This window comes from Bufo bufo, chromosome 1 (genome assembly GCF_905171765.1).
Source record: "Bufo bufo chromosome 1, aBufBuf1.1, whole genome shotgun sequence".
Classification (NCBI taxonomy): Eukaryota; Metazoa; Chordata; class Amphibia; order Anura; family Bufonidae; genus Bufo; species Bufo bufo.
The window spans coordinates 81,582,169-81,726,347 of record NC_053389.1 but is presented as its reverse complement, the minus strand read 5'-3'; the positions used below and the strand labels follow the sequence as shown (position 1 = coordinate 81,726,347).

At 43.9% G+C, this 144,179-nt stretch overlaps 1 protein-coding gene across 2 annotated transcripts; it reads left to right on the top strand.

Moving 5' to 3' along the window:
* Positions 1–40,036: 40,036 nt before the first annotated feature.
* On the top strand, positions 40,037–140,296 carry LOC120996823 (nicotinamide N-methyltransferase-like). 2 transcript variants are annotated; one of them, XM_040426791.1, is made up of 4 exons: positions 40,037–40,107; positions 54,080–54,283; positions 120,859–121,066; positions 139,609–140,295. In XM_040426791.1, the coding sequence occupies exons 2-4, from the start codon at positions 54,133–54,135 to the stop codon at positions 140,036–140,038; spliced, it is 789 nt and encodes a 262-aa protein (XP_040282725.1). In that variant the 5' UTR covers positions 40,037–40,107; positions 54,080–54,132; the 3' UTR covers positions 140,039–140,295. The 2 variants fall into 2 exon arrangements, with proteins under 2 accessions (XP_040282725.1, XP_040282726.1); XM_040426792.1 differs by having other exon boundaries at positions 40,046–40,107; positions 54,083–54,283; positions 139,609–140,296.
* Positions 140,297–144,179: the final 3,883 nt, after the last annotated feature.

The window sequence follows — 144,179 nt, the reverse complement described above, 5'->3', positions numbered from 1 at the left end:
ATATAGCTATATATATTTGCAATTTCGAATATTCGAATTTGGGAAGATTCCCGCTGGAGCTGAATCACCTGCCATTCTGCCAGTGCCCACCAATCCTTGACGACCATTAAGGAAGCTCCAACTGTCTCACCCAAGGGAACTCTATCCCTTCTACGTTTCAGGTATGCTTTGGCAGTCGTCTGACATGGGTTTCTTTTCCTCCTTTTCTAGTCGTGTGCTAGGACAGCCTTTTATAGCTTGAGCTATGTCTTTCCACAGACATTAAACTTCTTTTTGGGAAGATTCCTGCCGGAACTGAATCACCTGCCATTCTGCCAGTGCCCACCAATCCTTGACGACCACTAAGGAAGCTGCAACTATCTCACCCAAGGGAACTCTATCCCTTCTACGTTTCAGGTATGCTTTGGCAGTCGTCTGACATGGGTTTCTTTTCCTCCTTTTCTAGTCGTGTGCTAGGATAGCCTTTTATAGCTTGAGCTATATGTCTTTCCACAGATATTAAACTTCTTTTTTGGAAGATTCCCACCGGAGATGAATCACCTGCCATTCTGCCAGTGCCCACCAATCCTTGACGACCACTAAGGAAGCTGCAACTATCTCACCCAAGGGAACTCCATCCCTTCTACGTTTAAGGTATGCTTTGGCAGTTGTCTGACATGGGTTTCTTTTCCTCCTTTTCTAGGCGTTAGTGTTGATCACGAATATTCGAATTTTGAATTTTTATTGCGAATATAGGTACTTCGAAAATTTGCGAATCTTTCGAATATAGCTATATATATTCGCAATTTCGAATATTCAAATTTTTAATTTTTTTAAATAATTTTTTTTTATTTTTTTTATCAGTACACATGATCCCTCACTGCTTCTAGCTTGTGGGCCAATAAGAAGGCTGCAATATACTTGACTTTAGGAGTAGTAGTGTTTGCGAATTTTGCTCTATATTTGTTTTTTTTGAATATTCGCTATATTGCTAAATATTCTTGTTTTAGAATATTACGAATATTTTGAAAAAACTAAGTTTTAGCAATTTAGAGAATATTCAAAAAAAATAGAATATAGAGCTATAGTGCTATAATCTTCTTTGTCTAATAGTTGTAAGTTGAAAAATTTGCAATAAAAAAATCGAATCCGAAAATCCTAATTCCAAAAATTCGCATATTACACAATCATTACCTTTCCGATTTTTTGAGTAAAAAAAATCGCGAATTTTCGAATTTGCGAATTTTGACGAATATTCTACAAAATATTCGCGAAATATCGCAAATTCGAATATGACCCCTGCCGTTCATCACTACTAGTCGTGTGCTAGGACAGCCTTTTATAGCTTGAGCTATATGTCTTTCCACAGACATTAAACTTCTTTTTGGGAAGATTCCCGCTGGAGCTGAATCACCTGCCATTCTGCCAGTGCCCCCCAATCCTTGACGACCACTAAGGAAGCTGCAACTATCTCACCCAAGGGAACTCCATCCCTTCTACGTTTCAGGTATGCTTTGGCAGTTGTCTGACATGGGTTTCTTTTCCTCCTTTTCTAGTCGTGTGCTAGGACAGCCTTTTATAGCTTGAGCTATAAACTTCTTTTTGGGAAGATTCCCGCTGGAGCTGAATCACCTGCCATTCTGCCAGTGCCCCCCAATCCTTGACGACCACTAAGGAAGCTGCAACTATCTCACCCAAGGGAACTCCATCCCTTCTACGTTTCAGGTATGCTTTGGCAGTTGTCTGACATGGGTTTCTTTTCCTCCTTTTCTAGTCGTGTGCTAGGACAGCCTTTTATAGCTTGAGCTATAAACTTCTTTTTGGGAAGATTCCCGCTGGAGCTGAATCACCTGCCATTCTGCCAGTGCCCCCCAATCCTTGACGACCACTAAGGAAGCTGCAACTATCTCACCCAAGGGAACTCCATCCCTTCTACGTTTCAGGTATGCTTTGGCAGTTGTCTGACATGGGTTTCTTTTCCTCCTTTTCTAGTCGTGTGCTAGGACAGCCTTTTATAGCTTGAGCTATAAACTTCTTTTTGGGAAGATTCCCGCCGGAGCTGAATCACCTGCCATTCTGCCAGTGCCCCCAAATCCTTGACGACCACTAAGGAAGCTCCAACTGTCTAACCCAAGGGAACTCCATCCCTTCTACGTTTCAGGTATGCTTTGGCAGTCGTCTGACATGGGTTTCTTTTCCTCCTTTTCTAGTCGAATATTTAGCAATATAGCGAATATTCAAAAAAAACAAATATAGAGCAAAATTCGCAAACACTACTACTCCTAAAGTCAAGTATATTGCAGCCTTCTTATTGGCCCACAAGCTAGAAGCAGTGAGGGATCATGTGTACTGATAAGCACCCATGCTGGGCGAGATAAATATCTTGGTCAAATGCCAACTTTGTATAAAAAAATGGGAAAAGTTGTCTTTTGCCAAGATATTTCTCTCACCCAGCATGGGTATATGTAAAATGACACACCAAAACACATTGCCCAACTTCTCCTGAGTACGGAAATACCACATGTGTGACACTTTTTTGCAGCCTAGGTGGGCAAAGGGGCCCACATTCCAAAGAGCACCTTTCGGATTTCACCGGCCATTTTTTACACATTTTGATTTCAAACTACTTACCACACATTTGGGCCCCTAGAATGCCAGGGCAGTATAACTACCCCACAAGTGACCCCATTTTGGAAAGAAGACACCCCAAGGTATTCCGTGAGGGGCATGGCGAGTTCCTAGAATTTTTTATTTTTGTCACAAGTTAGCGGAAAATGATGATTTTTTTTTTTCTTACAAAGTCTCATATTCCACTAACTTGTGACAAAAAATAAAAACTTCCATGAACTCACTATGCCCATCAGCGAATACCTTGGGGTGTCTTCTTTCCAAAATGGGGTCATTTGTGGGGTGTTTGTACTTACCACACATTTGGGCCCCTAGAATGCCAGGGCAGTATAACTACCCCACAAGTGACCCCATTTTGGAAAGAAGACACCCCAAGGTATTCGCTGATGGGCATAGTGAGTTCATGGAAGTTTTTATTTTTTGTCACAAGTTAGTGGAATATGAGACTTTGTAAGAAAAAAAAATATCATCATTTTCCGCTAACTTGTGACAAAAAAATAAAAGATTCTAGGAACTCGCCATGCCCCTCATGGAATACCTTGGGGTGTCTTCTTTCCAAAATGGGGTCACTTGTGGGGTTGTTATAGTGCCCTGGCATTCTAGGGGCCCTAATGTGTGGTAAGTAGGTAAATGACCTGTGAAATCCTAAAGGTGCTCTTTGGAATGTGGGCCCCTTTGCCCACCTAGGCTGCAAAAAAGTGTCACACATGTGGTATCTCCGTACTCAGGAGAAGTTGGGCAATGTGTTTTGGGGTGTTATTTTACATATACCCATGCTGGGTGAGAGAAATATCTTGGCAAAAGACAACTTTTCCCATTTTTTTTATACAAAGTTGGCATTTGACCAAGATATTTATCTCACCCAGCATGGGTATATGTAAAATGACACCCCAAAACACATTGCCCAACTTCTCCTGAGTACGGAGATACCAGATGTGTGACACTTTTTTTGCAGCCTAGATGCGCAAAGGGGCCCACATTCCTTTTAGGAGGGCATTTTTAGACATTTGGATACCAGACTTCTTCTCACGCTTTGGGGCCCCTAAAATGCCAGGGCAGTATAAATACCCCACATGTGACCCCATTTTGGAAAGAAGACACCCCAAGTTATTCAATGAGGGGCATGGCGAGTTCATAGAATTTATTTTTTTTGGCACAAGTTAGCGGAAATTGATTTTTTTTTGTTTTCTCTCACAAAGTCTCCCTTTCCGCTAACTTGGGACAAAAATTTCAATCTTTCATGGACTCAATATGCCCCTCAGTGAATACCTTGGGGTGTCTTCTTTCCAAAATGGGGTCATTTGTGGGGTGTTTGTACTGCCCTGGCATTTGAGGGTCTCCGCAATCATTACATGTATGGCCAGCATTAGGAGTTTCTGCTATTCTCCTTATATTGAGCATACAGGTAATGAGATATTTTTTTTCCGTTCAGCCTCTGGGCTGAAAGAAAAAATGAACGGCACAGATTTCTTCATTCGCATCGATCAATGTGGATGAAAAAATCTCTGCAAAAAAAAAAAAGGAGGGGAAAGGCGGTCTGCCAGGACATAGGAGCTCCGCCCAACATCCATACCCACTTAGCCCGTATGCCCGGGCAAACCAGATTTCTCCATTCACATCAATCGATGTGGGATTTATTTTTATTTTTTTATATACAAAGTGTTTGCCAAAGTATATGAACACCGCCACCTCCTCAGCTCATATGCCTCGGCAAACATATCTTTTACTGCAGAGGCGAAATCTCGTCTTGCAGCGCCGCATACACGACTTTTGTGTAATCTGACAGCAGCGCAATGCTTCTGTCAGAATGCACATCAGTGCTGCAGCTAGTCGATCGGTTGGTCCACCTGGAAGGTAAAAAAAATAAATAAATGAAAAAACCAGGCCGCGACGCAATAAATTTATTAACTTTATAATAAAATTTGAACGGAACATATAAACTTTAACTTTTTCAACTAAACGTTAACTTTTTTACTTACCGGTAATTTTTTTTTATTTTTTTTTTACCTTTATAGAACAAACCTCTCCTTCCCCATGGGACAATGTGCAAAGCGCAAATCGCCCAAAGATGTGGCGAAGTACATTATGCACTTTATCCCAGGTGAAAGGAGAGGTTTGCAGCAGCTGTGAGAGAAAGGGCCCTAATAGCCCTGTGTGCCTGTCCTGTGAGATGCAATCCCTATGCTAAGTGTACCTGTGTGTGGTACTTCCGGAAACACTCCCCTAAGCATAGGGCAGGGTGGTCAGGGCAGTCAGGACAGAAATAGCGGGTGTCACGCCTTATTCCACTCCGGCTACAGACACAACATTTTTTTCGGGGTGGCGGTTGGTTTGAGGTACCAGGAACGACACTGGGGAAATGTCGCTCGTGTAGACGGCTCACTACACTGGTGGTTGGGGCCACGGAACCTCCTGGATACAGAAGGTTCTCGATGATCTCTTCCTGAAATTTGAGGAAGGATCGTGTTCTCCCAGCCTTACTGTAGAGAACAAAACTATTATAGGCAATTGAATTAAATATACAGACACCTTCTTATACCAGCGTCTGGTGCGTCGGGAAACTAAATAGGGAGCCAACATCTGGTCATTGAAGTCCACCCCTCCCATGAGCGCATTATAGTCGTGGACACAGAGGGGCTTTTCAATGACACGGGTTGCCCTTTCAATTTGGATTGTCGTGTCTGCGTGAATGGAGGAGAGCATGTAAACGTCACGCTTGTCTCTCCATTTCACCGCGAGCAGTTCTTCGTTACACAAGGCAGCCCTCTCCCCCCTTGCAAGACGGGTGGTAACGAGCCGTTGGGGAAAGCCCACGCGACTAGGTCGCATGGTGCCACAGCAGCCAATCTGTTCTAGGAACAAATGCCTGAAGAGGGGCACACTTGTGTAAAAATTGTCCACATAAAGATGGTACCCCTTGCCAAATAAGGGTGACACCAAGTCCCAGACTGTCTTCCCACTGCTCCCCAAGTAGTCAGGGCAACCGATCGGCTCCAGGGTCTGATCTTTTCCCTCATAGATCCGAAATTTGTGGGTCTAGCCTGTGGCCCTTTCACAGAGCTTATACAATTTGACCCCATACCGGGCGCACTTGCTTGGGATGTATTGTTTGAAGCCAAGGCGCCCGGTAAAATGTATTAGGGACTCGTCTATGCAGATGTTTTGCTCGGGGGTATACAAATCTGCAAATTTCTGGTTGAAGTGGTCTATGAGGGGCCGAATTTTGTGGAGCCGGTCAAAAGCTGGGTGGCCTCTGGGACGAGAGGTGCTGTTGTCGCTAAAGTGCAGGAAATGCAGGATGGTCTCAAAACGTGTCCTGGACATAGCAGCAGAGAACATGGGCATGTGATGAATCGGGTTCGTGGACCAATATGACCGCAATTCATGCTTTTTTGTCAGGCCCATGTTGAGGAGAAGGCCCAGAAAAATTTTAATTTCGGAAACTTGGACTGGTTTCCACCGGAAAGGCTGGGCATAAAAGCTTCCCGGGTTGGCGGATATAAATTGAGTGGCATACCGATTTGTTTCTGCCACGACTAAGTCCAAGAGCTCCACAGTCAAGAACAGCTCAAAAAATCCCAGGGCCGAACCGATCTGAGCTGTCTCAACCCGAACTCCAGACTGGGCGGTGAAAGGGGGAACTAATGGTGCGGTTGAAGTTGGTGACTGCCAATCAGGGTTTGCCAGCACCTCAGGGACTCTAGGGGCTCTACGGGCCTGTCTTTGCGGTGGCTGCGACGGGGTAACTATTGCACGTGCCACCGTACCAGCTTCAACTGCCCTTCTGGTGCTCGCCACTTCACCATGTTGTACGGCAGTGCTGGTACTAGGTCCAGGATGGGCTGCGCTGCTGGTGTATGCCTCACCACGTAATCCGACAGCGCCAGCCCCACTCTGCTGCTCTTGAAACGGATCCTGCACAACCTGTGGTCTAGCGACACGGGGCCTGTTACGCCTGGTGCTATCAGGGACCTCAACCTCCTCGTCCGAACTTTGGGTCAGAGTGCCACTGCTTTCTACAGGTTCATATTCTGACCCGCTAGATTCGTCAGATGAGGGCTCCCATTCCTCATCCGACTGGGTCAGAATCCTGTAGGCCTCTTCAGAAGAATACCCCCTGTTTGACATTTGGACTACTAAATTTAGGGGTATTCCCTGAGACTACACAAGAAAAAAGCAAGCCTGTCTTACAAATGGGAGGCTAGCGAAGTACCGGAGGCCGCTGCGGTTGATAAAAAATATCAAAACAGATTTTTTTATCGCCGCAGTGCTTGTAAAGTGATTGTGCAGTAATCAAAAAATATATATTTTTTTCTCACTGCGGTGGGGCGGGCGTGGGTGAACGCACGTGTGGGCGACCGATAAGGCCTGATCGGGCAAACACTGCGTTTTGGGTGGAGGGCGAGCTAAGGTGACACTAATACAATTATAGATCTGACTGTGATCAGTTTTGATCACTTACAGATACTATAAAAGTACAAATGCTGATTAGCGATACGCTAATCAGCGAATAAGTGACTGCGGTGCGGTGGGCTGGGCGCTAACTGACGCTAACTACCTATCCAAGGGACCTAAACTATCCTAAAACTGTAAGTCAATACCAGTGAAAAAAAAAAAGTGACAGTTTACACTGATCACTTTTTTCCCTTTCACTAGGTGATTGACAGGGGGCGATCAAGGGGTTAATTTGGATGATGGGGGTGATGGAGGGTGATCTGGGGCTAAGTGTAGTGTTTGGTGGGTACTCACAGTTTTGTCTGCTCCTCTGCTGCAACCAACCGACGAAAAGGACCAGCAGAGGAGCAGACAAGCCATTTAACACCTTATATTTATAAATATAAGGTGTTAGATGGCTTCTGATTTGATTTTTTAAAAATCAGCAACCTGCCAGCAACGATCATTGGCTGGCAGGTTGCTGATGAAATACTCCTCTAACTTTTGCCGGCCCGCGATGCGCATGCGCAGGCCGGCTGTGAACGAAATCTCGCGTCTTGCGAGAGGATGCGTATATGCCTCCAGGAGGAATCAATCAACCACCTCCAGGACGCGTCGCTGCGTTCGGCGGTCCGGAGGTGGTTAACCCTTTAGGTCTTCCACAAGACTTCATGGCAAATGGACATCAATTTTAAGAATTTAGATTTTTTGGAAAATTTTCCAATATAATCAATTTTTTCATGGAAAAAAACAAGGGTTAACTGCCAAACAAAACTCAAAATGTTTCTGTAGTTTGCAGAAACACCCCATATGTGGTCGTAAACTACTGTTTGGCCAAACGGGAGCACATAGAAAGAGGGGAACACCATATGGGTTTTGCAAGGCAGATTTTGCAGGACTGGTTTTGTTTATACCATGTCCCATTTGAAGCCCCCCGTTGCACCCCTAGAATAGAAATTTCAAAAAAGTGACTCCATCTAAGAAGTACTTTTTTGAAATTTCTATTCTAGGGGTGCAACGGGGGGCTTCAAATGGGACATGGTATAAACAAAATGTCTCTAACTTGACACAGAGGGTGCAGGAGCTAGGAGAGAAACTCCGTTCTTGTGAGTTAGGGCAAGGTTCTTCCACTCCTCTGTCCTCCAGTCCACATTTTGAACCCCAGATCAAGCTCCCAGAGAGGTTTCTCTCCTTTAAGGAGAATTGCAAACTCTACTTCCGTTTGCGCCCCGTGTCCTCCGGTCCCGAGAGCCAACACGTGGGGATTATCATTTCTCTACTACAGGGTGATCCCCAGGACTGGGCATTTTCGTTACCTCCTGAGGCCAGTTTTCTAACTTCTGTGGAGGGGTTTTTTCAGGCCCTGGGTACCTACCCTCTATGACGAACAAGACATGGCCCTGGTAGCCGAGACGGCTCTTAGGGCACTGGTTCAGGGCCATCTCCCTGCGGAGGAATATTGCACCCAATTCAGACGGTGGTGTGTCCCCTCAGGATGGAATGAACCAGCCCTGAAGAGTCAGTTTAGGTCTGGTCTATCTGATAATTTAAAAGATCTATTAGTCAATTACCAAATTCCTGAGACCTTAGAGGAGATGATGACCCTAGTTGTCCGACTTGACAGACGAGTTAGAGAGAGACGACAAGAACGACAGTTCTGTTCTCAGATGGTGGTCCAGCCAGAGGCCTTTTCCAGGGACAACACTGAGGTCTCCACCGAGGAACCCATGCAGGTTGGCATGACCCGGGGTAATCTTCGTCGCAGACACGGAGAGTGCTTCTACTGTGGAGATCCTGGCCATTTAATCAACAAGTGTCCTAAGAGGGTCCTCTCTGACAAGTCTCCTAAGGCAAGACAACCTAAAGACCAGGTACACCCTGATTTTTCTAAAGGTAAGCTTTTGGTACCCATAACAATTTCTCTGAGGGTTAATAAGTGGCCGGTAGAGTTGAGCGAACACCTGGATGTTCGGGTTCGAGAAGTTCGGCCGAACTTCCCGTAAATGTTCGGGTTCGGGATCCGAACCCGAACCGAACTTCGTCCCGAACCCGAACCCCATTGAAGTCAATGGGGACCCGAACTTTTGGGCACTAAAAAGGCTGTAAAACAGCCCAGGAAAGAGCTAGAGGGCTGCAAAAGGCAGCAACATGTAGGTAAATCCCCTGCAAACAAATGTGGATAGGGAAATGAATTAAAATAAAAATAAAAAAAATAAAAATAAACCAATATCAATTGGACAGAGGTCCCATAGCAGAGAATCTGGCTTCACATCAGCAGAGAATCAGTCTCTTCATGCCATAGCAAAGAATCTGGCTTCATGTCAGCACAGAATCAGTCTCTTCATGCCATAGCAGAGAATCTGGCTTCATGTCAGCACAGAATCAGTCTTCATGTCATAGCAGAGAATCAGGCTTCACGTCACCCACCACTGGAACAGGCCACTGTCACACATTTAGGCCCCGGCACCCAGACAGAGGAGAGCGGTCCCGTAACAGAGAATCTGGCCTTATGTCAGCGCAGAATCTGTCTTCATGTCATAGCAGAGAATCAGGCTTCACGTCACCCACCACTGGAACAGGCCACTGTCACACATTTAGGCCCAGGCACCCAGGCAGAGGAGAGAGGTCCCGTAACAGAGAATCTGGCCTTATGTCAGAGCAGAATCTGTATTCATGTCATAGCAGAGAATCAGGCTTCACGTCACCCACCACTGGAACAGGCCACTGTCACACATTTAGGCCCCGGCACCCAGACAGAGGAGAACGGTCCCGTAACAGAGAATCTGGCCTTATGTCAGCGCAGAATCTGTCTTCATGTCATAGCAGAGAATCAGGCTTCACGTCACCCACCACTGGAACAGGCCACTGTCCCACATTTAGGCCCAGGCACCCAGGCAGAGGAGAGAGGTCCCGTAACAGAGAATCTGGCCTTATGTCAGCGCAGAATCTGTATTCATGTCATAGCAGAGAATCAGGCTTCACGTCACCCACCACTGGAACAGGCCACTGTCACACATTTAGGCCCCGGCACCCAGACAGAGGAGAGCGGTCCCGTAACAGAGAATCTGGCCTTATGTCAGCGCAGAATCTGTCTTCATGTCATAGCAGAGAATCAGGCTTCACATCACCCACCACTGGAACAGGCCACTGTCACACATTTAGGCCCAGGCACCCAGGCAGAGGAGAGAGGTCCCGTAACAGAGAATCTGGCCTTATGTCAGCGCAGAATCTGTATTCATGTCATAGCAGAGAATCAGGCTTCACGTCACCCACCACTGGAACAGGCCACTGTCACACATTTAGGCCCCGGCACCCAGACAGAGGAGAACGGTCCCGTAACAGAGAATCTGGCCTTATGTCAGCGCAGAATCTATATTCATGTCATAGCAGAGAATCAGGCTTCACGTCACCCACCACTGCAACAGGCCACTGTCACACATTTAGGCCCAGGCACCCAGGCAGAGGAGAGAGGTCCCGTAACAGAGAATCTGGCCTTATGTCAGCGCAGAATCTGTATTCATGTCATAGCAGAGAATCAGGCTTCACGTCACCCACCACTGGAACAGGCCACTGTCACACATTTAGGCCCCGGCACCCAGACAGAGGAGAGGTTCATTCAACTTTGGGTTGCCCCGCAATATAATGGTAAAATGAAATTAAAAATAGTATTGAATGAGGAAGTGCCCTGGAGTAGAATAATATATTGTTAAGGGGAGGTAGTTAATATCTAATCTGCACAAGGGATGGACAGGTCCTGTGGGATCCATGCCTGGTTCATTTTTATGAACGTCAGCTTGTCCACATTGGCTGTAGACAGGCGGCTGCGTTTGTCTGTAATGACGCCCCCTGCCGTGCTGAATACACGTTCAGACAAAACGCTGGCCGCCGGGCAGGCCAGCACCTCCAAGGCATAAAAGGCTAGCTCTGGCCACGTGGACAATTTGGAGACCCAGAAGTTGAATGGGGCCGAACCATCAGTCAGTACGTGGAGGGGTGTGCACAGGTACTGTTCCACCATGTTAGTGAAATGTTGCCTCCTGCTAACACGTTCCGTATCAGGTGGTGGTGCACTTAGCTGTGGCGTGTTGACAAAACTTTTCCACATCTCTGCCATGCTAACCCTGCCCTCAGAGGAGCTGGGCGTGACACAGCTGCGTTGGCGACCTCTTGCTCCTCCTCTGCCTTCGCCTTGGGCTTCCACTGGTTCCCCTGTGACATTTGGGAATGCTCTCAGTAGCGCGTCTACCAACGTGCGCTTGTACTCGCGCATCTTCCTATCACGCTCCAGTGTAGGAAGTAAGGTGGGCACATTGTCTTTGTACCGGGGATCCAGCAGGGTGGCAACCCAGTAGTCCGCACACGTTAAAATGTGGGCAACTCTGCTGTCGTTGTGCAGGCACTGCAGCATGTAGTCGCTCATGTGTGCCAGGCTGCCCAGAGGTAAGGACAAGCTGTCCTCTGTGGGAGGCGTATCGTCATCGTCCTGTGTTTCCCCCCAGCCACGCACCAGTGATGGGCCCGAGCTGCTTTGGGTGCCACCCCGCTGTGAACATGCTTCATCCTCATCCTCCTCCACCTCCTCCTCATCCTCGTCCTCCTCGTCCTCCAGTAGTGGGCCCTGTCTGGCCACATTTGTACCTGGCCTCTGGTGTTGCAAAAAACCTCCCTCTGAGTCACTTCGAAGAGACTGGCCTGAAAGTGCTAAAAATGACCCCTCTTCCTCCTCTTCCTCCTGGGCCACCTCCTCTTCCATCATTGCCCTAAGTGTTTTCTCAAGGAGACATAGAAGTGGTATTGTAACGCTGATAACGGCGTCATCGCCACTGACCATGTTGGTGGAGTACTCGAAACAGCGCAACAGGGCACACAGGTCTCGCATGGAGGCCCAGTCATTGGTGGTGAAGTGGGTCTGATCCACAGTGCGACTGACCCGTGCGTGCTGCAGCTGAAACTCCACTATGGCCTGCTGCTGCTCGCACAGTCTGTCCAGCATATGCAAGGTGGAGTTCCACCTGGTGGGCACGTCGCATATGAGGCGGTGAGCGGGAAGGCCGAAGTTACGCTGTAGCGCAGACAGGCGAGCAGTGGCAGGGTGTGAACGCCAGAAGCGCGAACAGACGGCCCGCACTTTATGCAGCAGCTCTGACATGTCGGGGTAGTTGCGAATGAACTTCTGCACCACCAAATTCAGCACATGCGCCAGGCAAGGGATGTGCGTCAAACCGGCTAGTCCCAGAGCTGCAACAAGATTTCGCCCATTATCGCACACCACCAGGCCGGGCTTGAGGCTCACCGGCAGCAACCACTCGTCGGTCTGTTGTTCTATACCCCGCCACAACTCCTGTGCGGTGTGGGGCCTGTCCCCCAAAGATATGAGTTTCAGAATGGCCTGCTGACGTTTACCCCGTGCTGTGCTGAAGTTGGTGGTGAAGGTGTGTGGCTGACTGGATGAGCAGGTGGAAGAAGAGGAGGAGGAAGCTGAGTAGGAGGAGGAGGAGACAGGAGGCAAAGAATGTTGCCCTGCGATCCTTGGCGGCGGAAGGACGTGCGCCAAACAGCTCTCCGCCTGGGGCCCAGCCGCCACTACATTTACCCAGTGTGCAGTTAGGGAGATATAGCGTCCCTGGCCGAGCTTACTGGTCCACGTATCTGTGGTTATGTGGACCTTGCCACAGATGGCGTTGCGCAGTGCACACTTGATTTTATCGGACACTTGTTTGTGCAGGGAAGGCACGGCTCTCTTGGAGAAGAAGTGGCGGCTGGGAACAACATACTGTGGGACAGCAAGTGACATGAGCTGTTTGAAGCTGTCTGTGTCCACCAGCCTAAATGACAGCATTTCATAGGCCAGTAGTTTAGAAATGCTGGCATTCAGGGCCAGGGATCGAGGGTGGCTAGGTGGGAATTTACGCTTTCTCTCAAATGTTTGTGAGATGGAGAGCTGAACGCTGCCGTGTGACATGGTTGAGATGCTTGGTGACGCAGGTGGTGGTGTTGGTGGTACATCCCATGTTTGCTGGGCGGCAGGTGCTAACGTTCCTCCAGAGGCGGAGGAAGAGGCCGAGGCGGCGGCAGCAGCAGCAGAAGAGGCCGAGGCGGCGGCAGCAGCAGAAGAGGCCGAGGCGGCAGCAGCAGAAGAGGTAGCAGGGGGAGCCTGAGTGACTTCCTTGTTTTTAAGGTGTTTACTCCACTGCAGTTCATGCTTTGCATGCAGGTGCCTGGTCATGCAGGTTGTGCTAAGGTTCAGAACGTTAATGCCTCGCTTCAGGCTCTGATGGCACAGCGTGCAAACCACTCGGGTCTTGTCGTCAGCACATTGTTTGAAGAAGTGCCATGCCAGGGAACTCCTTGAAGCTGCCTTTGGGGTGCTCGGTCCCAGATGGCGGCGGTCAGTAGCAGGCGGAGTCTCTTGGCGGCGGGTGTTCTGATTTTGCCCACTGCTCCCTCTTTTGCTACGCTGTTGGCTCGGTCTCACCACTGCCTCTTCCTCCGAACTGTGAAAGTCAGTGGCACGACCTTCATTCCATGTGGGGTCTAGGACCTCATCGTCCCCTGCATCGTCTTCCACCCAGTCTTGATCCCTGACCTCCTGTTCAGTCTGCACACTGCAGAAAGACGCAGCAGTTGGCACCTGTGTTTCGTCATCATCAGAGACGTGCTGAGGTGGTATTCCCATGTCCTCATCATCAGGAAAAATAAGTGGTTGTGCGTTAGTGCATTCTATCTCTTCCACCCCTGGGGAAGGGCTAGGTGGATGCCCTTGGGAAACCCTGGCAGCAGAGTCTTCAAACAGCATAAGAGACTGCTGCATAACTTGAGGCTCAGACAGTTTCCCTGATATGCATGGGGCTGATGTGACAGACCGATGGGCTTGGTTTTCATGCGCCATCTGTGCGCTTTCTGCAGAAGACTGGGTGGGAGATAATGTGAACGTGCTGGATCCACTGTCGGCCACCCAATTGACTAATGCCTGTACCTGCTCAGGCCTTACCATCCTTAGAACGGCATTGGGCCCCACCAAATATCGCTGTAAATTCTGCTGGCTACTGGGACCTGAGGTAGTTGGTTCACTAGGACGTGTGGCTGTGGCAGAACGGCCACGTACTCTCCCAGCACCAGACGGTCCACTAACACCACCACGACCATGTCCACGTCCGTGTCCGCGTCCCTTATTAGATGTTTTCCTCATTGTTCCCGTTCACCACAATTTTGAGAATGACAAATTTGGGAATGCTTTTTCAACCCAGAACAAAAAGTCTGCTTTTACGGTCACTACAAATAACTTGACCAGCTAAAACAGTGCAGATTTGGTTGAATAGAGATGTGAGACCTGTTTTTTTTTTGCGCTGTGTGACAGGTATAGGTTTAATCACAGAATGACACTTCTATCAGCATGCTAGCGTGTGTCTTAGGTTTTTCTGAATGACACTATCAATACCTTCAATGTAAGATTTTCTTTTTGGGATAGATTTCAAGTAGGCCTCAAATACCAGAAACTAGTTATTTTGAGAATGGGAAATTTGGGAATGCTTTTTCAACCCAGAACAAAAAGTCTGCTTTTACGGTCACTACAAATAACTTGACTAGCAAAAACAGTGCAGATTTGGTTGAATAGAGATGTGAGACCTGTTTTTTTTTTGCGCTGTGTGACAGGTATAGGTTTAATCACAGAATGACACTTCTATCAGCACGCTAGCGTGTGTCTTAGGTTTTTCTGAATGACACTATCAATACCTTCAATGTAAGATTTTCTTTTTGGGATAGATTTCAAGTAGGCCTCAAATACCAGAAACTAGTTATTTTGAGAATGGGAAATTTGGGAATGCTTTTTCAACCCAGAACAAAAAGTCTGCTTTTACGCTCACTACAAATAACTTGACCAGCAAAAACAGTGCAGATTTGGTTGAATAGAGATGTGAGACCTGTTTTTTTTTGTGCTGTGTGACAGGTATAGGTTTAATCACAGAATCACACTTCTATCAGCACGCTAGCGTGTGTCTTAGGTTTTTCTGAATGACACTATCAATACCTTCAATGTAAGATTTTCTTTTTGGGATAGATTTCAAGTAGGCCTCAAATACCAGAAACTAGTTATTTTGAGAATGGCAAATTTGGGAATGCTTTTCAACCCAGAACAAAAAGTCTGCTTTTACGGTCACTACAAATAACTTGACCAGCAAAAACAGTGCAGATTTGGTTGAATAGAGATGTGAGACCTGTTTTTTTTTGCGCTGTGTGACAGGTATAGGTTTAATCACAGAATGACACTTCTATCAGCACGCTAGCGTGTGTCTTAGGTTTTTCTGAATGACACTATCAATACCTTCAATGTAAGATTTTCTTTTTGGGATAGATTTCAAGTAGGCCTCAAATACCAGAAACTAGTTATTTTGAGAATGGGAAATTTGGGAATGCTTTTTCAACCCAGAACAACAAGTCTGCTTTTACGGTCACTACAAATAACTTGACCAGCAAAAACAGTGCAGATTTGGTTGAATAGAGATGTGAGACCTGTTTTTTTTTGCGCTGTGTGACAGGTATAGGTTTAATCACAGAATGACACTATCAGCACGCTAGCGTGTGTCTTAGGTTTTTCTGAATGACACTATCAATACCTTCAATGTAAGATTTTCTTTTTGGGATAGATTTCAAGTAGGCCTCAAATACCAGAAACTAGTTATTTTGAGAATGGGAAATTTGGGAATGCTTTTTCAACCCAGAAAAAAAAGTGTGCTTTTACGGTCAATACAAATAACTTGACCAGCTAAAACAGTACAGATTTGGTTGAATAGAAATGTCAGGTCTATTTTTTAGGCGCTGGGTGACAGGCTCAACTTGCCCCTGATGTAATATATGGCCAAAAAATAACCACACTGTTGATGGTTAAATGCACTTGGGTGACACAGGCTCAGCCTGCACCAGATGTAGTATATGGCCAAAAAATAATCAGACTGTTGATGGTTAAATGCACTTGGGTGACACAGGCTCAGCCTGCACCAGATGTAGTATATGGCCAAAAAATAATCAGACTGTTGATGGTTAAATGCACTTGGGTGACACAGGCTCAGCCTGCAGCTGATGTAGGATATAGCACAAAATAACCACACTATCGATGGTTAAATACACTTGGGTGACACAGGCTCAGCCTGCATCTGATGTAGTATATGGCCAAAAAATAATCAGACTGTTGATGGTTAAATGCACTTGGGTGACACAGGCTTAGCCTGCAGCTGATGTAGTATATGGCCAAAAAATAACCAGACTGTGTATGGTTAAATGCACTTCGGTGACACAGGCTCAGCCTGCAGCTGATGTAGGATATAGCACAAAATAACCACACTATCGATGGTTAAATACACTTGGTGATAGCTCGTGCTGGCGCACCACAAGTCACAAGATGGCCGCCGATCACCCCAGAAAAAAAGTGATCTAAAAACGCTCTGGGCAGCCTCAAAAAAGTGAGCAAGTCAATAATAGCACTTCAATGATCCACAGCTGCAGATCGATCACAGAATGAAGTCTTTTGGAGGAGTTAATCTGCCTAATCTCGCCCTAACGTCGCAGCTGCAACCTCTCCCTATACTGATCATAGCAGAGTGCGGCGCTACGTGACTCCAGCTTAAATAGAGGCTGGGTCACATGGTGCACTGGCCAATCACAGCCATGCCAATAGTAGGCATGGCTGTGATGGCCTCTTGGGCCAAGTAGTATGACGCTTGTTGATTGGCTGCTTTGCAGCCTTTCAAAAAGCGCCAAGAAAGCGCCGAACACCGAACCCGAACCCGGACTTTTACGAAAATGTTCGGGTTCGGGTCCGTGTCACAGACACCCCAAAATTCGGTACGAACCCGAACTATACAGTTCGGGTTCGCTCATCCCTAGTGGCCGGGTAAGGCCTTTTTTGTTTCCGGTTCAGCGGCCAGCTTTATTGACTTTGAGTTTGCTTGTAAATTGGGTATTCCAATGTTTGCTTTACCTACACCTATCCATGTCATGGCTATTGATGCTACTCCCCTGATTGGTGGTACGGTGAGGTCATGTACCTCTGAAATTTCTCTGTCCGTGGGTGTGTGCCACTCTGAGAGATGTTCTCTTCTAGTCCTGGAGAACCTACCGGTTGAGGTGGTACTAGAGTTGCCTTGGCTCCGTTTACATAACCCCACAATTGATTGGTCCAAAGGAGAGTTGGTGAAATGGGGACCTAAGTGTGACTCATGCTTGTCCGTGGTCCAGGCTGGGGTTTCAGTAAGGTCTAATACATTACCCTCTGTTATTAAGGAATATTCTGATGTGTTCTCGTCCCTTACTCCAGAGGTTATACCCCCCCATAGACCTTATGATTGCGCCATAGAGCTAATTGAGGGTGCCGAATTTCCTAAAGGTCGAATTTATAATCTTTCAGGGCCCGAACGCAAGGCTATGGAAGATTATATTAAGGAGAGCCTTGCTAAAGGGCATATTAGACCTTCAGTCTCTCCTATGGGAGCAGGGTTTTTCTTTGTTAAAAAGAAGGATGGTGGTCTTAGGCCTTGTATTGATTACCGGAGATTAAATAAAATCACCGTCCAAAATAGATACTTTCTCCCATTGATTCCGGATTTATTTAACCAGGTTTTGGGGGCAACCTGGTTTTCCAAGATTGACCTGAAAGGGGCATAAAATCTAATCCGAATCAAGGAGGGAGACGAATGGAAGACAGCGTTCAATACTCCGATTGGACACTTTGAATATCAGGTGATGCCTTTTGGACTCAGCAATGCCCCAGCTGTGTTCCAAAACTTAAATGAACGATATTCTTAGGGAGTTCTTAGGTAAATTTATTATTGTCTATCTTGACGACATTTTGATATTCTCTCCTGATTTCGAATCTCATGTGTCGCATGTCAAAAAAGTATTAGAGGTGTTGAGGGAGAACCAGCTATCCGCTAAGCAAGAGAAATGTGTCTTTGGTGTACAGGAGATACTGTTTCTAGGGCATGTTTTGACTCCTCACGCCTTTAAGATGGATCCTGGTAAGGTTTTAGCAATTATGGAATGGGTAAGGCCTTCATCCTTAAAGGCTTTACAACGGTTTTTGGGTTTCGCTAATTACTACCGTAAATTTATCATGAATTTTTCTGTAATTGCTAAGCCATTGACCGACCTTACTAAGAAAGGGGCGGATTTGGAGAATTGGTCTACCAAGGCCATTTCTTCATTTGAAACATTAAAAAAGGCATTTAGTAGCGCTCCCATTCTGATCCAGCCTGATCAGGAGAGACCCTTTATTGTGGAGGTAGATGCGTCCGAGAACGGCGCAGGAGCAGTCCTTTCACAAGGTCCTGCTAGCCTCACTAACCTGAGACCGTGTGCCTTCTTCTCTAGGAAATTCTCTCCCATGGAGAGAAACTACGACATAGGGAATAGGGAGCTGCTGGCTATTAAATGGGCATTTGAGGAGTGGAGACATTTTTTGGAGGGGGCAAGGCATCGAGTAACTGTTGTCACTGATCATAAAAACCTAATGTTTCTCGAGTCCGCTAAGAGGTTGAATCCCCGACAAGCCCGATGGGCTCTGTTTTTTACCCGTTTTGATTTCTCCATTACGTTCAGGCCGGGAAGTAAAAATGTGAAAGCAGACGCATTATCTCGGAGCTTCCATGCTTTTCAACCCACTGAGACGCCGCCTGAATCCATCCTACCAGCAAACATCTTCTTAGCGGCTCTAACCCAGGATATCTCGGCTCGCATTAAAGCTGAACAACATCTGGCACCGGCATCCACCCCAACAGATAAGTTGTTTGTTCCCGTACAATTTCATCTCCAGCTGTTAGGTGAGTGTCACGATTCTGTCTTTTGTGGACATCCGGGTGTTGAGGGCACTAAGGATCTGGTTTCTAGATCTTATTGGTGGCCCACTCTGACCAGGGATGTCAAGTCCTACGTGTCAGCCTGTGAGGTTTGTGCCAGGTCTAAGACACCTAGGACTCGCCCTGCTGGTAACCTAGGACCCCTACCCATTCCCAGTAGACCCTGGTCCCATATCTCGATGGACTTTATAACTGACCTACCGCTGGCGGAGGGTAAGACTGTGGTTTGGGTAGTGGTCGATAGGTTTAGCAAGATGGTTCATTTCATTCCCCTGTCTAAACTTCTGAATGCTAAAAGCCTGGTGTCTATTTTTGTGAGAGAGATTGTTCGTTTACATGGCATCCCGGAAAATATTGTTTCGGACAAGGGTGTGCAGTTTTTTTGTCCAAATTCTGGAGGGCCTTCTGTCAAAGATGTAAAATTTTGTTGTCTTTTTCTTCCGCCTACCATCCTGAGAGTAATGGGCAGACTGAACGCCTTAATCAGTCTGTGGAAGAATTCCTGAGGTTGTATGTTGCTGATGATCAGCAATTATGGGTCAAATTCCTTCCGTTGGCTGAATTTGCTTTGAATAACCGTGTCAATTCTTCTGCTGGGGTCTCCCCTTTCTTTTGTAACCATGGTTTTCATCCCCGTTTTCATTCTGGGTCGTCCGTCTCCTCCTCTAACCCTGAAGCTGATAAACTCTCCTCCGAACTGTGCACAGTTTGGGCCCGGGTTCAATCGAACCTAGAAAAGGCTCAAAGTTCTCAAAAACTCAAGGCCGATAGGAGACGTTCAAGGGGGGTGAACTTTCAGGTTGGGGGTAAAGTATGGTTGTCCTCCAAGAATCTATCTCACAAGGTAGCTTCTAGAAAATTTGCTCCTCGTTTTATTGGACCATATAAGATCACGGAGGTGATTAACCCGGTATCATTTAGGTTGGAGCTGCCTGAGTCATTCCACATTCATAATGTGTTCCATAAATCTCTACTTAAAAAATATTTTGAACCGGTAGTACCATCGAAAGCCTCGCCTCCGCTGGTTCTTGTTAATGATGCTGTCGAGTATGTCTTGTGTAAAATAGTGGATGTCAGGAAGGTGCGTAACTCCTTGCAGTACCTGATTCACTGGAAGGGGTGTGGACTTGAAGAGAGATCTTGGGGACCTGCCAGGGAGGTTCATGCTCCTAGACTGGTTCGTAAATTTCATTTAGAACACCCTGAAAAGCCATCGCCTGAAGTCTTGGGTCCGGTGGCCCCTCGTAAAAGGGGGGGGGGGTACTGTAATGGGGTTCCAAAGGTGCACTCGGTCCCCCATTGCCCGCAGAACTGTTGCTTAGCTTTGGGAATGAGGATCTGTGTTTGACCTCATTCCCAGGGCGGCTTTACTGCTGGGTGGCTCCCTGCTCCTAAGTCTGCCTTGAGTGCCGAGCTGATCACTCGGTGCTCAACTGGTTGGTCTGTCGGTCATGTGATGCTGGCCACGTCACATGACCCTCACTCCCCACTATAAATACAGGCAGCCTGCTAGCCACAGGTTGCCTGTTAATTTCTAGGTTCCTGGCTATTTGTTGGACTACTGAATACTCACCTGATTCCGTTCCCTGACGATCCTTTTGCCTGCTCCTCCTGTACTGCGCATCCGTCCTGGTATTGTGACCTCGGCTCCCACCTGACTACTCTCTTAGGACTCCTCTTGTACTTCTCTACTCTCCTGGTATTTGACCCTGGCTTCTCCTGACCATACTTTGCTTAACTCTTTGTACTGCGTAGCTCTCTTGGTTCTGACCCGGTCCGTTCATGTTCCGTATTTTTTCTTGTCTGTCTTCCCTGCACGTATCCTAAGTCAGGGACTGTTTTCCAGTTGTCCCCTGTCATCAGGACTCGTGAGGCAAGTAGGTAGGGCCAGGGGTGAGGGTGGAGCGCAGTGGTCACTATCCTTCCCCCTGTGTGTGTGTGGACGTGACCATTACACCAGTCCTGCAAAATCTGCCTTCCAAAACCCATATGGCGTTCCCCTCTTTCTATGTGCTCTCCTCAAGGTATTCAAAACTGGGTTTACAAACTTTGCCAACCCTTTAGGTGTTCCACAAGAGTTAATGGCAGATGGAGAAACAATTTAGAAATTTCTATTTTTTGGAAAATTTTCCATTTTAACCTTTACTCAAAATGGGTTGCCCTGATTCTGTAGTTTGCAGAAACACCCCATATGTGGTCATAAACTACTATTTGGCTAAACGGCAGGACATAGAAGAAGGGGAACGCCATATGGTTTTTGGAAGGCAGATTTTGCTGGACTGGATTATTTACACCATGTACCCTTTCAAGCCCCCTGATGCACCCCTAGAGTAGAAACGCCATAAAAGTGACCCGGGATGCAGGGGGGCAAGTGGCAGGGGGGTCTAGGGTCTGAAAGCTGAAACAAAAAAGTTTAGAATAAGGCCTCATGCACACGACCGTTGTGTGCATCCGTGGCCGTTGTGCCATTTTCCGTTTTTTTTCGCGGACCCATTGAATTTCAATGGGTCCGTGGAAAAATCGGAAAATGCACCGTTTTGCAGCCGCATCCGTGATCCGTGTTTCCTGTCCGTCAAAAAAATATGACCTGTCCTATTTTTTTGACGGACAACGGTTCACGGACCCATTCAAGTCAATGGGTCCGTGAAAGAACACGGATGCACACAAGATTGGCATCCGCGTCCGTGATCCGTGGCCGTAGGTTACTTTCATACAGACGGATCCGAAGATCCGTCTGCATAAAAGCTTTTTCAGAGAAGAGTTTTCACTTCGTGAAAACTCATATCCGACAGTATATTCTAACACAGAGGCGTTCCCATAGTGATGGGGACGCTTCTAGTTAGAATATACTACAAACTGTGTACATGACTGCCCCCTGCTGCCTAACAGCACCCGATCTCTTACAGGGGGCTGTGATCCGCACAATTTACCCCTCAGGTGCTGCACCTGAGGGGTTAATTGTGCATATCATAGCCCCCTGTAAGAGATCAGGGGCTGCCAGGCTGCAGGGGGCAGACCCCCCTCCCTCCCCAGTTTTTATTTCATTGCGGCCAGTGCGGCCCCCCCCGGCCCCCCTCCCTCTATTGTAATATCATTGGTGGCCAGTGTGCGGCCTCCCCCGGCCCCCCCCTCCCTCCCTTTATTGTATTATCATTGGTAGCCAGTGTGCGGCCCCCCCAGCCCCTCCTCCCTCTATTGTATTATCATTGGTGGCCAGTGTGCGGCCCCCCCGGCCCCCCCTCTATTGTATTAATATCATTGGTGGCCAGTGTGTGGCCTCCCCTCCCCCCCCCCCGATCATTGGTGGCAGCGGAGATTCCGATCAGAGTCCCAGTTTAATCGCTCTGGGGCTCCGATCGGTAACCATGGCAACCAGGACGCTACTGCAGGCCTGGTTGCCATGGTTACTTAGCAATATTACAATATTAGAAGCATCATACTTACCTGCTGCGCTGTCTGTGACCGGTCGGGAGCTCCTCCTACTGGTAAGTGTGTCACGACAGACGTGCACAGTTAAGCAGATAACACACCAACCAGGCTCTGGACGAGAGACAGGGGAAGGGTCACCTTCCAAACTTCCCAGACAATAATGAACAGTATAATCCGCTCAGGGCACTGAGCAGAGGAGCTATTTAAACTAATGACTCCACCCAGTGCACCTGATGAGAGGCGGATCCAGCACGACTCCAAAACAAACACTAAACTCGTGCTGCAATCCTGGCCGACCCTCTGCACATCGTCAGAGTGGGGCATGACAAAGTGACAGATCATTAAGCAATGCGCCGCACAAACCTGTCACTTACCAGAGCTCCCGGCCGGTCACAGACAGCGCAGCAGGTAAGTATGATGCTTCTAATATTGTAATATTGCTAAGTAACCATGGCAACCAGGCCTGCAGTAGCGTCCTGGTTGCCATGGTTACCGATCGGAGCCCCAGCGATTAAACTGGGACTCCGATCGGAACTCTCCGCTGCCACCAATGATCGGAAGGGGGGGGGAGAGGGGAGGCCGCACACTGGCCACCAATTATATTACAATAGAGGGAGGGAGGGGGGGGGGGGGGGGGGCGCACACTGGCCACCAATGATAATACAATAAAGGGAGGGGGGGCCGGGGGAGGCCGCATACTGGCCACCAATGATAATACAATAGAGGGAGGGAGGGGGGGCCGCACACTGGCCACCAATAATAATACAATAGAGGAAGGGAGAGGGGGCGGGGTGTGGCCGCACACTGGCCACCAATGATATTCAAACTGGGGAGGGAGGGGGGTCTGCCCCCTGCTGCCTGGCAGCCCCTGATCTCTTACAGGGGGCTATGATATGCACAATTAACCCCTCAGGTGCAGCACCTGAGGGGTTAATTGTGCAGATCACAGCCCCCTGTAAGAGATCGGGTGCTGCCAGACAGCAGGGGACAGTCATGTACACAGTTCGTAGTATATTCTAACTAGAAGCGTCCCCATCACTATGGGAACGCCTCTGTTAGAATATACTTTCGGATATGAGTTTCACGATCTAACTCATATCCGACAGTATATTCTAACATAGAGGCGTTCCCATGGTGATGGGGACGCTTCAAGTTAAAATATACCTTCGGATTGGAGAAAACTCTGATCCGATGGTATAATAGGGACTCCTGACTTTACATTGAAAGTCAATGGGGGACGGATCCGTTTGAAATTGCACCATATTGAGTCAACGTCAAATGGATCCGTCCCCATTGACTTGCATTGTAATTCAGGATGGATCCGTTTGGCTCCACACGGCCAGGCGGACACCAAAACGACTTTTTTTTCACCTACATACAGGTTGTGCTGACTCAATCCCCCACATTTTTTCTTTGTAGTATATATTGGAGGCGTGGCGATCTCCTTGGAGTCATGCACACCTGACCAGTCAATCTGTCCTGGTTTTAAAGTCAGTATAAAACTGAGTCTGCTTATATAGAACCTACCAGTAGCCATTTGGCTCCAGGAGAAGTATATGGTGGGCTCAGCGTGCATGTTGGTACTTGTATCCCTGGATCCGATGAAAGCTGTAATGGCACCGGACGGGGTTAAAAGCAGAGTGTGCTTGGCGTGTATGCTGACCTGCATTCCCTTGGACTTTGTGTGGCTGTCATGGCCCATGAACTGGTAGGAACTAGTGTTAGGGACCACTCATTAGAGGCGACCTTGATGTGGTGAGTGGCTTATTACACTTTGGCCAAAATATACACCAATGCCTCATCCAGCATGGAGGCAGGGCAGAATGCTGGATGTAGAGTGCTATCACATTAGTATTTTCCGACTTTTTTTTCATGTCCGTGGATCCTCCAAAAATCAAGGAAGACCCACGGACGAAAAAACGGTCACGGATCACGGACCAACGGAACCCCGTTTTGCGGACCGTGAAAAAATACGGTCGTGTGCATGAGGCCTAAATGTGCTTTTTTTCCCCTAACTTTTCCCTTCTATCCCTGCCTAACGGTGCCTCTCCCTCACTGACCCTAACCTACCTGGAGGGCTATGGGTGCAGGAGGGTGATGGATGGCGATTAGGGGGACTCAGGAGCTGGTGCTGGACGGTGCTGCAGGGTGCTCGTGCAGAATAGGAAAAAGAGGGGAGAGAGGAGCGCAGGAAGTTTGAATCTCGCGCCTCTCTCCTCTGCACCAATCAGCACCCTGGACAGCAGCATTCAGCACCAGGGCCAGCACCGCCTCTCCAAATCTTCGGACTGTGATTGGTGGTGTATAATCACGCCACCGATCGCAGTCTTTTTCCGGTTCATCGGGTCACCGGAGACCCTAATGGACCGGAAACGCAGCAAACCGCAGGTCTGAATTGACCTGCGGTTTTCTGCGATCGCCGATACGGGGGGGTCCAATGACCCCCCTGGCGTTGTTACAGGATGCCAGCTGAATGATTTCAGCCGGCATCCTGTTCCGATTCACCCCCGCGGCGCCGGAATCGCGATTTAAAGCCATGACGTACCGGTACCTCATGTGTCCTTAAAGACTCAGGAAACATGCCGTACCTGTACGTCATGTGTCCTTAAGGGGTTAAGATCTTTATTACTCGGCCTGTAAAAACTAGTACAAGTGAGCGATCATTTTCTGCTATGAAGAGGCTAAAATCCTACTTAACCCCTTAAGGACTCAGCCCTATTTCACCTTAAGGACTTGGCCATTTTTTGCAAATCTGACCAGTGTCACTTTAAGTGCTGATAACTTTAAAACGCTTTGACTTACCCAGGCCGTTCTGAGATTGTTTTTTCATCACATATTGTACTTCATGACACTGCTAAAATTGGGTCAAAAAAGTTAATTTTTTTGCATAAAAAAATACCATATTTACCAAAAATTTTGAAAAATTTGCAAATTTCAAAGTTTCAGTTTCTCTACTTCTGTAATACATAGTAATACCCCCAAAAATTGTGATGACTTTACATTCCCCATATGTCTACTTCATGTTTGTAGCATTTTGGGAATAATATTTTATTTTTTGGGGATGTTACAAGGCATAGAAGTTTAGAAGCAAATCTTGAAATTTTTCAGAAATTTACAAAAACCCAATTTTTAGGGACCACTACAGGTCTGAAGTCACTTTGCGAGGCTTACATAATAGAAACCGCCAAAAAATGACCCCATTCTATAAACTAAACCCCTCAAGGTATTTAAAACTGATTTTACAAACTTCGTTAACACTTTAGGTGTTGCACAAGAGTTATTGGCAAATGGGGATGAAATTTGAGAATTTCATTTTTTTGCCTAATTTGCCATTTTAACCCATTTATTCCACTAACAAAGCAAGGGTTAACAGCCAAACAAGACTGTATCTTTATTGCCCTGACTCTGCCGTTTTCACACACAGTAGGGCGTAGAGGGAAAGGTGCGCCGTATGGTTTTTGGAAGCCAGATTTTGCTCGACTGGTTGAAGCCCCCCTGATGCACCCCTAGAGTAGAAACTCCATAAAAGTGACCCCATCTAAGAAACTACACCCCTCAAGGTATTCAAAACTGATTTTACAAACTTTGTTAACCCTTTAGGTGTTGCACAAGATTTAATGGAAAATAAAGATACAATTTCAAAATTTCACTTTTTTGGCAGATTTTCCATTTTAATATTTTTTTTCCAGTTACAAAGCAAGGGTTAACAGCCAAACCAAACTCAATATTTATGGCCCTGATTCTGTAGTTTACAGAAACACCCCATATGTGGTCGTAAACCGCTGTACGGGCACACGGCAGGGCGCAGAAGGAAAGGAATGCCATATTGTTTTTGGAAGGCAGATTTTGCTGGACTGTTTTTTTTGACACCATGTCCCATTTGAAGTCCCCCTGATGCACCCCTAGAGTAGAAACTCCAAAAAAGTGACCCCATTTTAGAAACTACGGGATTGGGTGGCAGTTTTGTTAGTACTAGTTTAGGGTACATATGATTTTTGGTTGCTCTATATTACACTTTTTTGTGCGGCAAGGGAACAAGAAATAGATTTTTTGGCACGTTTTTTTTTTTTATTTACAACATTCATCTGACAGGTTAGATCATGTGGTAATTTTATAGAGCAGGTTGTCACGGATGCGGCGATACCTAATATGTATACAATTTTTTTTATTTATGTAAGTTTTACACAATGATTTCATTTTTAAAACAAAAAAAACGTTTTAGTGTCTCGCGAGATCGCGATCCCGCCTGCCGCACCGCCCGCCTCCCGCACTGCCCCCACCGCCCACAACTCCCCCCCCCCTGCACCACCCGCCGGCAAAAAATCATGCAGGGGTGCAGGGGGGGTGCAAAATCTTTATTTTAGGGACACTAACGTTTCTGATCTCCGCGGGGATCAGAAACTGCAGAAAGTGCAGCAAACCGCAGGTCTGAATTGACCTGCGGTTTGCGGTGATCGCCGATACTGGGGGGTCACATGACCCCCCTGGCGTTGTGACAGGATGCCGGCTGAATGATTTCAGCCAGCATCCTGTTCCGATTAACCCCCGCGGCGCCGGAATAACAATTTAAAGTTAGGGCGTACCGGTACGTCCTGAGTCCTTAAGGACTCGGGAAATAAGGCGTACCGGTACGCCCTGCGTCCTTAAGGGGTTAAGAAATACCATGGGAAATGAACGGCTTAATGGCCTTGCTTTACTGAACATCCACCGCCACCTAAGTGTTTCTTGTGAGGAAGTCCTACAAGAGCTGATAAAGAAACCGAGACGGTTGGATTTTGTTCTTTATGGTAAGTTAAAGTGTGACTGATATGTCCTCTATTTATTAGAAAGTTATGTATTAGAAAGTTTTATACGTGTCAGCTCCACAGTCTCGTATAACACAAATAGTCTTGTACGGTCAGTCAGTAAATTGACCTGCATTATATGCATGCCTTTAATGCACATAGATCTTAATATGTGAGATTCAACCAACCTTTAATGTTAAAGGGAACCTGTCACCTGGATTTTGTGTATAGAGCTGAGGACATGGGTTGCTAGATGGCCGCTAGCACATCCGCAATATCCATTCCCCATAGCTCTGTGTGCTTTTATTGTGTCAAAAAAACGATTTGATACATATGCAAATTAACCTGAGATGAGTCCTGTCCCTGACTCATCTCACGTACAGGACTCATCTCAGGTTAATTTGCATATGTATCAAATCGTTTTTTTGACAACATAAAAGCACACAGAGCTATGGGGAATGGATATTGCGGATGTGCTAGCGGCCATCTAGCAACCCATGTCCTCAGCTTTATACCCAAAATCAAGGTGACAGGTTTCCTTTAAAGGGGTTGTCTCACTTCAGCAAATATAATTTAATATGCAGAGAAAGTCAATACAAGCCACTAGCTAATGTCTTGGGATTGTCCATATTGCTTCCTTTACTGGCTGGATTAATTTTTTTCCATCACAGTATTCACTGCTCATTTCCATGGTTACGAGTCAACCACCCTGATCAATAAAAGTCAGTGGCTGCGGCCTGCGCCTACACACTATAGGAAAAATCACTAGCTATGTGTACTCCCACGGTCCTGGACGCTAGGGAGGTCTATGTGTTTTCCTATATTGCTCAAGCACGGCCACCACTGATGGATTGCAGGTGGGACTCGTAAGTATGGAAACAAGCATTATATAATGTGATGGAAAAATGAATAAAGCCAGAAAAGGAGGCAATATGGATAATAATATATGAAGTGCCTTGTATTAACTTTCTCTACATGAAAAATGCCACTTGCTGAGTGAGACAACCCCTTTAACTACTTCCAAACATGAGTCCAATTAAATATACTGGTATGAGAAGAAAAATTAACCACCAACAAAATTTTGATAGTGGGCTTTGATAATGTATTCTGTACTTTTTTTGTAGCCAGTGCTTCATTTGTATTTAGGACTATCAGCTATATATGGATTATAACAGTGGTTTAATCTAGTCCGTTATGTGTATTGCATTACTGTTGGGTTGTTGAAGATAGTCCTTTATCCTAAATTTTTTTTTTTTTAATTTGTGTATTTTTAAATTTCAACCTTTTTGGGCTGTGTTTTGGGTTTACAAAGTCCAGTTAATACATTGTTTTCCACTATAACCAGATGCTATGGTGTTTGCTTTCATTTGCAGAACTCATTTTATTTTGGCTAGCAATCACCTGTAGAAGATTGAATAGCTTTGAATATCTGCTGCCTCTGTTGCTGGAAGACCACAGGAGCCACCAATGTTTCTTCTTGGTCCCATTGGAGCATCAATATTTTGCATGACCCCCCCAAATGATGTAAAGGAGTTAATAAATGCAGATTTTTATTTTTTTTACCATTGTGAAGATGTAGCCCAGTCTGCTATGTGGAAACACTGCTGCCAACCTGCTATTAAAGACATCCATCCACCATTTTTGCTGCCTGCCAGAGTTGCACTGCAGCCCAGCAGGAAAGCTAGACAGTGAAGCAAGGTAGGCAAATGTATTGGAGGGGCCTCTTGTGGTAGTTCTGCGTTTTGTTTTGACTTGATGCTCATGATGCTTTGCTTTCCCTTCACAGATTACCTACTAGTCTGCAATGTTGAAACACTGCTGCCAGCTGTCAAGGTCTACAAAGAGAAACTGTCAACAATTTCATGTTGCCCAATCTGAGGGCAGTAAGGTATTGACAGAGTCCCTGAATCTGGCACGCTATCACATTTTTTTGTCTAGCCAGCAGTTATAAAATGATCCTTACCATCCATGTACTCACTAGTCCTTGATATGGATAAGCTTGTCTCCCCCCCCCCCCACAATCTTGTTGCCTGTATAGAGCAGGATTATTATAATGCTTCTCTATACAGGCAACAAGATTGTAATCATAGTGTATTTAGAGAAGGCTCACCTCCTAGACAAAAAATGGAGTGGGTGCACCTACTAAGAAGGTTACACCCAATCTTCAAGGAAATTGTATAGATAAATTGAAGGAGTAGGGCACACCATCATTCAGATACACATGGAAGAGTTTTTCTAGACAATAAATTTATTTATACCAGAAAAAAAGTATATATACATAAAATATTATTAAACATATATTTGCATGCTATATAGACTTATAGTCACTTTAAAATTATTAAAATTGCAAACATCCATAAAAAGCAACACTAAAATATAAAATTATGTGAAAAATCCTAGGGAAGAAATGTCCTGAATAGAGTCTCAAATTTTTCTGTTATTTTCTATTACTCTGAATGTCCGTGTTGCATTAATTGTCCAGTGGACCTGATATCCACGCTATTTGGACGCAGTCCGTGGTAATCAGGATTTTAGGAAGTTCACAGGTTAGTTTCAATGTAGCCGAAGTGAGGATGTGTGGTTGAGTCACTCACATTTCTTTTGCTACAAGTTTAGCAATACATCCAATCACTTTGCCTGTGTATACATCCATACGGCATTGGTTTTACTTACAGTTCTGTAGATTTATGCCGGCTGTACTGCGGTTGACTTGGCGTCCCACGTATAGTACGCTTACAGGCTGCGATGTAGTTTCCAGGAGATAGATTCGGGGATCTGCAGCAATCAACTGTAGGAGTGCCGTCTCAGTGGTTTTGTGTGGTTTAGTTCCTGCACAGGTGCTCAATCAAGCAAGCAGGTCAGATGTCACTGCAGCTGTTGAGGTTTTTTCTTTACCAAATTTTTTGGATACCGATCCCACTATTCCTGGTCGATTTGAAGCGCTTCAATGTATATTTAGTCTCATGGGGTTATCCTTCACCAGACGTGTTTCGGAGTTAACTGGACTCCTTCCTCAGTGGTTGATTTTCCCATGAAACTAGTCGACTTTATATAGAGATGTACAGGTGTACTCCAACTTGGTATAATTCGGCTATACTGAAATTCTGGCATGGAGTACTTGAAAGACCAACAGAGTTATTGTAACTGGTATTCATCCTTTGTTCATATAAATACAATTAAAATATACACTAATAGTGTTTGAATACAATCCGAAGTGATATACTTATATAAAATCAATGTATCCATATATAAAAATAAAAAAATAAAATAAAAAAAATAAAAAAATAAAAATCCGCTCAGAATGCATCAGTTTGGCACCGTTTGTCCTCCGCTCCGCTCAGCAGGCGGACACCCGAACGATGCTTGCAGCGCCCGGGTGTCCGCCCGGCCGCGCGAAGGCAAACGGATCCGTCCAGACTCACAATGTAAGTCAACGGGGACGGACCCGCCCGAAGCCGACACAATGTGGCTCAATCTTCAAATCGTCTGCATCACCACGAACAAAATTCCCCTGTCCATGGCAATGCAAACGGACCCGTTCTGAACGGATCTAAGCGTTTGCATTATAGGTGCGGATCCGCCTGTCCAGATACCAGACGGATCCGCACCCAAACGCAGGTGTGAAAGTAGCCTTAGACTTTGCAGCTATAATACTTTGTGACAATGTTACGTCATTGCTGCGGTTTATACTAATAATATAGTCTTGATGCAGTTTTTACCAAAAACCGCATATTTTAGGTATATACTTTCCTTTTGTCTATTATTGATATTCTAGACCTATTTTGGTCCTTGCAGCAGTGTTGCGTTTGTTTTAAAAAAAAGTTAAGATATTAAATTAGATAAAACTTCTGTAATATATTATCTATCTAAAATAAAAATTGCACATTAAATATTATAGTATATTTTGTCTACTTATTATTTCAAAGAATGCTTTTCATTCATATATTTGTAAAGTAAAATATACAGTGACTGTGGGGAGGTGAATAGATATATTATATAGACTGAATTGGTGCAATTTTAATTGCATCTTCATTTTGTTTTGACCCCTGCTATATGTTCAATAGTAGATATTAGGGGTATTTTTACCTACACGTTTGATTTGTAAAATTCTATTCTGAAAGCCCAATTCTCAGACACTGATTATATCCTTATGTTCCTGAAGTGAAGTGTGGATTGGTAATCAGTTGAGACAGGTAGTAAGGTCACCCACCGAGGGGGGGCCTGCGCATACTACAAACCGGATTCCAAAAAAGTTGAGACACTAAACAAATTGTGAATAAAAACTGAATGCAATGATGTGGAGATGGCAAATGTCAATATTTTATTTGTAATAGAACGTAGATGACAGATCAAACGTTTAATCCGAGTAAATGTATCATTTTAAAGGAAAAATACGTTGATTCCAATTTTCACGGTGTCAACAAATCCCAAAAAAGTTGGGACAAGTAGCAATAAGAGGCTGGAAAAAGTAAATTTGAGCATAACGAAGAGCTGGAAGACAAATTAACACTAATTAGGTCAATTGGCAACATGATTGGGTATAAAAAGAGCTTCTCAGAGTGGCAGTGTCTCTCAGAAGCCAAGATGGGTAGAGGATCACCAATTTCCACAATGTTGCACAGAAAGATAGTGGAGCAATATCAGAAAGGTGTTACCCAGCGAAAAATTGCAAAGACTTTGCATCTATCATCATCAACTGTGCATAACATCATCCGAAGATTCAGAGAATCTGGAACAATCTCTGTGCGTAAGGGTCAAGGCGGTAAAACCATACTGGATGCCCGTGATCTCCGGGCCCTTAAACGACACTGCACCACAAACAAGAATGCTACTGTAAAGGAAATCACAGAATGGGCTCAGGAATACTTCCAGAAACCATTGTCAGTGAACACAATCCACCGTGCCATCCGCCGTTGCCAGCTGAAACTCTACAGTGCAAAGAAGAAGCCATTTCTAAGCAAGATCCACAAGCTCAGGCGTTTTCACGGGGCCAGGGATCATTTAAAATGGAGTGTGGCAAAATGGAAGACTGTTCTGTGGTCAGACGAGTCACGATTCGAAGTTCTTTTTGGAAATCTGGGACGCCATGTCATCCGGACCAAAGAGGACAAGGACAACCCAAGTTGTTATCAACGCTCAGTTCAGAAGCCTGCATCTCTGATGGTATGGGGTTGCATGAGTGCGTGTGGCATGGGCAGCTTGCATGTCTGGAAAGGCACCATCAATGCAGAAAAATATCTTCAGGTTCTAGAACAACATATGCTCCCATCCAGACGTCATCTTTTTCAGGGAAGACCCTGCATTTTTCAACAAGATAATGCCAGACCACATTCTGCATCAATCACAACATCATGGCTGCATAGGAGAAGGATCCGGGTACTGAAATGGCCAGTCTGCAGTCCAGATCTTTCACCTATAGAGAACATTTGGCGCATCATAAAGAGGAAGGTGCAACAACGAAAGCCCAAGACGATTAAATAAGTTAGAGGCCTGTATTAGACAAGAATGGGAGAGCATTCCTATTTCTAAACTTGAGAAACTGGTCTCCTCGGTCCCCAGACGTCTGTTGAGTGTTGTAAGAAGAAGGGGAGATGCCACACAGTGGTGAAAATGGCCTTGTCCCAACTTTTTGGGGATTTGTTGACACCATGAAATTCTGATTCAACATATTTTTCCCTTAAAATGGTACATTTTCTCAGTTTAAACTTTTGTTCCGTGATTTATGTTCTATTCTGAATAAAATATTAGAAGTTGGCACCTCCACATCATTGCATTCAGTTTTTATTCACGATTTGTATAGTGTCCCAACTTTTTTGGAATCCGGTTTGTATATACCGCGGTACCTCCATCGGTGAGGGGCCTCACCACCTCGCAAAAAGCCATATAACTCTATCTCAGCGTTCAATCCTGCTGGTAAAAGGGTGTTGAACTCAAAAATATGTCTCAATTCTGTTCTTGACATCTTTTTGATGTGGTTGCCACCCCTCTAATCAATCTCGACCTTTTCCAAAGCGGCAAAGGTGAGACCTTTTGGATCCTGGCTATGAGTGGTCTTAAAATGGTTAGATAGAGTATGCTTTTCATAACCCTTTTTGATATTAGAAATGTGTTCCGCTATGCGTACCTTAAGTAATCTCTTAGTCTGACCGACATATTGTTGTTTACAGGGGCACTGTATAATATAGATTACACTATTGGAATTGCACGTAAGGAAGTCTTTTATCGTATGCTGATGGGCATTTGTGGTTGAATTAACGGATAATGTTTTTTTAGGAAAGGAGGTCGTCTTACACCCCATACACTTCCCGCATCTGAAGAAGCCAGTAATATTAGTCCATTTTTGTATTGTTTGTACTGTGTTTATTTTCTTCTTAGGGATTGATGGTGCGACCAACAATCCTAGATTAGGCGCCTTAGTAAAGGTGATTTGTGGATAATGCGGTATTAAGTGCCCTATTGTCTTATCTTTACCAATATAGTGCCAATGTTTATTGATGATGTATCTTACCTTTCTATGCTGTGTATTAAAAGGCAAGATAATCCTCATATTGTCAGCATTTTGCTGTTTCTCTGTTTTTATTTTCATATCAAAGAAGGTTTTCCTATCCAATTGACGAACTGTATTTAGTGCCGAATCTAGAATTTCTTCAGGTTATTGTTTCTTGAGGAATTGTTCCTTCATTGCTTTAGCTTCTTCCTCAAAAACTTCTACTTTTGAACAGTTCCTTTTTATTCGCCTGAACTGTCCTGTAGGTATATTTAGAAGCCACTGGGGTAGGTGACAGCTGATGTATAGGATATAACTATTTTTGGCAGTCGGTTTGTGGTATGTATTACAAACTAATTTATCACTATCCACTTTAATTTGCAGATACAGGAATTCCACCATCTTTGACTTATTTTCGCTGTAAACCGTAGATTGTATTGATTCTAGTTGATTTCTTCCAGAAATATATCCAGAGCTTCCTGGCTATTTTTCCATACAAATAGGACATCATCGATATACCTCTTCCAGAGTACCAGGTCTGTCCCCAGCTTAGGATCAATGACCTCCTGTTCCCAATTTGCCATGAACAGGTTGGCATAGCTGGGGGCAAACCTGGTGCCCATCGCCGTACCGCATATCTGTAGGTATATATCGGAATTGAACCAAATTCGTTTTAATTGTTGCCCCATAGCTTCTATTCTCTGTGTGTGGTCTATTATGGTATATAGGGATTGTACGTCCAATGTCCCTACAATCCATTTACAGTCATATTGCAAATTTTCTATAATTTGAATGATTGCCGTTGTATCCTTTATATGGGATTTAGTTATTTTCACTGTCGGTTGCAGCAGCTTGTCTATATAATGCGACAAGTTTGCAGTAAGTGAACCTATTCCCGAGATTATCGGTCGCCCTGGTGGGTTATTGGGGTCTTTATGTAACTTGGGAAGGCAATAAAACACTGGTAGTCTACACTGGCTCTCGGTAATATATTGAAACTCCTGTTTAGACAAGATCCCTATTTTTTGTCCTTCTTCACATAGTGTTACAAGCTCCCTGTAATATTCTGCTGTGGGGTCAGCACGTAATTTTGTATACGTCGTCGTATCAGTTAGTTGTTTTAAACACTCTTTGTTATAATTGCTTGTATCCCATACCACTATGGCTCCCCCCTTATCCGCCAGACATATTACTATATTTTGGTCCTTCTGCAATTGTTTTATTGCCTGGATTTCTGCTCTAGACAGGTTGTTTTCCCTGCTATTATTTATTTTTATTTTTCTAATATCATATTCAACTGCTTTTCTGAAGGTACTCATTTCCTCACTAATCTCCTGTCTTGGATATTTAGTTGACTTTTTTACATCTGTATGGATATATTTTCTGCCTCCTAAAGGGTTAATTTAATTCCCTATTGGGTTTTTTATAAAATATTTCTTTAGGCAGAGCTTTCTAAAGTATTTCTCTATGCCTATCAGGGTGTCAAATTTATTCAACTGATTAGATGGAGCAAATTTAAGACCTTTGTTGAGTAATTTTATTTGAGGTGAAGTCAGGGTGATAGTGCTCAAATTAATGATCGCATCGCATTGTAATGTGTGTCGTGCTTTCTTTTGTTTACCTCCTCTCCGTAATTTCCTTTTTCGTGTCTCTGTGATTTGTGTTGGTGCCTTTGTGAATTCTGAGATTCCCCATACCGTGTTGTCTCCCGTGATTGTGGTGTCTTGTATTGTTGGTGTGTCCTGTGATAGTAGTGATCCCGACTGTTGTCCCTGTGTCTCAGATTGTATCGGTGTGTCAGTGATTCTCTCTGTGTTGTATATATTTGTGGTCATTTTCTCGGTGTTCTCTGTCGTGATCTTACTTTGTGGTGGGGTGGAGTCTGGTCTAAAAAATGATTATCAGTGAAAATTTCACTGATAATCATTTTTTAGACCAGACTCCACCCCAAAACCTTCTTTTTTAGACCAGACTCCACCCCAAAACCTTCTTTGATATGAAAATAAAAACAGAGAAACAGCAAAATGCTGACAATATGAGGATTATCTTAATAAAAGTAGAGGGATGGCACTCAAAGCAATTGCGGTGTATGGAAAAAATATATAATTGAGGTGTATGGGAAAGAATACTATTTATTATGGAATAGCTGATAGTAAAAATACTGATAGTAAAATTATCAGGTATAATAAAATGTCTGTATATATCATTCAATATAAAAATCAATATAAAAAGTACATAGTAGTCAAATCATTGTAGAGATAAAAAGGATAAAAGATGAGGATGATTGGATGATAAATAATAAATAATAAATAATAATAGAAAATAAATGTCAACACAATGCAATCCTGCTGGAAAAAGACAATTCAGTGCAATCCTGCTGAAAAAAGACAGTCCTATAGGTCTGTTGGGAAAAAAAAGTCTGATCTTATGTTGTAAAGACCAATGGCATCCTGATATAATATAATGTCATTTATGTGAAATCCTGTTGGAAAAGAAAAGTACTCCTGGTATAGGATGAGAGGCAGTCTTGTGGACCTGTTAGAAAAAAGGGAGGTCCGGTTTCATATCATATATTTTGATAGAGAGATAGGGTAACCTGTTATAAACTGAAAGATAAATAACTTTCTGTAGAGGTTTTGTTTATGAATCCCAGAGTTTATGGGGTGGAGACAAACAAATCCGATTATGTTGTTGTTCACAGATCCAGTATTGGTATGCTGTGGAATGAAGACTGCTTTGTAAGCAGGTACATTACCCTCCTTGCGGCTGTTGATGAGCTGGTCAGCGGTTCCTGTCTGGGCGGCGGTATCCACGTGTGCCGTTCCCGCTCGCTGTCTGCTCCGGCCGTTGGTTGCTGCTGGGTGTCGTCACTTCCGGTGACGTCACCTGCGATCTCCCGCTCAGTGCTGTTTACAGCTTGCCACGTGGATGCTAGTGGCGGGAAATGCAAACTTTGCAGCTTCTTTAGGGGGAAAAAACAGATGGATAGCTCTGGAGCTGGTCTATCGTTGTATAATCCTTCTGGTTGTTGCTAGCTAGATGAGATAGGCTTACTCAATGCCCCAATGCTCCAATATGAGGATTATTTTGCCTTTTAATACACAGCATAGAAAGGTAAGATACATCATCAATAAACATTGGCACTATATTGGTAAAGATAAGACAATAGGGCACTTAATACCGCATTATCTACAAGTCACCTTTACTAAGGCGCCTAATCTAGGATTGTTGGTCGCACCATCAATCCCTAAGAAGAAAATAAACACAGTACAAACAATACAAAAATGGACTAATATTACTGGCTTCTTCAGATGCGGGAAGTGTATGGGGTGTAAGACGACCTCCTTTCCTAAAAAAACATTATCCGTTAATTCAACCACAAATGCCCATCAGCATACGATAAAAGACTTCCTTACGTGCAATTCCAATAGTGTAATCTATATTATACAGTGCACATGTAAACGACAATATGTCGGTCAGACTAAGAGATTATTTAAGGTACGCATAGCGGAACACATTTCTAATATCAAAAAGGGTTATGAAAAGCATACTCTATCTAACCATTTTAAGACCACTCATAGCCAGGATCCAAAAGGTCTCACCTTTGCCGCTTTGGAAAAGGTCGAGATTGATTGGAGGGGTAGCAACCACATCAAAAAGATGTCAAGAACAGAATCGAGACATATTTTTGAGTTCAACACCCTTTTACCAGCAGGATTGAACGCTGAGATAGAGTTATATGGCTTTTTGTGAGGTGGTGAGGCCCCTCACCGATGGAGGTACCGCGGTATATAGTATGCGCGGGCCCCCCCTCGGTGGGTGACCTTACTACCTGTCTCAACTGATTACCAATCCACACTTCACTTCAGGAACATAAGGATATAATCAGTGTCTGAGAATTGGGCTTTCAGAATAGAATTTTACAAATCAAACGTGTAGGTAAAAATACCCCTAATATCTACTATTGAACATATAGCAGGGGTCAAAACAAAATGAAGATGCAATTAAAATTGCACCAATTCAGTCTATATAATATATCTATTCACCTCCCCACAGTCACTGTATATTTTACTTTACAAATATATGAATGAAAAGCATTCTTTGAAATAATAAGTAGACAAAATATACTATAATATTTAATGTGCAATTTTTATTTTAGATAGATAATATATTACAGAAGTTTTATCAAATTTAATATCTTAACTTTTTTTTAAAACAAACGCAACACTGCAGCAAGGACCAAAATAGGTCTAGAATATCAATAATAGACAAAAGAAGGAATATACCTAAAATATGTGGTTTTTGGTAAAAACCGCATCAAGACTATATTATTAGTATAAACCGCAGCAATGACGTAACATTGTCACAAAGTATTATAGCTGCAAAGTCTAAGGCTACTTACACACCTGCGTTTGGGTGCGGATCCGCCTGGTATCTGGACAGGCGGATCCGCACCTATAATGCAAACGCTTAGATCCGTTCAGAACGGGTCCGTTTGCATTGCCATGGACAGGGGAATTTTGTTTGTGGTGATGCAGACGATTTGAAGATTGAGCCACATTGTGTCGGCTTCGGGCGGGTCCGTCCCCATTGACTTACATTGTGAGTCTGGACGGATCCGTTTGCCTCCGCGCGGCCGGGCGGACACCCGGGCGCTGCAAGCAGCGTTCGGGTGTCCGCCTGCTGAGCGGAGCGGAGGACAAACGGTGCCAGACTGATGCATTCTGAGCGGATTTTTATTATTTTTTTTATTTTATTTTTTTAAATATATGGATACATTGATTTTATATAAGTATATCACTTCGGATTGTATTCAAACACTATCAGTGTATATTTTAATTGTATTTATATGAACAAAAGATGAATACCAGTTACAATAACTCTGTTGGTCTTTCAAGTACTCCATGCCAGAATTTCAGTATAGCCGAATTATACCAAGTTGGAGTACACCTGTACATCTCTATATAAAGTCGACTAGTTTCATGGGAAAATCAACCACTGAGGAAGGAGTCCAGTTAACTCCGAAACACGTCTGGTGAAGGATAACCCCATGAGACTAAATATACATTGAAGCGCTTCAAATCGACCAGGAATAGTGGGATCGGTATCCCAAAAAATTTGGTAAAGAAGAAACCTGAAATCAACAGCCGCAGTGACATCTGACCTGCTTGCTTGATTGAGCACCTGTGCAGGAACTAAACCACACAAAACCACTGAGACGGCACTCCTACAGTTGATTGCTGCAGATCCCTGAATCTATCTCCTGGAAACTACATCGCAGCCTGTAAGCGTACTATACGTGGGACGCCAAGTCAACCGCAGTACAGCCGGCATAAATCTACAGAACTGTAAGAAAAACCAATGCCGTATGGATGTATACACAGGCAAAGTGATTGGATGTATTGCTAAACTTGTAGCAAAAGAAATGTGAGTGACTCAACCACACATCCTCACTTCGGCTACATTGAAACTAACCTGTGAACTTCCTAAAATCCTGATTACCACGGACTGCGTCCAAATAGCGTGGATATCAGGTCCACTGGACAATTAATGCAACACGGACATTCAGAGTAATAGAAAATAACAGAAAAATCTGAGACTCTATTCAGGACATTTCTTCCCTAGGATTTTTCACATCATTTTATATTTTAGTGTTGCTTTTTATGGATGTTTGCAATTTTAATAATTTTAAAGTGACTATAAGTCTATATAGCATGCAAATATATGTTTAATAATATTTTATGTATATATATTTTTTTCTGGTATAAATAAATAAATGTATTGTCTAGAAAAACTCTTCCATGTGTATCTGAATGAAGGTGTGCCCTACTCCTTCAAGATTGTAATCATAACCTGACAAAGTGTCTAGCCATAAAATACGTAACATGTTCTGTTAATCCTGCTGTAAGAACAGTTTCTAATTTCAGCTGTATGGTGGGAGTGGCCTAGTAAAAGCGGGAGTGGCTTATAATAAGGGGCGTGGTCTTGTTTTTTTGCGGCAGCATTTTTTCCACCAGGACCCCCCCTAGACAAGATTCCTGGGTGCTCCCCTGCTTGGTGCGGCACAAGGGTCTTTGGGCCCTCTCGGGCTCCTGGGCCCTGTAGTGACTGCTACCTCTGCACCCCCTAGAGCTACGCCCCTGGCTATAACATAAGCATAACTTACTCAGAAAAAAACAACACAGAACATGATAGCATATTTTAGGGTTGAGAATATTCTTACACGGTGGTGGATACAGTTGCATCAACTAATAAAGTTTCATATTTATAAACCTATTCCTATATGTTTTGATTTTTCAACTACTTGAAATGTTTTTGTGCTCACCCTGTATAACCTTACATGACATCCTGTTTAAATAATTGCTTATTGGTTGCTTCAGCCAAACAAATAATCCCATTCCCACATGTTTCACTGAACTAATAAAAAAATGCATTTCTTGTAGATCTTTTGTGGCAACGCAGCCAAATCTAGTTCACTATAAAATCTGCACTGACCGGGGACAGCAGAGCAGCAGAGGTAAGGGACATTAATCCACTATTATGAATGATATGTCTTTATTTATCTGACAGATGTACAGTATGTGCATAATGCTCCATGATAGACGGTAATGTAACCAGAAAATAGAGTAATGTTTAATGAGTTAGGAATTTACAAATACAATATATTGGAGTGTGCACATGAGGAGCTCACACTGTGCTATGCACTACAGTCAGGTCCATAAATATTGGGACACCGACACAATTCTAACATTTTTGGCTCTGTACACCACCAAAATGGATTTGAAAAGAAACAAACAAGATGTGCTTTAACTGCAGACTGTCAGCTTTAATTTGAGGGTATTTACATCCAAACCAGGTGAACAGTGTAAGAATTATAACAGTTTACATATGTGCCTCCCACTTGTTACGGAACCAAAAGTAATGGGACAGAATAATAATCATAAATCAAACTTTCAGTTTTTAACCACCTCAGCTCCCCTAGCTTAAACCCCCTTAATGACCAGACCACTTTTTACAATTCTGCACTACACTACTTTCACGGTTTATTGCTCTGTCATGCAACTTACCACCCAAATGAATTTTACCTCCTTTTCTTCTCACTAATAGAGCTTTCATTTGTTGGTATTTCATTGCTGCTGACATTTTTACTTTTTTTGTTATTAATCGAAATTTACCGAAATTTTCGCTAAAAAATGACATTTTTCACTTTCAGTTGTAATATTTTTTTAAAAAAACTACATTTCTATATAAATTTTTCTCAAAATTTATTGTTCTACATGTCTTTGATAAAAAAAAAATGTTTGGGTAAAAAAAAAATGGTTTGGGTAAAAGTTATAGCGTTTACAACTATGGTACAAAATATGAATTTCCACTTTTTGAAGCAGCTCTGAGCACCTGTCATGTTTCCTGAGGTTCTACAATGCCCAGACAGTAAAAACACCCCACAAATGACCCCATTTTGGAAAGTAGACACCCTAAGGTATTTGCTGATGGGCATAGTGAATTCATAGAACTTTTAATTTTTTGTCACAAGTTAGCGGAAACTGATGATTTCTTAAATTTTTTTTTTTCCCTTACAAAGTCTCATATTCCACTAACTTGTGACAAAAAAAAAAAACTTCCATGAACTCACTATGCCCATCACGAAATACCTTGGGGTGTCTTCTTTTCAAAATGGGGTCACTTGTGGGGTAGTTATACTGCCCTGGCATTTTAGGGGCCCTAATGCGTGAGAAGTAGTTTGAAATCAAAATGTGTAAAAAATGCCCTGTGAAATCCTAAAGGTGCTCTTTGGAAAGTGGGCCCTTTTGCCCACCTAGGCTGCAAAAAAGTGTCACACATGTGGTATCGCCGTACTCAGGAGAAGTTGGGCAATGTGTTTTGGGGTGTCTTTTTACACATGCCCATGCTGGGTGAGATAAATATCTCTGTCAAATGACAACTTTGTATAAAAAAAATGGGAAAAGTTGTCTTTTAGAGAGTTATTTCTCTCACCCAGCATGGGTATATGTAAAAAGACACCCCAAAACACATTGCTCAACTTCTCCTGAGTACGGAGATACCACATGTTTGACACTTTTTTGCAGCCTAGGTGGGCAAAGGGGCCCACATTCCAAAGAGCACCTTTAGGATTTCACAGGGCATTTTTTACACATTTTGATTTCAAACTACTTCTCACGCATTAGGTCCCCTAAAATGCCAGGGCAGTATAACTACCCCACAAGTGACCCCATTTTGGAAAGAAGACACCCCAAGGTATTCCGTGAGGGGCATGGCGAGTTCCTAGAATTTTTTAGTTTTTGTCACAAGTTAGCGGAAAATGATGATTTTTTATTTTTTTTTTTTCTTACAAAGTCTCATATTCCACTAACTTGTGACAAAAAATAAAAACTTCCTCTGAATGGAGCCTTACAGGGGGGTGATCAATGACAGGGGGTGATCAGGGAGTCTATATGGGGTGATCACCCCCCTGTCATTGATCACCCCCCTGTAAGGCTCCATTCAGACGTCCGTATGTGTTTTGCGGATCCGATCCATGGATCCCTGGATCCGTAAAACACATATGGACGTCTGAATGGAGCCTTATAGGGGGGTGATCAATGACAGGGGGGTGATCAGGGAGTCTATATGGGGTGATCACCCCCCTGTCATTGATCACCCCCCTGTAAGGCTCCATTCAGATGTCCGTATGTGTTTTGCGGATCCGATCCATGGATCCGTGGATCCGTAAAACACATACGGACGTCTGAATGGAGCCTTACAGGGGGGTGATCAATTACAGGGGGGTGATCAGAAAGTCTATATGGGGTGATCACACCCCTGTCATTGATCACCACCCTGTAAGGCTCCATTCAGACGTCCGTATGTGTTTTGCGGATCCGATCCATGGATCCATGGATCCGTAAAAAACACATAAGGTCGTCTGAATGGAGCCTTAAAGGGGGGTGATCAATGACAGGGGGTGATCTGGGAGTCTATATGGGGTGATCAGGGGTTAATAAGTGACAGGGGGGAAGTGTAGTGTAGTGTGGTGCTTGGTGCTACTTATTACAGAGCTACCTGTGTCCTCTGGTAGTCGATCCAAGCAAAAGGGACCACCATAGGACCAGGTAGCAGGTATATTAGACGCTGTTATCAAAACAGCATCTAATATACCTGTTAGGGGTTAAAAAAAATCGCATCTACAGCCTGCCAGCGAACGATCGCCGCTGGCAGGCTGTAGATCCACTCGCTTACCTGCAGTTCCTGTGAACGCGCACGCCTGTGTGCGCGCGTTCACAGGAAATCTCGCGTCTTGCGAGATGACGCGTAGATGCGTGACTCTGCCTGAGTGAGCCGCCTCCGGAACGCGATCCTGCGTTAGGCGGTTTGGAGGCGGTTAATACTTGGTTGCAAATCCTTGGCAGTCAATTACAGCCTGAAGTCTGGAACGCATAGACATCACCAGACGCTGGGTTTCATCCCTGGTGATGCTCTGCCAGGCCTCTACTGCAACTGTCTTCAGTTCCTGCTTGTTCTTGGGGCAAGGAAGAGGGGGGGGGGGAGCGCACACTCACACACACCCGGCCAGGCAGTTCCGTTTCCATAGTGAAGCAAGGAAACCTCTCTTCTCCCTGCTTCACTGATCTTCAGAGCTCAGGAGCTCCCCCTGCTGGCCCCAGATCGCGCTGCTGGCTGTGGGAGGAGATCTGAAAGCCAGGCAATCTGCCTCCTCTCATCAGGGAAGAAGGTAAGTATGTGTATTTTTTTTCCTAACGCTGCAGACTGGGGGCAGGGGGGCAGGGGTTTGATTGGCAGAACTAGAGTGAGGGGGCACAAAAGTTGGCATCTCTACTGAGGGGCACCTAATCTGCCATAACTAATTTGAGGGGGGCACCTAATCTGCCATAACTAATTTGAGGGGGCACCTAATGTGGCATAACTACTGTGAGGGGGGCACATATAAAGGCATAACTACTGTGACGGGGCATGTAATCTGGCATAACCAATGTGAGGGGCACATATGTGGCCATATCTAATGTGAGGGGCACATAATCTGGCATAACCACTCTGAGGGGACACATATCTGGGCATATTTACTTTGAGGGGGCACATAACCGAGCATAAATACTGTGAAGGGGCACATAATCTGCCATAACTACTGTGAGGGGCACATAATCTGGCATTACTACTTTAAAGGGGTACATAATCTGGCGTTACTAGGTGAGGGGCACATAGTCTGGCATTACTACTGTGAGGGGGCACATAATCTGGCATTACTACTGTGAGTGGACACATAATCTGGCATAACCACTTTGAGGGGGCACATATCTGGGCATAACTACTGTAACGGGACACATATTTGGCATAACTACTATGAGGGGGCACATATCTGGGCATAACTACTGTAAGGGGACACATATTTGGCATAACTACTATGAGGGGGCACATATCTGGGCATAATTACTGTGACAGGAACAAAGGTGGGCATAACTACTGTGAGGGGCCACAAGGTGGGCATTAGTACTGTGTGGTTGCACTTAGGGGAAATGTCCTAGATTACCCTGCTATACATTGGCATGGCTCAGTCTTACAGGCCAGCACAGCGCCCCCTGCTGGTGATTTCACAGGGGAAGTCACTATCCCTTCCTTATGTGATTATTCTTTTTTTCTCACCACATGGACCTTGTTCTGGATCCAGCGGACATCACGCCGATACCAGCGACACCCTGGATGAGGTAGGACCAGATTTTATTAGGACTGGGTGAGTGTAGCCATGCATTGGGCTTAGGGCTCTTTAACAGGAGCGGATCCTGTGCGTGTAATCCACTGCGTGAAAGACAGCCAAGCCCCGTTCCGGACAGCAGAGACACGGAGCATTAACATGATTGGTAATGCTTTGCGCCTCTCTGTGATCTTTTTACTACAAAATCACAGAGACATAAAGTTGTCACCGTGATTTTGTAGTAAAAAGATCACAGTCAATCACGTTACTGCTCCGTGTCTCTGCTGTCCAGAATGGGGCTTGGCACTCATTCACGCAGCGGATTAGCCGCACGGAAAGAGCCCTTAGTAAGAAAATCTGCCGGTTCTTTGTAAAAATGTTTGCATTGTGGCCCATTACACTATAGTTACAACACTAGTAGGGGAGGTAGTGGGGGGGGGGGCTTGGAGGTAGGTTGGGGGGGCGACGGGGAGGGAGCCCCATAGATCAGTTTCGCACAGGGGCCCCATGGATTGTGTGTACGCCACTGCTGGTACAAGTTGATCTTGGTCTCATCTGTCCATAGGATGTTGTTCCAGAACTGTGAAGGCTTTTTAGATGTCGTTTGGCAAACTGTAATCTGGCCTTCCTGTTTTTGAAGCTCACAAATGGTTTACATCTTGTGGTGAACCCTCTGTATTAACTCTGGTGAAGTCTTCTCTTGATTGTTGACTTTGACACACATACACCTACCTCCTGGAGAGTGTTCTTGATCTGGCCAACTGTTGTAAAGGGTGTTTTCTTCATCCACCACAGTTGTTTTCCGTGGTCTTCCGGGTCTTTTGGTGTTGCTTAGCTGACCGGTGCGTTCCTTCTTTGTAAGAATGTTCCAAACAGTTGTTTTGGCCATGCCTAATGTTTTTGCTATCTCTCTGATGGGTTTGTTTTGTTTTTTCAGCCTAATGATGGCTTGCTTCACTGATAGTGACAGCTCTTTGGATCTCATCTTGAGAGTTGACAGCAACAGATTCCATGTGCAAATATAACACTTGAAATGAACTCTGGACCTTTTATCTGCTCATTGTAATTGGGATAATAAGGGAATAACACACACCTGGCCATGGAACAGCTGAGAAGCCAATTGTCCCATTACTTTTGGTTCCATAACAACTGGGAGGCACATATGCAAACTGTTGTAATTCCTACACCGTCCACCTGATTTGGATGTAAATACCCTCAAATTAAAGCTGACAGTCTGCAGTTAAAACACATCTTGTTTGTTTCATTTCAAATCCATTGTGGTGGTGTATAGAGCCAAAAATGTTACAATTGTGTTGATGTCCCAATATTTATAGACCTGACTGTATATTGCCAAAGAGATGCTTGTCCATTAACATGTAAGCCAACACAAAAAAACATCTGTTGGAACAGGACAAAAAATATATTCTTGACAAGCAATTGACATCATAGAGTTTATTCCAAAGTGTAAAAAGAGGTTATAGAGTTAATAGTTCTCGAATGCATGGATGTGTATGGATTTGGGAACTGGATGGCATGCTGGGAAGCTAATGGGTTACTATGAGAATACTTTTTTTCCCCCTTAGGCCCCTTTCACACGGGCGAGTATTCCGCGCGGATGCAATGCGTGAGGTGAACGCATTGCACCCGCACTGAATACCGACCCATTCATTTCTATGGGGCTGTTCAGATGAGCGGTGATTTTCACGCATCACTTATGCGTTGCGTGAAAATCGCAGCATGCTCTATATTCTGCGTTTTTCACGCAACGCAGGCCCCATAGAAGTGAATGGGGTTGCGTGAAAATCGCAAGCATCCACAAGCAAGTGCGGATGCGGTGCGATTTTCACGCATGGTTGCTAGGTGACAGTCTATAAACTGTATTATTTTCCCTTATAACATGGTTATAAGGGAAAATAATAGCATTCTGAATACAGAATGCATAGTAGGTGATCAATTGAGGGTTAAAAAAAAATAAAAAAATTAACTCACCTTCTCCTCTTGTTCGCGTAGTTCCCGTCTCTTCTTTACTTCTCAAAAGATGAACTATCGGCTAAAGGACCTTTGGTGACGTCAGATCACATGCTCCAATCACATGGTACATCACCGTGGTATTCAGAATGCTATTATTTTCCCTTATAACCATGTTATAAGGGAAAATAATACAATCCACAGAACACCGATCCCAAGCCCGAACTTCTTTGAAGAAGTTCGGGTTTGGGTTCCAAACATGCGCGATTTTTCTCACGCGAGTGCAAAACGCATTACAATGTTTTGCACTCGCGCGGAAAAATCGCGGGTGTTCCCGCAACGCACGCGCACATTTTCCCACAACGCCCGTGTGAAAGAGGCCTTAGACTTGAAGTATCTCTGCTTTGGAGTATGGGCAGTGAATTAACACAGATATCATGTAATAAACAGTTTTAATGGATAAGAACAGCACACTATGAGCCAGAAATATAATACAGTGATTTATCAACTAAATATGTTCAAAATTCTGCTCTGATAAAGGCTTTGATTAGCTGAAACATCGCATCTGGATTAAAGGTCACAAACTTGCAGTTAGAATTGCTCTCTCCATTGCTGGTTATTTTTGGTTTGATACAATACCTGGTACCATATTTCTTTGCTGATGTGGAAAACCATGATATAGAATGTACCCAGCGGTATACAGCAGCAAAATCATAAATTTTTTTTAATAATTTCTTGGTGGTCTAGGGTAATGCTCCATTCTAGATTAGGATAATTGTTGCATATTTAATTCCTAGGGTAGAAATGGACAATATTCCCTTGTAAGTCTTTGTAGCTAGTGAGCATAATGTTATACAGAACTTCATCAAATAAACAATAATGTACAGTGTCCTAATAATCAGCTATAAAGCAGCCAGAAATACAGTGTCACATAGCATCCAGGCAAATAGTGTTAACCCCTTCTACCCTGGGCTAGTTTTCACTTTCCTGCCCAGCCTATTATTTTGAAAATCTGACATGTCACTTTATGTGGTAATAACTTTGAAACATTTTACTTATCCAAGCCATTTTGAGATTGTTTTCTCGTGACACATTGTACTTCATGACAGTCATAAATTTGAGTCAATATATTTGACCTTTATTTATAAAAAAAATCCAAATTTTACCCAAAATTTTGAAAAGTCGCAAATTTCAATATTTCAATTTCTCTGCTTTTAAAACAGAAAGTGATACCTCATAAAATATTTATGACTTAATATTCCCCATACATCTACTTTAGGTTTGCATTATTTTGCAAATGTCATTTTATTTTTTAGGACGTTAGAAGGCTTAGGCCCCTTTCACACGAGAGAGAATTCCGTGCGGGTGCAATGCGTGAGGTGAACGCATTGCACCCGCACTGAATCTGGACCCATTCAATTCAATGGGGCTGTTCAGATGAGCGGTGATTTTCACGCATCACTTGTGCGCTACATGAAAATCGCAGCATGCTCTATATTCTGCGTTTTTAACGCAAGATTTCTATCTTCATTCAGCAGGACCTGCGCTGACGTCACCGCGCTCACCACCATTTTAATAAAAAAAAAAATCTTTAACACATTAAGGGTTAACAGCCAAATAAAACTCTATACCCTGATTCTGCAGTTTACAGAAACACCCCACATGTGGTGGTAAACTGATGTAAGGGCACACGGCAGGGCACAGAAGGAAAGGAGCGCTGCACGGTTTTTGGAAGGCAGTTTTTGCTGTACTGATTTTTAGACACCATGTCCCATTTGAAGCCCCCCTGATGCACCCCTGCAGTAGAAACTCCCAAAATATGACCCCATTTTGAAAACTATGGGATAAGGTGACAGTTTTATTGATACTATTTTGGGGATTTTTGATTGCTCTATATTACGCTTTATGTGAGGCAAGGTAACAAAAAATGGCTGTTCTGGCACAGTTGTTATTTTTTGTTTTTTACTATGTAGTTCTGACAGATTAGATTGTGTGCTATTTTTATAGATCAGGTTGTTTAAGACGTGACAATATTAAATATGTCTACTTCCCACTATGTCGTACTATTACGTCATTGTTCAGGAAGGGGTTAAACAGCACTCCAGTCTATCCCAGTGAAGGTTATTGACTACATCCTTGGTGGTCAAGGGTAGTAAATGGGGTTAATTAATGTTTCCCAGTGGTTTATGGTAGTGATGGGGTTAATTTCTATACACCTGGTGGCAAGAGAGTTAAAGCAGATTTACAATGCACAACTGTAGGGCAGATTAATGAAAATGAAAATGACTTTCATCCTGTGAAATAATCTTTCATGCAGCACATAAAATCATTGTTTCTGGACACTGTATGAACAACAATCTACTGCCCAGAAACAATAAATCTGTGTGAGCAGTAGCTATTGCTTGTCCCCATACAGTGGAGGTGATCGCTGCATATAAATGTAGCTCTTCACCCATTACCAGCAGGTAGTTATTGGGAAGAAATGGTCCCTTCCTGATAATTGCCTGCTTGCTTTGGGCATCTAAATGCTCCATTACATACAGCATCCCTGGTATTTTGGGTCAGTTAAGTGGTTAATGTAGGAATCCTTAGTGCTATAGGTCAGTTGCAGGGTTTATGCCTGTGCACCTGGTGGTATTTACAGCAATTAGGAGTTTAACTACAGTATCCTTGGTGATCCATGACAGTGAAGGAGTTAATATCAGTATACCTGGACAGTCAAGTAGTAGTACAGTGCACTGGAAAGGTTATTTAAGCATATCTTGATTCGAGTGGCTTACTCACTTCTCTAGGCTCCAGTGGTGTCCATTTTGTAACAGGAGCTGACCTATCATACTTCAGCTTCCTATTTCCTCCTTGAAGTAATCAAAGAAATAAGAATGTGGAGATGATAGAGAAGACTGTGCAGCTGTAACTGTATGGCTGCACCGTTCTCTTTAGGAATGAGAAAAGTAATTGAGAGTCTCTCTATGAAAATTAAAAGGGAAAGACTGAGTGATGGTAGATTCTGAGCTCTGTGGTCAGGCTGCTGGAACAGTGGAAAAAGGGGTACATTTCCCCTGGTGTTTCATGTTACAAGAGGGGCTAAATGTGTCCTATGTTGTGCCATCTCTAAATACAATCTGCAGATCACATTCTCATGATTCCCCTCTTCCCCAGCATTAATCATACAGATCAATGTTGGACTGGAACTGATTGGCTAGGAACAGCCACATACCGTATTTCCCTTTGTGAGTAGTCTTCCTGATCATTAAGGAGAGGAGTTATGAAGTTGATATGTTGGAAGCACTTAACTTGTGATGGCTACTAGATAACTGGGTTAGAGCATCTTCAAATCTGCAGGTCTTATGGCAATGGTTACTTTCTAACATATGTAGGTCAAGAAGGGACAACTGGGAAATAAAAGATAACCTATCTGATCCCACAGAAGAACCACTGTAACACACATTTCTGTAAAAGTCAATACTTACTTTAGTAGGAAGGTATGAGGAAACACAATGCATCTCAGCTTTGCTTCATATGGAGCTGCATAGCTTCAGAACAGTCACAGTGCCCATGCTGACTCTATCCACCTTGCAAATTGCCTATAATGGACATTTTAGCATCAGAACTGGACATTGCGTGGCGTGGCTGGCGTGGTGACGTCATATGTCACTGCGCACAGGATTTTGTTCGAGATCTCCAATCAAGATGGCGGCGGCAGGCTCTTCGCACTCAAATGGATGAGGTAAGTATGATTTTTTTATATTTTTCAACCCTCTTCAGGGAAAATCGATTCATTACCACAAAGCACAAGAAAATTTGGCTTTGCCGCAAATCGAATTTTCACCAACTATGACACATACCGCCTAAACATTGTACAGACCAAGTTCAACCTCTAATGGGGTTGTTCGATCTGACACCTTGCAAACTTGCAGTGGTTCTGAAGATAGGTCATCACTTGTAAAATCCTGGACAACCTATTTAATGGTAGCAGCATTCCCTAATAGTGATGGTTTCTACCAGCTGATAAAGCTCCCTGCCACATTGCAAAAATCATTCAGGAATGGTTGGATGAACATGACAAAGAATTCAAGATGTGCTGATAAAGAATATGTAGGATGTGCTGGGAAAACAAGACTGATCACAGAGCATGAATTAAGGAGGATCTTTAGGAGGATTAACACAAGAAAGGCGGCAGGTCGAGGCGCCATTCCTGGTCAGATTCTTACAAAGTGTGCTGACCAGTTAGCACCTGTCTTCACTGTGATTTTTAATCAATCCTTAGCATTGTCTGCAGTGGAGTGCCTTTATCTGGCAGCCCCACCTAATACTTTAAAAAATTGTGCCCCCTCACAGTAATATTGCCCTCATTGTACAACCTTCATAGTAGATTTGTCCAGATATTTCCTCCTCTTGGTAATTATGCCCATATTGTGCTCCCTAATGGAAGTTATGCCCACACTGGTCCCCCTCACAGTATTTATGCCCTCATTGTACAACTTTCACCGTAGTTATGCCCACATTGTGCCCTATTATCCCTTCATTATGCACCCTTCACAGTCGTTATGCCCTCATTGTGACCTCCTCAAAGTATTTATACCCTCTCTGTGCCCCTTTCACTGTAGTAATGCCCTACATGTGCCCCTTCACAGTTGTGATGCCTTCTTTGTGCCCCTTCACAGTAGTTATGCCCTCATTGTGCCCCATAACAGTTATGCCCATTCACAGTAGTTATGCCCATTTTGCCCCCTTAACATTAGTAATGCCTATTGTGCACTCTTAATAGTAGTAATGCCCTCTGTGCCCCCTTCATAGTAATAATCCCCATTGGGCCCCTTCATAGTAATAATGCCCTCTGTTCCCCTCCATAACAATAATGTCCATTGTGCCCCCTTCACAGTAGGAATGCTCATTGTGCTCCCTCCATAGTAGCAATGCCCATTGTGCCCCCTTTATAGTAATAATGCCCATTGTGCCCCCTTAATAGTAGTAATGCCCTCTGTGCCCCTTAGTAGTAGTAAGGCCCTTGGTGTCCCTTTGTAGTAGTAATGCCCTCTGTGCCCACTTTGTAGTAGTAACGCCCTCTGTGCCCCCTTTATAGTAGAAATGGCCATTGTGCCCCCTTCACAGTAGTAAAGCCCTCTGTGCCCCATCTGTGTTTAAAAAAAATAAAAATCAGTAACTACTTACCTTGTCCCATTCCTGATGCTGAGATCCAGCTCTCCCCTGCAGATACAGATCGCTTTGCAGCGCTGTGTGGGAGGAGCACAGGCAAATTTCTCCAACACAGGCCAGCAGCGCGAAAGGTGTCTGCAGGCTGAAAGGTGGAGCAAGGAGCAGGAGACTCCGTGCTTCACCATTCAATGCAGAAGAGAAGAAGCACAGGACCGCAGCTCCCAGCGCTCCAGCAATGAGCGCTTCCATCTGTATTGATTGAAGCGCTCTTTGCTTCTGGGCCCTGGCACCCCCCTGATAGCTGGCACCCGGTGTGAAACACCCCCATTCCCTGCCCCACTTTAAGCATGCCACGGATTGTCTGTAACTCTGGTGTGGTATGATTCCTGTTTCAAAGAAATCCCAATCAACCTGATTACCATCCTGTGCGTTCTATACTGTAATTCCCTCCATACTGGCTACTAAGATGGGAAATTTTAATTTCAATTAATTTATATGTTGGTGGATCACCAACTTGCTGTCAGACAAAACACAAACATGACAGGTGTGTAGACATGTGTCATCCTCGCTCACCTTAAATGTCAGTGCCCCCAAAAGGTTGTGTCCTAAACCTACTGCTGTATTAATTATATACCTATGATTGTGTGGCAACCACCAGCATCTCTACCATTATTAAATTTGCTGACAACACTGTTGTGGTAGGTCTGATGTCAGATTAGGTCCAAATTAGGTAACAAAAGAATTGGTACCAGGATCACCACCTCATCTTGAATATTAACAAAAGCAGCATACAATTTATCATCCCTTAAGGATTAACGGTGACCAGTTTTCGGTACCTTGGTGTACACATCAATCACATAAGAGCTATCTTGGTTGTGTCACATAAATTGTCTGTCACAGAAGGCCCATCCGCATCTTTATCATCTCATATGACTGAGAGACTTCCAATTGCCCCCCGGGATACTAAAGAACTTCTGCACCTGCGCCATCGATAATATTATGACGGGGAACATGATAGCCTGGTTTGGTAATAGCACGAAACAGTACAGGTGGGCACTTCAGAGGGTGGTGTGTATCATCCATATTGATCTTCCAGACCTGCAGCTAGGAAGATGATGAAGGACCTCACACATCCAAACATTTTGGAAGCTAACATCGAGAGAATGTGGAAGAGTTTCTTACCGCAGGCCATTTGGATATTAAATCAGGGCACAACATAGGACAATGTTTCAGTTTGCACAAACTACTTTTGTTTGCTTTAATATCTCATTTAATGAATTTTTATCTTACTGTAAGGGAATGTCATCTAAACATTTCACTGCCCATTATCCTTGTATGACAAAATAAACTGAAGTAAACTAAACTAAGATCCACTACCATCATCTCGGTGCCAGAAAGCACAGGTAACCTTCAGGGCTTTTTTGGAGTCTGTGCCTTGACAGGTCAGAGCTGTTTTGAAGGCACCAGGTGGATCTATACAATGTTAGATAATTTTAATTTTATGGTTGGCTACAGATAGTGTTGAGTGAAGTGAAGCATTTGAAGTTGAATTAGGTCCGAAGTTTAGGAAAACTTGTATTAGTAATGAATCCGAATCTCCTCGCGAATCATGGTAACGAATCAGGTTTTCCTGTGGCGGCTGCACTTGTTACAAAGTGAAACTAAGTGTAGAGGAGACAAGCCCAGGAACACACGATCACCCATGATGCAGTGCAGCCAACCAATCCACAGGTAGCCATCCCTTGTGATGTCACAGCCCTATAAAAACATCATCCCGCGTGGTCTCCACCATTGTCCTATGAGCTGAGCATAGGAAGAGACGTGGTAAGCGGTCATGCCCTAGAGACAGTGTTACTGAAAACGATTAATAGAAGAATATTGGAGAGGGAGAGTGCAGGGAGAGTGCAGGGAGAGTGCAGGGAGTGTGCAGGGAGAGTGCACGGAGACTTATTCTGTGTCAGTTTTATTTATTCCTACATTTACTTAATTCTGCATCAGTTGTAAACTAAGATATGTAATTCAATACTAATAAGATGGACGCCTTTATTATTCCACCGCCAGCATGCCGACCTTCAGAGCCTCCCTGTCCTAGAAAAGTCAGCAAGATGCAGAGAGAGGAGGAGCTGGATGTTCCTGATGACATATTCTCATCAATATTAGATGATGAGGAAAAGGAGGAAAAGCAGATGGCAGAAGAAGGGCTCCCACCTGTAGGGCAGTAGAGCACTGGGGTTGATGAAGTGAGTACAGGCCCTGTTTAAAGGAGCATTAAAGGTACCAAATGGCCATTAACAATGAAGAAGGACTATACAATGCTGTTTTCATTATTATATGAAAGGCAGCTGCGGGCTAATTGGTCACGCGGTTCTTCACCACAGCATGGCCGCAAATGGTACACAGCGCGGCCTCTCAGTTTGGCCATACCCTAAGTGGCCTGGTTATAGCTGATTTATAATGATTCATGACAAATTAATTTGTAACTTATTGAATTTCGTGATACACTTTGACGACGGTGCCAAATTTGAATTTTGCTCAACTCTAGTCTCTCTGTAATGAACAAAGAATTTTCTACCCAAAATTAATGGACAATGAAGGGTAGAGATTCACTACAGAACATAAGATTTGATTGTGAGTAAGAATATAATGTTTTATTTTACAGCAGAATTGTAATCTGAAGCATCTAAGAAACATTAATAGTGGACACAGAACATCATGGAGACCCCTTTTACAAGTCAGCAAACCTACGTAGATGAATTTAAAGCTTCAGATTACTTCAAAACGTACTATGTAGCAGACGGAGCAGTTGCAAATGAAGAATGGGCAGATTTTGCCTTGCGGACCCTGCACGAAACATTCACTAAAGGTAACTAATGCAATGCACTGTACAGACATCAGGCCCACTGGATCTTCGAGATCATCCACTCATTTATAATTGCTTAAAAATTAACCACATCTGGGCCATTTGCCCCCTTCCTAACCAGGCCTAATTTTGCAAAACTGACATATCTCACTTTATGTGGTAATAACTTAACGTAATAAATGCCTTTACTTATCCAAGTCATTCAGAGATTGTTTTCTCGCGACACATTGTACTTCATGATAGTCATAAATTTGAGTCAATATATTTCACCTTTATTTATGAAAATATCCCAAATTTACCAAAAATTCTGAAACATTTGCAATTTTCTAAATTTCAATTTCTCTGTATTTAAAGCAGAAAGTGATACCTCATAAAATATTTATTACTTAACATTTCCCATATGTCTACTTTATGTTGGCATCATTTTGGAAATGTCATTTTATTTTTTTAGGACGTTAGAAGGCTTAGAAGTTTAGAAGCAATTCTTCAAATTTTTAAGAAAATTGCCAAAACCCACTTTTTAAGGACCAGTTCAGGTCTGAAATCACTTTGTGGGGCCTACATAGTGGAGACCCCCATAAATGACCCATTGTAGAAACTACACCCCTCAAGTTACTTAAAACCGATTTTACAAACTTTGTTAACCCTTTACGCGTTCCACAAGAATTAAAGGAAAATGGAGATCAAATTTTTAAATTTCTCTTTTATGGCAGATTTTCCATTTTAATCCAATTATTTCTTTAACACATCGATGGTTAACAGCCAAACAAAATTCAATATTTATTACCCAGATTCTGTGGTTTTTACAGAAACACCCCACATGTGGTCATAAACTGCTGTATGGGCACACAGCAGGGCGCAGAAGAAAAGGAACTCCACAAGGTTTTTAGATGCCATGTCCCATTTGAAGCCCCCCTGATGCACCCTTACAGTAGAAACTCCCAAGAAGTGATCCCATTTTGGAAACTAGGGGATAAGGTGCCAGTTTTATTGGTACTATTTTGGGGTACATATGATTTTTTGATCATTCATTTGGCAAGGTGACCAAATAATTTGTTGTTTTAGCACAGTTTTTATTTATTTATTTTTACAGCGTTCACCTGAGGGGTTCAGTCAAGTAAGATTTTTATAGAGAAGATTGTTATGGACGTGGCGATACCTAATATGTATACTTTTTCTTATTTATTAAAGTTTTACACAATAATAGCATTTTTTAAACAAAAAAAAATGTTTTAATGTGTCCATGTTCTGAGAGCTATAGTTTTTTTTATTTTTTGAGAGATTTTCTTATGTAGGGGCTCATTTTTTGCGGGATGAGGTGACGGTTTTATTGGTACCATTTTGTGGGACATACGCCTTTTTGATCACTTGGTGTTGCACTTTTTGTGATGTAAGGTGACAAAAATTGCTTGTTTTGACACAGTTTTTTTTTTTTTTTTCTTACGGTGTTCAACCGAGGGGTTAGGTCATGTGATATTTTTATAGAGCTGGTTTTTACGGACGCGGCAATACCTAATATGTATACTTTTTTTTATTTATTTCACTTTAACACAATAATAGCATTTTTGAAACCAAAAAAATGATGTTTTAGTGTCTCCATGTTCTAAGAGCTATAGTTTTTTTAATTTTTTTAGAGATTTTCACAATAATAGCATTTTTGAGGTGACGGTTTTATTGGTACCATTTTGTGGTACCATTTTGTGGTACCATTTTGTGGTACCATTTTGTGGGACATATGCCTTTTTGATCACTTGGTGTTGCACTTTTTGTGATGTAAGGTGACAAAAATTGCTTTTTTTGACAGTTATTTTTTTAATTTTTTTATGGTGTGGATTGGACTGGGTCGATTATGTGATATATTCATAGAGCCGACCGTCACAGACGCGGCAATACCAAATATGTCTATTTTATTTTATTTTAATTTTTTTTTCCTTACTTGGGGATTTTTTTTTTTAACACTTTCTTTTTTTATTTTTTATTTTACACTTTTCGTCCCCCATAAGGTCATACAAGACCTCTGGGGGACATTTACTTCACTTTTTTTTTTTTTTTTCACTGTTGTCACTGTTGTCACTGTAACTGGGGCTGACATAGTAGCCCCAGTTACAGGAGAAATGCACCCCCCAGAGAGGCTGTACAGCGCTGTACAGCCTCAGTGCAGGGCTGATCGAGGTCTGTGCGCTTCCTGCTCTGCATACATAGCAGTCGGTGAGCGCTGTGTATGCAGCGATCCAGAAGGCAGGGACACCTGGGCACTGTCCCTGCCTTCTCTCTGGGTTGCCCTGCTGTCACTGACAGCGGGCAACCCGATCAGCAGCTGCACGATTAGCGTGCAGCCAGGGCCGGCGCCACCAGTAAGGCGACTTAGGCAGTCGCCTAGGGCGCCATCTAGCAGGGGGCGCCCTTTTGCGGTGTAAAAAAAAAAAAAAGTTAGTTATATAAGTTCGGGCGGCCGGCCAGCGGCGCCCCTCATGCTGCGCCTCCTGAGCGCTTGCCGCTCTAAAGAATCTCCGGCTCAGTGCTGCGCAGCCTGCTGTGTCTGCTCTGTGCTACTGCTGTTGTTAGTGTAGCGTGGCCGAGCTCTGTTTGGTCCGCGGTACAGAAGCTTTTGTTTCCTGTACCCGGCCGGACTGACAGGAAGTGCTCACTTAGTGTGCACTTCCTTTCAGTCCGGCCGGGTACAAGAAACAAATGCTCCTGTACCGCGGACCGAACAGAGCTCGGCCACGCTACACTAGAGGTGACAAGGGAGGGGGGGTAAAATGAGAGTGACAAGGGGGGGGGGTAAAATGAGAGTGACAAGGGGGGGGGGGGTAAAATGAGAGTGACAAGGGGGGGTAAAATGAGAGTGACAAGGGGCGGGGTAAAATGAGAGTGACAGGGGGGGTAAAATGAGAGTGACAAGGGAGGGAGGGGGGGAAGAGAGTGACAAGGGAGGGAGGGGGGGAGAAGAGAGTGACAAGGGAGGGAGGGGGGGAGAAGAGAGTGACAAGGGAGGGAGGGGGGGAGAAGAGAGTGACAAGGGAGGGAGGGGGGAGAAGAGAGTGACAAGGGAGGGAGGGGGGAGAAGAGAGTGACAAGGGAGGGGGGGGAAGAGAGTGACAAGGGAGGGAGGGGGGAGAAGAGAGTGACAAGGGAGGGAGGGGGGAGAAGAGAGTGACAAGGGAGGGAGGGGGGAGAAGAGAGTGACAAGGGAGGGGGGGGAGAAGAGAGTGACAAGGGAGGGGGGGAGAAGAGAGTGACAAGGGAGGGGGGGAGAAGAGAGTGACAAGGGAGGGGGGGAGAAGAGAGTGACAAGGGAGGGAGGGGGGGAGAAGAGAGTGACAAGGGAGGGAGGGGGGGAGAAGAGAGTGACAAGGGAGGGAGGGGGGGAGAAGAGAGTGACAAGGGAGGGAGGGGGGAGAAGAGAGTGACAAGGGAGGGAGGGGGGAGAAGAGAGTGACAAGGGAGGGGGGGGGAAGAGAGTGACAAGGGAGGGAGGGGGGAGAAGAGAGTGACAAGGGAGGGAGGGGGGAGAAGAGAGTGACAAGGGAGGGAGGGGGGAGAAGAGAGTGACAAGGGAGGGAGGGGGGAGAAGAGAGTGACAAGGGAGGGGGGGAGAAGAGAGTGACAAGGGAGGGAGGGGGGAGAAGAGAGTGACAAGGGAGGGAGGGGGGGAGAAGAGAGTGACAAGGGAGGGAGGGGGGGGAGAAGAGAGTGACAAGGGAGGGAGGGGGGAGAAGAGAGTGACAAGGGAGGGAGGGGGGAGAAGAGAGTGACAAGGGAGGGAGGGGGGGAGAAGAGAGTGACAAGGGAGGGAGGGGGGGAGAAGAGAGTGACAAGGAAGTCCCCAGAGCCAGACTGCAGCCAGAGACCAGATCATCTTATTGTCCTGGTGGTAAGTAGACAATGCAATATGTTTATTATGTAATTGTTTAGTTATTAATACTACATTGGAGACTAATTTACCTCACATTTAGGGTCTATTCACACATCCGTGTGTGTTTTGCGGATCCACAAAACACGGACAGCGGCAATGTGCGTTCCACATTTTGCGGACCGCACATTGCCGGCACTAAGAGAATATGCCTATTCTTGTCCGCTATTGCGGACAAGAATAGGACATGTTCTATTTTTTTCAGGATCGGAATTGCGGATCCGGGTCCGCAATTCCGTTCCGCAAAAAGGGACAGCTACAAGAAGCTGGATTAACCGTAAGGGAAACATAGCAGTTCTTTTAATTTAAAAGCTGAGAAAGGGGGGGGGGGAACATATGTGATGTCATGATATGGGCAGATCATCTGATAGGGGGGGGGGGCGGCAATTTTTATCTTGCCTAGGGCGGCAAAAATCCTTGCACCGGCCCTGCGTGCAGCTGCAGTTTCTGAACGGACGTTCTGGAACGTCCATTCAGAAATAGAGAACCACCTCCCGGACGTTTATAGTCTATGGGCGGACGGGAGGTGGTTAAATAAATAAAATAAATTACACATAATTGGTATCGCCTCATAACGACCTGATCTATAGAATGATCATGTTACTAATCCTGTGTGGCGAACGCCGTAAAAAAAAAAAAAAAAATGACAACATTTCAGCTTTTATCACCTCCCCCCAAAAAAATTTATTTAAGGGGTTGTTCACTTGACCGTATGTCTTTTTCAGTGTTTTGCGGGCCGTTTTTCGAGGATCCGTTTTTTTTTTTAAGTACAGTTTATGGTTCCGTTCCGTTTTCGGGTTCTGATTTTCCTTATGGCATATACAGTATACAGTAATTACATAGAAAAAATTGGGCTGGGCATAACATTTTCAATAGATGGTTCTGCAAAAACGGAACGGATACGGAAGACATACGGAGTACATTCCATATGTGTCCCTTTTTTTGTGGACCCATTGACTTGAATGGAGCCACGGAACGTGATTTGAGGGCAATAATAGGACATGTTCTATCTTTCAACGGAATGGAAAAACGGAAATACGTAAACGGAATGCATATGGAGTACATTCCGTTTTTTTTGCGGAACCATTGAAGTGAATGGTTCCGTATACGGACTGTATACGGAACGCAAAAAACAGCCTGTATACGGAACGCAAAAAACGTTTGTGTGAATGAGCCCTTAAAGTGATCAAGGTATTCCAAAATGATTTCAATAAAAATTACAACTTATCCCACAGAAAAACAAGCCCTTACACAGTTGCATTGGTGAAAAATAAATATGTTAAGGATGATATTATATGGCGATGCAAAATATAATTTATTTGAAATATAAAGTGATTTTATGCTGAAAAATTAGTAAAAACATAAAAAAAACTAAATTTGGTATCTCTGAAGGTTCTCATTTATCCAGGTCATGGTATCTGTAAAGAATAAATCAAGGCAACTGGACTTACTGTAGATTTCTTGAAAACGTTTCACTCGTTCTTCCAACGAGCTTTCTCAATTCTGAGTGACTGTACAAGAATTCTCTGGGAATAAATATGTAACTGAATCAACATCTGGTAATTATACCCAGCATGGGGTCCGAGGTCATTATACCCAGCATGGGGTCAAAGGTGTTGATTCCATTATCCTAATTGGAGTCAGTAGGTGATAATGACCTCCCAGAAAAAGGTGTCAAGACAGCATTGTATGTGGCAGACAATAGATGTCTAACGCCCCCGCCTCTATTCAAGCTTGGCTTCTCCATTTTTTTATAATATGGGTATAATGACCTCGGACCCCATGCTGGGTATAATTACCAGATGTTGATTTAGTTACATATTTATTCCCAGAGAATTCTTGTACAGTCACTCAGAATTGAGAAAGCTCGTTGGAAGAACTAGTGAAACATTTTCAAGAAATCTACAGCAAGTCCAGTTGCCTTGATTTATTCTTTACAGATAAATTTGGTATCGCCATAACCTTATCAGCCCACAGAATATTATCATATCATATATACCACATGAGGAACCCCATAAAAAATAAAAGTAACCAACACTGACAAAATTGTAATTTTTGCCCATTTAACCTCACATAAAATGGTATAAAAAGTGATCAAAAAGACATAGCTACCCCAAAATGATACCAATAAAACTACAGCATGTCCAGCAAAAAAACATGCACTCATACAGCTACTTTGGTGAAAAAATAAAAATGTTATGGATGTTAGTATACAAGGATGCAAAATATAATTTATTTTAAATACAAAGTGATTTTATGATGAAAAAATTGTAAAAACATAAAAAATCTACATAAAATCACCATAACCATATCAACACAGAATAAAATTATCATATCATATATATTTCACATGAGGAATCCCATAAAAAAATAAAAATAAAAAACACTGAGAGAAATGCAATTTTTTCCCATGTCACCAAAAAATGATGTAAAAGGGGATCAAAAAGAAATGGGTACCCCCAAATGATACCAATAAAAACTGCAGCCTGTTCTGCAAAAAACAAGCCCTCACACAGCTACATTGGTGAAAAAATAGAAATGTGTTGGCCCCTAAAAACAATTTCAGTAAATTTCATGTTAGAAAATCCCAATGCTGCTCCTTCCCTTCTGAATGCTGCCATGCCCCCAAACAGCAGCTTATAACCATATAAGGCTGTTGCCATATTCAGGTAACATGCATGACAAATTGTGCGTTTTCTTCTGTTATCCCTTGTGAAAATAAAACATTTGGGGCTAAAGCAACATTGTATTGGAAATAAAATTTAATTTTTCATTTTCACAGCTAAGTGTTTTTAAATTCTCTGAAACGTTTGTTGCATTAAAGCATTCACTTCACTCCTATATCAATTCATTGAGGGGTGTACTTTGCAAAGTGGGGTCACTTTTTTGGGTTTCCTTAGTAGGGATACCTCAGGGTCTCTTCAAATGTGACATGGTGGCCAAGAACTATTCCGGCAAAGTCTGCCCTCCCATCCTTCTGAGCCCTGCCGTGTACCCATGAAGATATTTATGACCACGAATGGGATGTTTCTGTAAATTGCACAATCTGGGTAATAGATATTGAGGTTTGTTTTGCTGTTAACCCTTGCTGTGTTACAGAAAAAATTGATTAAAATGGAAAAAGCTTTCACCTCCATTTTGATTAAATTTCTGTGGAACACTTAAAGGGTTAACAAAGTTTGTAACATCAGTTTATAAAATAAATTGAGGGGTGTAGTTTATAAAATACAGAATTTTCTTTGTGGCTTCTATTATGTAAGCCCCTTAAAGAGGACCTTTCACCGATTATTACACTATGAACTAACTATACAGACATGTAGAGAGGCGCCCGGGGATCTCACTGCACTTACTATTATCCCCGGGCGCCGCTCCGTTCTCCCGCTATGCCCTCCGGTATCTCCGCTCACTAAGTTATAGTAGGCGGAGATTTCAGTCACTAAGTTATGGTAGGTGGAGTCTGCCCTTGTTCTGCTCTAGCGCTGGCCAATCGCAGCACAGAGCTCACAGCCTGGGAGGTTATTTTCCCAGCGCTACAGAAGGACAAGGGCAGACTCCGCCTACCATAACTTAGGGAACGGAGATACCGGAGGACATAGCGGGAGAACGGAGCTGCGCCCGGGGATAATAGTAAGTGCAGTGAGATCCCCGGGCGCCGCTCTCCATGTCTGTATAGTTAGTTCATAGTGTAATAATTGGTGAAAGGACCTCTTTAAAGTCACTTCAGAACTGAATTGGTTTTAAAAAACACGGTTTCGAAAATTTTCTTGAAAATGTCAAAACTTGCTTCCAAAATTCAAAGCCTTCTAACATCCTAAAAAATAAAACGACATTACCAAAATTATGCCAACATAAAGTAGACACATGGGGAATGTTTATTAAAAATTATTTAGCGAGGAATCACCATTTGTCTTAGGCCTCTTTCACACGGGCGTTGCGGGAAAATGTGCGGGTGCGTTGCTGGAACACCCGCGATTTTTCCGCGCGAGTGCAAACATTGTAATGCGTTTTGCACTCGCGTGAGAAAAATCGCACATGTTTGGTACCCAAACCCGAACTTCTTCACAGAAGTTCGGGCTTGGGATCGGTGTTCTGTAGATTGTATTATTTTCCCTTATAACATGGTTATAAGGGAAAATAATAGCATTCTGAATACAGAATGCATAGTAAAACAGCGCTGGAGGGGTTAAAAATAAAATAAAAATCATTTAACTCACCTTAATCCACTTGATCGCGTAGCCCGGCATCTGCTTCTGTCCCCTTTACTGAATAGGACCTGTGGTGAGCATGAATTATAGTTCAAGAACCTGTGATGACGTCACTCCGGTCATCACATGGTACGACACATGATCTTTTACCATGGTGAATCACCATGGTAAAAGATCATGTGACGTACCATGTGATGACCGGAGTGACGTCATTAAAGGTCCTTGAACTATAATTAATGCTCACCACAGGTCCTATTCAGTAAAGGGGACAGAAGCAGATGCCGGGCTACGCGATCAAGTGGATTAAGGTGAGTTAAATGATTTTTAATTTTTTTTTAACCCCTCCAGCGCTGTTTTACTATGCATTCTGTATTCAGAATGCTATTATTTTCCCTTATAACCATGTTATAAGGGAAAATAATAATGATCGGGGCGCCATCCCGATAGTCTCCTAGCAACCATGCGTGAAAATCGCACCGCATCCGCACTTGCTTGCGGATGCTTGCGATTTTCACGCAACCCCATTCATTTCTATGGGGCCTGCGTTGCGTGAAAAACACAGAATATAGAGCATGCTGCGATTTTCACGCAACGCACAAGTGATGCGTGAAAATCACCGCTCATGTGATCAGCCCCATAGAAATGAATGGGTCGGTATTCAGTGCGGGTGCAATGCGTTCACCTCACGCTTAAATTTTTATGCAATTTTGTTAAATGCTTTGCACCACTTGTATCCCTGCATTTTTCTCCATTTTTAGATGGTTCCTTAGATTTCTAGGCTGGTGAAGTCTGCAGGCTGAAGCAGCGTTAACATGTATCAGTGGAGAACTGGAAGTATCTTTACACACAGAGCTGTGCCTGCCCTTTGCTTGGCCCCTTCTGGCTAGCATACGATTGAACTCAGTTACAGTTGTTTTTGCCAAATCTATTACACTGTGGAGCGGTTTCTGATTTAACTCTTTAGATGTGTTACCGAGGCTCTGTAGCTGGCTCTGTTATGGGGCTAATGTGCCTGGAATTTTGGGGACACATTAGCTGTATCTACAGTTGGGCATTGTGGCTGTCATTGAGTCAATTTCTGTCATTACTTCACTGTTCACTCACAAGCTGTCTAAAGTAACCAGATATACTCCTTGAGGTTGGGAGTAGAGATGAGCGAATTTCTAAAAAATTCGATTCGGCCGGTTCGCTGAAGTTTTCGAAAAGATTTGCTTCGATCCAAATTTATCTGTGGCGAATTACGTTAATAAATGTCTATTTCCGGGCTGCAGAGAGCCTTTATAGGAGTGTAGAACACTGTGCCTTGCAGTAATACGCATAGGGAGTCTGCTGTGGTAGTGAAATAATACTGTGAGTCAGTATGACATGCAGATAACAGGGGTCGCTCTTAGAATCACTGCACACTTCACTTATTTGGGCAGTCACGGGGCCAAAACTGACCAAATAACTGAAGTATCAACTCAGCCCTACAGGTCCCTGTTAACGTCAAGAAGAAGCGCACTCCTTTTCCACCCTTGTCAGCTGATTCCACATAGATGTCTACAGAATCTGTTCTATTAAATGCTTATACAAGTAGAGCCGCTTGACAGAGTGGAGAGGGTAATAAAAAATAAAATGGCTGCACACCATTATACATACAAACAATAGAGCTAAGAAATTGGGGTCATTCTAAATAAAAGTAGTATAATACCGACTATAAATGAGTTAATGAAAGCTCTTAGCGCATATATTTGATCAAACGTGTGTCGGGCCCATCTACCAGGCGTCAAGGTGGCTTCCGCAGATGGGTCCCTAATAGGGTTGAGCGAACCCGAACTGTAAAGTTCGGGTTCGTACCGAACTTTTGGATTTTTGGACCCCGGACCCGAACCCGAACATTTCAGTAAAAGTTCGGGTTCGGTGTTCGGCGGATCTCTTAGCGCTTTTTGAAAGGCTGCAGAGCAGCCAATCAACAATTGTTTAACTGTGTGACCTTAGAAGCCATCAGAGCCATGCCTACTAATGGCATGTCTGTGATTGGCCAGTGCAGCATGTGACCCAGCCTCTATGTAAGCTGGAGTCAGGTAGCGCTGCACGTCACTCTGCTGTGCTTAGTGTAGGGAGAGGATGCTGCTGCTTTGAGGGAGAGAATAGGACAGAATCTGTTATCAGAACTCCAATTGAACTCAGAGATCTACATAGATTTAGTTGTGTGGGTGCAGTGCACAATCTTTTTAGCCTGCCCTGAGCCCAGTGACAGAGAAAAATAACTTTTATCCATCTGTTAGGTGGGTGACGGAGGCCATTTTATGCCAGCTCAGTCCACCAGCACTGCATCTGTGCTTTTGTGACATTCAAATCCAAGCTTAAAATACTGCAATAATAATCTGGTTTTAAAAAAACACCCTTTTTTTGGCAATATCCTTTCTCATGTATTTTGTGCTTTACTCCCTCACTTTCATTTTCAAAATCTATGCTTCTTACCACGGGTTAAAAACATACTTTAATACTTGCAGAGGCTAAAAACTCCCACTCTAATAGTAAAATTATATCCTTTGTGAACTCAAAGGGATTATCCAGAAAATGATAACCTATCTTTATGATAGATCATCCTCATCATCGTGTTCCAGGGAGCCGCTGTGCTCACCGCGCCATACAAAGTGTAGTGGTTGTGCTTGGTATTACAGCTCAGCCCAACTAGGCCACCCCAGCCCTGTAGGGCTCTGAGATTCTACTTGCTTACATAAGGAAGGTATTAGTTGTTCTTGATGAGTTCCAAAAAGTAGTGAAGTCTTTCAGGCAATGCTTGCCTCTGCTAAAGTTAATAGATTAGATCCTCTGACTGCCATATATATGAAACCAGAGACATACCTCACCAAGCTGAATTTTATTTTCCTATTGGATATAATCAGTTATTCACTTTTATGTCTAATAGATAAACTGACGACCACATCACTAATTGACCTCCACATCCTTTTTTTGCAAAATACTTAATATTGCAGCCCCTGCTGCATCTGTGATTGTTAAAAGCAAGTTTTAAAAACTTCAATAATTTTCTGGCTTTGAAAAAACATCCATTTTTGGCAATATCCAACATCTGGTGCCTTTGCAGGAATAGTCAGTGTTCAATTTAAGCTAGAAATACAGCTATAATTTTTGGGGTTTTTAAAAACAGCCTTTTTGGGCAAAATGCACAATTTTACAACCCTTGCTGCATCTGTACGTGTGAAATTCAAGTGTTATATACAGCTTTCATATTCTGTTAGTAAAAAAACACCCTTTTTTTTGCAAAATACTTAATATTGCAGCCCTTGCTGCATCTGTGATTGTTAAAAACAAGTTTTAAAAACTTCAATAATTTTCTGGCTTTGAAAAAAAAACAATTTTTGGCAATAACCTTCATTTTGGGCCTCTGCTGCATTAGTCAGTGTGCAATTTAAGCTAGAAATACAGCTATAATTTTCTGGGTTTTTAAAAACACCCTTATTTGGCAAAATACACAATTTTACAGCCCTTGCTGCATCTGCACGTGTGAAATTCAAGCGTTATATACAGCTTTCATATTCTGTTAGTAAAAAAACACCCTTTTATTTGCAAAATACTTAATATTGCAGCCCTTGCTGCATCTGTGATTGTTAAAAACAAGTTTTAAAAACGTCAATAATTTTCTGGCTTTGAAAAAAAAAAACATTTATGGCAATAACCTTAATTTTGTGCCTCTGCCTCATTAGTCAGTGTGCAATTTAGGCTAGAAATACAACTATAATGTTCTGGGTTTTTAAAAAACACCCTTTTTGTGCAAAATACAAATTTTACAGCCCTTGCTGCATCTGCACGTGTGAAATTCAAGCGTTATATACAGCTTTCATATTCTATTATTTAAAAAAACACCCATTTTGGACAAAAAAATTAATTTTGCAGCCTTTGCTGCATATGTCATTGTGAGATACACCCTTTAGATACTGTGGTTCTATTCTGCTAGTAATAAAACACCCATTTTGGCCAAAAATCTTTAATTGCGGCCTAGTCTGGATCTGTACGTGTGAGATACACACTTTAGATACTGTGGTTCTAGTCTGTTATTTCAAAAACAGCCATTTTGGTAAAAAAAACTTAAATTGCGCCCTAGTTTGCATCTGCACGTGTGAAATTCAAGCGTTATATACAGCTTTCATATTCTATTATTTAAAAAAACACCCATTTTGGACAAAAAAATTAATTTTGCAGCCTTTGCTGCATATGTCATTGTGAGATACACCCTTTAGATACTGTGGTTCTATTCTGCTAGTAATAAAACACCCATTTTGGCCAAAAATCTTTAATTGCGGCCTAGTCTGGATCTGTACGTGTGAGATACACACTTTAGATACTGTGGTTCTAGTCTGTTATTTCAAAAACAGCCATTTTGGTAAAAAAAACTTAAATTGCGCCCTAGTTTGCATCTGTACGTGTGAGATACACCCTTTAGATACTGTGGTTCTATTCTGCTATTAATAAAACACCAATTTTGGGCAAAAATCTTTCATTGCGGCCTAGTCTGGATCTGTACGTGTGAGATACACCCTTTACATACTGTGGTTCTATTCTGCTATTAATAAAACAACCAATTTGTGCAAAAATCTTTAATTGCGACCTAGTCTGGAACTGTACGTGTGAGATACACACTTTAGATACTCTGGTTCTATTCTGCTATAAGAAAAACACAAATCTTGGGCAAAAATCTTTAATTGCGGCCTAGTCTGCATCTGTACATGTGAGATACACACTTTAGATACTGTGGTTCTTTTCTGTTATTTCAAAAACAGCCATTTTGGGCAAAAAACTTAAATTGTGGCCTAGTCTACATCTGTACGTGTGAGATACACACTTTAGATACTGTAGTTCTATTCTGTTATTTGAAAAACAACAATTTTAAGCAAAAAACTTAAATAGTGGCCTAGTCTGGATCTGTACGTGTGAGATACACAATTTAGATACTGTGGTTCTATTCTGTTATTTCAAAAACAGCCATTTTGGGCAAAAAAATTAAATTGCGGCCTAGTTTGCATCTGTACGTGTGAGATACACCCTTTAGATACTGTGGTTCTATTCTGTTATTAATAAAACACCCATTTTGGCCAAAAATCTTTAATTGCGGCCTAGTCTGGATCTGTACGTGTGAGATACACACTTTACATACTGTGGTAATATTCTGTTATTAATAAAACACCCTTTTTGGGCAAAATACACAATTTTACAGTCCTTGCTGCATCTGCAGGTGGGAAATTCAAGGGTTATATACTGCTTTCATATTCTGTTATTAAACAAACACCCATTTTGGGCAAAAAAAAATATTTTGCAGCCTTTGCTGCATATGTCATTGTGAGATACACCCTTTAGATACTGTGTTTATATTCTGCTATTAGCAAAACACCCATTTTGGGCAAAAAACTTAAATTGCGGCCTAGTCTGGATCTGTACGTGTGAGATACACACTTTAGATACTGTGGTTCTACTCTGCTATTAGAAAAACACTAAGTTTGTGCAAAAATCTTTCATTACGGCTTAGTCTGGATCTGTACGTGTGAGATACACACTTTAGATACTGTGGTTCTACTCTGCTATTAATAAAACACCCATTTTGGACAAAAATCTTTAATTGCGGCCTAGTTTGCATCTGTACGTGTGAGATACACACTTTACATACTGTGGTTCCATTTTGCTATTAATTAAACACCCATTAAGGGCAAGATCCTAAGTTTGAGAAATATGAGGAGAGCGTCAAATAAGGTACGTGGCCCAGGTCGTGGTGCTGCTGGTGGAGCTCCTGTTGCAGGGAGAGGACGTGGTCGATCTGTGCCAGCTACACGCACAAGTGAAACACCTTCCTCAGGTGCGAGTAGGCGACAGAACCTGCAGCGGTATTTGGTCGGGCCTAATGCGGCTCTACGAATGGTGAGGCCAGAACAAGAACAGGCGATAGTAGATTGGGTTGCTGACAGTGCCTCCAGTTCCTTTACATTGTCTCCCAGCCAGTCTCCTGCTGAAAGATCAGAGTTGACAACTGCAGCCGATGTCCATCAGTCTTTCCCCACAGCCCCTTGCAAATCAACCAAGCAGTCTGAGCCCCAAGTCATGCAGCAGTCTCTTCTGCTTTTTGATGACTCTGTTAGCAGGGTTTCCCAGGGCCATCCACCTATCCCTGCCCCAGAAGTGGAAGAGATTGAGTGCACCGATGCCCAACTACTTATGTTTCAAGATGAGTATATGGGAGGACCATCGCAGCACGTCTCGGATGATAACGAAACACAGGTGCCAACTGCTGGGGCTTTCGAAAGTGTGCAGACTGACAAGGAGGGCAGGGGTGAAGACTGGGTGGAAGATGATGTGGAGGACGATGAGGTCCTCGCCCCACATGGAATCAAGGTCATGCGAGTGACCTGTGTAATTAAGAGGAAGAGGCGGTGGTCGCACAGAGCCACCAGCACAGCAGAAGAGGGAGCAGGGTGAAAAAGCGGAGCGGCGGTCCCCTAGCCAGTACGCCTGCTACTGCCCACCGCAGCAAGGGAACGAGCACACCAAAGCCAACTCCAGGGAGTTCCCTGGCGTGGCAGTTCTTCAGACAATGTGCTGACGACAGGACACGAGTGGTTTGCACGCTGTTCAATCAGAGCCTGAAGCGAGGCATAAACGTTCTCAAACGGAGTACAGCCTGCATGACCAGGCATTTAAGTGCAAAACACGAGCTGCAGTGGAGTAGACACCTCAAAAACCAAGACAGGTCTCTGGCTCCTCCTGCTTCCTCTTCTGCTGCAGTCTTGGCCTCTTCATTCACCTCTGGAGTGACAGTGCCACCTGCCTCCCCGCAAACAGAGGATCTGCCAGCAACACCACCACCTGGGTCACCAAGCATCTCCACAATGTCCCACGGAGGCGTTCAGCTCTCCATCTCCCAAACACTGGAGCGGAAGAGGAAGTACCCCCCTACCCACCCGAGATCCCTGGCCCTGAATGTCAGCATTTCTAAATTACTGGCCTTTGAAATGCTGTCATTCCGTCTTGTGGAGACAGAGACTTTTAAAAGCCTTATGGCGGTGGCTGTCCCACAGTATGTCGTGCCCAGCCGCCACTACTTTTCCAGGCGAGCCATCCCTTCTCTGCACAACCAAGTCTGGGACAAAATCAGGTGTGGCAAGGTCCACCTAATTACGGATACATGGACCAGGAAGCACGGTCAGGGAAGTTATATCTCCCTAACAGCACACTGGGTAAATGCAGTGGCGGCTGAGCCTGAGGCGGATAGCAGTTTGGCGCATGTCCTTCCACCACCGAGGATTGCAGGGCGCGTCAGTTTGCCTCCTGTTGCTTCCTCCTCCACTTCCTCATCCTCCATTGGCTCCTCATCCGGTCAGCGTAACACCTTCACCACCAACTTCAGCACAGCCAGGGGTAAACGACAGAAGGCAGTTTTAAAACTTATCTGTTTGGGGAACAAACCCCACACCGCGCAGGAGCTGTGGACGGGCATGGAACAACAGACCAATGAGTGGTTGGTGCCAGTGAGCCTCAAGCCCGACCTTGTGGTGTGCAATAATGGGCGAAATTTCGTAGCAGCTCTGGGACTATCCGGTTTGACGCACATCCCTTGCCTGGTGCATGTGTTGAATTTGGTGGTGCAGAGGTTCCTTAAAAATTACCCTGATATTTCAGAGTTGCTGCAGAAAGTGCCATCTGTGCTCGCTTTTGATGTTCTCACCCTGCTGCTGCTCGCCTGTCAGTGCTGCAGCGTAACTTCGGCCTTCCCGCTCACCACCTCATATGCGATGTGCCCACAAGGTGGAACTCCACCTTGCATATGCTGGCCAAACTGCAGGCGATAGTGGAGTTTCAGCTGCAGCACGCACGGGTAAGTCGCTCTGCAGAACAGCACCACTTCACCACCAATGACTGGGCCGCCATGCGAGACCTGTGTTCCTTGTTGCGCTGTTTCGAGTACTCCACCAACATGGCCAGTGCCGATAACGCCGGTCTCAGCTTTACTATCCTACTTCTATGCCTCCTTGAAAAAATGCTTCTGGCAATGATGGAAGCGGATGTGGCACAGGAGGAGAAGGAGGAGGAGGAGGAAGAGGGATCATTTCATAGGGTTTCCAGCTAGTCATTCACAAGTGGCTTCGAGGGTGGGTTCCTGCACCCACAAATGCCATTTACTCAATTGTCCAGCCAGGGCACAGTTCTGGAGGATGATGAGGTGGAGGATGAGGAGGAGGAGATGGAGGAGGAGGAACCGTGTTCACTGCAGGGTGGCACCCAAACCAGCTCATGGCCATCACTGGTGTGTGGCTGGGGGGATACAGAGGACACAGACGATATACCTCCAACAGAGGACAGCTTGTCGTTGCCTCTGGGAAGCCTGGCACACATGAGCGATTAAATGCTGCAGTGTCTCCGCAATGACCACCGAGTTGCCCACATTCTAACTTGTGCTGATTACTGGGTGGCCACTCTGCTGGATCCCCGTTACAAGGACAACGTACTATCCTTAATTCTGTCACTGGAGCGTGATCGTAAGATGCACGATTACAAGGGCACGCTGGTAGACGCGCTGCTGGTGGCATTTCCACCTGACAGCGGGGGCACAGTGGAAGCACAAGGAGAAGGCAGAGGAGGAGGAAGAGGTCGCCAACACAGCTGGGGCACCACCAGCACCTCAGAAGGCAGGGTTAGCATGGCCAAAATGTGGAAAACCTTTGTCAGCACGCCACAAAAACCAGCACCACCAGCTGAATCTGATATGGAACTTCTTAGCAGGAGGCAGCATTTCAGCAACATGGTGGAGCAGTATGTGTCCACACGCACTGAATGACGGGTCTGTCCCTTCAACTTCTAGGTCTCCAAATTGGGCACATGGCCTGAGCTTGCCCTTTACGCCTTGGAGGTACTGGCCTGCCCTACAGCCAGTGTATTGTCTTGTCTGAACGTGTGTTTAGCACGGCACGGGGCGTTATCACAGACAAGCGCAACCACCTGTCCACAGGCAATGTGGACAAGCTCACGTTCATTAAGATGAACCAGGCATGGATCCCACAGGCCTTGTGCAGAATAGACATGTATACTGGCCTTACCCAGCCATTGTTATACAACAGCGCAATTGCTCATTCTTGTATTTTGGATATTTCCCACTCTTTTGTTTGTTTTAAAATTGTTTTTATTGATTTGACAACAGTAAGGACATACAATCTTTACTTGCCCTGCAAGGGCGCCAATATAAGAATGCATCTGATATAGTACAATCAAATGAGAAAAATCAGATCTCAGAACAACAAACAAAAAGAGGAAAGGAAAAGGGACATAGGAAGGTCCGAGGGAAGGAAAAGGATGGGGGTGGGGGGGGGGGGAAGCTTCCATTATGTTGCCAAATGGTAGGACTTGTTCCAAAGACTTCATGCAATGCTACCTTTGATGTTCACGAGAACCATAACGCTATGCCCTTCAGTTTGAAAAGCCCCTATAATTCTTCCAAGGTTGCCAAATCGCCTCAAATCTGTGTGGTGTTCGGGCTTCCCAGTGAGCTATCTGCTCAAGGCGGTACAATTGATCGCATCTATTGATCCACTGTTTTATTGGGGGTATCTCAGTCTTTTTCCAGTAAACTGCAATAAGTATTCTGGAAGCTGCCAATAGAATCTGACTCAACTTTTGCGTATCTCTGGGGCACCTGAGATCCCCGAACACCCCAAAGAGACACACTTTCGGAGAGGCTGGAAATGGCATCTTGCAGACCTCAGATAAGACCTTACATATCTTTAGCCAGTAGGAAGTAATCTTAGTGCAATTCCACCATAAATGGCTGTGAGTGCCTACCTCCTGTTCACATCTCCAACAGTTTGGGCTGCATTCAGGGAACATGCGGTTAATTCTTTGTGGTGTATAGTACCATTGAGTAAGTACTTTATAGCTATTCTCTTGTAATTTGACACACCTGGACACCCCATGTGGAGCCTTCAAAACACTAAGTATTTCCTTCGCTGAAAACTGAATACTCAACTCGCTCTCCCATTTTGATATGAACGGAAACTTGTCTGGGCGCGATAGGGCCAATAGCAGGCTATATCATTTAGATATCTTACCCTTTGATTCTTTTACTTGCAGAGCCATTTTTTCAAAAACTGATTTTTCTAAAGGTACACTAAGACTTTTAAGATGGGACTTCATAGAGTGAATAAAATGTGCCTTTTGGAAGTTTGAAAGGCATGCTACCGTAGGGTGTTTTCCCAGATCCTCGAAAGTTGGAACATCATTATCTGGGCATAACGCTAGAACCGGAGTGGTAATAGCTTTGGCTCTGTCCGATATGGTTTCCCAGAACTGGGATGAGGAGTGGCAAAGTACATCTCGAACCTGCATTAGGGCGATATAATTAGTTAATAGATGCTTTTTCCATTTGGAGTTTTTCCACATGTCCAAAGCATACTTAGTGATGATGCTACATGTTTGTAATTTAGCGTGTTTTGGGGATTGGTCCAAGAAAATGATGGAGTGAAGTGAGAGATTTAACATATTATCTTCTGTAAGTAGGTCTAACCGTTCAGAGTAGGGTCTCAACCATTCTAGGCATCTTAGTTCAATTACTGCTTTATGGTATGTGTACAGATCTGGAATACCTAGTCCCCCATTCCTAGGGTGTTGCACCATAAGAGTGAGAGGTAGCCTAGATCTCTTCCCACCCCAGAGGAATTTAGACAAAATTCCTTGCAATTTCACAAAATAAGCCTTTGGGATTGGGATCGGTAATGCTTGTAGATAGTAAAGAACAGTGGGCAGCAGTATTGTTTTAATCAGTGTTCTTCGCCCGAACCATTAAATAAATGGAATATCCCAAGAACCCAACAGATCCTCTAAACGTTTTGGCAGTGGCTGGAAGTTGTCCCGAAACAGGTTTGAGAAGTCCGGGGTCAAAGTTATCCCTAAAAATACTATGGATTGATTAGTCCAGTGAAATGGGGTGGTTTTTTGTAAAGAGGCCATAGTTTTCGCCCTCAGGGTCACATTAAGAACTGTGGATTTAGATAAGTTCACAGAAAAATTGGATAGCAAGTGGTAAGTTTGGAGAGTAGACATAATTGCCGGAAAGGCTCGTATTGGATTGGTGATGAGTAAGAGTACATCATCAGCAAAGGCAGCTGATTGGTGGATAACCGACCCCACTTTCATTCCTTCTATTTCAGCATTCTGTCTGAATGATTGAAGAAGTGTTTCTATGACCAATACAAACAGTAAGGGAGAAAGGGGGCATCCTTGGCGTGTGCCGTTAGAGATTGCAAATACAGGAGATAGGGTACCATTCACCAGGATGCGCGCTGTGGGATTATAGTACATTGCCATAACTCCCCGTATGAATGTATCTGGGATTCCATATTTTGACAACGTTTGAGTCATAAAGAGCCAATCCACTCTGTCAAACGCTTTCTCAGCGTCCATACTTAAAATAACTAATGGCGAATTGGATTTGGTAGCTAGTTGTATAAGATTTATGACCCTGACTATGTTGTTTTTCCCTTCCCTCCCAGGTATAAAACCTACCTGCTCGGCCGAAATATGATCCGGTAAATAGAGTTTTAATCTGTTAGCAAGCATTTTTGCATACAATTTCAGGTCATTATTGAGGAGCGAAATTGGCCTGTAATTGGAGCAAAGAGAGTGGTCTTTGTTAGGTTTAGGTATGATGGAAATTTGCGCGGACAACATATCTCTGGTGAATGGTTTCCCCTCCCCTGCTTCATTGCAAACAGCCAATAGCCGCGGCAATAAGACTTCCTTAAAAGAGGAGTAGTAAAAAACTGATAGGCCATCTGGCCCAGGACTCTTGTTCAATGGAGAATTCTTTAGGGCCATGTTCAATTCAGCTAAAGTGTAAGGGGAGGATAATTTAGCAGTTTGTTCTTTAGTTAAAGTAGGGAGTTTAAGAGTATCTAACCAATTTTGAATGAGTATTTTTTTCTCACTAGTTTGGGACAAGGTTGGATTAGCTTGTAATTTATATAACTCACTATAGTATTTGCAGAACTGTTCCGCAATCAATTCCGTTTTATAGACTTCCTGCAAGTTTTATATGGGAAATGTAGGACTTCATTTTACGTTTTTTAATTTGAGACATAAGGACTTTTGTGGCCTTATTACCATGCGCATAATATTTATATTGAGTGGACAAGAACAGCTTTGCAGTGTTAGCATTCAATATATTTTTTAATTCTGATCTTAGGGTGTCCAGGTGTGCCAAAGTATCTTCTTTTAATGTACGCCTATGCTGCGACTCCAATCTGGAGATAGCTAAGGTGAGTTCCTGTATTTTCTTTAGTTTTTGTTTTTTCACTTGGGCTCCCAAGGCAATCAGGTGACCCCTTATAACAGATTTATGGGCATCCCATAATATCGCTTGGGATATATCTGCTGAATCATTCAAGGTGAAATATTCCTCTATCAGATCTGCTAATTTTGGGATACTGGAGCTATTCAATAATGTTTCATTTAATCTCCACCTATATTCCGTTTTGGGCATGTTGGGGATGGAACATGCGAGAAAAACTGGGGCATGATCTGACAGAAGAATATTCCCAATCCTGGACGAGGCACAGTATTGGAGTGCTTGCATACTAAGGAAGATATAATCTAACCTCTGATAAGAGCGGTGAGCAGAAGAAAAATAGGTATAATCCTTCTCATTTGCATGCATCACTCTCCAGACGTCTATCAGTCCCTGTTGAGAAAGTGCTTTCCGTATCTTACCAAGCGAAATTTTTGACATAGATGAAGATCCAGTGGATGAATCCAGGCTGGGAACTAATGCTATATTAAAATCACCGCCTAGAACGACAATGCCTTCCACAAAATTCTCAAGTTTTATTATGTTATCTAAAAACCATGTAGTTTGCGCAGTGTTAGGTATATACACTCACCTAAATAATTATTAGGAACACCATACTAATACGGTGTTGGACCCCCTTTTGCCTTCAGAACTGTCTTAATTCTACGTGGCATTGATTCAACAAGGTGCTGATAGCATTCTTTAGAAATGTTGGCCCATATTGATAGGATAGCATCTTGCAGTTGATGGAGATTTGAGGGATGCACATCCAGGGCACGAAGCTCCCGTTCCACCACATCCCAAAGATGCTCTATTGGGTTGAGATCTGGTGACTGTGGCGGCCATTTTAGTACAGTGAACTCATTGTCATGTTCAAGAAACCATTTTTCCAGTCTTCAACAGTCCAATTTTGGTGAGCTCGTGCAAATTGTAGCCTCTTTTTCCTATTTGTAGTGGAGACGAGTGGTACCCGGTGGGGTCTTCTGCTGTTGTAGCCGATCCGCCTCAAGGTTGTGCGTGTTGTGGCTTCACAAATGCTTTGCTGCATACCTCGGTTGTAACGAGTGGTTATTTCAGTCAACGTTGCTCTTCTATCAGCTTGAATCAGTCGGCCCATTCTCCTCTGACCTCTAGCATCAACAAGGCATTTTCGCCCACAGGACTGTCGCATACTGGATGTTTTTCCCTTTTCACACCATTCTTTGTAAACCCTAGAAATGGTTGTGTGTGAAAATCCCAGTAACTGAGCAGATTGTGAAATACTCAGACCGGCCCGTCTGGCACCAACAACCATGCCACGCTCAAAATTGCTTAAATCACCTTTCTTTCCCATTCTGACATTCAGTTTGGAGTTCAGGAGATTGTCATGACCAGGACCACAACCCTACATGCAATGAAGCAACTGCCATGTGATTGGTTGACTAGATTATCACATTAATGAGAAATAGAACTGGTGTTCCTAATAATTCTTTAGGTGAGTGTATATGTTACAGAAAGTGAATAATTGGGGACCTATCAATCCCTTCACAAATATATATCTCCCGTCCCCGTCCACCAAGGTGTCTTGAAGAATAAACTGAGTGTTTTTATGGATGGCGATGCTGACCCCCTTGGTGGCCGAGGACGGAGAAGTGCTATGAAACCATTGGCTATAAAGCAAATGAGACAGCCTAGGGACATGGTTTGAGCGAAAATGGGTTTCTTGTAGCAAAGCCACCTGTACTCTCATTTTATGTAGGTACTGACATACTTGGCTTCTTTTAGAGGGTGCATTTAATCCCCTAACATTGTACGTACATATCTGTAGGCTAGCCATACACTTTTGCATTTAGGTCGTAAACCTTCGACCCTACCTGTGTCCAGTACCAGTAGTGAGTGCAACAATAGGAGGGGGGAAGAAAAGAAGAAGGGTAAAGGAGGGAGGACCTATAACAAAAAAAATAGAAAAAACTGTAGTAACAGTTAGTTACAATATAACAACTAACATGGAGTCTCCATATACGAGACATTTGAGTTTGGGAGTGGGTCTACTGTGGTTAGACCGAGTCCCACTTGAGCTAGCTGTCATGGGAAATATAATCAACTGATTAGAAAAACCTAGGAAACCTTGGTGATATACTGGAGTGACTTGCTATGAACATTTGTAATCATTTCTTTTGCCACTAGGTGTCACCCTTTGATCATAAGGCAGCATACCACAATTTTTAACTAATGCAATTCCACACAGATTTAAACTCACAATCCGTTAAAGAAACATTAACCGATGAGGAGAGCGAGATTTGCAAAAGCCTTTTAGAACATTAAATATATATAACTTAGGCTAGAGATATAGGTAAATCAAGTATAGTGGCAAAGAAACCTTCTATAATCGATCTTATCAGCAACAAGACATAGGTTTCTATTGCTCACTTAACAAGAGAAAAATGTGACCTAACATATTTAGGTCACCAGAGGTATTTTGTGCAGACGGCGTTCAAGGACCGTCCCATGTTGAACCGTCTTCAAACGAGCAGTCGCCCCTGGGCCTTCTTAGATTTCTGCCGTCTATTTGTTCCTTCCTGCCAGGAATCTTTGATGGGTAGTGAAGGTAACGAGGCCAAATTCTGTGCAGGGCACCAGTCCTGAACATCCAGATCTTTAATGTCCAGAACCTCACATACCCTCTGTAGATCAGCATGCGACCGGATAACTTGTTTTCTAATCGGTGTATTGATTAGTAATCCGAAAGGGTGAAGCCATCGATATGTCAGCTTCTTTTGCTGTAGAATGTCCAGGAGAGGCTTTAAGTGCCGTCTCTTCCTGAGAGTCATGGGTGAAAGGTCCTGATAAAGTGAGATGACGGAACCTTCAATGTCGACCGTTTTGTTATTTCTTGCTGCAGCGAGGATTTGTTCCTTTGCTAAGAAGCTGGTCATGCGGCAAATGACATCCCTAGGAGGGTCTTGTGGTTTCGGGATAGGCCGCAATGCCCTATGAATCCTGTCCATTTCTAGTTTTTCCAGAGGACAATCTGGTACAAGGCGGGAAAAAAACTGCACCACCTCTTGCTTCAGGGACTCCAATGAAACAGACTCCGGGACCCCTTTGAGTCTTATGTTGTTTCTTCTTCTCCTATTGTCTTGGTCCTCTACTAGGGCATACAAGTAGTTAACATGGGCTTGAGCATTGTACATATTGGTTGCCACTTGCTCCCCAAATTCAATGAGGGATTGCTGCCCCGATTCTAGTGCTTCCACTCTGGCACTGAGCTGATGCATATCCTGCTTGATTTCAGATAGATCCTGTCTGAGGGGCTCTAAAGCGTCGTGCAGGAGGTCTCTCATGAAGACTCTGGACAGAGGTAAATCGTCTGCTGAAGTTGTTTCCTCTGTATCGCTATCTCTCTCCCCCTCTGAGTCAGCGTCTTTACCTGCAGTTAATGCCGCTCGGCGTGCGGTCGCCATCTTGGATTCTGACCTTACTTCGGTCTTTCTCACGAATCTGTCCAGATCACTTTGATTTGAGGCGTTTCTTTAGGTTTATCCTTGCCGATCTTTCCCATTTTGAGCTTTGAAAATCGCTATAATATGCTCAAAAGGGCTCGGTCAGCAGCAGAGCTTTTCACACAGCCTGCATCCGGCTCGGCTGCTAGACTCCGCCCATTTCCCACTCTTTTGGAGTGTACCCTAATAAAAAATAAAATTAAAAATTAATTCCAAAAACCAGTGTTGGCTACCTCGTCCTCCTCCACCACCGCTTCCAACTACACCGCTACGTCCACCGCCTCCTCAAACTCCTACTCCATATGGACCTCCACCTCATAAATCAAGATAATTTTTTTTAATTTGTACATATTTTATTTTATGTCATTTCACTAATTTGTCAGTAAAATTTTCGGGTGAAATTCACAAATTTTTGGGTGTGATATACCACTGCTATACCTAGTAGACAGGTAAAAATTTTTTACTAATTTGTCTGTTACATATTTGGGTGAAATTCACCAATTTATGGCTGTGATATACCCCTGCTCTTCCTAGTAGACAGGTAAAAAAAATTCACTAATTTGTCTGTTACATATTCTGGTGAAATGTACCTATATTTGGGCGTGATATACCCCTGCTCTGCCTAGTAGACAGGTAAAAACATTTCACTAATTTGTCTGTTACATTTTCGGGTGAAATTCACAAATTTTTGACTGTGATATACCCCTGCTATACCTAGTAGACAGGTAAAAAAAATTCACTAATTTGTCTGTTACATTCTTGGGTGACATTTGACCATTTTTACCGTGATTTTTGGCAGGGACAAATCAAATCGATCAACATTTAATTTCATCGATTGACATCCCTTGGGTGTGGTATCTCTTTCTCACGCTCCCTCTCCGGCGTGGAACCCTGATTCGCCGATAACCGTGATCAACATGGTAGGCGCAGAAAAGAACATCGAAAGTTGATAGAGAACATATCCAAATGGATCGTGGACGTCATGGGGACGTGCGATCGGGCAGAAGTTATCTAGAGTCAACAAAGCGGCAGCAGGGCCTCTCCTGTCTAATGTTTCCAAATCCAAAATACCCCAGTGACATTCCCTATAATTTTTAAATAATCATTCAAATAACAGGGCATCTTAAGAGTCCTGTATTGTTATTTATCGTCACTACCTCCTCGAGTCGGGAGTGGGCAATTGCCGCACCCCCCCCCCCCTCAACTTAGAAGCTTCTGCTTCAATACTTTGTCCCAAATTTCCGCTCGATCACATTGAATTTCATCCATTGACCTCCCTTGGATGTAGTATCCCTTTCTCAAGCTCCCTCTCCAGCGTGGAACTCTGATTCGCCACTAACCCTGATCAACATGGTAGGCGCAGAAAAGAACATCGAAAGTTGATATAGAAGATATCCAATTGGATCATGAACATCACTGGGACGTGCGGCATGGTGGGGCAGTATGTGTGCACATGCCTACACGTACTGACTGATGGGTCTGCCCCCTTCAACTTCTGGGTCTCCAAATTGGGCACGTGGCCTGAGCTTGCCCTTTACGCCTTGGTGGTGCTGGCCTGCCCTGCAGCCAGTGTATTGTCTGACCGTTTGTTTAGCACGACTGGAGGGGGTTATCACAGGTTATATTTCCCAATGTTTTGGGGTGTACCTTAATTTAAACAAAAAACATAAATAAATAAATAAATAAAACCAAAAAACAGTGTAGGCTACCTCCTCCTCCTCCTCCACAGCCGCTTCCACCTACACCGCCACATCCACTGCCTCCTCAACCTCCCACTCCATATGGACCTCGTCCTCCTAGATCAAGATTATTATTTTTTATTTTTATGTATTTTATGATATTTAAAGTAATTTCCTTATCCACATTTGTTTGCAGAGCACTTGCCATGCTCTTAACCACATTTTGCTGCTATTTGCAGCCCTCTAGCCCTTTCCATTACATTTTTAGAGCCATTTTAGTGCTCCAAAGTTCGGGTCCCCAATGACTTCAATGGGTTCGAGTTCAGGGTCATGTTTGGGTCAAGTTCGGGTGCCGAACTGAAACTTTTCTGTGAAGTTCGGCCGAACCCGTTGAACCCAAACATCCAGTTGTCAGCTCAACTCTAATCCCTACCATCTGTCGTGATATCTATGTAATTTTTTATTAGCCGCTGCTTACAGCAGCGACATTACCTGCACTACAGCTCCTGTATAACGTTTGCACATCCCAAATAGCTGTGACATTCCCTTTAATTTTTTATTAGCCGCTGGTGACAGCAGTGACATTACTAGCGCTACTTCTCCTGTATAATGTTTGCGCATCCTAAAAATCAGTGACATTCAGTCAAATTTTTTTGCTGCTGGTGGCAGCGACATTACTTGCGCTACATCTCCTGTATAATGTTTGCACATCCTAAATATCAGTGACATTCAGTTTAATTTATTTGCGCATACACTTACAAAACCTGCGCTACTGTACGTTTGTCATACTTGCAAGCATATATTCCATTTAACATGCAGAAGGCAAGCAGTAAGGGATGGGGAGGTGGCCGTGCTGCTGATGGTGCATGCAGAGGCCGTGGCCCTGGGCGCGGTGAAACTGTGCCTCCTGCCAGAGCACAAGAAACATACTCATCCAGAAAACCTAGCTTCATGTCCCAGTTTGCAGGGCGGCGCAGGACACCACTCTCGAAGTCAGACCAGTGCGACCAGGTGGTCGGTTGAATTGCAGCAGATAATGCTTCCAGTCGGTTAAGCACCACCCTGTCTTCCAAAAAGTCCAGTCTAAGTAGCCAAGAGTCTGGTCAACAGAATCCTCACCCTGATTGTCCTTCCTCCCACTATGGATAGTCTTGCCAAACAAGTGATCCCAGACTAGGATATTCCGAGGAGCTCTTTTCACCGCCATTCCTTGATTTGGGCCTCTCGCCAAGTCCGCTTGAAGAGGGACATGAGGAGATCGTGTGTACTGATGCCCAAACTCTGGAGCATTCACAGTCACAAGAAGATAACGGTGGGGAACGGCAATTAGTGTTTCACGAGGTGGATGATAATTATGAGACACAGTTGCCAATAAGTCAACGGCAATTAGTGTTTAGGCTTGTGGACACTCTCCAGCAGCCACTATTTTTCCCGGTGTGCCGTCCCCGCCTTACACCAGCATGTGTCCCGTAACATCACCCGTTGTCACGACTATGACTGATCCAGACAGGTCTGGGAGGAGAAGGTCGCAGCGACTTGCTACTCGCGATAGCTTGTGAGTTTGTTCCGTGGTTCAGGGTATGTCATCGGGGTTTTGCCTTGTGAACCTTTTTGTCCTGACTGGGAGTTTGTAGGCATCCTTCTCAGGTGAGTCCTGTCTGCCACTCCCAGCTACTATATTAGTTTCAGTTTCACTTGCAGTCATTGCCAGATATAGTCCTTACTTCCAGTGCTATTCTGACCTTTGAAGGAGATTGTTTGACGGTATTGCTGTGGAGCTCTTGTCTGGCGTGGACTGTCGTCATTGGGATCACCTTCTCTGCTCGTGACTGGATAAGTCTATCTCTGCTGTAGATTGTTTGTTTGTTGCTGTCTTCCCCTGTTGTTCTCCTAGACATGAGTGATGGTGACTAGTGCTCCCATCAGCCTTTCCCCAGTCTAGTCTTGTTAGGGTGACTGAGGGTTTAGGCATCCTGCTCGCCGCACGGGTTCACACCCCGTCTAGGGTATCAGGGCAGACAGGTGCCAGCTTAGGGTTAGTCAGGGGTGGCCGTTCTATTTCCCATCCGTAGATAGGGGTCCCCCTTCCCCTCCGTCTGGTGCGACACGACTGCTGCTGGGATAGCAGTCGTGACACCCGTGTCCTGACCAACGCAGTTATTGGGATGGTCCACTTAACGACTGACACATGGACATGTGCTTGTGGCCAGGGATGCTAGATTTCCCTGAAGGCACACTGGGTGAACGTTAAATTAGTGGCTGCAACCCCCCCCCTTCTCCTTCTCCACCTCCTCCTCCATTTCCACCTCTGAATTATCATCTTGCAGCACCAGTCAGCCATCAGTCAGTAGCTGGAAGCAGTGTAGCACTGCAGTGGGGAAGCGGCAACAGGCCGGGCTTAAACTAATATGTTTTGGTGACAAACAGCACATTGCCGCAGAGCCGTGGCAGGATATAAGGGATCAGACTGAGCGGTAGCTCTTGCCACTCAACCTAGAACCAGGCATGGTTGTGTCTGATAATGGCCGTAACTTGGTGGCGGCTTTGGAACTTGGAAAGCTCACACACATACCATGCCTAACCCACGTGTTCAACTTAGTGGTTCAGCGGTTTCTCAAAACCTACCCCAATTTGCCTGAGCTACTGGTGAAGGTGCACTGCGTGTTTGCCCATTTACAAAAGTCATCTACAGCTGCCGCCGGTGTGGCAACGCTGCAGCAGCGCTTGCAATTTCCAGCTCACCGACTGTTGTGCGACGTGAGCACGCGCTGGAACACCATGTTCTACATGTTAGCCAGGCTTTGTGAGCAGCAGAGTGCAGTAGTGGAATACCAGCTGCAACATGGTCGTCGCCTTTCCAATCAGCTTCCACTCTTCACAAGCGACGAATGGGCATGAATGCCTGACTTCTGTGAGGTTTTAAGAAACTTTGAGGAATCAACACAGATGGTGAGCGGCGATGCCACTATTATAAGCGTAACCATCCCACTTCTGTGTCTACTAAAACGCTTGCTGCTTATAATGAAGGAGGACGCTTTGCATGTGGAAGAGGTGGAAATGGGGGAAGAAAGTACACAGGGTGAGAGCCAGATCAACCTCCATTCGTCTTCTCAGCGCGAATTGGATGATGAAGATGAGGATGAGGAGAGGGAGGAGGAGGAGGAGTAGGAGACGGTTGCCTCTGCTACAGAGGGTAGTACCCACAGCAGGTTTATTTCATCTGTTCAGCGTGAATGGGCCGAAGAGAAGGAAGAGGATGAGGAGATTGAGAGTGATCCTCCTGATGAGTACAGCAAAGTCTTGTCTGTTAGGACTCTGACACACATGGCTTACTTTATGTTATGCTGCCTTTTCCATGAACCTCGTGTTATAGGCATTTTGGCCAACACCGATTACTGGTTGTTTACCCTTATCGAGCCACGCTACAAAGATAACTTCTCATCTCTCATTCCTGTGGCGGAGAGGACGAGCAAAATGGTGCAATACCAGAAGATCCTTGTGGAAAAATTGCTCCAAAAATTTCCAGCTGACAACGCCGGCAGCAGAGTAAGTAGTTCTTTGGGCAACCGAGGAGGGTAGATGGGGGAACACACAGCAGTTGCAACAGAGGCAAGGCAACACTCTCCAAGGCCTGGGACAGTTTCATGACACCCCGCCCGCAACCTCACCCTGATGCGCGGACTAGTGTCACAAGGAGAGAGAAGTTTTGGAAGATGGCGAAGGAGTACGTAGCAGACCGTGCCAGCGTCCTCAATGATCCCTCTGTGACTTACAACTATTGGGTGTCCAAGTGTAACATCCTGGAGTATGTCACTAAACTCTTTCTCCCTGCTACAACATGTCAGGTGCATATGTATTGTCATCTTGTGTAGTCTAACATTGCATTTTCCATTATATGTATTTTCTATGCCTGTTTCATTATTGCTGTAATTTCCATGTACACCAGCAGGTGGCAGCAATGTGTTTAGTTCAGTTCAGTATAGCTAGACTGGAATAGTTCATTCCAGTGTTTAGCTCCCCCTCTTCTAGGAGCAGAAGTGGGCTGGTCCCACGCCCTGCAGCACGGGAGGGAAGAAACCAGTTAGATCCAGTGTGTAGCAGCCCCCCTCTTGGGGAAGGCTGTGTTGGTAGGAGCTCCCAGTTACATGGATTCCAACCAAGGATCCAGCCTCGGTTGAGGCCCAAAGATCCTCTTCCCAGCCTGAGTCATCTACCTCAGTGCTGGTTGACAAGCAAGCAGCCACCTCCAGATCTACAGATCTCCAGGAAGCCATTCCCTGCGAGCAGAACTGTGAGTGTTTAATCCAAAGTCCAGGATAAGCCAAATTCATCCTCAGCTAGTCAGGCCCATATCAAGCAGAAGACAGACAGAGCAGAAGATAAATACCTGCCAGATTCTCCAGGCATATAGTATAGGAGCAGAAGAGGCATTAACCCCTGCCATACATTGCCAATACCTGCTGGAACCTAAAGACCTATGCTGTACTCATATGGATTTATGCTGCACCCCTTCAGTAAAGACAAGTTGGATCATATTTCCTGTCTGGATCTCATTCATTCCACAATTACTCCTATTAACCACACTCATTTTATTGCAAGTGAGCCAGGATCCAGGAGTCCAGCCGTACCAAGGTAGGAGACACCGTTGACATTACACAGAGACATTATTCCCCTCTGGCATTCCTCACCTGGTACGTGAGTTATATCATCTTAAAGGGCCCTGCTACAGTACCTACTAAGCTGCAATTGGCGTCACAAACTAAAAACTATTAATATTGCGCCAGTGTGCATCTGTCCCAATCCGGCTTACTGCACAAGCTGGACACGTGGCACGAACTGGTGCTCTACGCCTTGGAGGTGCTGGCCTGCCCTGCTGCCAGCGTTTGTCAGAGCGGGTATTTAGTGTTGCTGGGGGCATAATAACGGATAAGTGCAGCGTACTCAAGTTGTGTGTAGAAATGTGTTCCTGGGTGTAGTAGTGCAATAAACACTAACCTGAGACGGCTGACTCTCTGCATAGGCAGGTGATGGTAGGAAAATGTTCGTGACGCCTGTGCCAATTAAACGGTGGCACGCCGTTTGCTGATAGCAGGAATAACTGAGGAACCACGTGATGTTAAAACAAAACTCCAACTTTAGTAGTTTCCATATAGAGACATTAACGGAAGCGCAGTTCCTTTGCATACAGTTGATTTTTCAATACGGTCGATGCAGGCAATACAGATTAAGCAAGGTGACTTCAGAGTGTGAAACACAGGACTTGCAGTACAGGAGCTTGCACTCTATTCCTGACTGATCCTGGGACATAGAAAATCTTCTCCAAGGCCCAATACCTTAACTCTGGCGTATATCCTTGGTTCTCTCTTTATAAAGTACCTCCTCTGTTATCTTGAGTACCTCTTGCTTTTCTGCGCTTTGCCCCTGTTTCCCTCTCAGCTTCCTCAGGCTCTTTAACTGAGGTATTCCTGTTTCGGCATATGGGAATTCAGGAGGGGAACCTTCTCCTTGAATCTGGAACCCGGTTACAGGGACTGCAAAACCCTCTCCTGGACCGCAGGCTTCAGGCCTGGACTTGTCTCTGACATGGTCTAGTCTCCAACCACAACTCTAGACTCAACTTTAGACTCAACTTTAGACTCCACTGCCCTTCCTCTCCCTGTCTGGGCCTTATATAAACTAGGGCTCCCTAGCTCCCTCTAGTGACTAAGAGCTGGAATGACACCCCTAGCAGGCCTGTACATGCAAGTTTCACAGTAACAGGGAAATACATAGCATTACATTACATGACAATTTATAAAGATGACATATACAACTTCCCCATAATTAAGGAGGGACGACAGCACACCAAGTGACACTTTTGTAGTGACGGGAATTACAGTCCCCGTACACTACATACCCCACTGCTTTAAGCTGAGTACGACCTCGTACTCCATCAGGGCTCGCCCAACTGGAATCTCTACCTGAAACAGAAAAAGAGACATGCAGGCATACATACATGTAATTCATCTGCATTTACATTCATATCAGGTCCAATTGGCAAAGGTGAAGGGTGGTGACAAGGGGCGTCGTTCTCTTCTCCTCAGGATAGTGAATGGAACTGGGGCGCTGACCTGGCACAGCGTAACATTATAACCAGGATAGTCCATGACAATGAATAAGTCCATAATAGAACAGCAAAATAGATAAAACAGTATAAAAGTTCTTGGAGGCTCAAAGAACAAACATGAGTCCGTACCCAGGTTATTTTCCTAATAAATCACAGAGGCTCTCGTGCGGTGGAGTCCATCTCTGGGCACATTTCCTTTTAAAAGAGCAAAAATCTCAGAGGCTCAGGTTCTTTTGAGTCTGTCTCCGGGCACGGTTCCTTAGTATCAAGTTGCACAATAACATGACAGCAAAGACAAGTGCTGTAATACCCCTGATCAACCTGAAAAGGGGGTTAAGGGTAAAAGGTGCAACTCAGGAACAGGCACAACTTGGCGTGGGATAGCAAAAGCAGGCAGGAGGTCCTGGAAACAAACTTGGCTTTGTTGACTTTAATACTTCAGTGGTCAACACCCACCACTGAGCCGTGGATAAACTGGCAGCAGCAACAAACGACCAGGGAACATAGGACTCCTGTCCTGGAAGGGTTAACAGCATTTTTCGTTGGTGCAATAAATCAAAGGCCTAGCAGGCTGATTCACAGGGGTATGTCATCATTACCCGGCTCTGCTGGCAAGTACGGCCTGTAGTAGTCCTCTACAGGAGGATGTGCCCACATAACAGTGTTAGGGGGAAGCTGCAACGTGAAGGGACCCCTAATAGGTATTGGCCCCATGGGCCTAGGGGTAAACCCTTGGGTGGACCGTACCGGTCCCGGCATGATAATTGTGGGATGAAGTGGAGTGGATACCGCCGCCGCAAGCGGTCCGGTGGGCTCTGTGCAGCAACTCACAGCAACAGGGGGTCTTCTTTGGGGCACTGGCGGAGCGGTGGCAGCAGAAGGTAGTCTACGGGTGGTGACAGGCACCCTTACCTCGTCCTTCTTCGGCGGCGTCTGGATCCTGGCGGTCGCGATCTTGCGCAGCTCCCGCAACTTCTCCTCCAGCCGGACAATCTGCTCACCGATGCTCTCCATGTCAGAGTCGCGGTCATCTGCTGGCGCCGCCGGCGCAGGTACTGTCACCGATGGCACGGACTCGGCCTCTGCAGGTTCTGGTGATGCATCGGGTCTCCGACCCCTCCGGATGTTCTCAAAGGTATTTCGAAGTCCCTTTAGATTTTCCATTTCTTGCATGGTCTTCTCCCGACGAGGCAGCTCGGGGGAAGGGTAAGGGCTCACCCATTTTTCCAACACGGTTGGCTGCCAGAAGACGTTAGGCCCAATGAAGGAGCTCCGCTCCTGGAAGGCGTGATGGGCCGGCTCTGGAGAGCGTTCCGGTTCCCGCTCGCAGCCAGAGTAGTCTTCTTCTTCTGCCTCCCAGTCCTCAGGTTCTCGCTTGGGACGGGTCACGGCAGTGGCATAAGGGCCTCTCAGGCTCTCGGCAGGGGTGAACTCCACTTCCTCTCCCTCGCGGAGGCTGTGCTGATAGGAAGGGAGGTAGTCTCTCTTGACAGACCTTCTATTAACATATAAGTCTCTGCCAGTCAGGTAATCTTGTATGAACCCGTAGCCACGGGTTTTGTCAAAGGACACCACCACTCCTTTTCTCCTTTCCAGGCGGGGTTGGGTGTTGGTGTGTCTTTCATGGATTGTCTTGGTCAACTCTTCATAATAGATCTTGGTCTTTGTATTCCGCTTTATAGCGGCCTCCCGGATCTCTGCCATAAGTGACGACCACTTGAAAGAGGGTTGAAAGAAGTCTCTCCAAGAGCCATAGCAGGGCTCTGGTTCTTTCTCCCGTGGCGGGCAGGCGGGTTTCTCCGGTCCCGGAGAGTAGGCCGGTGGAGCCTCCTCTGGCTCTACACCAATAGCACTCATTTTTGAAATCTCATGTGCGGACGTTGCAGCAACGCTCTGTTCACTTTCCAACATGCTCGATCCTTCTCTGGAGAGCGATAGGGTCGCGTCAATTAAATCAGCCAGCTCCTCCCATTGCACTGGGAGGCCGCCCCCCAGGTATTCCAGTATATGGAAGGCGGTGTCCATGCTGGCAGACATGCAAATGTCCAGATAAGCAGTGGCGCCTGACCTTGAACTCCTTTCCGCTATTTCCTCAGAAAGGCGCCAATTTTTCCCGCCTTTTCGGGATGAAGATGACGCAGCAGTTATTTCAGTAGCCTCAGCGGCCATCTTTAGCAAGAAACGCTGTCTATTCACTGACAGCAAGCAGGATGATGAAAAGTCCACAAAACCACACTCCGATGTGGCGATTTCCTTCCTCTTAGTAGCGCAACACTGCACAGCGCTTTTTAGAGGTTTTAGGAACACTTTTGGTATGATTTTCAGTTCACAAAGTCCACTTTAAATAAACAGGCAATTTGTCACTTTGGTCACAGGGCAACTGTATAAGGCACAAAGTTCACGCTTCTTGCACTAGAAAGCGTGCGTATCCTGTTCGTGACGCCAAAAGAGAGGTGCAGCGTACTCAAGTTGTGTGTAGAAATGTGTTCCTGGGTGTAGTAGTGCAATAAACACTAACCTGAGACGGCTGACTCTCTGCATAGGCAGGTGATGGTAGGAAAATGTTCGTGACGCCTGTGCCAATTAAACGGTGGCACGCCGTTTGCTGATAGCAGGAATAACTGAGGAACCACGTGATGTTAAAACAAAACTCCAACTTTAGTAGTTTCCATATAGAGACATTAACGGAAGCGCAGTTCCTTTGCATACAGTTGATTTTTCAATACGGTCGATGCAGGCAATACAGATTAAGCAAGGTGACTTCAGAGTGTGAAACACAGGACTTGCAGTACAGGAGCTTGCACTCTATTCCTGACTGATCCTGGGACATAGAAAATCTTCTCCAAGGCCCAATACCTTAACTCTGGCGTATATCCTTGGTTCTCTCTTTATAAAGTACCTCCTCTGTTATCTTGAGTACCTCTTGCTTTTCTGCGCTTTGCCCCTGTTTCCCTCTCAGCTTCCTCAGGCTCTTTAACTGAGGTATTCCTGTTTCGGCATATGGGAATTCAGGAGGGGAACCTTCTCCTTGAATCTGGAACCCGGTTACAGGGACTGCAAAACCCTCTCCTGGACCGCAGGCTTCAGGCCTGGACTTGTCTCTGACATGGTCTAGTCTCCAACCACAACTCTAGACTCAACTTTAGACTCAACTTTAGACTCCACTGCCCTTCCTCTCCCTGTCTGGGCCTTATATAAACTAGGGCTCCCTAGCTCCCTCTAGTGACTAAGAGCTGGAATGACACCCCTAGCAGGCCTGTACATGCAAGTTTCACAGTAACAGGGAAATACATAGCATTACATTACATGACAATTTATAAAGATGACATATACAACTTCCCCATAATTAAGGAGGGACGACAGCACACCAAGTGACACTTTTGTAGTGACGGGAATTACAGTCCCCGTACACTACATACCCCACTGCTTTAAGCTGAGTACGACCTCGTACTCCATCAGGGCTCGCCCAACTGGAATCTCTACCTGAAACAGAAAAAGAGACATGCAGGCATACATACATGTAATTCATCTGCATTTACATTCATATCAGGTCCAATTGGCAAAGGTGAAGGGTGGTGACAAGGGGCGTCGTTCTCTTCTCCTCAGGATAGTGAATGGAACTGGGGCGCTGACCTGGCACAGCGTAACATTATAACCAGGATAGTCCATGACAATGAATAAGTCCATAATAGAACAGCAAAATAGATAAAACAGTATAAAAGTTCTTGGAGGCTCAAAGAACAAACATGAGTCCGTACCCAGGTTATTTTCCTAATAAATCACAGAGGCTCTCGTGCGGTGGAGTCCATCTCTGGGCACATTTCCTTTTAAAAGAGCAAAAATCTCAGAGGCTCAGGTTCTTTTGAGTCTGTCTCCGGGCACGGTTCCTTAGTATCAAGTTGCACAATAACATGACAGCAAAGACAAGTGCTGTAATACCCCTGATCAACCTGAAAAGGGGGTTAAGGGTAAAAGGTGCAACTCAGGAACAGGCACAACTTGGCGTGGGATAGCAAAAGCAGGCAGGAGGTCCTGGAAACAAACTTGGCTTTGTTGACTTTAATACTTCAGTGGTCAACACCCACCACTGAGCCGTGGATAAACTGGCAGCAGCAACAAACGACCAGGGAACATAGGACTCCTGTCCTGGAAGGGTTAACAGCATTTTTCGTTGGTGCAATAAATCAAAGGCCTAGCAGGCTGATTCACAGGGGTATGTCATCATTACCCGGCTCTGCTGGCAAGTACGGCCTGTAGTAGTCCTCTACAGGAGGATGTGCCCACATAACAGTGTTAGGGGGAAGCTGCAACGTGAAGGGACCCCTAATAGGTATTGGCCCCATGGGCCTAGGGGTAAACCCTTGGGTGGACCGTACCGGTCCCGGCATGATAATTGTGGGATGAAGTGGAGTGGATACCGCCGCCGCAAGCGGTCCGGTGGGCTCTGTGCAGCAATTCACAGCAACAGGGGGTCTTCTTTGGGGCACTGGCGGAGCGGTGGCAGCAGAAGGTAGTCTACGGGTGGTGACAGGCACCCTTACCTCGTCCTTCTTCGGCGGCGTCTGGATCCTGGCGGTCGCGATCTTGCGCAGCTCCCGCAACTTCTCCTCCAGCCGGACAATCTGCTCACCGATGCTCTCCATGTCAGAGTCGCGGTCATCTGCTGGCGCCGCCGGCGCAGGTACTGTCACCGATGGCACGGACTCGGCCTCTGCAGGTTCTGGTGATGCATCGGGTCTCCGACCCCTCCGGATGTTCTCAAAGGTATTTCGAAGTCCCTTTAGATTTTCCATTTCTTGCATGGTCTTCTCCCGACGAGGCAGCTCGGGGGAAGGGTAAGGGCTCACCCATTTTTCCAACACGGTTGGCTGCCAGAAGACGTTAGGCCCAATGAAGGAGCTCCGCTCCTGGAAGGCGTGATGGGCCGGCTCTGGAGAGCGTTCCGGTTCCCGCTCGCAGCCAGAGTAGTCTTCTTCTTCTGCCTCCCAGTCCTCAGGTTCTCGCTTGGGACGGGTCACGGCAGTGGCATAAGGGCCTCTCAGGCTCTCGGCAGGGGTGAACTCCACTTCCTCTCCCTCGCGGAGGCTGTGCTGATAGGAAGGGAGGTAGTCTCTCTTGACAGACCTTCTATTAACATATAAGTCTCTGCCAGTCAGGTAATCTTGTATGAACCCGTAGCCACGGGTTTTGTCAAAGGACACCACCACTCCTTTTCTCCTTTCCAGGCGGGGTTGGGTGTTGGTGTGTCTTTCATGGATTGTCTTGGTCAACTCTTCATAATAGATCTTGGTCTTTGTATTCCGCTTTATAGCGGCCTCCCGGATCTCTGCCATAAGTGACGACCACTTGAAAGAGGGTTGAAAGAAGTCTCTCCAAGAGCCATAGCAGGGCTCTGGTTCTTTCTCCCGTGGCGGGCAGGCGGGTTTCTCCGGTCCCGGAGAGTAGGCCGGTGGAGCCTCCTCTGGCTCTACACCAATAGCACTCATTTTTGAAATCTCAGGTGCGGACGTTGCAGCAACGCTCTGTTCACTTTCCAACATGCTCGATCCTTCTCTGGAGAGCGATAGGGTCGCGTCAATTAAATCAGCCAGCTCCTCCCATTGCACTGGGAGGCCGCCCCCCAGGTATTCCAGTATATGGAAGGCGGTGTCCATGCTGGCAGACATGCAAATGTCCAGATAAGCAGTGGCGCCTGACCTTGAACTCCTTTCCGCTATTTCCTCAGAAAGGCGCCAATTTTTCCCGCCTTTTCGGGATGAAGATGACGCAGCAGTTATTTCAGTAGCCTCAGCGGCCATCTTTAGCAAGAAACGCTGTCTATTCACTGACAGCAAGCAGGATGATGAAAAGTCCACAAAACCACACTCCGATGTGGCGATTTCCTTCCTCTTAGTAGCGCAACACTGCACAGCGCTTTTTAGAGGTTTTAGGAACACTTTTGGTATGATTTTCAGTTCACAAAGTCCACTTTAAATAAACAGGCAATTTGTCACTTTGGTCACAGGGCAACTGTATAAGGCACAAAGTTCACGCTTCTTGCACTAGAAAGCGTGCGTATCCTGTTCGTGACGCCAAAAGAGAGGTGCAGCGTACTCAAGTTGTGTGTAGAAATGTGTTCCTGGGTGTAGTAGTGCAATAAACACTAACCTGAGACGGCTGACTCTCTGCATAGGCAGGTGATGGTAGGAAAATGTTCGTGACGCCTGTGCCAATTAAACGGTGGCACGCCGTTTGCTGATAGCAGGAATAACTGAGGAACCACGTGATGTTAAAACAAAACTCCAACTTTAGTAGTTTCCATATAGAGACATTAACGGAAGCGCAGTTCCTTTGCATACAGTTGATTTTTCAATACGGTCGATGCAGGCAATACAGATTAAGCAAGGTGACTTCAGAGTGTGAAACACAGGACTTGCAGTACAGGAGCTTGCACTCTATTCCTGACTGATCCTGGGACATAGAAAATCTTCTCCAAGGCCCAATACCTTAACTCTGGCGTATATCCTTGGTTCTCTCTTTATAAAGTACCTCCGCTGTTATCTTGAGTACCTCTTGCTTTTCTGCGCTTTGCCTCTGTTTCCCTCTCAGCTTCCTCAGGCTCTTTAACTGAGGTATTCCTGTTTCGGCATATGGGAATTCAGGAGGGGAACCTTCTCCTTGAATCTGGAACCCGGTTACAGGGACTGCAAAACCCTCTCCTGGACCGCAGGCTTCAGGCCTGGACTTGTCTCTGACATGGTCTAGTCTCCAACCACAACTCTAGACTCAACTTTAGACTCAACTTTAGACTCCACTGCCCTTCCTCTCCCTGTCTGGGCCTTATATAAACTAGGGCTCCCTAGCTCCCTCTAGTGACTAAGAGCTGGAATGACACCCCTAGCAGGCCTGTACATGCAAGTTTCACAGTAACAGGGAAATACATAGCATTACATTACATGACAATTTATAAAGATGACATATACCAACTTCCCCATAATTAAGGAGGGACGACAGCACACCAAGTGACACTTTTGTAGTGACGGGAATTACAGTCCCCGTACACTACATAAGCACATCCGCCTGTCAACTGAAAATGTTGACAGGTTGACTCTTATCAAAATGAACAAGGCCTGGATTGCCCCTGACTTTGCTATTCCACCGGAGGAAAGTGGCTGAACATAAAGGCACTTTAAATGTGGCTTTTATTGTGTATTGAATGCCCTGTATTTCCATGCACCCTTTCCACTACAAAAAAGGGTATATGGTTCAATCTTCCTTTTCTTGTCCTCGTCCTCCTCCATCATATCAATATGCTAATTAGGCTGCCCTCGCTCCTAATGTTTTAGAGGGTCAGCTCAGCAGCAGGCCCTCAACCATAATTTTTTCGATGGTCAGCTTAGCAGCAGGCCCGGCGCCTCAACCATAATTTTTACGATGGTCAGCTCAACAGCAGGCCCTCAACCACAATTTTTTCCATGGTCAGCTCAGCAACAGGCCCTCAACCATAATTTTTTCCATGGTCAGATCAGCAGCAGGCCCTCAACCATACTTTTTTTCTACAGTCAGCTCAGCAGCAGGCCCTCGTTCATCATTTTTTCCATGCTCAGATCAGCAGCAGGAACTAGCTGCTAATGTTTTAGATGGTCAGCTCAGTAGCAGACCCTCCCCCCTAATGTTTTAGATGATGAGCAGAGCAGCAGACCCTCACCCCTAATGTTTTAGATGGTCAGCTCAGCAGCAGGCACTAGCCGCTAATGTTTTAGATGGCCAGCCATGCTACCACCTTGCTGGCTCAGCCGCTGCCTCACGGGCAAGCTGCCCTCCTCTTTTCTTGATGATGATGAAGCCCTTTCTGCAGCCGGCTCCCAAGTGCGATCGGCTTCATCATCATCGAGTAGTGTCTGCACGTCACTGATGTCCTCCTGAACAGTCTCTGGGTCAGGAGCCTGACCGCTCGCAACACCACCTCCCATGCCACTCTCCTCATCACTACTTGCCCACCTAGCGGAGGAAGCGGCGGATGTCTCTTCCAGATCTTGGCTGGCCAGTAGCTGCTGACTGTCCTCTAGTAGCTTGTCCTCACTGTATAGTGGAGCTGAGCCCTCAGCATACAATCCTTCTGTGGCTGAGGAAACAGCAAAGGACAGAGGCAGGTTGAGTACAGGTGAGGGCACAGGGCCTGCTCCCGAGCCATGCCAACTAAGGGTTGTGTCTCACAAACTGTTGGCTGGGGGTGTCTGATGTCACTTGGGATGAAGTGGATGACCGAGTTAACCAATCAAGAACCGCTGGGTTGCTGGTCAAGACAAAACCCCTCGATGACACCAGGAGCTCAGACTTTTCGCTGCATCTCCTGCTGCCACACACCCTTACTCTGCTGCGACCTCTGCCTGCTCCAGAAACATTTAGGCCTCTGCCACTCCTCTGTGCATGGCCTGGCACTTCTCTGTCTGACATACTTTTCGCTGAACTAAATAAATTAAAAGCAAATTAAAACACCCCTAAAAGCGACAAGTGATAAGCAAATGTATATTTGCTGTGTTTGTATGAGGGGAGGCGGGGTTTAGCGTTTATAAGGCTCTGCCTTCCCCCCTCTATCCTCACCAGCGTCAGCTCATTTGCGGCTGGTGGTGCACGTCTGCGTCACTTCCTGGTATCGGTACATCGTTTCACAAGCAGCAGCAAGTTCGGCGTTCATTGGCATTTTTATACCCTACTACTTCTGCATGATAGCGGTAAGATCGGGGCTGTATGGCCAGCGCACAGGGGAGAGAGAACGGGGGTCTTCAGCATGCGATCATACTAACCTTCTGCTGTTTTCATTGTCGGCATCTCTCTGCTCTATCGTGCTCTGCTGGCTAAACTGTACTTGCACCCCATCTACTGGTCAAAGTCCGTAGTGCTACTATACAAATCCTTATAGCATTAGTATTCATGGTTTACTTAAATTGAATGTGTATTTGTACTGTTAGTTAGGATAATTATTATTAGGCAGTCACATGGGGTCAGGCGTATATGTGTAGGTGTGTCTATATATATATATGTATGTATATATAAAAAAAAAAAAAGGGGGGATATATTTTAGTACTTATAGCACTACTGTGATTTTCCTAGATATACGGTTTGTTATCTGGCGTATAAGGATTTCTGCGATTAGAAGCAGCTGAGTTTATCTGACGCGCAGGCATCCGGGGCATGTAAGCTACGATTTATCTTAGACTAGGGTAGGTTGAGGTTATAGCCAGTAGTAGCTAACACTCTGTTTATGTATTCAGTCTTATAGCTGTTTTGGCATCCACAAGCAGACAACTTCAGGTATAGTACCATTGTGGTAGTCTGCCACAACTCATGCGTAAAAAATAAATTAAAAAAAAGGACACGTGTATATGTAATGTTTTCAGCATATAGCTTTACATAGGACTTGAATATGTCTGATAGGTCCACAATTATGTTATAGCCTGTCACAACTACAGGCAACGATTCGATACGTCTGTCACGACTACAGACTCATTAAGTCCTGTCACGACTACAGGCAACGATTCGATACGTCTGTCACGACTACAGACTCATTAAGTCCTGTCACGACTACAGGCAACGATGCGATACGTCTGTCACGACTACAGACTCATTAAGTCCTGTCACGACTACAGGCAACGATGCGATACGTCTGTCACGACTACAGACTCATTAAGTCCTGTTACGACTACAGGCAACGATTCGATAAGCCTGTCACGACTACAGACAGTTTCAGGTCCTGTCCTCACTACAGTTACGAATTGCATGCCTCACGTTACTATCTGGGTCAGCCGATACTCGCTGGGTGCTTCACAATAAGTTCTATGGTATCCACATTCAGGTTCGGCCATTGGGTGGTTGTAGGGTGAATTGTGTGCTGGGTACGAGTCACGTGTGTGGATACGAGGGTTCTTAGCACGTCTTGGCTCAGGTGAATTCAGGTGGTGGATTTCTGTTCTACATTAACCATGTCATGTTTTAATTAAAGATGTCTCAGGAATCTGTGGTGGGCGACACGTCATCTTCCCATGCAAGCGTGGCATCAGGTTCAGCGAGAGACTCCAGGCAGTCGTTAAGATCATGGACAGTGCCCAAGTTGATGGCAGAGCTGACCAAAAGAGGCATCCCATTCCCAGCCTCCGCAAGGAAGGTGGAACTTTTTCGATTGCTGTCTTCGGATCCGGCGGGCCAGAGTCAGGAGACGGTTTCCATGGCTACGATCCAGACCTCGCTCACCCAGTTGCACGCGGTCATCAACTCTATGGCATCATCTATGTCGGACTTTCAAAATAGATTAGAGTCGGTCGAAACTGGCAATACAGCTACTCGGTTGATGGCACAGAGTGCGGCGGGATCTTCTAATTCCCGCAATAGTATAACTGGTGGGTCAGGTCTAACACCCTCTATAGCACCTTCTCATTTTATTCCTGCTAACATTAGGCAGGATATAATTGATGGCAAGGATGTTAATTTAGCATCCTTGCTAATAGCAGCACATGAGGCACCGGACAACAAAACCATAGTCTGTGGTGAGGTTTCGGTTGTGCTCAGGTCCAAAGATGTGCGGTTGAGCAGGAAACTCAGCATCCCAGAGTTTGTTTTAGCTTTCAGCTTATATAGGGATGTTGTTTGTTCAACTAATCCTCAGCGCAGGGAGGAGTTAGACCTGTATATGTACAAGGTGGTGGATTTTGCTTATAAGTATGGTGGGTCAGCCTTTTACGACTATCACCGTTCCTTCTCAGCAAAAGCTGCAGCGGCGTTGGCTCAATTCCAACATACGGTAGATTGGTCTAATATTGATACGGAATTATTCTGTAGACACTTTGCCGGTCTCAAAGCCTCAGCCTGCTCCAAATGCAATTCATACTCGCATATGACGGACTGGTGTTCAGTCGGTGATAACCCAGCTCTGTCACAGGCGAGTAGTACTCCTGGCCCGTCAGTCAGTAAGGCTACTTCGGGGGTAGACAAGTTGGGGCGACCCATCAAGTATTTGGGCAGATCCCAAATCTGTAATAATTTCAATTTCGCGGTCTGTCATTTCAACCAATGTAGGCTATTGCATTTATGTGCCATATGTTTTAGAGCCCATCCCCGGGCATCTTGCCCACGAAGAAACCAGGAACCGGCATGACTAGGCATGGTGAATGTCAGCCTCCTTCAGTCCTTGTTAGGTTCGCATCCAGATACCAACTGGGTGCGTTTCATCATTAAGGGTTTGTCAGCAGGTTTCCATACAGGTTTACTGGCTCTTCCTCAGACCAACTATGAATGTAGGAACCTACTGTCAGCCTCGAAGGATCCCGAAGCAGTTTCTCAGCTCATTCAGGCCGAGCTCAATAAGGGGTATCTCATTGGGCCATTTGATCAACCTCCCTTTGATTGTTGGAGGATTAACCCAGTTGGTGTAGTGACTGGCAAATTTAGCAATAAAAAGAGGCTAATCTATGACCTGTCAGCTCCACATTCTTTACCGGTACCTAGCCTTAACTCATTAATTCCTTCAGAGGAATTTTCTATGAAATATGCATCCATTGATGAAGCTTATTCTCAGTCTGGGTAGGGGTTATTCTCAGTCTGGGTAGGGGAGCTTGGCTATCTAAGGCCGACATTACTGATGCCTTTAAGTTGCTCCCTGTCCAACCAGAGTTGTGGCAATGGTATGGGATTAAGTGGTCAAATAAGTACTACTTCGCTAACAAATTTACCTTTGGTTCTAAATCTAGCCCCTGGATTTTTAACCAGTTTGCCATAGCCCTGCATTGGATACTTCAAGATTTGTTCCGGGTCAATCACGTAATTTACTATCTGGATGACTTTCTGTTAATAGAATCCCCGAACCATGCTCCTCAGGACCTGCAGGTGCTGCAAGCGATGTTTGCAGATCTCAGGGTCCCCGTTGCCCCACACAAGGTGGAAGGTCCTGATACTACCATCACCTTTCTCGGCATTTGCCTAAACACCGTTAATATGGAAGCTAGTCTCCCGCAGGACAAATTGATTAGAGTTAAGGAAGCAGTTCATAGGTTAGCACGCGTCAGGACTGTCACCAAAGCAGATCTCCAGTCACTGCTTGGTATGCTTAACTTCGCTACACGCATTATTCCACAAGGCAGGTCGTTTATCGCTAGACTGTTGAAGCTCTTGAAACATGCTCACGATCAAGATAGCCTGGTAGTCATAGATCAGAATGCGATGGCAGATTTAGTTATGTGGGATGAGTTCCTGTCCCAGTGGAACGGCATATCGTTATTTGTTCCGTCAGTTTCAAGTAAATCTCCAGTAGTCCATACGGATGCCTCATCCCTCGTAGGCTTTGCAGCTATTTTCGGTCATAGGTGGATGGCAGATCAATGGCCAGCGGAGGTGGTCAGGTTGGAGGGCTTCACCAGGTGTTCCTCATTATTCGAGATATACCCGCTGGTGGCGGCAGCTCGGGTGTGGGGTCCACTATGGAGGAATCAGTCAGTGCTCTTCCTGACAGATAATGAGGCCTTAGTAGAGATACTCACTAAGGGTAGATCAGCCTCTGCTCAGATTATGTCATTTGTGAGGAGACTTGTTTGGTTATCACTTCAATATAATTTCCATATTATATGTGATCACATTAAGGGGCAAGCTAACGTAGCAGCGGATGCTTTATCTAGGGGTAACCTGTCGCTCTTCTTTCAGGTCTCTCCACAGGCAGACCACACACCGGCAACCATTCCCGAGTTCAACCAATTGGTGATGGACTAGCGGCTCACCTTGCCACTGCTAGGTCTCTTATGACTAGATCACTGTCCGATAACACCCTGAGGATGTATAAGAAAGCTTGGGCGTCATTCTGTAACTTTAAGAGAACACACCCGTCAGGTGGAGCAGGATATATATCTTATCTACTGGCATTTGGTGCATTTTGCCACTCACACCTGAAGCTGTCTTACAGTACTATTAAGTCATATCTGGCCGGTATACAACATCATTTGTATTTGAAGCATCCTCATCTACCATCATTGTTTTCTGCGCATCCTATCAGAATGTTACTGAGGGGTATACAGAATGGCTCTGCTGTGACCCGTCCTTCCCGGCAGCCATTTACGGGGAAGATGTTCAGGTCCTTATCTGATATGTTGCAAGGATATCCTTTTGGTGAATATACTAGCTTACTGATAAAGACAACCATGTATCTGGCCTTCTATGGTTTCCTCAGACCAGGCGAATTCACCTGCGCCATGAGCTGTAAAAATTATCTGAGGAAGAGTCAGCTCTCTTGGGACGGGTCTTGTTACATTCTTACGCTAACCTCTACAAAGACGACACGCCCAGGACAGCTGACTAAAGTTAAATACTTTACTACTGGTAATAAATGGTGTCCTGTGAAAACCATTCGAGAGTGGTTACAGTTTATTAAAGAAACCCCGGGTGAGGCACCTCTCCTTAGGTTAGGTTCTGCTCCTTTGAGTTGCACAAATTTCCTCAAGTTTATCCGTATTTTGTTGAGGAACATTGGTGTCGACCCCAGCTCGATTACGGGGCATTCTATGCGCATCGGGGCGGCCTCCACTGCATCTAAGCACAATGTCCTGGTACATGTAATTAAGAAGCTAGGCAGGTGGAAATCGGCTTGTTATGCCCGGTATATACCAAACCGCAGGTTGAAATGTCTAGTGCCTTCAGTAATCTAGTTTTGCAATTATAAATAAACATATAACATTTAACCTATGTTTGTGATTTTTGGCCCCTTTAGCCTACCCTCCGTACAGCAGTCTCGGCACACCTCTACTGCTTTAGAAGTAGGTAGGTAGGTCTCACACGCATAGACGACCCGAATACAAGTGATAAGCAAATGTATATTTGCTGTGTTTGTATGAGGGGAGGCGGGGTTTAGCGTTTATAAGGCTCTGCCTTCCCCCCTCTATCCTCACCAGCGTCAGCTCGTTTGCCCCACCCTCCCAATCCCATTATTACAACAACTCTTTGGGGGTGGGCCCCTTTAGCCTACCCTCCGTACAGCAGTCTCGGCACACCTCTACTGTTTTAGAAGTAGGTAGGTAGGTCTCACACGCATAGACGACCCGAATACAAATATATTTTTCTTTTTGTACTGAAATATGCCACTAAACCCTTTCACCACAAATAACTGCAACAGTGAAATGAGTATGTATTTTCTTTTTGTACTGAAATAGGCCACTAAACGCTTTCACCACAAATAACTGCAACAGTGAAGTGCAACTGTTCCCCCTCACATGGGTCTCAGCCCTCCACCCCGGCACAAGCCTCAGATCCCAATACAGAGATCCCCTCTGCATGAACCCAGCTGTCTTTTAAAGGCAGCTAGGTGTTAACAAAAACCCGGAACGGCACCTGCGATCCAGTCCGGTGTTTGACCTTACCTGACTGCTAATTAGTCCAGCAACACACACTGGAGGAAAATACCTGCCTCCATATACAATTCCCTTTACTGTGTCACATACCCCCCCTTTGTTCAACCTTGAGGGGGTGAACACATGCATAAATAGTGCACCCGGGACAGTGCCTCCGCGTTTCCCTGCAACCAACCTGCTCTGTGCTCCACCGTGAACTCAAAGTTCTGCAGTGACCGGAGCCATCTGGTGACCCGGGACTTCCTCTCTTTGTCCCGTATCGCTCCTTCAGAGATGGCTTGTTGCCGAGCCACGGGCAACCGGTACGGCTTTAACCAGACTTTTGCCTGGAGCTCAGTGACGATATCATGGTGGGTTATGGAAGGGTGTTCAGGGAGGTCAGAGAACACATCCGTGTTCCAACTAACAAACTCCCTGGCCCCCTGAGTCTGTTTAGCGGAAAAGGCTGTCAGTAATCCTTTCTGTTGCAGCCGCTTCCCCTGTAGCAGAGGGACCAGAATCTCTTCCCCTAGATAAACCGACCGCGGGCTGTTCTCAGAACAGGTCTCCCTAATCTTCCAAGGTTTTAGTAAATTGACATGGTAGACCTGCCTCGGCTTTGTAATTTGCATCTCCAACTTTCTCTGATGTTTTGTAGGGCCCCTACCACCTAGAGAGGAACTTACTGTCAACAGGAGGCCCAAAAACCAAAACTGGATCTCCCTGGCTACAGTTACGGACCCCAGATGCTTGATTATAGGCCTGATTCTGGGCTGGCTGAGCTATCTCCCTATGCTCCCTACCTATCCTATTTAGTGAGAATGTCTCCCCCTCACCCACTGAACCTACCGTGGGCCCCTCCGCCTTAGGTTTCTGGTGTTCTAACACCTCAATTGGGCCAGGCCTCGCTACTGGAGCTTTCCCTATCTCCCAGGGATCAGTATGTACAACGGCCGGCCACAGGGCTGGGAAAGACGGAAAGTCTCTTCCTAGTATCACTTTATAGTAGATGCTGATGGTTACGGCCACCTCATGGATCCGCCTGCCGGCACACAAGCTGAGGGTCACCTGAGCAGTGGGGTACTCTTTTAAATCTCCATGTATGCTGAGCTCCCCGACTTTCCGGGCCGTAAAATCGGTGGGTTGCACCAGGGAAGCCCTCACAAGAGTAACCTGACTCCCTGAGTCCAGCAGAGCCACCACAGGAGTGACTCCCACCTCCACCTGACACAAAGGTTCATTATTGAGAGTTTCTGAAGTGTCTGACGCACCAACCCTTCTGGCATACCATGACTGTCGATACCCAAAGTTTACGTCCATTAGCTCGACCAGGTGGGGACAGTTGGCCTGTACATGGCCGGGCTCATGACACCGCCAGCAGATCATCGAGTTCCCATCCCCAAAGGCACATCCCATGCGGTCTTTGTCAGCTCAGGCCACTGGATCTGGGGTGGGGATTTTCTGGATTTTGTTACACCCTTCCCCAGAGTTCCCCCCTGTAGTTCCTCAGTAGCCCCATACCATTTGAGCAGGTCCACCATCTCCAGGGCAATAATAGGAGACGTCTGGCCAACCCAGCGCTGGAGGGGTGGTAGCAATGCCCTCCAGAATTTGTCAGCTACAATATGGTTCAGCATAGAAGTAGGACTCTTTTTAGCCATTTTTGCAAGACATGCAGCAAATTATAATACTGGGGTCTCACTGGCTCAGCCGGGTTAAACTTCCACTGATGCACCCACTGGGCCAGGACCTACACATTCTCCCCCAGTCTTGCCAGGATCTCACCCTTAACCTTATAGTAGTCTGCCGCTTGCTCGTCCGGTAAATCAAAGTAAACCTGTTGGGGTCCTGATGCCAGGAACGGAGCGATGACCTCAGCCCACTGGTCTCGGGGTAGACTCTCCCTCACGGCCACCTTCTCGAACACCGCCAGGTAAGTTTCGACATCATCCGTCAGTGCCATCTTGGGAATCGCCGTGCGGACCCCTTTCCGGGCATCGTGGACTCCCAGACTTCTCTAAGGCCATCATGTGTTGCAGCAGCCGCTGGTTCATTTCTTGCTGTCGCTGATTAACCTCTAGCAGTTGTCTGTTAGTCTCCTGCTGCTGCTCCATGGTCTGTTGTTGCCTTAGGTTGGCCTGCACCAGCTGCTTTATCATCTCCTCCATCTTGTCCTGTGATGCTGGTTGCAACTTAGCAGGCTTAATCCAGGACATACAACAGAGGCCGAAAAAAATACAACAAAAATATTTCTGTTTTACGCCAGCCTCACTGCGATTGCACGCATCATCCACCAATTGTGGGGATTCGATCTGGTAAACAGGATAAGCGGACGCAGTACAGAGGCACCAACCAGTTTGTAAACCAAAAGTTCAGTGTTTATTCACACGTTAGAAAGTTCACAGAACAAAAAACACTTTCAAGCAAAAAAGTCACCTTGCAGTATTGGTGTCAGTTCACACCATGCGGCCTGTTCTGCCAACAAGAGTTCATTAGCAGGCTTTAGTCGGCCTATTCCCCCTCACATGGGTCTCAGCCCTCCACCCCGACACAAGCCTCAGATCCCAATACAGAGATCCTATCTGCATGATCCCAGCTGTCTTTTAAAGGAAGCTAGGTGTTAACAAAAACCCAGACCGGTGTTTGACGTTACCTGACTGCTAATTAGTCCAGCAGCACACACTGGGAGGAAAATACCTGTCTCCACATACAATTCTCTTTACTGTGTCACAGTATATATTTTTCTTTTCGTACTGAAATAGGCCAAAAAACGCTTACACCAAAATAACTGCAACGGTAAAGTGCGTATATATTTTTCTTTCTGTACTGAAATAGGACACTAAACATTTTCACCACAAATAACTGCAACAGTGAAATGCGTGTATATATATATTTTTTTGTACGGAAATACGTCACTAAATGCTTCACCACAAATAACTGCAGAAGTGAAGTGCTTATGTATTTTTCTTTTTGTACTGAAATAGGCCACTAAATGCTTTCAACACATATAACTGCAGAAGTGAACTGCATATATATTTTTCTTTTTATACTGAAATAGGCCACTAAACACTTTCACCACATATAACTGCAGAAGTGAAGTGCTTATGTATTTTTCTTTTTGTACAGAAATAGGCCAGTAAACGCTTTCACCACACATAACTGCAGAAATGAACAGAGAAAATATTTTTCTTTTTTTACTGAAATAGGCCACTAAACGCTTTCACCACATATAACTGCAGAAGTGAACTGAGAATATATTTTTGTTCTTGTACTGAATTACGCCACTAAACGCTTTCACCACATATAACTGCAGAAGTGAACTGAGAATATATTTTTCTTTTTGTACTGAAATTGGCCACTAAATGCTTTTACCACATATAACTGCAGACGTGAACTGAGAATATATTTTTCTTTTTGTACTGAAATAGGCTACTAAACACTTTTGCCACAAATAACTGCAACAGTAAACTGCTTAAAATATTTAAGCAGTTTACTGTTGCAGTTATTTGTGGTAAAAGTGTTTAGTAGCCTATTTCAGTACAAAAAGAAGAATATATTCTCAGTTCACGTCTGCAGTTATATGTGGTAAAAGCATTTAGTGGCCTATTTCAGTACAAAAATAAAAATAAATTCTCAGTTCACTTCTACACTTTCTTTTTGTACTGAAATACGCCACTAAACGCTTTCACCACATATAATTGCAGAAGTGAACTGCTTATATATTTTTCTTTTTCTACAGAAATACGCCACTAAACTCTTTTAACACATAAAGCTGCAGAAGTGAACTGAGAATATATATTTTTTCTTGTACTGAAATAGGCCACTAAATGCTTTCACCACATATAACTGCATAAGTGAACTGAGAATATATTTTAATTTTTGTACTGAAATAGGCCACTAAACGCTTTCACCACATATACAGTTGCAAGAAAAAGTATATGAAGCCTTTGGAATGATATGGATTTCTGCACAAATAGGTCATAAAATGTGATCTGATCTTTATCTAGGTCACAACAATAGACAATCACAGTCTGCTTAAACTAATAACACACAAAGAATTAAATGTTACCATGTTTTTATTGAACACACCATGTAAACATTCACAGTGCAGGTGTAAAAAGTATATGAAACCTTGGATTTAATAACTGGTTGAACCTCCTTTGGCAGCAATAACTTCAACCAAACGTTTCCTGTAGTTGCAGATCAGACGTGCACAACAGTCAGGAGTAATTCTTGACCATTCCTCTTTACAGAACTGTTTCAGTTCAGCAATATTCTTGGGATGTCTGGTGTGAATCGCTTTCTTGAGGTCATGCCACAGCATCTCAATCGGGTTGAGGTCCGGACTCTGACTGGGCCACTCCAGAAGGTGTATTTTCTTTTGTTTAAGCCATTCTGTTGTTGATTTACTTTTATGCTTTGGGTCGTTGTCCTGTTGCAACACCCATCTTCTGTTGAGCTTCAGCTGGTGGACAGATTGCCTTAAGTTTTCCTGCAAAATGTCTTGATGAACTTGGGAATTCATTTTTCCTTTGATGATAGCAATCCGTCCAGGCCCTGACGCAGCAAAACAGCCCCAAACCATGATGCCCCCACCACCATACTTCACAGTTGCGATGAGGTTTTGATGTTGGTGTGCTGTGCCTCTTTTTCTCCACACATAGTGTTGTGTGTTTCTTCCAAACAACTCAACTTTGGTTTCATCTGTCCACAGAATATTTAGCCAGTACTGCTGTGGAACATCCAGGTGCTTTTATGCAAACTGTAAACGTGCAGCAATGTTTTTCTTTTTACAGCAGTGGCTTCCTCTGTGGTATCCTCCCATGAAATCCATTCTTGTTTAGTGTTTTACGTATCGTAAATTCGCTAACAGGGATGTTAGCAAATGCCAGAGACTTTTGTAAGTCTTTAGCTGACACTTTAGGATTCTTCTTCACCTCATTGAGCATTCTGCGCTGTGCTCTTGCAGTCATCTTTACAGGAAGGCCACACCTAGGGAGAGTAGCAGCAGTGCTGAACTTTCTCCATTTATAGACGATTTGTCTTACCGTGGACTGATGAACAGCAAGGCTTTTGGAGATACTTTTATAACCCTTTCCAGCTTTATGCAAGTCAACAATTCTTAATCGTAGGTCTTCTGAGAGCTCTTTTGTGAGAGGCATCATTCACATCAGGCAATGCTTCTTTTGAAAAGCAAACCCAGAACTGGTGTGTGTTTTTTATAGGGCAGGGCAGCTGTAACCAACACCTCCAATCTCATCTCATTGATTGGACTCCAGTTGGATGACACCTCATTACAATTAGCTCTTGGAGATGTCATTAGTCTAGGGGTTCACATACTTTTTCCACCTGCACTGTGAATGTTTACATGGTGTGTTCAATAAAAACATGCTAACATTTAATTCTTTGTGTGTTATTAGTTTAAGCAGACTGTGATTGTCTATTGTTGTGACTTAGATGAAGATCAGATCACATTTTATGACCAATTTGTGCATAAATCCATATAATTTCAAAGGGTTCACATACTTTTTTTTGCAACTGTAACTGCAGAAGTGAACTGAGAATATATTTTAATTTTTGTACTGAAATAGGCCACTAAACGCTTTCACCACATATAACTGCAGAAGTGAACTGAGAATATATTTTTCTTCTTGTACTGAAATACGCCACTAAACTCTTTCACCACATATAATTGCAAAAGTGAACTGAGAATATATTTTTCTTTTTGTACTGAAATAGGCCACTAAACGCTTTCACCAAAAATAACTGCAGAAGTGAACTGAGAATATATTTTTGTTCTTGTACTGAATTATGCCACCAAACGCTTTCACCACATATAACTGCAGAAGTGAAGTGCGTATATATTTTTCTTTTTGTACAGAAATAAGCCAGTAAACGCTTTCACCACATATAACTGCAGAATTGAACTGAGAATATATTTTTCTTTTTGTACTGAAATAGGCTACTAAACGCTTTTAACACAAATAACTGCAACAGTAAACTGCATAAATATTTTTCTTTTTGTATTGAAATATGCCACTAAACGCTTTTACTGCAAATAACTGCAACAGTGAACTGTGTATATATATTTTTTTGTACTGAAATACATCACTAAACGCTTTCACCATATTTAACTGCAGAAGATAACTGCGTATATATTTTTCTGTTTGTAATGAAATATGCCACTAAACGCTTTAACTAAATACAGTCAGGTCCATAAATATTGGTACAGCAACACAATTATAACATTTATGGCTCTATACACCACCACAATGGATTTGAAATGAAACTAACAAGATGTGCTTTAACTGCAGACTGTCAGCTTTAAAGGGTATTATTGACATCCAAATCAGGTGAACGGTGTAGGAATTACAACAGTTTGCATATGTGCCTCCCACTTGTTAAGGAACCAAAAGTAATGGGACAATTGGCTTCTCAGCTGTTCTATGGCCAGGTATGTGTTATTCTCTCATTATCCCAATTACAATGAGCAGAGCAGATGTCCAGAGTTTATTTCAAGTGTGCTATTTGCATTTGGAATCTGTTGCTGTCAACTCTCAAGATGAGATCCAAAGAGCTGTCACTATCAGTGAAGCAAGCCATCATTAGGCTGAAAAAAACAAAACAAACCCATCAGAGAGATAGCAAAAACATTAGGCGTGGCGAAAACAACTGTTTGGAATATTCTTAAAAAGAAGGAATGCACCGATGAGCTCAGCAACACCAAAAGACACGGAAGACCACAGAAAACAACTGTGGTGGATGACCGAAGAATTCTTTCCCTTGTGAAGAAAACACCCTTCACAACAATTGGCCAGATCAAGAACACTCTCCAGGAGGTAGGTGTATGTGTATCAAAGTCAACAATCAAGAGAAGACTTTACCAGAGTGAATACAGAGGGTTCACCACAGGCCAGATTAGAGTTTGCCAAACGACATCTAATAAAGCCTTCACAGTTCTGGAACAACATCCAATGGACAGATGAGACCAAGATCAACTTGTACCAGAGTGATGGGAAGAGAAGAGTATGGAGAAGGAAAGGAGCTGCTCATGATCCTAAGCATACCACCTCATCAGTGAAGCATAGTGGTGGTAGTGTCATGGAGTGGGCATGTATGGCTGCCAATGGAACTGGTTCTCTTGTATTTATTGATGATGTGGCTGCTGACAAATGCAGCAGGATGAATTCTGAAGTGTTTCGGGCAATATTATCTGCTCATATTCAGCCAAATGCTTCAGAACTCATTGGATGGTGCTTCACAGTGCAGGTGGGCAATGACCCAAAGCATACTGCAAAAGCAACCAAAGAGTTTTTTAAGGGAAAGAAGTGGAATGTTATGCAATGGCCAAGTCAATCACCTGACCTGATTCCGATTGAGCATGCATTTCACTTGCTGAAGACAAAACTGAAGGGAAAATGCGAAAAAATAAAGGAATATTCTCCAGCATCCGTCAGTATTGGTCGTCTTTATTGTAGATCGGCATAACAGTACATGCTTCAATCTTCACCACCCTCCACCACAGGTTAACATGTTTCAAACTTGGAAGTTCTTAATCATGGTTATGATTAAGAACTTCCAAGTTTGAAACATGTTAACCTGTGGTGGAGGGTGGTGAAGATTGAAGCATGTACTGTTATGCCGATCTACAATAAAGACGACCAATACTGACGGATGCTGGAGAATATTCCTTTATTTTTCTGATTGTACAAGGGACGGGTCCGGTCCTCTCCGTGCACCGAACGCTTATGGTGAGCTGGATAAACTTTCTTTTTTGATTACTGAAGGGAAAATGCCTCAAAAACAAGCAGAAACTAAAGACAGTTGCAGTAGAGGCCTAGCAGAGCATCACCAGGGATGAAACCCAGCATCTGGTGATGTCTATGCGTTCGAGACTTCAGGCTGTAATTGACTGCGAAGGATTTGCAACCAAGTATTAAAAAGTGAAAGTTTGATTTATGATTATTATTCTGTCCCGTTACTTTTGGCCCCTTATCAAGTGGGAGGCACATATGCAAACTGTTGTAATTCCTACACCGTTCCCTTATTTGGATGTAAATACCCTCAAATTAAAGCTGACAGTCTGCAGTTAAAGTACATCTTGTTCGTTTAATTTCAAATCCATTGTGATGGTGTATTTTTCTTTTTGTACTGAAATAGGCCACTAAACGCTTTTACCACATATAACTGCAGAAGTGAACTGAGAATATATTTGTGTTCTTGTACTGAATTACGCCACTAAACGCTTTCACCACATATAGCTGCAGAAGTGAAGTGCGTATATATTTTTCTTTTTGTACTGAAATTGGCCACTAAACGCTTACACCACATATAACTGCAGAAGTGAACTGAGAATATATTTTTATTTTTCTACTGAAAAACGCCACTTAACGCTTTCACCACATATAGCTGCAGAAGATAACAGAGAATATATTTTTCTTTTTGTACAGAAATAGGCCACTAAACGCTTTTACCGCAAATAATTGCAACAGTGAACTGCGTATATATATATATATATATATTTTTTTTTTTTGTACGGAAATAGGCCACTAAACGCTTTAACCACATATAACTCCAGAAGTGAACTTAGAATATATTTTTCTTTTTGTACAGAAATAGGCCACTAAACGCTTTCACCACATATGACTGCAGAAGTGAACTAAGAATATATTTTTCTTCTTGTACTGAATTAACCACTAAATGCTTTCACCACATATAACTGCAGAAGTGAACTGAGAATATATTTTTCTTTTTGTACTGAAATAGGCCACTAAATGCTTTCATCACATATAACTGCAGGAGTGATCTGAGAATATATTTTTCTTTTTGTACTGATATAGGCCACTAAACGCTTTTACTGCAAATAACTGAAACAGTGAACTGCATATATATGTATTTTTTGTACTGAAATACGTCACTAAACGCTTTCACCACATATAACTGCAGCAGATAACTGCATATATATTTTTCTGTTTGTAATGAAATACGCCACTAAACGCTTTCACCACATATAGCTGCAGAAGTGAACAGAGAATATATTTTTCTTTTTGTACTGATATAGGCACTAAACACTTTTACCAAAAATAACTGCAACAGTGAACTGCGTATATATATATTTTTTTGTACTGACATATGTCACTTAACGCTTTCACCACATATAACTGCAGAAGTGAACTGCGTATATACAGTATATATACTTTTTGTAATGAAATACGCCACTAAAAGCTTTCAACACATATAGCTGCAGAAGTGAACTGCATATATATTTTTCTTTTTGTACTGAAATTGGCCACTAAATGCTTTCACCACATATAGCTGAAGAAGTGAACTGCGTATATATTTTTCTTTTTGTAATGAAATACACCACTAAAAGCTTTCAACGCATATAGCTGCAGAAGTGAACTGTGTATATATTTTTATTTTTTTACTGAAATACGCCACTAAACGCTTTCACCACATATAACTGCAGAAGTCAACTGCGTATATATATATTTTTTCCACAGTTATAAGCCACTAAAGGCTTTTCAACAGAGCACTTGAACCCCCAGAACAAATAGCTGGAATGACAGAGCAGTATAATGGCTATTTGGATCCCCAAATAATCTGTCCCTGCACTTGTAAATCGCTTTTTTTTCACAATAAGGTTTTTCCTATCACTGTCCCTAGTGCCTTCTCAAGTCTCCCCCTGCACTAAGATGCTGTGAAATGATTCCTTCCTATCTTTTCCCTGCACTTATAAATTTCAGTATTTTTTTCACAATGAGGTTTTTCCTATTGCTGTCCCTAGCTCCTTCTCACGTCTGTCTCTGCACTCAGAACGCTGGAAAATGTCTGAATCCAAGATGGCTGCCGTATTTATAGGGCTGTGACATCACAGGCCTGGATGGCTGATGATTGGCTGCATGCATGTCATTATGGGTCATCCCGCCTTCCCAGAATTCCTTTCCCCATGTCCTCACACGTGTTGCCGCCATTTCAGCCGCCATTTTAGGAAAAATTGCGATTTATTACCACAAAGCACAAGGAAATTCGCATTCGGTGCGAATCAAATTTTTCCTGAAATTCGGATTGAATTCCACTTTGTCAGCTTTGATTTGCTCATCTCTAGTTGGGAGCTCACGCAAGCACAACAATCAAAGGTCAGACACACTGCGGTTAACTCTGAACTGTCATACTGAGAGCATAACTAGATAAGTCCTTTTACGCAATAATTACTGTAAATAAAAAGCACTGTGGCAAGGTGACACGTGAAAGTGGCAAAGTGACATATAGTGACAGGTGACAGTGGCATATAGTGATGAGCAGCAGGGGCAATATTCAAATTCGCAATATTTCGCGAATATTTTGTAGAATATTCATTGAATATTTGCAAATTCGAATATTTGTTATATTCTGCATTCTATTTTTTAACTCGAAAATCAGCATGGTAATCATCGCGTAATATGCGAATATTACGCTATCAATACAGGCGTGGGTCAAAAACTAATATATAGCACTATAGAATATAGTGCTATATATTTGTTTTTTAGAATATTCGTAAATTTTTCCATCTGAAGTCATAATTCCTCCCTGCTTCTTGCTTGTGGGCCAATGAGTCATTGGCCCAAAAGCAATTTAAGCAGGGAGGAATCATGATTTCAGATGGAAAAAAATGATGAATATTCAAAAAAACTAATATATAGCACTATATTCAATATAGTACTATATATTAGTTTTTTAGAATATTCGTCATTTTTTTCCATTTGAAGTCATGATTCCTCCCTGCTTCTTGCTTGTGGGCCAATGAGTCATTGGCCCACAAGCAAGAAGCAGGGAGTAGTCATGACTTCAGATGGAAAAAAATGCTGAATATTCGAAAAACGAATATATAGCACTATATTTGAAAATATTCGCAAATTCTCGAAGTTGCGATATTCGAGATAAAAATTTGCTTTTCGAATATTCGCGCTCAACTCTATTCACCTTCAGGACTACATGAGGTTAGCTCCTCAGCTCACTGCCCAGCTGCTCTGCTCTGGTTTAGTATTCTTTTGTAGAGATGGCCTTGCGGTTCGCCCGGCGGTCATTTCGCGGCGAACTTTGCGTGTTCGCGATTCGCCGAACATGCGAACATATGGAGAAATTCGCGCCCGCCACATTCTTTCACATTGTGAATAACTTTGACCCGTGACACATCCATCAGGTGGTACAGGACAGCCAATTGAGACATTTCAGCACATGGACATACCCCCTACCTTATAAATAAATCTGATCTGGCCGCCATTTTACATTCAGTGTTTTGCCAGTGTCGGGAGAGGTTGCTGTGTGGAGCAGGGACAGGCTGTTAGGGACACCAAACGCTAGCTAATAGGGCCACAAAAGTCATTTTAAGCACTAGTATAGGTGTGCTATCGATATGTGTGATACACAGAGGGGTGCAATATACTTATAATATACTTTTAAAATGAGTCAAAAACACATAGATCTATATAGTGATCACCTGGAAGTCAGGGGCCTAAGGGCTAGGGGTTTACTAGGGCCATTTTTATATAGGATAAGGTTCCGGACGGGGTCGCTCTTATCAGGGCGGGTAGTCTGTGGTTAGGGTATCAGGGCCAGAATAGCACCCCCCTGTAGGGCAATATCAGGGACAGTTCTTTGCCCACCCTGTCCTTCAATACCACATCATCATCTAGCCCAGGGATGGATGTTTTTTTGCTTTGCCTCCTAGATTCATCGATGTGCACTGGAACCCCCCGAAATGTGGTAGGACATATGGTTTCTGATTTGGTGCCGCCGAGCACTTGTTATTGCCTACCACATCTATGCTTTTTGGTTAACTTTAATAATTTCATTTATTTTCATTTTGAGGGATATCTTTTCTAGTCACACGTCCGCAAAATGGGTCCGCATCTGTTCTGCAATTTTGCGGAATGGGTGCAGACCCATTCATTTTCAGAGGGGCCGAAATGTGCTGTCCGCATCCGCGGATCCGCACTTCCGCATCTGTGCTTCCGTTTCCGCCCAAAAAATAGAACATGTCCTATTCTTGTCCGCAATTGCAGACAAGATTAGGCATTTTCTATTATAGTGCCGGCGATGTGCGGGCCACAAATTGCGGAATGCACATTGCCGGTGTCCGTGTTTTGCGGATCCGCAAAACACTTACGGACGTGTGAATTGACCCTCGTAAAATTATTAAAGGTTGCGTTTCATCTTCATGTATATTCTAATGGATTGCCTTCCTTGTACAATGTTATAATATACTTTCTATGTTAGAAAGTATATTATAGTGCATTTGTATTGTGCGGCAGTTGTGTGCGGTTCTGCTGCGATACTGCAGGTATTTAGAGGGACAAGCATTATTGGGACAAATAATTTCTACTGGTGTGATATACCAGTCGTCCCCCCAAAAAACTGATTGAAGCGGGGTGTTATATACCAATATACTTTCTTTATAGTGCATTTGGGTACTGTATAGTGCATTTGCGCATGCGCGTACGCGAAAATTATATTGCCGATATTTCGCATTAAAAACAAAAATGAATGGAGATCGCAAATTCGAATAATACATCTGGTATGTCACTGTCCATGTTGTGGGACTATTTGTGCACTTCTAGTAATTATTTCATGGCTGCAAATATGAGCTCAAGGTTTTTCAGGTTCGCCTGCCATTAAAATGAATGGGACCCGCCACGAACTTGCGGTTCACGGACATTTGATCGCGAACCGCCCCAGCAGATGTTTGTCCATCACTATTCTTTTGTTTGCAAGGATCTTAAGATTTACTAGTCACAGTCTCTGTCTCTTCTGTCTGGAGTTAATTGGCTTTAGACTCTACCAGGAAAATTCCCTATGGGCCGACGCATATCGCTGGTGCCCTCTTCGGTTCCTTACTGTTCTGTAAAATCTGCAGTTGGAAATGTAATTTCAAATCCTCACCTTATGTCATTAGCTACAGATTGATTGAAAAAACTTTCTAAAATGTGTGGGTGAGATTTTTTAAATCTCCTCCACTTTGCTACTACTGTAAGCGCTGAGTATTTCACTTGCGGTGCGAATTATAAATTTGCAGAATGTCAAATGATGCAGATTTCTACCAGTGCACTTCCTTGCTTACTTGTTTATTAGACCTGCCTGTTCAGAAGTCTCTGCCTACCACGGCATGCGTGCAGTGGTGTATCTTGGTTTTGTGCTGCCCTAGGCGACACTAAACTCGGGCACCCCCCCTAATATAAATTTGACCCACCCCTTCCTGTCATGGCCAAACCCCTTCCTTTGTAAACCCCACTCCTTCCTCTTTAGGCTCCACCCTTTCCTGTTTTGCATAACAATATTAAGAAATTTATTGTGATAACGATATATATCGCAATAAATACCCGTTTAAAAGAAAAAAAACACAAGGAGACATTATACTGTATGGGGCAGCCTCAAGGAGACGTTATACTGTATGGGGCAGCCTCAAGGAGACGTTATACTGTATGGGGCAGCCTCAAGGAGACGTTATACTGTATAGAGCAGCCTCAAGGAGACGTTATACTGTATGGGGAAGCCTCAGGGAGACGTTATACTGTATGGGGAAGCCTCAGGGAGACGTTATACTGTATAGGGCAGCCTCAAGGAGACGTTATACTGTATGGGGGCAGCCTCAACGAGACGTTATACTGTATGGGGCACTGGGGCAGCCACAAGGAGACGTTATACTGTATGGGGGGCGGGGGCAGCCACAAGGAGACACTAAACTGTATGGGGGATTGGGGGCTGCCCGGCTGCCACAAGCAAATAGTGGTAGTGCACTGTGTCTGTGTCATAAATAAAGGTGGGATGTCACATGTCAGACTGTCTATGGTGACAGTCTGTATGGGGCAGCCTCAAGGAGAGGCCAGGGCCACTATAGACAGTCTGACATGTGACATCCCACCTTTATTTATGAGTCTCACTCTCACTGTGCACGTGCTTTTTAACTCTCTTGTCTCACTCACTCCTGTTTGTTCCTCTGCCTGGACCTGGTCCTGGACACTCCTCGCAGGGTAGGTAGGCCAGGAGTCAGGCAAAGTGGCCAACTGTGTGAGGAGGGAGCCGGTCGACCGTCTGGGCAGACTTTTCCCGGCTGGCTGTTGCAGGAGCAGTAGGAGCCGGAATTTTCTGCTACTACGGCTCCTACTGCGCTTCGGGCATGCGCACTGGGCCGGAATATTCTGCTACGGGGCCTGCGCCGACAAACCCCCAGCAGAGCCAGTCAGGAGCGGAGGGAAGAGACGCACCTCCCACGTCACTACTGGAAAGGACTTGGGTAGCAAGGCCGGGTAGGTAAAAATTCCGGAAACACCTGGGGTCGGGAGGAGGAGGGAGGAGGAGGAGGGAGGAGGAGGAGGTAAGTGGTAAGTCACTCCTTCATTATGCGGCGCCGGCGATGCTGCCGCTCGCAGCGGCATAGTGAAGGATCGGATCGATCGTAAGTATTTGTGTACATTAACTAACTAGGCAAACAAGGCATTTTGCTGCCCCATTGGCAAGTGCCGCCCCAGGCAAATGCCTTGTTTGCCTCGCGATAGATACGCCTCTGCATGCGTGCATTGGCACCACCAATCAACAGTATAATTGGTGCTCAGATGTTTCTGTAATTTCTGCTACCCGTTGTCGGTGCTTACTGTGGATATTCTTATCTGCCCATGAAAGGACAAGATGGGACAACCACTTTAAGTTGCAAGTGTAGCACTCCCAAATTTGCAGCTAGTCTCTCAGGATATTTCACACACCTATGTGTGGCCACACTGATTCAAGCTACGACCACCTAATTACGATAGGATAAACAGTGCCTAAATCGGTGGCGGATCCAGAGCCTGGTCTCGGGAGGGGCACTTCCAGATTGTTTTGCAGTGGACAGATGCCAGATGCTTGTCCAAACTGAGGAATGAACTGAAATGTCCCAGTCCCCATGGCTAGTTAATCACATTAAATATAATATAATAGACTGTCTGAAATACTGGTACGGTCTTCGATAAAGATGGCAGTGCGCCCTTGTGGATACAGAGTCCCGGGTAATAGTCTTTGACCACTCTAGGCACTAAATGATTTGTTTTCATTGGGGCTCTCAGATCTGATCAGTTACACACACTAGTCTTCTGCAGATCTTCCTGGGGGTCGGGCGGCTCAGGGCCAGTCTGATCACACTCTGCACTGAGGAGACAGATCGCAGCCCTCCCCCCGCACTGAAGAGACAACACAGGACCCCCACACCTTACCGCAGGCTTAGTTATATTACCTCTTTATAATGTACCCTGATACCCCTCCTCAGTTATATTACCACTGAATAAAGTACCCTGATACCCCTTATTTATATTACCCCCTGTATAATGTACCCTGATACCCCTCCTCAGTTATATTACCATTGTATAAAGTACCGTGATACCCCTTAGTTATATTACCCCCTGTATAATGTACCCTGATACCCCTCAGTTATATAACTGAGGGGTATCAGGCAGTGTACATTATAAACAGGGGGTAATATAACCGAGGAGGGGTAGCAGGGTAGGTTACATATGCGTTGTATACTGTTACTGTGTAATATATATATATATATATATATATAGAAAACACTTAATTATACAGAGGTAGGGTAGGGTCACGGACTCACAGGTCTCAGCCAGGGCAGCAGTGTTCTTCTTGTATCCTGTAAGAGAGCAGCAGCAGCTGGGCACAAACACTATCACGCCGCCGCCGCCCTCACCTCACTAGCACTAGGCACGCGGGCCTGGAAAGCAGCTCAGGCTCTTCCTTCCAACTTTGCCGCCGGCCGCCCAGACGGGGCCACTCCCTCTCCTGGCTGCATACGCCTGCACGCACGGCTCTTCAGCTTCCCCCACCCTATGTGAACTTAACAGTGTCATCCACAGCGCCCTTCCCCTTTAAAGCTGACCTGCAGCAGTGAAGAAAAATGGCTGGGTTGTTATGTAAACCTGGTGTAAAACTGTGTGTATGTAGAGACTAAGGACCTGCGAGCTTCTATTGGCTGATAAGGGACATGTGACCGTGTGTATGGCAGTTGGTATATGAAGTTGGGAAATGAAGAGAAAGACCAGGCTTCTATTGGCTAATGTAGGTCATGTGATGTGCCATGTTTGCATTTTTGGGGAATATCTCAGGAACGGTATGTGCTAGATAGCTGAGACCCGGTGTAAAACCTTCCTGGACACTTGATGTACCTGTGTGCCAAATTTCGTGATTGTAAATGCGACGGTGCGGATTCATTTAGCGGACATACACACATACATACATATATACAGGGAGTGCAGAATTATTAGGCAAGTTGTATTTTTGAGGATTAATTTTATTATTAAACAACAACCATGTTCTCAATGAACCCAAAAAACTCATTAATATCAAAGCTGAATATTTTTGGAAGTAGTTTTTAGTTTGTTTTTAGTTTTAGCTATTTTAGGGGGATATCTGTGTGTGCAGGTGACTATTACTGTGCATAATTATTAGGCAACTTAACAAAAAACTAATATATACCCATTTCAATTATTTATTTTTACCAGTGAAACCAATATAACATCTCAACATTCACAAATATACATTTCTGACATTCAAAAACAAAACAAAAACAAATCAGTGACCAATATAGCCACCTTTCTTTGCAAGGACACTCAAAAGCCTGCCATCCATGGATTCTGTCAGTGTTTTGATCTGTTCACCATCAACATTGCGTGCAGCAGCAACCACAGCCTCCCAGACACTGTTCAGAGAGGTGTACTGTTTTCCCTCCTTGTAAATCTCACATTTGATGATGGACCACAGGTTCTCAATGGGGTTCAGATCAGGTGAACAAGGAGGCCATGTCATTAGATTTTCTTCTTTTATACCCTTTCTTGCCAGCCACGCTGTGGAGTACTTGGACGCGTGTGATGGAGCATTGTCCTGCATGAAAATCATGTTTTTCTTGAAGGATGCAGACTTCTTCCTGTACCACTGCTTGAAGAAGGTGTCTTCCAGAAACTGGCAGTAGGACTGGGAGTTGAGCTTGACTCCATCCTCAACCCGAAAAGGCCCCACAAGCTCATCTTTGATGATACCAGCCCAAACCATAGAAACATAGAAACATAGAATGTGTCGGCAGATAAGAACCATTTGGCCCATCTAGTCTGCCCAATATACTGAATACTATGGATAGCCCCCGGCCCTATCTTATATGAAGGATGGCCTTATGCCTATCCCATGCATGCTTAAACCCCTTCACTGTATTTGCAGCTACCACTTCTGCAGGAAGGCTATTCCATGCATCCACTACTCTCTCAGTAAAGTAATACTTCCTTATATTATTTTTAAACCTTTGCCCCTCTAATTTAAAACTGTGTCCTCTTGTGGTAGTTTTTCTTCTTTTAAATATGCTCTCTTCCTTTACCGAGTTGATTCCCTTTATGTATTTAAAAGTTTCTATCATATCCCCTCTGTCTCTTCTTTCTTCCAAGCTATACATATTAAGGTCCTTTAACCTTTCCTGGTAAGTTTTATCCTGCAATCCATGTACTAGTTTAGTAGCTCTTCTCTGAACTCTCTCTAGAGTATCTATATCCTTCTGGAGATATGGCCTCCAGTACTGCGCACAATACTCCAAGTGAGGTCTCACCAGTGTTCTGTACAGCGGCATAAGCACTTCACTCTTTCTACTGCTTATACCTCTCCCTATACATCCAAGCATTTTGCTGGCATTTCGTGCTGCTCTATTACATTGTCTTCCCACCTTTAAGTCTTCTGAAATAATTACTCCTAAATCCCTTTACTCAGATACTGAGGTCAGGACTGTGTCAAATATTCTATATTCTGCCCTTGGGTTTTTACGCCCCAGGTGCATTATCTTGCACTTATCCACATTAAATTTCAGATTCCAGAGTTCTGACCATTCTTCTAGTTTTCCTAAATCCTTTTCCATTTGGCGTTTCCCTCCAGGAACATCAACCCTGTTACATATCTTTGTGTCATCAGCAAAAAGACAAACCTTACCAGCGAGGCCTTTTGCAATATCACTTATGAAGATATTAAACAAAATCGGTCCCAGTACAGATCCCTGTGGAACCCCACTGGTAACATGACCTTGTTTTGAATGTTCTCCATTGACTACAACCCTCTGTTGTCTGTCACTCAGCCACTGCCTAATCCACTCAACAATATGGGAGTCCATGCTCAATGACTGCAGTTTATTGATAAGTCTTCTATGTGGGACAGTGTCAAAAGCCTTACTAAAATCTAGATATGCGATGTCTACTGCGCCTCCACCGTCTATTATTTTATTCACCCAGTCAAAAAAATCTATAAGATTTGTTTGACATGATCTCCCTGAAGTAAACCCATGTTGTTTTTCATCTTGCAATCCATGGGATTTTAGATGTTCCACAATCCTATCCTGTAATAGGGTTTCCATTAATTTGCCTACTATTGATGTCAGACTCACTGGTCTATAGTTGCTCGATTCCTCCCTACTACCTTTCTTGTGAATGGGCACGACATTTGCCAATTTCCAATCTTCCGGGACGACTCCTGTTACTAATGATTGGTTAAATAAATCTGTTAACGGTTTTGCCAGCTCACCACTAAGCTCTTTTAATAATTTTGGGTGTATCTCATCAGGCCCCTGTGACTTATCTGTCTTCACCTTAGACAGCAAACTTAGAACATCTTCCTCTGTAAAGATACATGCATCAAACGATTTAATAGTCATTCTTTCTAGTGGAGGTCCTTCTCCTTTTTCTTTTGTAAAAACTGAACAGAAGTATTCATTAAGGCAGTCGGCTAGCCCTTTATTCTCTTCTACATACCTTCCGTCCTTTGTTTTTAATTTAGTTATTCCTTGTTTTAATTTCCTTTTTTCATTTATATATCTGAAGAATGTCTTATCCCCTTTTTTCATAGACTGAGCTAGTTTTTCTTCTGCCTGCGCTTTAGAAGTTCTTATAACTTGCTTGGCCTCTCTCTGCCTAATCTTGTAGATTTCATTATCTTCATTGCTCTGGGTTTTTTTATAATTACAAAATGCTAGCTTTTTATTTTTAATGATTTGGGCCACTTCTGCTGAGTACCACATTGGTCTCCTCCTTTTTTTGCTTTTACTGACAAGTCTAATGCAATTTTCTGTTGCCTTCAATAATGCACCTTTTAAGTAGTCCCATTTCTCCTGGACTCCATGTAATCCGTTCCAGTCTGATAAGGACTCATTTATGACTAATTCCATTTTATAAAAGTCTGTTTTTCTAAAATCTAAAACTTTTGTTTTTGTGTGGTGGGACTCTTTCACAGTTCTTATATTAAACCACACTGACTGGTGATCACTAGATCCCAAGGTTTCGCCTACAATGACATCATATACCGAATCCCCGTTTGTGAATACCAAATCCAAAATGGCCTCCCTCCGGGTTGGCTCCTCAACCACTTGTTGTAGAGATAACCCCAGTAGGGAATTTAGAATATCTGTACTCCTGGTAGAACTTGCTATTTTGGTTTTCCAGTTTATATCTGGAAGATTGAAATCTCCCATAATGATAACTTCTCCTTTCATTGTCATTTTAGCTATTTCTTCAACTAGTAGATCATCTAGTTCTTTAACTTGACCAGGTGGTCTATATATCACACCTCCAGTACTCCACCTCCATCTTGCTGGCGTCTGAGTCGGACTGGAGCTCTCTGCCCTTTACCAATCCAGCCATGGGCCCATCCATCTGGCCCATCAAGACTCACTCTCATTTCATCAGTCCATAAAACCTTAGAAAAATCAGTCTTGAGATATTTCTTGGACCAGTCTTGACTTTTCAGCTTGTGTGTCTTGTTCAGTGGTGGTCGTCTTTCAGCCTTTCTTACCTTGGCCATGTCTCTGAGTATTGCACACCTTGTGCTTTTGGGCACTCCAGTGATGTTGCAGCTCTGAAATATGGCCAAACTGGTGGCAAGTGGCATCTTGGCAGCTGCACGCTTGACTTTTCTCAGTTCATGGGCAGTTATTTTGCGCCTTGGTTTTTCCACACGCTTCTTGCGACCCTGTTGACTTTTTTGAATGAAACGCTTGATTGTTCGATGATCACGCTTCAGAAGCTTTGCAATTTTAAGAGTGCTGCATCCCTCTGCAAGATATCTCACTATTTTTGACTTTTCTGAGCCTGTCAAGTCCTTCTTTTGACCCATTTTGCCAAAGGAAAGGAAGTTGCACACCTGATATAGGGTGTTGATGTCATTAGACCACACCCCTTCTCATTACAGAGATGCACATCACCTAATATGCTTAATTGGTAGTAGGCTTTCGAGCCTATACAGCTTGGAGTAAGACAACATGCATAAAGAGGATGATGTGGTCAAAATACTCATTTGCCTAATAATTCTGCACGCAGTGTATGTCTAAAACGTGATGTGACATTATGCACCAGAAATGGACCAAATTATGGTGCATATTTTACAAAGGTCTAGGTGATTTTTGCTGTTCAGAGATGTTTTATTGAAATATTCCCAATAACATTATATTTCTTTTATATCAACATTGAAAATATTTTGAACTCTTTTAAGGTGGAGTAAAAGGAGACACGATGATAGATTTTGGTTCCGGACCCGCCATTTATCAACTTCTCTCAGCTTGTGAAGTATTTGATAAAATCATTTCTTCTGATTACCTTGAACAAAACCGTGCTGAATTGCAAAAGTGGCTGAAGAAGGATCCCAGTGCTTTCGACTGGACCCCAATCATAAAACTTGTGTGTGAACTTGAAGGAAACAGGTATCAAAATGCTTCTTTACATGTTTCTAATAACTTGATACTGTACCACTAATGGCACTATGGTAATGTCACTGGCAGTGTATCATTTTCTCTGAAACATGAACTCCAGCAATTACCCATTACTGTACAATAAGCACTCTTATCAGTGTTAAATAATAAAATAATACAGTGAAGACAACAAAGCAGGTCAACAATGTCAGAATGTCCTCAAAAGCTTTAGAAATATACTGTAAACTACTATCAGTGCCTACATGCTGCCATTTAAATGGAGTCGTCCTGATTTATGGTATTGATGATCTATCCACTGGATAGGACATGAACATCAGAACTTCAGGGGTCTGACTCTGGGCACCTCTCGCTGATTAGCTGTTTGAAGGGGCTGCGGCGATCATGCAAGAGCTGCATTCTGTTCAGTGTTTACCTGTACGCAGTCTTAGTTGTATTGGTGGTGCAGTGGAATTACATCTTCCTATCACATTCTCTTGAATAGGGCAAATAGCCAGAATAAGATTGCACCACCACTACCATACAGACGGCATACAGGTAAACACTGAGGAGGACGCAGCTTCCACACTGGTGCCTCGGCCCTTTCAAACAGCTGATCAGCGGGGATGCCAAGAGTCAGATCCCGCATATCTGATCCTGAGGATAGATCAACAATTTCATAAAAACGGAATACCCCTTTAACATGCTGTAGTCTGCCACTTCTTTCTCTCCAGGCCATCATCCACAAGCAGCAGACAATATGCAATGGTGTACCACAAGGCTTTGCACCACCAATTTGGGTTTCCAGTCTGCAACAAGAATGTACCGCTTGGTAATAAACCCACAAAACGTATTATAAGATATAATATCAGAATGCGGGAGGTCCGACTACTGGGACTGCTGTTATCTGGAGGAGTGGCCCGTGAGTCCTCTCTCTATGAGGGGTAATGAGTATGCTGGTCCATCACTTCATTCACTTCTATGGGACTGTCATGAAGGACTGCTGTCAGTACCATAGAAATAAGTTGATCCACGGACCAACATGCGCACTACACGTCCATTCAGAGACAGGACCCAGGGACCCCCTGTTCTTCAGATAGATAGGTGATAAATTATTTTTGTTGGACAATCCATTTACCCTAAAGATGAGCAAATCTTATGTTTGTTTTGGGTTCACCACATTTTTCAAAAACTTTGGTTCGATTCTACCCAAAAAAGATGAACGCTTAAAACACTATTTTATTAAGTCAAATTCATTAAAACCTGTGGCTTCCCACTTAATATATTATTCAGGCTTAATGTGAGAGGATGGTGGTAGTCCGCAGAATTATAGGGACACCACCCCTATTTCTTATTGGATTACCTATCACACATTAAAATGTTAATATCCACTATGGAGATGTGTGATGATTGCCTTGTTGCGAATGTCAGTGTATCACTGTCTTTTCGCATACATTGTAACACTCTCCTCGGGATACATTAGAATGTTATCCCAGGGTCATTCATAAACATATGATGATAATATTTTAGGCGCTGATTACTGCCTCCAGCACCTTAAATGCTTTGATCCCCCAAGATATGCCCCCATAGAAACATAGAAACATAGAAACATAGAATGTGTCGGCAGATAAGAACCATTTGGCCCATCTAGTCTGCCCAATATACTGAATACTATGGATAGCCCCCGGCCCTATCTTATATGAAGGATGGCCTTATGCCTATCCCATGCATGCTTAAACCCCTTCACTGTATTTGCAGCTACCACTTCTGCAGGAAGGCTATTCCATGCATCCACTACTCTCTCAGTAAAGTAATACTTCCTTATATTACTTTTAAACCTTTGCCCCTCTAATTTAAAACTGTGTCCTCTTGTGGTAGTTTTTCTTCTTTTAAATATGCTCTCTTCCTTTACCGAGTTGATTCCCTTTATGTATTTAAAAGTTTCTATCATATCCCCTCTGTCTCTTCTTTCTTCCAAGCTATACATATTAAGGTCCTTTAACCTTTCCTGGTAAGTTTTATCCTGCAATCCATGTACTAGTTTAGTAGCTCTTCTCTGAACTCTCTCTAGAGTATCTATATCCTTCTGGAGATATGGCCTCCAGTACTGCGCACAATACTCCAAGTGAGGTCTCACCAGTGTTCTGTACAGCGGCATAAGCACTTCACTCTTTCTACTGCTTATACCTCTCCCTATACATCCAAGCATTCTGCTGGCATTTCGTGCTGCTCTATTACATTGTCTTCCCACCTTTAAGTCTTCTGAAATAATTACTCCTAAATCCCTTTACTCAGATACTGAGGTCAGGACTGTGTCAAATATTCTATATTCTGCCCTTGGGTTTTTACGCCCCAGGTGTATTATCTTGCACTTATCCACATTAAATTTCAGTTTCCAGAGTTCTGACCATTCTTCTAGTTTTCCTAAATCCTTTTCCATTTGGCGTTTCCCTCCAGGAACATCAACCCTGTTACATATCTTTGTGTCATCAGCAAAAAGACAAACCTTACCAGCGAGGCCTTTTGCAATATCACTTATGAAGATATTAAACAAAATCGGTCCCAGTACAGATCCCTGTGGAACCCCACTGGTAACATTACCTTGTTTTGAATGTTCTCCATTGACTACAACCCTCTGTTGTCTGTCACTCAGCCACTGCCTAATCCACTCAACAATATGGGAGTCCATGCTCAATGACTGCAGTTTATTGATAAGTCTTCTATGTGGGACAGTGTCAAAAGCCTTACTAAAATCTAGATATGCGATGTCTACTGCACCTCCACCGTCTATTATTTTATTCACCCAGTCAAAAAAATCTATAAGATTTGTTTGACATGATCTCCCTGAAGTAAACCCATGTTGTTTTTCATCTTGCAATCCATGGGATTTTAGATGTTCCACAATCCTATCCTTTAATAGGGTTTCCATTAATTTGCCTACTATTGATGTCAGACTCACTGGTCTATAGTTGCTCGATTCCTCCCTACTACCTTTCTTGTGAATGGGCACGACATTTGCCAATTTCCAATCTTCCGGGACGACTCCTGTTACTAATGATTGGTTAAATAAATCTGTTAACGGTTTTGCCAGCTCACCACTAAGCTCTTTTAATAATTTTGGGTGTATCTCATCAGGCCCCTGTGACTTATCTGTCTTCACCTTAGACAGCAAACTTAGAACATCTTCCTCTGTAAAGATACATGCATCAAACGATTTAATAGTCATTCTTTCTAGTGGAGGTCCTTCTCCTTTTTCTTTTGTAAAAACTGAACAGAAGTATTCATTAAGGCAGTCGGCTAGCCCTTTATTCTCTTCTACATACCTTCCGTCCTTTGTTTTTAATTTAGTTATTCCTTGTTTTAATTTCCTTTTTTCATTTATATATCTGAAGAATGTCTTATCCCCTTTTTTCATAGACTGAGCTAGTTTTTCTTCTGCCTGCGCTTTAGAAGTTCTTATAACTTGCTTGGCCTCTCTCTGCCTAATCTTGTAGATTTCCTTATCTTCATTGCTCTGGGTTTTTTTATAATTACAAAATGCTAGCTTTTTATTTTTAATGATTTGGGCCACTTCTGCTGAGTACCACATTGGTCTCCTCCTTTTTTTGCTTTTACTGACGAGTCTAATGCAATTTTCTGTTGCCTTCAATAATGCACCTTTTAAGTAGTCCCATTTCTCCTGGACTCCATGTAATCCGTTCCAGTCTGATAAGGACTCATTTATGACTAATTTCATTTTATAAAAGTCTGTTTTTCTAAAATCTAAAACTTTTGTTTTTGTGTGGTGGGACTCTTTCACAGTTCTTATATTAAACCACACTGACTGGTGATCACTAGATCCCAAGGTTTCGCCTACAATGACATCATATACCGAATCCCCGTTTGTGAATACCAAATCCAAAATGGCCTCCCTCCGGGTTGGCTCCTCAACCACTTGTTGTAGAGATAACCCTAGTAGGGAATTTAGAATATCTGTACTCCTGGTAGAACTTGCTATTTTGGTTTTCCAGTTTATATCTGGAAGATTGAAATCTCCCATAATGATAACTTCTCCTTTCATTGTCATTTTAGCTATTTCTTCAACTAGTAGATCATCTAGTTCTTTAACTTGACCAGGTGGTCTATATATCACACCTACACGAGTTACTGCATGGTTAGCAAACTGCAACGTAACCCAAACTGACTCTATGTTGGCCTCACCAACTTGTATTAGGTTAGATTTAATGCTATCTTTCACATACAGGGCCACTCCTCCTCCTTTCTTGCCTTCTCTGTCTCTTCTGTATAAAGAGTACCCTGGTATGGTTATGTCCCAGTCATTTCTTTCATTAAACCATGTCTCCGTAACAGCCACTAAATCTACATTCTCAGATGCCATTATTGACCCAAGTTCATTGATTTTTTTACCTAAACTGCGAGCATTTGTAGACAGGACTCTGAGCTTATCATTTCTTAACCTCAGTGCTTCTGGCCTGTTCTGGCATTGTTTCGGGGGGCAATTGGACTCTTTTATTTTCACTCTTTTGCCCCCCCCCTTCCTAGTTTAAATACTCTTTCGCAAATTCTTGGAGTTGTTCACTAAGTACATTTGTTCCTTTGAGAGAAAGATGCAAACCATCTTTTTTGTACAGTTCCTTTCTATTCCAAGTAGAGCTATCATGAGAAACAAAGCCAAATCCTTGCTCTTGACACCATTTACCAAGCCATATGTTGAACTCCTTTATGCGCCTCTGCCTATCATTCTGAACATTATGCACAGGCAGAACTTCAGAAAATGAAATGGTGGATGCAAAATCCTGTACGTCATTACCAAGTGTGATAAAAGATTTTTTCACCTCTGACACTTCATTGCAAGCCAGGTCATTTGTCCCTAGATGGACAAGAACATCCACGTCCCCTTCCTGCTTTGCTTGCTTAACAATATTAATAATACGTCTTCTATCTCTTCTAGCAGTAGCCCCAGGGAGATATCTCACAAAACCATTTTCTTTAAGCTCCACACTTCTTATGATTGAATCACCCAGCAACAGCTGCATCCTTTGAGACTTCACTTTATCTTTTTTGTTGCATACATTAGACATAGGAGTCGATGGTTTCTCACCCTCTGTGCTTGAGTCCATATCCATGTTGTCCTTACATTCTGAGAGTGCTGCAAATGAATTATGGAGAACCACCGACTGTGGGACATGTCTTCTATCCACCACTCTAAGACTTCCAGAACCTACATTAACCCATCTGCCATTTCTGGGGGTCCTCTGTGGCAGTGGCATTGCAGCAGTCCTAGCTGGAGTTTGTTTAACAGATAATTTAAATATTTCAGCTTTCAAAAATGCAATTTCCTGCTGCAGTAAGGAGAACTGTCTACAGATCTGACAGCATCCGAATCTCCAAAGAGTGGAACATGAAATAAATGCACAACAATTCCTGCACTGAACCAAGTCTGCCATTTTAAAGAGGAGAAAAAAAAAATAATAATAATAATAAATTTGTAACTTTAAATCAAACAAATCTTACCTTTTTTTTTTTGTATTGTTTCCACCTTCCAGCCTACCTCCTGACTATCTCCTGCAATATCTCTTTACTAGTACTTAATGTAGTACTTGAAGCTAGTACTTTCAGCTAATGAATTAGGCCAGCTAATGAGTCTGTCTCTATATATACACATACTCCTTCCCAAACTCCTCCCCCAGCAACAAATGTAACACCTTAGTGAGCTAGGCTCATTAGCAAACGCACAATAGCAAACAGCTGACCGAATTCCTTACCTCTTCTCAATCAATGATCAGCAAAAACAACACAGATGAGCCAGTTGGAGACTCTAAGCCAATCTCTTGCAGTATCTCTTGAATCTCTTCAGTCTGCTGCAATATCTCTTTACTAGTACTTAATGTAGTACTTGAAGCTAGTACTTTCAGCTAATGAATTAGGCCAGCTAATGAGTCTGTCTCTATATATACACATACTCCTTCCCAAACTCCTCCCCCAGCAACAAATGTAACACCTTAGTGAGCTAGGCTCATTAGCAAACGCACAATAGCAAACAGCTGACCGAATTCCTTACCTCTTCTCAATCAATGATCAGCAAAAACAACACAGATGAGCCAGTTGGAGACTCTAAGCCAATCTCTTGCAGTATCTCTTGAATCTCTTCAGTCTGCTGCAATATCTCTTTACTAGTACTTAATGTAGTACTTGAAGCTAGTACTTTCAGCTAATGAATTAGGCCAGCTAATGAGTCTGTCTCTATATATACACACACTCCTTCCCAAACTCCTCCCCCAGCAACAAATGTAACACCTTAGTGAGCTAGGCTCATTAGCAAACGCACAATAGCAAACAGCTGACCGAATTCCTTACCTCTTCTCAATCAATGATCAGCAAAAACAACACAGATGAGCCAGTTGGAGACTCTAAGCCAATCTCTTGCAGTATCTCTTGAATCTCTTCAGTCTGCTGCAATATCTCTTTACTAGTACTTAATGTAGTACTTGAAGCTAGTACTTTCAGCTAATGAATTAGGCCAGCTAATGAGTCTGTCTCTATATATACACACACTCCTTCCCAAACTCCTCCCCCAGCAACAAATGTAACACCTTAGTGAGCTAGGCTCATTAGCAAACGCACAATAGCAAACAGCTGACCGAATTCCTTACCTCTTCTCAATCAATGATCAGCAAAAACAACACAGATGAGCCAGTTGGAGACTCTAAGCCAATCTCTTGCAGTATCTCTTGAATCTCTTCAGTCTGCTGCAATATCTCTTTACTAGTACTTAATGTAGTACTTGAAGCTAGTACTTTCAGCTAATGAATTAGGCCAGCTAATGAGTCTGTCTCTATATATACACATACTCCTTCCCAAACTCCTCCCCCAGCAACAAATGTAACACCTTAGTGAGCTAGGCTCATTAGCAAACGCACAATAGCAAACAGCTGACCGAATTCCTTACCTCTTCTCAATCAATGATCAGCAAAAACAACACAGATGAGCCAGTTGGAGACTCTAAGCCAATCTCTTGCAGTATCTCTTGAATCTCTTCAGTCTGCTGCAATATCTCTTTACTAGTACTTAATGTAGTACTTGAAGCTAGTACTTTCAGCTAATGAATTGATGTACTTTCAGCTAATGAATTGATGTACGAGCAGATCATCAGGAGCAGTCGGCAACTGTAGGGTGTAGGAAGAACTGCACGCCCATATACATTGGAGTGTAGCAGTGCTGTAGCAAACTTAGACGCTGCACGCCCGCCATCATGCAAGCGCTCTAATTTACCATTTTCTACACCTGTTTTAGGCTTAGAAAATGGTCTAAACGTAAGACAGCTAGGAAGCTATCTTACATTCAGAAGCGATGGTAGATCCGTCGAAGTTATGTAGAGGCTGGCGCCTCTACATAACTTCGGCGGATCCACCACCAGTGCAGGGTCTTATTAAGACCGGCGTCTAAAACACCCCTTCGTCTTTAATTTCATTGGTATAAAATGGTGTTAATGCCATAAAATGCTTTTTGCTATAATGCAATGTGTTAAATAAAACTGGACAGATATAATGCACAAAAAAAAGTGCAATTGCACAAGCAGCAGATAGCTGGTTTTGTAACACAGAACTGCTGTGAGTTTCAATAGCAATGGTTTTATTAAACACTGACTGGGCTCCACCCAGCCCCTTACTCCCTCACACTGCATTCCCTGATCAAAGTCGGCTCGGATGCGGACCAGAACAACGGTCATGTGCATGAGGCCTATCTTGTATTGACAAACAGTTTTTTGGGTTTTGCTCTTACAGATTTCACTGTGCACTAAAATGATATGACATTCTTATTCTGTGGGACAGTACGATTATTGCAATACCAAATTTGTGCAGTGTTTGTTATGTTTTAACTACTTAAAAAAAAAAATCTAAAATTGTTTTGCATCACAATCTTCTGTTACCCATAACTTTATATTTCCATCTGCAAAGCTATGGGGGAGGAGGCTTGTTTTTTGTGGAACAATCTCATAATACAAGTATTTGAATAGATGTATATGGCATAAATAATGACTAAATAATTGCAATAGTGATAAATCAAATCTTGAGACAAAGATTCAAACCCAAAAGTAATCTCATATTTAACAGAGAGATCCAAAAAACCTCCCTATTTAACAATTTCCTTCTGTGGCCTGAATACCCTCTCTATTCCTCTAAAACAGAAACTGCTGGTATCCCCTCCATGTATCTCTTTAACCACCTCAGCTCCCCTAGCTTAAACCCCCTTAATGACCAGACCACTTTTTACAATTCTGCACTACACTATTTTCACGGTTTATTGCTCGGTCATACAACTTACCACCCAAATTAATTTTACCTCCTTTTCTTCTCACTAATAGAGCTTTCATTTGGTGGTATTTCATTGCTGCTGACATTTTTAACTTTTTTTGATATTAATCAAAATTGACCGAAATTTTTCACTTTCTGTTGTAAAATGTTTCAAATAAAACTAAATTTCTATATAAATTTTTCTCTAAATTTATTGTTCTACATGTCTTTGATAAAAAAAAAAAAATGCAATAAGTGTATATTTATTGGTTTGGGTAAAAGTGATAGCGTTTACAAACTATTGTGCAAAAAAAATTATTTACGCACTTTGACTTTCTGAGCACCTGTCATGTTTCCTGAGGTTCTACAATGCCCAGACAGTAGAAACACCCCACAAATGACCCCATTTCGGAAAGTAGACACCCTAAGGTATTCCCTGATGGGCATAGTGAGTATATGGAAGTTTTTATTTTTTGTCACAAGTTAGCGGAAAATGATTTTATTTTTATTTTTTTATTTATTTTTCTTACAAAGTCTCATATTCCACTAACTTGTGACAAAAAATAAAATTTTACATGAACTCGCCATGCCCCTCATGAAATACCTTGGGGTGTCTTCTTTGTGGGGTATTTATACTGCCCTGGCATTTTAGGGGACCTACTGTAAGGCCTCTTTCAGACGGGCGTTGCGGGAAAAGGTGCGGGTGCGTTACGGGAACACCCACGATTTTTCCGCACGAGTGCAAAACTTTGTAATGCGTTTTGCACTCGCGTGAGAAAAATCACGCATGTTTGGTACCCAAACTCGAACTTCTTCACAGAAGTTCGGGCTTGGGATCGGTGTTCTGTAGATTGTATTATTTTCCCTTATAACATGGTTAAAAGGGAAAATAATAGCATTCTGAATACAGAATGCATAGTACAATAGCACTGGAGGGGTTAAAAAAAATTAATAAAATAATTGAACTCACCTTAGTCCACTTGATCGCGCAGTCCGGCATCTCCTTCTGTCTCCTTTGCTGAACAGGACCTGTGGTGACGTCACTCCGGTCATCACATGATCCATCACCATGATCCATCACCATGGTAAAAGATCATGTGATGGATCATGTGATGACCGGAGTGACGTCACCACAGGTCCTGTTCAGCAAAGGAGACAGAAGGAGATGCCGGGCTGCGCAATCAAGTGGACTAAGGTGAGTTAATTTATTTATTTATTTATTTATTTTAACCCCTCCAGCGCTATTTTACTATGCATTCTGTATTCAGAATGCTATTATATTCCCTTTATAACCATGTTATAAGGGAAAATAATAATGATCGGGTCTCCATCCCGATCGTCTCCTAGCAACCGTGCGTGAAAATCGCACCGCATCCGCACTTGCTTGCGGATGCTTGCGATTTTCACGCAACCCTATTCACTTCTATGGGGCCTGCGTTGTGTGAAAAACTCAGAATATAGAGCATGCTGCGATTTTCACGCAACACACAAGTGATGCGTGAAAATCACCGCTCATGTGAACAGCCCCATAGAAATTAATGGGTCGGTATTCAGTGCGGGTGCAATGCGTTCAACTCACGCATCGCATCCGCGCGGAATACTTGCCCGTGAAAGGGGCCTAAAGCTTGAGAAGTAGTTTGGAATCCAAATGCGTAAAAAATCTGTGAAATCGTAAAGGTACTCATTGGAATTTGGGCCCCTTTGCGCACCTAGACTGCAAAAAAGTGTCACACATGTGGTATTGCCGTACTCAGGAGAAGTAGGGCAATGTGTTTTGGGGTGTATTGTTACATATACCCATGCTGGGTGAGATAAATATCTCTGTAAAAGACAACTTTTCCCATTTTTTTATTCAAAGTTGTCATTTTACAGAGATATTTCTCTCACCCAACATGGGTATATGTGAAAATACACCCCAAAACACATTGCCCTACTTCTCCTGAGTACGGCGATACCACATGTACGACACTTTTTTGCAGCCTAGGTGCGCAAAGGGGCCCAAATTCCAATGAGTAACTTTTAGGAGGGCATTTTTAGACATTTGGATTCCAGACTTCTTCTCATGCTTTAGGGCCCCTAAAATGCCAGGGCAGTATAAATACCCCACATGTGACCCCATTTTGGAAAGAAGACACCCCAAGGTATTCCATGAGGGGCATGGCGAGTTCATAGAAGATTTTTTTTTTTTGGCACAAGTTAGCGGAAATTGATATTTTTTGTTTTTTCTCACAAAGTCTCCGTTTCCGCTAACTTGGGACAAAAAGTTCAATCTTTCATGGACTCAATATTCCCCTCAGCGAATACCTTGGGGTGTCTTCTTTCCAAAATGGGGTCATTTGTGGGATGTTTGTACTGCCCTGGCATTTGAGGGTCTCCACAATCATTACATGTATGGCCAGCATTAGGAGTTTCTGCTATTCTCCTTATATTGATCATACGGGTAATGAGATTATTATTTTTCGTTCAGCCTCTGGGCTGAAAGAAAAAATAAACGGCACAGATTTCTTCATTCGCATCGATCAATGTTGATGAAAAAATCTCTGCCAAAAAATGTGGAAAAAAAAAAAGGAGGGGAAAGGCGTCTGCTAGGACATAGGAGCTCCGCCCAACATCCAAACCCACTCAGCTCGTATGCCCTGGCAAACCCGATTTCTCCATTCACAGGTTCGTATTCTGACCCGCTGGCTTCATCAGATGAGGGTTCCCATTCCTCATCCGACTGGCTCAGAAGCCTGTAGGCCTCTTCAGAAGAATACCCTTTCCTTGCCATTTGGTCAACTAAATTTAGGGGGTATTCCCTGAGACTAGAAAAAAAGCAAGCCTGTCAAGCGTCTCGCGAGATGATGCGCCGATGCGTCCAGGAGGAATAACCCAGCCGCCCGCAGGACGCATCCCTGCGTTAGGCGGTCGGGAGGTGGTTAAAATGTCTAGATAACATGGAAATATTGGAGGTGTTATTTCCTCAGCTTCAGGCAACTGTCTTCTGATTCTAACTTTAAGGGGGGTTGTGGTGCATCTGTTTATGACAACTAGAACAAGATGAAGATGCACCACATTGGCATTACTGCAATTGATGTAGTTTTTAATATTGTAAGAATTCTGGATGATAAAAAATGAAAAATGCTTTTCGACTTCCATTAAAGGGCAAGTTTTACGTTTTTGTGGCCACATTTAACTACCCGTATAAGAGAGCCATGTTTTTTTTTTTGTTTGATATAAGTCTCAAAACATGCTTAGGCTAGTTTCACACCAGCGGCATAGCTATCCAGAAGGCTGTTGTGGCAGAGGCACTGCCTTCCAGAGTTCTCTGGATATGGCCTTACTGGATAGTGTTACGTGGCTGCTGGACCCCATTGACTATAATGGTATTCGGTGGTAATCTGGCCTCTAACCAGCATTTATGCCAGGATGCAGCTGGAAAAAAACATTGCATGCTACAATATTTGTCAGACCGAATCCTCTCATAAATGCCTGTCAGCAGCTTTATTCCCACTAGATCCCATTGTAGTCTATGGAGTCCAGCGGGCAGGTGGCAACTATTTGGCTATGCAGATTCTGGAGGACTCCAGCAGGCATTTCTTCTACTGCAACAGCCAGCTGGATAGCTATGCCGCTGGTGTGAAAGTGTCACTTACAGTATCTGGAATACCCCAGTATCTGCAAATTGTTTGGTTTATAACGCTACTGTTAAGTTTTCCTATGTCATACACTGTTACATCAGCAGAAGGTATATGGGTGGCACTGGGAATGGAGCTAATAATTCCTTATTCCCCCCATCTGTCATGTGCTGGTCCTACTTCTGGTCAGGAGGGAGAGCTAGCTAGGTTAGTGAGGAGACAGGGAGCACATGCATCAGTTGCTGCTCCTTGGGCCATAGGACAAAAACTTGGCTTGTCAGTGAGGAAGACTACTCCAAGGAGACGGAAAGGTCCAAGGGCTACAGTAACCCATCAAAGCTTACAGTCAGCAGTCACAGCTACCACAGCACTACAGACTCAAGCTACAAGGCGAGGGGATAAGAAGTTAAGGCACCCATCACCACAGTTCAGAACAGGCAGATCTGAAACCTGCATTACATAGTGGACACATAAAGCCAAGTTGCCAGCTTTATAGCCGTAATGAAGGGGAATGAGGAGATAGAGACTTCCCAGCTAGCATACTTCTGAGTGCTAAAAATTGTCATCTAAGCAGTCACCATAGCTCATCATCTGGGGAAAGAAACTGCACGTTCTCCCTACTAATTACTGGATGTATCCAAGTTTTCCACTCAGTAAAGAAATCCATTTGATGTGAATGTTCTTCTATGTCTGCCTGATTTCTTCACACCTTTTCACTGCACCTAACTTCAGGGAGTGATGACCTGAGGGAGTACACTGTGACACAACGTCTAATTAGGGCTACTACCACTCCCATCTTCTGCATTGGCTGCTCAGTAGAGATGTTGCGAACATAAAATTTTCCGTTCGCGAACGGAGAACGCGAATTTCCGCAAATGTTCGCGAACAGGGCGAACCGCCATAGACTTTAATAGGCAGGCGCATTTTAAAACCCACAGGGACTCTTTCTGGCCCCAATAGTGATGGAAAAGTTGTTTCAAAGGGACTAACACCTGGACTGTGGCATGCCGGAGGGGGATCGATGGCAAAACTCCCATGGAAAATTACGTAGTTGATGCAGAGTGAATTTGAATTCGCAATGCGATTAATAAAGTTGAATTCGCAATGCGATTAATATAACCTGCATTAATCGCATTGCGATTACAACTTAGATCTGAGTTCCTAATGGTTGTATTGCTAGAATTGACGAATATAATGAATATAGCACTATATTCTCAATCTTCGTTATATTCTAGCAATACAACCATTAGGAACCCAGCTCTAAGTTGAATTCGCAATGCAATTAATATAACCTGTATTAGGCTGAGTTCACACGAGCGTGTCTGGATATCCGTGGTGATGGACCATGTGATTGGACCATGTGATCTGACGTCACCACAGGTCCTTTAGCCGGCAGCTCATGATTAAAGAAGTAAGAAGAGACCGGCAGCTATGCGATCAAGAGGAGAAGGTGAGTTAATTATTTTTTATTTTTTAACCCTCAATTGACCACCTACTAAGCATTCTGTATTAAAGAATGCTATTATTTTCCCTTATAACCATGTTATAAGGGAAAATAATACAGTGAATAGACTGTCACCTAGCAACCGTGTGTGAAAATCGCACCGCATCCCCACTTGATTGCGGATGCTTGCGATTTTCACTCAGCCCCATTCACTTCTATGGGGCCTGCGTTGCGTGAAAAACGCACAATATAGAGCATGCTGCAATTTTCACGCAACGCATAAGTGATTCGTGAAAATCACCGCTCATGTGCACAGCCCTATAGAAGTGAATGGGTCCGGATTCAGTGCGGGTGCAATGCGTTCACCTCACACATTGCACCCGTGCGGAAATCTCGCCTGTGTGAACTCAACCTTAATCGCATTGCGATTACAACTTAGATCTGAGTTCCTAATGGTTGTATTGCTAGAATTGACGAATATAGCACTATATTCTCAATCTTCGTTATATTCTAGCAATACAACCATTAGGAACCCAGCTCTAAGTTAAATTTGCAATGCGATTAATATAACATGTATTAATCGCATTGCGATTACAACTTAGTCAAATTTGTGACACTGCAGCTTCAGAATGAATCTAAGATGGATGCTGTCCTTGCTTTTTGATAGGAGGTGGGAGGGTCTGGGAGGGAGGGTCTGCTGCTGATTGGCTGGTATGTGTCTGCTGACTGTGAGGTACAGGGTCAAAGTTTGCTCAATAATGATGTATAGGGGCGGACCGAACATCGCATATGTTCGCCCGCCGCGGCGAACGCGAACAAGCTATGTTCGCCGGCGAATAGTTCGGGACATCTCTACTGCTCAGTGGCTCACTGCAGTTGCAGATAATGCTCAACCCATTCTCCCACTTATTCTCCCAAAGATCCAATACCCGCCACAATGGGAAGTATGGGGGGAGTGGGTAAACAATATTTCACAAGGCTTCAGGTTGGATAGTCATTGTTACAAGTCTGCCTTTTCAACAGGTCTTAGCTGCTTCCACAATGTACTGTCTGTACTTGACGTTTTCTCTCCCATCAGCTCCAATTTAACTTCTTTGTTGTATTTGGCTTCAGTTGCTCTATTTGAAGGGGTTGTCCCACAAAAAATATTTTACAGCTTTCAAACCAACACCTAGATCTAAATTATTTTGTAATTGCATTTTATTAATACAAATTTAGCATAGCCACTGAGTTAGGCCTCTTGCAGACGACCGTATGCCCTCCGAGACATATGGTCCATAAGCAGGCCATATGTTCTGGAGCGGCATTGATCGTGCACACGGGAGTACACAGCATCATAGATTACAATGATGCTGTGAAGGTCGAGCCGCCCACGGGGCTATTGTCCTGCACTCCGGGAAGATACAAGTGAGGGACATGAACATGTGGAGTCACTGTGGGTAGAGATACATGGAGCTAAAAACAATAATAAATTACTAATAGGAGTTTATTATAAACCACCTAATATACCAGAGTCCACAGAAAATCTACTAATAAACGATATAGACGAGGCGGCAAATCATAATGAGGTGGTTATTATGGGGGACTTCAACTACCCAGATATAGACTGGGAAACTGAAACCTGTACATCTCATAAAGGAAACAGGTTCTTGGCTATAACCAAAGACAATTACCTCTCCCAACTAGTTCAGGACCCGACTAGAGGGACGGCCATACTGGACTTAGTATTAACCAATAGGCCTGACAGAACAGACGTGCAGGTTGGGGGACACCTGGGAAATAGTGACCATAAAGTAATAACCTTCCAATTATCATTCAAAAGAGCGTTTCTACAGGGAGGAACAAAAATACCAAACTTCAAAAAAGCTAAATTTAGCCAAGGAACAAAAAGAAACCAATGTGGATAAATAGAACTGTAAAGAAAGCAATAAATGACAAAAAGAAAGCATATAAATCACTAAAACAGGAGGGTAGCACAGAAGCACTGAAAAACTATAAGGAAAAAAATAGAACATGTAAAAAACTAATAAAAGCGGCCAAACTAGAGACTGAGAGATTACTTGCCAAAGAGAGTAAAACTAACCCTTAAATGTTCTTCAATTATATAAATGTTAAAAAGTATAAATCTGAAGGTGTCGGCCCTTTAAAGAGTAATGAGGAGGAAGTCGCAGAGAGCGATGAGGAGAAAGCAAAGCTGTTAAATATTTTTTTCTCCAATGTATTCACTGAGGAAAATAAACTGTCAGATGACATGCAGAATGTAAAAATAAATTCCCCATTAAAAGTGTCCTGTCTGACCCAGGAAGAAGTAGACAAATCTCCAGGACTGGATCGCATACCCCCCTGTATCCTAAGGGAATTAAGTAATGTCATAGCAAGACCCTTATTTCTAATATTTGCGGACTCTATACTGACAGGGAATGTCCCACAGGATTGGCGCATAGCAAATGTGGTGGCAATATTCAAAAAGGGTCCAAAAACAGAGCCTGGAAACTATAGGCCGGTAAGTTTAACATCTGTTGTGGGTAAACTGTTTGAAGGTTTTCTGAGAGATGCTATCTTAGAGCATCTCAACGGAAATAAGCAAATAACGCCATATCAGCATGGCTTCATGAGGGATCGGTCATGTCAGACTAATTTAATCAGTTTCTATGAGGAGGTAAGTTTTAAACTTGACAGCGGCGAATCAATGGATGTCGTGTATCTGGACTTCTCCAAAGCATTTGACACTGTACCACATAAAAGGTTAGTATATAAAATGAGAATGCTCGGACTGGGAGAAAACATCTGTAAGTGGGTAAGTAACTGGTTCAGTGATAGAAAACAGAGGGTGGTTATTAATGGTACACACTCAGATTGGGTCACTGTCACTAGTGGAGTACCTCAGTGGTCAGTATTGGGCCCTATTCTCTTCAATATATTTATTAATGAGCTTGCATAGTAAGATATTAATTTTCGCAGATGACACTAAACTGTGTAAAGTAATTAACACTGAAGAGGACAGTATACTACTACAGAGGGATCTGGATAGATTGGAGGCTTGGGCAGATAAGTGGCAGATGAGGTTTAACACTGACAAATGTAAGGTTATGCACATGGAAAGAAATAATGCAAGTCACCTGTACATACTAAATGATAAAACACTCGGTAACACTGACATGGAAAAGGATCTAGGAATTTTAATAAACAACAAACTAAGCTGCAAAAAACAGTATCAGGCAGCTGCTGCCAAGGCCAATAAGATAATGGGTTGCATCAAAAGGGGCATAGATGCCCGTGATAAGAACATAGTCCTATCACTTTACAAATCACTAGTCAGACCACACATGGAGTACTGTGTACAGTTCTGGGCTCCTGTGAACAAGGCAGACATAGCAGAGCTGGAGAGGGTTCAGAGGAGGGCAACTAAAGTAATAAATGGAATGGGGCAACTACAGTACCCTGAAAGATTATCAAAATTAGGGTTATTCACTTTAGAAAAAAAGACGACTGAGGGGAGATCTAATTACTATGTATAAATATATCAGGGGTCAGTACAGAGATCTCTCCCATCATCTATTTATCCCCAGGACTGTGACTGTGACGAGGGGACTGGAGGAAAGAAGGTTTGTACACAAACATAGAAGAGGATTCTTTACGGTAAGAGCAGTGAGACTATGGAACTCTCTGCCTGAGGAGGTGGTGATGGTGAGTACAATAAAGGAATTCAAGAGGGGCCTGGATGTATTTCTGGAGTGTAATAATATTACAGGCTATAGCTACTAGAGAGGGGTCGTTGATCCAGGGAGTTATTCTGATTGCCTGATTGGAGTTGGGAAGGAATTTTTTATCCCCCTAAAGTGGGGAAAATTGGCTTCTACCTCAGTTTTTTTTTTTTGCCTTCCTCTGGATCAACTTGCAGGATGACAGGCCGAACTGGATCGACAAATGTCTTTTTTCGGCCTTATGTACTATGTTACTATTTTACTATGTTATATAAGTGCGGGATAATAGTCCCGCGGGCGGCCTGACGCGCATAGCATCATTGTAATCTATGATGCTGTGTACTCCTGTGCGCACGATCAATGCCGCTCCAGAACATATGGCCCGCTCACGGACCGTATGTCTCAGAGGGCATACAGTCATGTGCAAGAGGCCTAACTCAGTGGCTATGCAAAATTTTTATTAATCAAATTATTCAGTAAAATATATCTGTATAGCGCCACCTGCTGTGCTTTTTATTACTTCTTTATCCTGCTCATGGAAAAGGCTGCACATGCTCAGTTTCATCCTTTAACTGCCTCCTGAGCTGCGATAGGGAGACCATGGACACGCCCCCTGAGCTGTGATAGGGAGAGCTGAGACACGCCCCCTTAGCTGCAGCAGAAAAGACACTCCCCTTGAGCTTCCAGCTTGATATAAATCTAGCAAATCAATGAATAGGGAAGATCTCTGGATCCATGTGAGGTACAGGGCTGGTTCTAATTTTGTTAGAAAGAGATTGTCATGTAGTATATAACCGTTGATTTTCATTTTTTACATTACTCATGGGATAACCCCTTTGATTCCCGAGGTGGTGTACTTTTAGTTCCAGTATCAATCCCCTGAGCTGGTTATTCCAGGAATAAATGCTGGATCTGTATCCAGCAGTAGCACCCATCTCATTTTGCTTGCTACTGACCATGAGGTCAGCAGAGCACTGCTACTTAGGCTCTCTATCTGTGCTTTTACTACAAACTAGAGGTTTAGGAATCAATTGCCAGGAATCTGAGATTAAGGTCCAGCTGGAGGTATGTCCCTTCACAGTCTGCCACTTATCAATCAGTGCAGTGTCGGACAGTGCTGGGACACACCCCTAACTTTAAATACCTAGTTGGACCTTAATTGCTGACTGCTAGCAATGTATTAATAATTTTCTAGTAGGAATAATAATGGAATGGCACAACATAGAGTCGTGAGTATAGATGCTTCAGAATTGTTATTATTACATGGCCAATGTAAGTACCGAAAAGTGACAGGTCCTCTTCACAGCAGCTGTTCGTTAAATAAAATGGAGTTAATAAACAATTTATTTATTTTTTTGCAATTGTGTGAAAAGAATATATAATTCTGTACTATTCTGTAAAATTGCAAATAATACCTACATTTTCATTGTGGGAAAACAAATAAAAAACCTGATATTTGTTAAAGAAAAATAAAAAAAAATATTTTTGTATTTTTAAGGGAGAATTATGAGAAAAAAGCTGAAAAACTCCGCAGTAAAGTGAAAGAAGTCCTGAAATGTGATGCCTTGAAAAGAAATCCTTTTGATCCCATTGTCCTGCAACCTGCTGACTGCCTCCTTACTTGTCTCTGCCTTGAAGCTCCTTGTGAAGACATTAAGTCTTATTGCAATGTTCTGAAAAATTTCAAGGATCTGATTAAACCTGGAGGTCACTTAGTGATCTTGAGTGTGCTAGATGCTACATTTTACTATGTTGGTGATAAATATTTTTCCAGTATGACCACAAGAAAGGAGGAGCTAGAGCAGGCTTTAAAAGAGGCAGGATATGAAATTGAAAAAGCTGTCTATACTTCTCGTAAAGACAGATCAGACATGGATGTTGCTGATTATCAAGGCTTCTACTATATTCATGCCCGAAAACCAAAGTAAGGTGAACTACCCTGGCATCATTAGGTGTCCTTGATCTATATCCACATATAATCTACATATATAGTACTTTAGGTGTGTTCTAGACATAGAGTGGGAACTTTATTAAAGAGAATATGTCACGTCATTTTCACCTATATAACAGCATTGCCCCACAGAAGATTACAAACACATTCCACGTCCCTGTGTGAACTTTGTGTCTTTATTCCATGTCCAGAAAAAGTGCTTTTATTCTGCTGCAAAACAGCTCCCAAGTGCCCGGCTGAGGATAGATCATTTGTTAAAACAAAGTGCAGAACCCCTTTAAATATGCTGAAGAAAGATTTTCCAAATGTATTAAGCAGTGCAGGCCTCTTAGTAAATTTGGTGCATCTTCAACAGTCTATGTGCACAAATGCAAATCTGTGCAACTATAAGCTGGCATGGATTTCAGCTATATGTTATAATTTAAATCTGGCATATATTATACAGGGAGTGCAGAATTATTAGGCAAGTTGTATTTTTGAGGATTAATTTTATTATTGAACAACAACCATGTTCTCAATGAACCCAAAAAACTCATTAATATCAAAGCTGAATATTTTTGGAAGTAGTTTTTAGTTTGTTTTTAGTTTTAGCTATTTTAGGGGGATATCTGTGTGTGCAGGTGACTATTACTGTGCATAATTATTAGGCAACTTAACAAAAAACAAATATATACCCATTTCAATTATTTATTTTTACCAGTGAAACCAATATAACATCTCAACATTCACAAATATACATTTCTGACATTCAAAAACAAAACAAAAACAAAATCAGTGACCAATATAGCCACCTTTCTTTGCAAGGACACTCAAAAGCCTGCCATCCATGGATTCTGTCAGTGTTTTGATCTGTTCACCATCAACATTGCGTGCAGCAGCAACCACAGCCTCCCAGACACTGTTCAGAGAGGTGTACTGTTTTCCCTCCTTGTAAATCTCACATTTGATGATGGACCACAGGTTCTCAATGGGGTTCAGATCAGGTGAACAAGGAGGCCATGTCATTAGATTTTCTTCTTTTATACCCTTTCTTGCCAGCCACGCTGTGGAGTACTTGGACGCGTGTGATGGAGCATTGTCCTGCATGAAAATCATGTTTTTCTTGAAGGATGCAGACTTCTTCCTGTACCACTGCTTGAAGAAGGTGTCTTCCAGAAACTGGCAGTAGGACTGGGAGTTGAGCTTGACTCCATCCTCAACCCGAAAAGGCCCCACAAGCTCATCTTTGATGATACCAGCCCAAACCAGTACTCCACCTCCACCTTGCTGGCGTCTGAGTCGGACTGGAGCTCTCTGCCCTTTACCAATCCAGCCACGGGCCCATCCATCTGGCCCATCAAGACTCACTCTCATTTCATCAGTCCATAAAACCTTAGAAAAATCAGTCTTGAGATATTTATTGGCCCAGTCTTGACGTTTCAGCTTGTGTCTCTTGTTCAGTGGTGGTCGTCTTTCAGCCTTTCTTACCTTGGCCATGTCTCTGAGTATTGCACACCTTGTGCTTTTGGGCACTCCAGTGATGTTGCAGCTCTGAAATATGGCCAAACTGGTGGCAAGTGGCATCTTGGCAGCTGCACGCTTGACTTTTCTCAGTTCATGGGCAGTTATTTTGCGCCTTGGTTTTTCCACACGCTTCTTGCGACCCTGTTGACTATTTTGAATGAAACGCTTGATTGTTCGATGATCACGCTTCAGAAGCTTTGCAATTTTAAGAGTGCTGCATCCCTCTGCAAGATATCTCACTATTTTTGACTTTTCTGAGCCTGTCAAGTCCTTCTTTTGACCCATTTTGCCAAAGGAAAGGAAGTTGCCTAATAATTATGCACACCTAATATAGGGTGTTGATGTCATTAGACCACACCCCTTCTCATTACAGAGATGCACATCACCTAATATGCTTAATTGGTAGTAGGCTTTCGAGCCTATACAGCTTGGAGTAAGACAACATGGATAAAGAGGATGATGTGGTCAAAATACTCATTTGCCTAATAATTCTGCACGCAGTGTAGTTGCAGGCAGGCCACAGATGTCACTCCTCCTCCCACTAAACCCCCAAAGTTGTAAATGGCATTAAAGGGGTTTTCCGAGAGTTTTTACTGATGATTTATCCTCTGGATAGGTCATCAGTATTTGATGCATGGGGGTCCGAAATCAGGAACCCCTGATGATCAGATGTTTGAGAAGGCAGCAGCCCCCGCAGTAGCGCCACAGCCTTCTCTCTTCTTAACAAGCACAATTCTGCACATGGTATAGCAGCTGTGTTTGGTATCGCAGCACAGCTCCATTCTCTTCAATGGGGCTGAACTGCACCTAGGTGAACATCATGTCACACGGTCTAGGAAAAGCTGGAGAAGGGCTACTGCGAACGCCAGTGCCTTCTCAAACAGCTGATCAGCGGTGGTCCCATGTGTCAGACCCCCACTCAGGGCCGGTGCAAGGATTTTTGCCAACGCAAGCGAAGCTACATTTTGGTGCCCCCCCCCCCCTCGTAGCTCACCTGGCCCTGGTCCCGTCTGCAACAGCTGCCTTCTCCTCTGTGTGGTCCTGGAATCTTCTCTCTGCTTAAGACAATCGCTGGTTTGAGGACCGTATTTTTCGCCCTCTAAGACGCATCTAGATTTTAGAGGAGGATAATATGAAAAAAATATTTTCCATTACACCTCAGGTCAGACCAGCAATCAGACCCCCAATGTTAATCAGACCTCAGATCAGACCCCCAATGCCTCAGATCAGACCCCCATGTCAGACATCAACCCCCATCCATCAGCCCCCCATGTCACCCATCATGCCCCCATGTCAGCCATTAGCCCCCCATGTCAGCCATCAGCCCCCATCCATCAGCCCCCCATGTAAGCCATCATGCCCCCATGTAAGCCATCAATCCCCCATGTAAGCCATCATGCCCCCATGTCAGTCATCAGCCCTCCATGTCACATTTCTCCCCCTACATGTCAAATCACCCCCCTATGTCACATCAGCCCTCCATGTCACATTTCTTCCCCTTTATGTCACATTTCTTTCCCTCCTTTTTACATAATCCCCTCTGTCACATCACCCCATGTCACATTTCTCCCCCATGTCACATTTTTCCCCACCCATGTCAACTTTCTCCCCCTCTATGTCACATTTCACCCCCTCAATGTCACATTTCTCCCCCTCAAGGCCTCAATGTTATATTTTCCCCCCTCCATGTCAAATCATCTATGTCACATCAGTCCTCAATGTCACATTTCTCCCCCTCCATCCATATCACATTTAACTCCCTCCAAACCATGTCACATCACCCCCTTCGTGTCACATCATAATCACATCATTACCCCCTATTGTGTCACATTTCTCTTCCCCCATGACACATCATCATCCTCATGTCACAGACTACAGACATTGTCCCGCCTCCCATCATGTCACGGTCACCATCCCCCCCCCCCTCAATTTATGATTGTTGTTTGTGTAATAATGTTTTTAAAACACATTTATGCAGTGCACTCTGGCGCTAATGCGCTCATCAGTGATCACCTACCCACCTGTCCTGCTGCTATGGCAATCTGGATGTGTGTGAGTCAGACTCACAGACACAGTCAGCTTCAGTCTCTGTTGCCGCCGCCACTGCGCCACTCGCCAGTCACACCCCCTGGCCTGACCCCGTGACCATGTTGCTGCGCTGCCGGGCCGCACGGCGCACACAGGCTGGTGCAAGCGGCTCTGCGGCGCACCTCACAAGTAAGTGATTTAAAAAAAGAAAAAGAAAAAAAAGAAGGTTCATTTTTCCGCCCTCCCCTTCTCTGCACAGGGTGCGCCCTAAGGCAGCCGCTTGGTCTGCCTTATAGTAGCGCCGGCCCTGCCCCCACTGATCAGATACTGATACCATATGCCAGAATTGGTCATCAGTAAAAAAAAACTATTGGAAAATCTCTGTAAAAGGGGTTGTCTCATCATGGACAATGGGAGAATATTGCTAGGATATGCTCCCATTGTCTTATAGGTGCGGGTCCCACTGCTGCGACCCACACCTGTATCGAGAACGGAGCCTCGCGAGGTGGTGGCGGGAGGACTCCGGTCCGGCCACTACCAAGACGGCTCCCCATAGAAGCGATTGGGAGTGTACCGCAAATGTGCGG

What these genes read in the sequence shown, in the direction of transcription:
- LOC120996823 (XM_040426792.1), top strand. Translation starts at nt 54,133, where the DNA reads ATGGAGACCCCTTTTACAAGTCAGCAAACCTACGTAGATGAATTTAAA. An exon ending in GCACGAAACATTCACTAAAG is followed by an intron (nt 54,284 to 120,858) that starts GTAACTAATGCA and finishes AACTCTTTTAAG; the next exon opens with GTGGAGTAAAAGGAGACACG. An exon ending in TGTGAACTTGAAGGAAACAG is followed by an intron (nt 121,067 to 139,608) that starts GTATCAAAATGC and finishes TGTATTTTTAAG; the next exon opens with GGAGAATTATGAGAAAAAAG.